At 40.5% G+C, this 144,179-nt stretch overlaps 4 protein-coding genes across 5 annotated transcripts; 1 reads left to right on the forward strand and 3 right to left on the reverse strand.

The window, feature by feature from the left end:
- Positions 1 to 7,761: 7,761 nt before the first annotated feature.
- On the reverse strand, positions 7,762 to 30,311 carry slc38a9 (solute carrier family 38 member 9). Its single transcript, XM_084046188.1, has 15 exons — positions 30,259 to 30,311; positions 28,282 to 28,411; positions 22,099 to 22,228; positions 21,233 to 21,351; positions 19,936 to 19,999; positions 19,337 to 19,430; positions 18,291 to 18,461; positions 17,377 to 17,439; positions 16,262 to 16,456; positions 14,963 to 15,070; positions 14,386 to 14,492; positions 12,446 to 12,559; positions 11,709 to 11,857; positions 10,984 to 11,073; positions 7,762 to 10,424 (listed from the first exon to the last, which is right to left on the reverse strand). Exons 2-15 carry the CDS (start codon positions 28,374 to 28,376, stop codon positions 10,259 to 10,261), a joined length of 1,665 nt encoding a protein of 554 aa, XP_083902314.1. The 5' UTR covers positions 28,377 to 28,411; positions 30,259 to 30,311; the 3' UTR covers positions 7,762 to 10,258.
- A 3,408-nt stretch (positions 30,312 to 33,719) lies between these two features.
- LOC311038293 (uncharacterized protein) lies at positions 33,720 to 88,101 on the reverse strand. Its single transcript, XM_084047717.1, has 43 exons — positions 86,673 to 88,101; positions 85,636 to 85,899; positions 85,037 to 85,426; positions 81,806 to 82,237; positions 80,897 to 81,289; positions 80,032 to 80,424; positions 76,798 to 77,214; positions 74,548 to 74,964; positions 72,561 to 72,953; positions 71,679 to 72,071; positions 70,659 to 71,051; positions 69,771 to 70,163; positions 64,643 to 65,059; positions 62,670 to 63,062; positions 61,788 to 62,180; positions 60,844 to 61,260; positions 58,631 to 59,044; positions 56,663 to 57,106; positions 54,331 to 54,768; positions 51,992 to 52,417; positions 49,967 to 50,401; positions 47,374 to 47,766; positions 46,730 to 47,170; positions 45,476 to 45,916; positions 44,743 to 45,006; positions 44,344 to 44,595; positions 43,980 to 44,228; positions 43,559 to 43,819; positions 43,051 to 43,356; positions 41,812 to 42,081; positions 41,620 to 41,703; positions 41,041 to 41,436; positions 40,392 to 40,832; positions 38,996 to 39,045; positions 38,587 to 38,785; positions 37,803 to 38,069; positions 37,392 to 37,643; positions 37,021 to 37,269; positions 36,600 to 36,860; positions 36,092 to 36,397; positions 34,710 to 34,979; positions 34,430 to 34,513; positions 33,720 to 34,285 (listed from the first exon to the last, which is right to left on the reverse strand). Exons 1-43 carry the CDS (start codon positions 87,983 to 87,985, stop codon positions 34,219 to 34,221), a joined length of 15,171 nt encoding a protein of 5,056 aa, XP_083903843.1. The 5' UTR covers positions 87,986 to 88,101; the 3' UTR covers positions 33,720 to 34,218.
- A 9,771-nt stretch (positions 88,102 to 97,872) lies between these two features.
- On the forward strand, positions 97,873 to 98,619 carry LOC311037700 (derlin-1-like; the record flags this gene model as incomplete). The annotated part of the gene is made up of 1 exon (XM_084046955.1): positions 97,873 to 98,619. The coding sequence occupies one exon, from the start codon at positions 97,873 to 97,875 to the stop codon at positions 98,617 to 98,619; it is 747 nt and encodes a 248-aa protein (XP_083903081.1).
- A 6,570-nt stretch (positions 98,620 to 105,189) lies between these two features.
- On the reverse strand, positions 105,190 to 130,424 carry nrg1 (neuregulin 1). Of its 2 annotated transcripts, XR_014599908.1 has the most exons (9): positions 129,024 to 130,424; positions 119,046 to 119,184; positions 114,557 to 114,615; positions 110,204 to 110,306; positions 109,462 to 109,594; positions 108,894 to 109,027; positions 108,386 to 108,574; positions 105,523 to 107,849; positions 105,190 to 105,474 (listed from the first exon to the last, which is right to left on the reverse strand). XR_014599908.1 is itself a non-coding variant. In XM_084046026.1 (8 exons), the coding sequence occupies exons 1-8, from the start codon at positions 129,754 to 129,756 to the stop codon at positions 107,237 to 107,239; spliced, it is 2,103 nt and encodes a 700-aa protein (XP_083902152.1). In that variant the 5' UTR covers positions 129,757 to 130,424; the 3' UTR covers positions 105,190 to 107,236. The 2 variants fall into 2 exon arrangements, 1 of the variants encoding a protein (XP_083902152.1); XM_084046026.1 differs by having other exon boundaries at positions 105,190 to 107,849.
- Positions 130,425 to 144,179: the final 13,755 nt, after the last annotated feature.

Here is a 144,179-nt window from a genome sequence, read left to right on the forward strand (position 1 = left end):
AAACACTCTATAGCAATGAGTACCATCACAATATAGAGCTATTTAACACTTATTTTAACCAAAGTAAATCACTTACCCTATCTTAAGTTTTTTAGGCTAGTGTTAAGTATACGTTCAAAACTGTCAGGCAGAAATCTCTCGTCCTACTTGATCTATACTACAGCGTCGCATAAAGCATCAACAGTAGATGATCTACAAGCTCCAAACGCAGCGCAAAGCGACATGTTTTGAGCTTGTAGATCTGCTACTTTTGCCATTTTTGAATCCTGAAAAGTAACAGTTTTGGACATAATGAGGTTTCCTCCCGATGGAGATGATATAATAGTTTCATCTTAGCATTGAATCAAGACTCATAGATTTAGTGTTATCGATTTTGATATCGATATTTATTCTAGATTAATCTAAAGAGTAAATAGAGTTTTTTTTATATCTCCTGTTACAATGTAGCGCTGTTATCTCTCCTATCTTAGGCTTTTACATTTGTTTTGTTCTAGATATTTTATTTAAAGTATGAAATGTGAAAGGTGCTGTACAAAGAAATAAGGTCTATTATTATGATCTATTTTGCCCTTGGCCAGAGCGTCAGTGAGTTCTCTCTAACGCTCTGCCAGGCGCTCTGCTCTGCTCATAGACAAGGAATTCCACTGTCCTGTGAGGGCTCCAACTGTAGTGCAACAAAACCACTTCACTACTCACCAAAACAAAGGTTGTTTTGTGTTGTTGAAAGTCTATTCTCCAGGGTGGGAAGCCTCTCGGCACCCCACCTTCTCTGTATAATACACTCTACAGATATGGTCAATGGAATTTTTCTATTGACCAGATTTTGCCTTCCGGTGGAATATTTTCTTTTCTGGTCAAAAAGTGTATTATACAGAGAAGGTGGGGTGCTTCCCACCTCCGAGAATAGACTTTCAACAACACAAAACAGTGTTTGTTTTGGTGAGTAGCGAAGTGATTTTGTTTATTTTTACTACAGTTGAAGCCCTCGTAGCTCTGGTCCAGAGCGTTAGTGAGTTCTCTCTAACGCCCTGCCAGGCGCTGGTCTCTGCGCTTTTACAAGAAATTCCACTGCCCTGCGAGGGCTCCAACAATAGTGAAGATAAACAAAACCGTTTCGCTACACACCTAAACAAAGACTGTTTTGTGTTGTTGAAAGTCTGTTCTCGGAGGTGGGAAGCCTCTCAGCACCCCACCTTCTCTGTATAATACACTTTTTGGCCAGAAAAGAGAGTATATCACCGGAAGAAAACATGTTTTTGGTTGCTCCACTGCGCCCTCTACAGATCTGGTCAATGGATTTTTTTCTATTGACCAGATTCTGCCTTTCTGGTCAAAAAGTGTATTATACAGAGAAGGTGGGGTGCTGAGAGGCTTCCCACCTCCGAGAATAGACTTTCAACAACACAAAACAGTCTTTGTTTTGGTGAGTAGCGAAGTGGTTTTGTTTATTTTTTACTACAGTTGGAGCCCTCGCAGGACAGTGGAATAGGCTCTATGCACAGCAGCCATATTGGGAATGAATTGGGCCCCTTCCTTACTTCCTTCACAGGTGTTACCAATGATACTAATTAAGGCTCCGTTCCATTTAGTGTGGCATAGTGGTTGTCTTATTTTCAAGGACCCCCATAACTCTGAGAGTGTACAAATGGAACCAAATGGACCCGTAAGGGTCCATTTGGTTCCATTTGTACACTCTCGGAGTTACACACCCACCATAAGGGGGCATTTGGGAACCAAAATGGAGTGTTTCTAGTGAGCCAACATGCAAGATATCAGCACCCTGACCAGAAAGGAACAGAGCCTTCATTAGTATCATTGGTAACACCTGTGAAGGGAGTAAGAAGAGGCCCAATTTCTTTCCAATATGGCTGCTGTGCATAGAGCCTATTCCTTGTCTATAAGCAGAGCCGAGCGCCTATCAGAGCGTTAGAGAGAACTCACTAACGCTCTGGACCAGGGCTAATTATGAACCTATCTATGACATTCTTGAACACTCCAAAAAAATAGTGTGAGTTAGTTCCATGTTAAAGTCTCAAACATCTTGATAAATGTATATTACTCTAAATATAAAGTATTTATCCCAAAGCTACAGATGTTATCCCACCATACGGACCCTTTGTGTTCAGTAATATTCCGTATTATTCAATTAATAAATGTTGCAATCTGGTCTGTCAGAATAGTGTATATATTAGCCCCATTTAGAACCTCTCCCTCCGCTATTAGTCAGGGGATATTAAAAAAAGTCTTGGAATAAATTCCTTACCAAAAAAAATCTTCACCAATGTGTTTGCAAAGGTGTCTAGTAACACATCTCACAAAGACTGAAATTCAGTATCCCTAGGAGATTTTTTGACAGCTCCTTAAAGTTGGGGTACCCACCATAACCTTGGTTTTAAAAAAACCCCCCAAAAAAATCAAAATTTAATTCTGTTTTAAGTAGCATGTGAGGTGTCAAACTAGGGTGTTTTTATGATTCCGAATCCATCGCAATCATTTGTTTTGCACCAAAACCACTCCTTGGGCTAAAAACGGCCCAATCTCAATGGGCTTTTTACACAAAAAGTATACATGGCTATGGCCGTTTTTAGCCCAAGGAGTGGTTTTGGTGCAAAACAAATGATTGCAATGGATTCAGAATCATAAAAACACCCTAGTTTGACCCCTCACATGCTACTTAAAACAGAATTAAATTTGGATTTTTTTTTAAATTTCTTTTTAACCAAGGTTATGGTGGGTACCCCAACTTAAAGGAGCTGTCAAAAATTCTCCTAGGGATACTGAATTTCATTCTTTGTGAGATGTGTTACTAGACACCTTTACAAACACATTGGTGAAGATTTTTTTTGGTAAGGAATTTATTCCAAGATTGGAAAATATTCTGCTAATATCCCCTGACTATATGTAGCTCCGAGGTGAGGTCCTACGTGGACCGGTGCCGTTTGAGCAGGACATTTTCGAATATTTTCCACTTTAAATGTTTCTTACCCCTTTCTGCACATCGTATCCAAAAAGTAAAGGTTTTCTGAAATTCTCTCAGATGTTTTAACTTCTAGCGCGCAATAAAATATATCCAACGAGTTGGAAAAAAAGCGTTTAAATAGCTTCTATCCTGAGCTGGTTCCATAATATTATGCATTAGAAGGTGCAATTTAACGTTTGACCAGTAGGGGAATCAGCAATGTTGCCTCTGCGGGCGAAGTTAAAACATCTGAAAGCATTTTAGAAAACCTTTACTTTTTAGATACGATGTGCAAAAAGGGGTAAGAAACATGTAAAGTGGACAATATTTGAAAATGTCCTGCTCAAACGGCACCCACAAACGTGGAACCTCCTCATCTCGGAGCTATACAGCGGAGGGAGAGGTTCCGATTGGAGCTATGTATATACATATCATTCAATGGGTGTAAGTGGCGCTGATGAAGCAGGTAAACGCATACCTCTATGGGTAAACGCCGGTATTACACCCCATGTAATACAGGAAATACAATGATGTTCATCCACATACGGGATTAAAACATTACTTTATTAAACTATACTGAATATCAAGAGAACACCAACGTTCTGTTATCCGTATGTACGGATAACATCTGTGGCTTTAAGATAATCACTTTATATTTACAATGTATACAGACATGTAGACGCACGAGCCTTAAAACACAGAACACCACACTATTTGTGAAAGTGCCGCTGTTGCAGCAGGTGACCGCAGGTATTACACTCCAAGTGAATGAGGAAATAGAACGGCGTTCAAACACACGCGTGATTAAAACACGTATTTATTCAACGTTAAGTAATATTACGGAACAAACCTGACCCATATGGACGGGTAACATATGTGGCTTTGGGTTTAAACGCTTTATGTGTTGGATTGGGTTCATTTATGGGGATTTACGAGCCGTTTAAAACTACCAACAAACATCAGCTCAATCACCATAAATAAAATCCCTGCACCGTATTGATCCAAGGCCTAAATAGATTATAAACCCACATGAAAGTAATGTATGTATGGCGGGGTTAGATCTACAAACCACCACACAGTGAGTGTGGTTTAAGGTTTAAACTTTAGGTGACAATTTAGTTGTGATCATTTGGAACAAATGTTTGTTTGATGCAGTAGCCTTGGATCAAGACTTATAATAGATGTATTTTATCAATGTTGACATATTTGCATATCTATGAGGTAAAAGTCAGACTCGACATAAAATGACTAGTTTGATGCATTTTCTCCCTCGGTTGTAAAACACAATATTTCATTATTTATGTCCAGTTTGGTGTCATAATAATTCACAGTCCTAGAACACCTCGAATGCTTAAATAATAATGGTGTTAGATGTCGGTGGATTAAAACGTGTCGTGTTGATATAAATCAAACATCGGTTTACCTTCTACACAGAGCGGCGTGGCAGCTGAAAACCAACTGTTGGAACCAGCCGTGACGCCCGTGCGTTCAATATAAACCCGTATTCACTTCCGGTTTAGAGCCCCGCCTACTGGATCCGGCGTGTTGAACGCGTACATGGACTGATCATTTCCGTTTCCGTTTTCCAACCGGATCTTCATCCTTCAGAGTGAATTGATCCCCAGACTGCTTTCAGGTCATCAAAACTAAATCATCTACTCCTGTGTGGAGGGTGCAGTGGTGTAAAGTAACTTACTACATTTACTCAAGTACTGTACTTAAGTACAATTTTGAGGTGTTTGTGCTTTACTTGAGTATTTCCAATTTCCAATACTTTTATGTCTACTCCACTATATCTCAGAGGCAAATATTGTACTTTTACTGCACTAGGCCTACAATTATTTGAAAACATTAGTTACTAGTTACTTTGTACATTTTTAGTATTATTACAAAACATACATTAAGCACTTCAGCCCTATGAAAATAGCTGATCTACAAGCTCACAACGAGTAGTAACGCGATGTGTTGTGAGCTTGTAGTCGTAGATCTGCTATTTTCAAAGCATTTTTATACATTTTGGAAACTTGTGAAATGGGACATTCTGCAAAATGAGTACTTAATTACTTTCAGTACTTAAGTATATTTTAATACGAATACTTTTGTACTGGTAAATGTTGAATTCCGGATTTACAGATTATTTCTACATTGCAGTATTGATACTTAATAAGTAAAAGATGTGAGTACTTTTTCCACCACTGCTGGTATGGAGTCAAAAAAACAAATACAAATACATATTTGAATAAATTGTCTATTTAAAACCACACATCAATATGAACTTGTTTTATCTATAGCTTTTGTTTCTCAAAGTGGGGTCCGAGGACGCCCAGGGGTCCTTGGGGAGGTCTCAGGGGGTCCCCAGCAAAATTATTTAATACAGCATCAGCATCACAATCATTTTAACCACTTTATCCATATTAAATATCAGATATACAAGCTCACAGCACCACTGATATTTTAGAAATGTTTTAAAAAATCTCGAAAATATGTGGGAAACGTTTAATAATGTTTAACTTCATAAATCTTCTCTTCTGGGGGTCCCTGGGGGTCCCTGGCACAACATAATTTCAGATGGGGGTCCGTGGCCAAATGCATACATTAATTTGGGGGTCCTTGACAAGACATGAAAAAGTGTGAGAACCACTGGTTTATAGCAGCCATAGTCAGACACATGTAGTGTCTGATGATGGACACTAGATGGCGTCTGAACAGCAGTTTTGCCAAGTGCTGCTGGAAAAGGAAACCAGCATCTTATCTCCATTAAGATGGTCAATGTAGGAAGAAAAAGTACATTTAGATTCACATGTATGAAATATTACCCAAACTATTCTCTGACAGTGGTGGAAGAAGTACTCAGATATTTTACTTAAAAGTAGCAATACCGCAATATAAAAATTACTCTGTTACAAGTAAAAGGCCTGTGTAGTACAAAGTACAAAAGTGTTGGCATCAAAATGTACATAAAGTACCAAAAGTAAAAGTACTAAAATGTTTGAAAATAGCCTAGGTATAAAATAGGGCTGATGTGGTTAATGTGTTTTATAATTAAATATATTTATTTATGCAAAGTAACTAGTAACAAAAGTTTTCAAATAATTGTAGTGGAGTAAAAGTACAATATTTGCCTCTGAGATGTAGTGGAGTAGAAGTAAAAGTACTGAAAATGGGAAATACTCCAGCAAAGTAAAAAAATCCTCAAAAGTGTACTTAAGTACAGTACTTGAGTAAATGTACTTATTTACTTTACACCACTGCCCAAACTATTATCTGACTATGCCGATGATGATGATGATGATGATGATGATGATGATGATATCTTGGACATTTAGACCAGTGGCTCTCAAAATAAATTCATGTCAAGGACCCCCACAATAAAATGTATTTGGCCACGGACCCCCATCTGAAATGTTTTAATGCCAGGGACCCCCATCTGAAATGATTTAATGCCAGGGACCCCCATCTGAAATGTTTTAATGCCAGGGACCCCCCATACAAGGATTTGTGTTGTTAAAATGTTAAAGAATATATATATATATATATATATATATATATATATATATATATATATATATATATATATATATATATATATATATATTGCAATTTCTTTCCAATTTCTTCCGAGATTCTTTTTGTAAATAGCAGATCTACAAGCTCACAACATGTTGCATCATGTATGTAGCAGAGTGGCTCACAGCCTGATGAGATAAAAGTCTGATATCTATAAGAAATAATAAAGTCTGCACACTAAAAAAATAAGAATCTCCCAGTCAAGGCTTTTTGGGAGCTTTACATTTTTCAGTGTGCAAACTTTATTAGTTCTTATATATATCCACTGTTGGTCCTGCACCTGCCATCCAGTGGATGTGCCAGTTGTATTGTTTCTATAAAACTCTGATATATGCTCTATGCACAGCAGCCATATTGTGAAGACATTCACAGGTGTTGCCAATGATACTAATGAAGGCTCTGTTCAGTATCCTCATGTCAATAGGGTCAGTATCATGTATCATGTAAATATCGTGTCACTATCATGGTCAGTATCATGCAGTGGTGGAAAAGGTACTCAAATTCTTTACTTAAGTAAAAGTATCAATACTGCAATATATAAATACTTTGTTACAAGTAAAAGTCCAGAATAAAACATTGACTTGAGTAAAAGTACAAAATGTACTTAAAGTACCAAAAGTAAAAGTACTAAAATATTTGAAAATAGCAGATCTACAAGCTCACAACGCGTTGCATCGCGAGGAGTTGTGAGCTTGTAGATCGGCTATTTTTAAATAGCCTATGTATAAAACAGGGCTAAAGTGGTTAATGTTTGTTTTCATAATATCATAATTTATATCTGAAAAGTAACTAACGTTTTCAAATAATTGTAGTGGAGTAAAAGTACAATATTTGCCTCTGAGATGTAGTGGAGTAGATGTAAAAGTATAAAGTACAAATACCTCAACATTGTATTTAAGTACAGTACTTAAGTAAATGTACTTAGTTACTTCACACCACTGGCAAGTAAATCACCCCAAAAAATATGTACATATGTACAAAAAAAAACATTTATCATAATTGGTTTACAAAGCTTAATTTTTATTCTGTTGTCGAAAAAAGGTTATTGAATGGCTTTTATCATCATTCAATTATGAAATTCTCTACATACTTCTTCATTGTTTGTGGACAAACTTAATAATCAACAATGGCACATTTTAAGAGGCCAACTCGTGTCATTTAACCTCGTCCAACAGATGGTTGCTATAACAACCCAATGTCAACTCCCATTGTTTTGCTCTTATTCAATGAAATAATTGACAATATGATCCTTTATTTTTGTGAATCAGAATACCTAACATAATAGAATGATCCATGTGTGACCTAATGTGTCTGAATTTACAATTCATAACCTATATATATATATATATCTTATTTTACTAGGAATTCATAATGAGATTGAGAATCTCTTTTCCCTACAGTATGTGCATGGGTACATTATGGTTCAGCCTCGTTTTTGTCACCCCCTGCGTAGACACATTTTGCAGACAGGGTGACATACACACATCAACACATACAAACAGCCTACTGTAATTCATTACAACTGTTTTGCATCACGGCTCAATAATAGCATGATAATAACGGCCTCATTTGCATAGGTTTCCCTTGTAGCCTAATATTCATTGAATTTCAACACTAAATCTTCCATTTATCAATTCTTACATTGCATTTTCAGAGTTCAATGCTAAGCAATCAAGACTTCCGACTTTAACAACAGCATGGACTTCCTGTCCAATCTCTAGTGATGGATACATTTCGACATTTCCACAGTTACACAATACAAAATATGATTCATAATCATTTGTTTTTTCCCTCCATTCTCAGTTTGCACTGTCTTCCTAAAGATGTTGTTGATGCTACTTCAGAGTAGCTAGTATGTATGGAAAATCACCTCGCTTAAAGTTGACCGGAGTCCCCCAGGGCTTAACATTAGGACCCCTCCTGTTTTCCCTATACATTAAATACCGTAGCCAATCAAAAAGCTCACAGTGAGCTTGTTGATCGGCTATTTGTTGATAGGCTATTTCCGCCAAATGTCCCCCCCCCCCCAGAATAGGTACGCTAGGGTTCATGTGGTTTAGATTTTGGACAAACCCGTCACAAAAGAAATACTGTTCAATGAGTATTTTATCAAATACGTAGGTACAGCAGCTCATTTCATTTCACTGACAACCATTAATCATTGGGGGTTTTAAGGCCTATATACACTTGGTCTTATGTAACTTAAACACACTCTTTGCTTATAGTTGTTGTTACATCTACTGTATATGTGTGGCTACAAAGCTGATCCAGAGTCAAAGAGGTGAGAAAGATGTAGTTTGCCTTCCATCGACAGGTGTATTTGCATCTTCTAGCAGTAGTTTATTCTGCTTTTTAAGTTCTTATATTTCCCAATCAAATGGATTGATTGACCGACTGAAGCTTTCATTTTAACAGAAAAAGAAAACCAACTCACTGTCGTGTGACTGTGACATGCCCAAACAATAATACATACAATAATAATGTTTTTCATGACCAGATGAATTTCGGAAAGTCGTAAGATGCAAAGTTGATTGATTAACTGACTGACTGACTACCTGACTGATTGATTGGTTGATTGATTGACTGAGACAATTGAGACCATTTGGAGGGTTGGTGGTGGCAGAGTGGAGTACTTCTTAAATCAATACTGTATGCTGTATTTATGAATGGACACTACTACATTTCCCTCATAATTCTTGATAGTATTTCAATAAAAAAATAAAGAAAAAAGTAAAATACAATAAGCACCGGCAAAAAAGGTCACTTTTTGGCCCCCAGTGGGCGCTATTTGTGCACAGGCCTGCTTTCCCTTGTAAACATCTAAATCTCTCATTGGTTCGCTACATAGTAAAAATCTACATAGCCCACTACACTGAAGAATCCTGAGAGTTCACTTTCAAACTCACGATTTCACGGTGTGCGTAAAGAACCGTCAAAACGTGTGCGGAACACTTGAGATATCCCACGGTCCCTTTTAACTTGACTGTTGAGAAAAGTTTAGAATCTAAACAAAAAAAACAAAAAAACCCGTTCATCTGTGGGTAAAGTAAACACGTTCAGTGATAGCCAACATTAGCATAAATGCCACACAAATGACTTCAGTCATTCAAGCTACAAATAGCCAAGAAAAAGGGCAATTAGCCATAAAATGTAGCCTTGATAAAATGCTATAAAAAAATAAAGTGAACACATTTTTACAGATGAGGAAGGCACATCGTCTTCCTCACCGCCGTCACGCTCGTCTCTTTTGAACCGTCAAACACTGTCGCTTTGCATTATGGGACATTTGCGCTGACCCGGGTTGTTGGTTCGTTCGCTACATTCTGAGGTGCATGGTGGGCCATTTTGCAGTGGACTTGGATATCGTTGCTGTCGGGTGGAAACCTCAAATGTCCAAAACTGTTACTTTTAAGGATTCAAATGCAAAAATAGCAGACCTACAAGCTCAAAAACCTGTCGCCTCGCGACGCGTTTTGAGCGTGTACACCTGCCATTTTTGCTACTTTTGTGTGACACTGTAGTATGACAAAATAGGGTATTAATTCACGAAAAAAACATAAAAAGGTTAAAATATGTTGATAGGAGCTTTCAACATGACAGCAACAAAACACTGAACAGAGTTTTTCATCGAGGTTTGGAATCACCCTCACAAAAATGGCTGCCACTACATACTGAGCCAACCCAGATCCAGACCCATCTGGAACCCATTTGGGACCCAGTTGGCTTCAGCCTCTACACAAAGAACTGTCCCAGAAGGTTGGCGATGCCCAGCAGGATGAGGAAGCTGTGGAAGAGCACAGACGGCCAGCGGAGTCTCTCCTGCCGCTTCAGAGCGATCATGTGGATCAGAGCGGGGAAGATGAACACCAACGCCAGGCCGCACGTTGCACCAGAGTACCTGCAGAGGGACACAGTCTCGTTTTATTTTTCCTTTTAAAAGAAGAAAGATTACTTTGAGATGTTTATTTTCCCTCATAGATAAATATTTTCATGATTTTTTGTGTGTCTGAAATTTTCCATGCAGGTAAATAATTATTGATTCTTTGGATCAATCATAAATACATCCAATATGAATGCATTCATTTTGAGGCACATTTGATTTATAGGATGCATAAATAATAGCTTCAGCCGAAAATTTCAATTGGAAAGGTTTCTTCAGACTTCAGAGATAAAAGTAAGGACATCTCACTACTGAAAAGTTTGCTTAGACCAAGTCTCAGTCTGTGATTTGTGAAACTTGTGAAGCCTACTTTCTGAAAATCTTGACAAATGGTCTCTTAATTATTTCAGATGTTGGTCTGCGGCCAAAAACGATCAATTTTGGAGGCTTCTTGACATGAAACATGTTTGAGAACCACTGCTCTATGCCATAGAACAAAACGTGAATCCCCTCTTAGGCTTACGTTAACCAGACAGAGGTGATTTCAGATTGAATAATAATGTTAGAATGTTCATACCTTATGATGGACCCAATGTTGGGGTAGAACATGGCCATGAGGACCCCAGCGCCAACAATCACAATGTTCAGAGCCAGAACATGAAGGAAACTGAGAGAAAAGATACTCATTAATGACAACATACGCCACTGTTTCCCAAACAGTGGGTCGCGGACCAATTTTTATGGGTCACGAGCAAATATCCCTTTATTTTGATTTGTCCTGCATTTTGTTTTTTTATTTTTATTATTTCAAAGGAATGTCAAAAATGTCAGAAATAATTCACGTTTCATAAATTAAAAACAAATTCATAGATTTTTGCAAATTCCATAAAATAGAAAAAAGAAGTAGTGAAAAAAGCAGATCTACAAGCTCACAACGCGGCGCACCGCGGCAGGTTTTGTACTTGTAGATCAGCTATTTTCACTAGTTTGGGTACTGGAGACACTTCAAATTTCTCTTTCGGGTCGAGTGGGAAAAGGTTTGGGAACCACTGGTAAACCATTAACAATCACAACGTTCAGAACCAGAGGAGGACAGACAGACAGACAGACAGACAGACAGACGGACAGATCGACTCACGGGAGCGAAAACATAATCTCTGCAGATAATCATTACTTGTACTTTAAGTAATATTTTGAATCCTATTTTCATTAACAGAAATGTTTTTATGCATCACTTTCCAATGTTCAATGCCAAAAAAAAAAGAAGTAATCGTCAGCTACAATGTCATGACGGTGCCCTACCTGGGATAGTGTTTTCCAAAGATCTGGCTCATAACCTGCACTCTGACCAGGTAACCCAACAGTGGATAGACTGTGGTCATCTGGAACAACAGACAGGTGCGAGCCACAAACACCATGATGTCACTGCTGGGGAAGTTATCCAAGAAGTTCTGCAGCAAAAACACAACAAAACAAAGTCAACAATATACCACTTAAACTCTCTCTTCTTAGTAAAAAAACAAGACCTGTTTTCAATGAGTCTAACGTTCATTAGAAGGACAATATCAGTCACCAGAAGCAGGGACTTTCAAAGATTTTCACACATTTTCAGATATAAAAAAAAAGCAGAAATAGGCAGCTGATCTACAAGCTTACAACACGTCACTTTGTGACGTGTTGTAAGCTTGTAGACTTGTAGATCAACTATCTATTAAATCGCAGAAAAATAGCAGAATCCTTTTTTAAATAGCAGAAACAAATAGCAGAACTAGCAGATCTACAAGCTTCGTGACGCGTTGTAGGCTTGTAGATCAGCTATTTCTGCTATTTTTACATGAATAAAAATGATACGTAAATAATGTATTTGTATATTTCAGTTATTTGTCATATCTGCTCTGTGCAATTTTTGATTACGAAGCCTAAAAGGCTTTATACGTTCCAATGTTCAATGGGCAAACACACAATTAAAATCGTTAATCGCAATTATTTGAGACAATTAATCGTCAACTTAAATGTGTAATCATGACAGCCATACTTACTGGTTCAATACAGCTTTTAGCCAGAGGAGGAGAAGGGAAAACACCAAAGATCAACACTCCCACATACAGGTAGGTCAGTCCTACCAGGATGTATGCAATAGACAGGTCCCGTACCTGGAAAACACAACATACAGTATGCATTCATTTACCACAATGTACACACACCCATTTATCACCCTTCAATCTTACAGTGTTCCAGTTCTAATTGTGTCTGCTCATTTTTTTGTGGTGCAGAAAAAGGATAGTCATGTTGTATTTTAAAGCAAAACCCCAGATGCTAGAGGGTTAATCACTCCCAATTTCACTTGTTTATACTGTATCCTGCATGAGAAATTGGTATCCCGACCTGAAATGCATTTTCTGTTCACTAGGGGTGTGCCGATACACTAGTTTCACGATACGACACACGATATTGGGCTCACGATATCGATACGATATATGGCACTTTTTTTATTATGGAAATACATGGGGGGGAAAAAAGCAAATGCAAACAAATACTTTTTTGCATTATTATTATTGCAAAAACAAACAAATACTTCTGTTTTTGCACGAAAACGTATCGTGATATATCGCGGAACGATATATCGGCACACCCCTACTGTTCACTAAAGAACTGGACATACAGGGAGACTCCTGTTCATGAATAAAGACTCGATAGCAATGATTACTATCACAAAATGGAGCTACAGTATTTCACACTTATTTCAACAGGAAATATCAACTACACCACCACCTTTAACATATTCTTTAATACACTTTGGTTAAAATAAAACTGGATTAATTAAAATAAAGTGTAAGTTGTTAGAATAAGTCCCATATTGTAGCTTTAAACCAAAGACACACAGAAGGTCAATTATTAGAGTCTATTAAGTCAAAGCTTGTCTACAAAAATGGGCTTTGACATGTGATACAAAATACAATATGGCTTTTTCTTCACTGATATGAAGGTGGTTCTAGAGTCCAGGGGCAAAAGCTAAAAGCTGTCGGCCACCGTTTCCCTGAAACACCTTCGATGAAAGCCAGCCATCCATCAATCCAATACTCATGTTTAGGCTTGCATACAGTTAACCCATTTAGACCTGATGCCGGTTCTAAAAACACACTCTAAAGTTTTTTGAAAAGCTTAATTATTTCATTCAAAATGTACAACGTATAGGTGTAACAGGTGTAAATGAGTTTTCACCTATTTTCAACCTATCTTCATATAATTGGTCTTCACTCATTTTATTCGCTCTGTGTCTGAGAGGAGGGCTGTGGACAGTTTAGAGACCTGCCTACCGGTGGCATCATCGGTACGCAGGTTTGGTCATTTAGAACAAGATTTCAGATTTCAGATTTTACATTTATTCTATGTTATTAATGCCTAGCAGCGATGATGACGACGCAACGCAGAGAAGATTGCCGACTTCTGGTCAGACGAAGGAGGAGCCAGGCCCGGAGTCAACCCACAGGAACTAGAGCCTCCTAGTGTCGCCAAAACTTGCTGTTAACATCTCACCTGCCACCCTAAACCCTAACCCCCTCATTAGCACTGTCTCTTACTCCCCTCAAGAGACAGTGGGGGCTGTAGCATGCCACTTGGACACAGACCGGGGTCTGATCAGCCTCGGTCGGGTCGCCTGGAGGAGGGTGTCTGTTGCGAGACCTGAAAGACTCCAGGAAACAACACTGATGATGTGTCCAAGTTTGTGCATCGGAGTCGGTAGATGTATTTATTTACAATGACTTTTGTTTTGACAAGCTAACTTTCCAGGAAGAGAAAGGCTGTCGTTTCTATTGGATCCCCATCGATGACGTCATTGGTCAGCAGGTTTCTGAACTGTGATAGCCCACCAATGAGACACAGAGTGAACAGACCCATGAGCGAGGACCCCATTATATGAAGATAATACATCTTTTGATTAATCTGAAAAGCAAAGGATCGTTGCAGCCCTACTCACGTTGTTATCCTGGTGTTTGTTGCTCTTCATGAGCGTAATGACACAGTTGTGGATGAAGAAGGCCAGCGTCAACACCCCACTCAGCTGAGGGAACAACAGTCTGAACTCTACAGGAGACATGGAGGAGACAAGCTGATGAGTTTACACTTAGGATGCCTGTGAGATTTTTATTGGTTGAAATTTCATTCAAATACAAAAATATATTAAAGGTAATTTAATTTATATTGTTAGGCTAAAACCAAACATATTTTGTCAAAAGGTTAAAGCTTTATAATGGGATATAGTCTCTACAGCTATTTAAAAGAATAACATTTCAGGTAGTTTGCAAATTTTATCTAATAACCATCAGATTTGATTTCATAGTGTTCCTATTCCAATTTTGTCTGCTCATTTCTTTGAGTCATCACTTCCAATTTCACAGTGTACAAATACACTGCAAAAAAAATCGACTAAATTTGATTAATTGTTGCATGTCCACATCATCATTTTCGATAGAATGTCTTCACGGACATCGTATGTCATTTTGGATGCATTGTCTTCATGGACATGGTATGGCATTCAAGAGAGGTAAACTGACCTGGAACAAAGTACTCCGTGGGTTCAAACCAGTGGAACTCCATGTGAAAACCCAGACGAAATGCTTTCAGCGTGACCAGGAAGATCAGATAGACCACTGAGATGGTACCTGAGGACACATCATCAAACAATCACTCAGATGGTACCGGAGGAAGACAACAAACTATCAAATAGACCAGAGGTTCTCAACCTTTTCAGACAGCGACCCCGCCAGAATAATCGTATTTGACCCACTCTAACGAGCACTTGGAATTGTAGCAGCTGAGGCATTACATATAGTTTGACTCTGATGAAAATAGACAATCTACAAGCTCACAGAGCATGTAGATCGGCTATTTTCACACATTTTTTGCCTCTTTCTTAGGTAATATTTGACAAGTTGGCCGATATTTTGAATGATTTGTTTTTCTAGTATAGTTGATTACTTTTGACACAGTAATAATCTTAAGGTATTAAAACGGTCTTAAAGTCCTTAAATTGTCACTTTAGAAATGTGCAGATACCCTGTATACACTCATACTATATGTTGGTTTGTTTACTGTTGAGTTGCACATTAAGCAAATCATCGGGGGACCCCCTAAAATCATTCGGGGACCCCCCATGGAGTCCCGACCCACAGTTTGATAACCACCTTCATCAATGATATACAACACTGGTTCTCAACCAGTGGTTCATGGACCACCATGCATTATTACAGGTGGGGCAATACACAAATCCACGGAGCGCTGCCCTGTAGGTGGCCATTACTGCGGTGTCAGTCAGCTGGAGTCACGTTTTACTAACCACACACACACACACACACACACACACACACACTAACTTTACACACTAACTTTACAAAGATGTACAGAAAATCGGGACAACCACCTACGCCAGGTGCCAGTAGTTTATGGCCGCTCTGCTAACGTCAACAGACGGACAGAACCGCAGCAGCAGCTGACTGACACTGCAGCAATGGCGGCGCCACCTACAGGGCAGCGCTCCGTGGATTCGTGTATAGGAAAGCTTGAAAAAAAGAAACCAAAAGTGCTGCCAAACAGTGTAGTGGGACAGGAATGTTTCGGTTAAAAGAACATCCTGAATGGATTTTGTCATTGCACCTGAAAATCCAGCATCGGTCGGGGTCAAATGATAACAAACATGAGACGGCCGTAGCTTAGCGGCTTATTAGCTTCTGTTCTATTAGCTAGAATGGGTAAATGCAGAGGAAAAATGTCACATATTTGCTCAAATACAACAACAAAAATACAGCCAAAGGAGCGGGGACCAAATTATTTACAGTTATTAAACACGGGCTTACCCAAGAAGGTGAACCTGGCAAAGAAGGAGGCCGAGCGGAAGTTGAGCAGAGGCAGCAGCAGGACGATGAGGTAGAGAGGTATGGTTTCCGTCTTGTTCCACCAGCGGTCGAACATGGCTGTATCGTCTGTGGTGTTGCTGTTACCGTCCCCCAAAACACTGCTGCCCAGAGGGCCCATGTGGGACGGACAGATCACTGGAGCATGCAAAACAGAACGTTAGGGCAGTGGTTCTCAAACCTTTTCATGTGAAAGACCCCCCCAAATCTACAGTGAATTCATCAGTGTTAATTTAACCCTTTAACTCATTGAGTGTCATTAACGTGTTTCACGTGTTTTACTGCTATGGTGCAAAAAAATTGAAAAAAACTTTAACCCAAGATATCATTATCAGATGATTTGCAGCTCCATCCACTCTTTGTTTAACTTATAACTGAAAAAGGCTGTATCTCGCTTCCTAAGCACTTTTTTTTTACTTTGAAAAAAAATCGTAATGGCCAGAAATAGCCAGAAATAATTTGGGCACTCAATGAGTTCAGACCTGAGGCGATTCTTAAAAATGTTTTCTAAATCCTAACAGTTTTTTGAAAAAAAAATGGCACTTGGTGCCGCGCTATGAGCTTGTAGATCTGCTATTTTTGAACAGCCAAAGAAATCTAAAGATGCGTTCCAGGTCTTAATGGGTTAAGTGTACAAATACGGGTCCATTTGGTTCCACTCTCAGAGCTACAGACTCATAAGGGTTCATTATTGGTTCCTAACTATCAATCATTTAGCTGGGAAGCCCCTGGAACCCGGCAAGGACCCCTGGGGGTCCACACGACCCCACATTAAGAAACACTGCATTAGGGGTACGACAGCTAATCCAACACATCAATTTGATTACGAAAGACAATCAAATGCAGTGATTTTTCCAAAATAGCAAACTTCCTGTTTTTGCTGACTAGTGTTTCCCACTGTGTCTGTGACTTGTGCCCTAGAAGATAAGCTCTCACGGAAATGAAATAATGAGGCCCTTATTGATCCCAGACCTTTAAGATTGCATAACCACAGATACAACTCGTCTTCAGTGGTATACTAGGTCATATAAACACCCTCATCATCAGTGGGATCTTACCTCGGTCCGAGCCGTTGGTCCCATAGTCTCCTGAATCACTCATACTGACATTGTAAGCATAGTCTGTGGACACATGAAGAAAAAAAAGAAATACAAGTTTTAAATGACTAAACTAGAGCCCGATCATTTTTTCCAATCATCATTTGACATCCAATGGCTTCCTGGGAAATCCATAAAACTACAACAATCAAATGAAACGGGCAGCACTATGGTGCCTTAACCCATTGAATCCGGGAACGCATCTGTGTCATTTTAGATTTGAGCTATAACCATTGTTTAATTTATACTTTGGCTATTCATAAATAGCAGATCTACAAGCTCATAGCGGACTACGAGCTTGTAGATCTGCTATTTGTGCAAATCATTTTTTTTAAAACAATTTTTTTAACTCAAATATTTGTCCCTGGAACAAAATATTTTACAAATGTTCGCTTTAAAAATATACATATTCAAAGATTTTCACACATTCTCACGATTTAAAAAAAATAGCACATCTAGAAGCTGAGTGCTTGTAGATCTGAGCTTGTATATCTGCATTTTTTTTATAGCCACAGACATCTAAAATGTGTAAATGCGTTTCCGGATTTAATGGGTTAAATTAAATGCTGAATAGTGCATTTATATAGCGTCTTCAGCCAAAGCGCTTTACAACGTGCATTACATTCACACACCAGTCATGGCAGAGGAAACCATGCAAGGCCAACCAACCTGCTCATCGGGAGCAGTTCGGGGTTCAGTTTCTTGCTCATGGGCACTTCGACAGTAATCCAGGATCGAACTGGGAAACCTTCCAATTCCCATGCGGCCCCTCAACCTCCAGAACCACTGCTTCCCCCATTGCATTGTGTTAGTGCTGAATTATTATTCATTAAGTATATTCAACTTGAATGCGACTGCTGCTGGCGGTTACTTACTATGGATGAATTTGCCAGTGTTGTAGAGGAAGTTGGACATCAGGACCCAGTAGACAACCATGGCGCCCATCAGAGACACCAGGGAGAACAACAGGCTGGACCACTGGCCAAACTTGCCAAAGTAGTACTTGCACACGTCTGGAAACTCCCAGTCTGATGTAGAAATATACGCTGTGGGGAGAGAGGGAGAGAGAGAGATATGTCAAGATATCATAGATTGTCTTATTTTCTCCATTTGCCTCAAGGTGACAGACGTTTCGGCTATCCAGCCGGCCCTCATATGGAAGTGAAAAATAAATATATTGACTTTTAACCAATTCAATCTAGGAGAACATCTACAAATGTCTTCTAAATCCTAACAGTTTTCTGAAAACCGTATGTTGCTCAAACTCAGTGGTGCTCAAACTTTTTCCTGTCAAGGGCCACCCAAAATGACATGTATTTGGTCGCGGACCCCCTCTCAAAATATTTTGTTCCAGGAAGCAAAGATTTGAGTTAAAAATGTTCACTTTAAAAAATGTATTCATAATTTGCACCAATTCAGATTTTTCAAAAATAGCAGATCTACAAGCTCCTATCGCAGCTCTTGGTGCCGCGCTATGAGCTTGTATATCTGCTATTTTTTAATATAAAACATAAAATAAAAAGTATAAAACATGGTTATAGCTAAAATGACACAAATGCGTTTCCGGATTGAATGGGTTAATTCGGAGTGCGACACACGTTTCGAGCCTATAGTGGCTCTTCCTCAGATCTGGCGCAGAGGTCTGCCCATCTACAAGTTCACTGCGACGCGTTGTGAACTTACAGATCTGGAGAACCAAGCATAAAGAACCAAGCATAAAATGACTTGTCTTAGTTCTACTGGATCTCTTCTCTGCTAGTCCCTCCCTAATATTTTAGTCTAGTTTTTATGTGTTGAAGAAATGTTCAATATTTAGTCATAGTTCTAGTCATCATAGCTTCGTTTTCGTCAATGAAAAAAGGTAGTCGACGGAAAAAAGTGTCATGGTTTTAGTCGACAAAATTAACAGTGGTGTACTTACGTATGGACTTAGGTGACTTCAACACGCGTAAACAGCAGTAGAGCATCAACAAGCCCATGGTGATGAGAATGATGATCCCCAACGTGAAGCCAGCCTGACGACAATAAACACACAGTCACACACACAGCATAAACAAATGCCCTATTTCATACTCCATCACATGACAATGTCATGCAACAGCAGCAAAAAAACGACAATCTACACGCTAACAACACGCCGTAAAATGACACATTGTGAGCTTGTAGATCCGCTATAGTCGCACCTATAATGATGTGCCCACAATAGGGACACCAGGTTAAAAGTGGTTAAGTGTGTCTGTGGATTTTATAAATATCGAAACACTGAAAGGCGTCAACAAGAGCTTCCGTCTATTGGAACACGTTTTTCTTTTTTTCCCCATGTCCTGAAAAGTAACAGTTTTGGCCATTCAAATTGTTTCCATTGTTGTTCAAATTGAACAATTAATGAGGTAAACAAAGTACATAATCCCTATGAGGAAAAAGCTCTTAATGCTGTGTTTCCAAGGGTTTCAAAGTTTTAAGAGGTTATTTAGAATTAGAATTAGGAGCTGTACAAACAGAACTCAACAGAATAATTACCTGTTTTATTCCCCAGGGTATACTGAGGATGGAAGTCCCCATCATCGTGTTCCAGATAGCGAATCTGACAGGAGGAAATGACATCAATAGAAACCGGAAACAGAGCGGGTCCGTTTGAGGTACTCGCGTTGTTTCCTCGTGCCTTAGCCCCGCATCCACAGAGGACAGAGGACAGGGGAATCGAACAGGTTGGCTTTTAACTCTTTTATTGCCAAAAACTACTATGGCTCTCATGGCCAAGGACGGAAATGACGTTATCTCCTAGTTCAAAGGAACTAGGAGATAACGCTATCCAAAAAGTTGCTGCTCCATTCACTTCAATGTTAAAAAATAAACTGAGGAAAAAAATCACATTTTCCTGGCACTGGGACGACACAGCCTGAAATAAGTCTGGCAATGAAAGAGTTAAGGAATGGGAAAGCTCCTCCCTCTGTCAGCGTCATTTTTAAGCGACGGCGATTATTTACGATGTATCATTCTGCTTTTTGCTGGCTATTTTATTAGGCTATTCTTGTCCAGCGATACCGTCGGTATATTAATCTAAATCGGGCTGAAAGGGGAACTTCATACATAATAAAGATGATGGATGATGGAGTGTGTTTCTTTCTGTGTTTTGATATTTTTAACATGACTCCCTCGACTATGACATCAAAGTACAGATCAGAATGTCAGTTCTTCCTGGACTACGGCCTATGTTTCCTGTAGTTCCAGTCAGACCTTCTCCTCCAGCTGATGTCGAAACACAGAAAAAACACAATCATGTTCATTATGCCCTCAGTATCATTAACCCATTGAGACCTGGAACTGTCTCATTTTTAGATTTGAGCTAAAAAGCATTATTTTACACTTTGGGCTATTCAAAAATAGCAGATATACAAGCTCATAGCGCGGCACCGAGTGCCGCGCTACGAGCTTGTAGATCTGCTATTTTTGAAAAATCGTGAAAATGTGTGCAAATCTTTGAATATATATATTTTTAAAGCGAACATTTTTAACTCAAAGCTTTGCTTCTGGGGGTCCCTGGAACAAAATATTTTGATGGGGTCGGCGGCCAAATACATATAATTCTGGGGGTCCTTGACATGAAAAAGATTGAGCACCACCGATATAGAAACATACGTTTTTAAGAATACTGTTGAGATTTAGGAGACATGTAGAATCGGCTTCAGGTCTCAATGGGTTAAAACAGGATGTGGTTGCAAACTCGGTGACATTCCCCGTTAACATTTGGGTGGCGGCTGGAGGATGGAGTAGGCAAAAATGAGAATATTGGAACTTGGCTATTGACTCTACTTACATGGTGACAATACTGGGGTTTCTAGAGGCACGGTCGCCCCCGGTAACCTTGAAGGCGGTCCCTAGAGGACTGTAGATGTAGATCTCCTCCGGCCGTGGGATCACATGGTCCGGGGGGCTCTGTGGGGGGTTTAAGATACAGATGAGTAATTGAAAAAGTAATCGTTAGTATAATCGCTAATAACGTTTTTGATTGTTGCAGCCCTAAATGCTTGTGGCAGTGATTTGACACAATATGCCAATATATATATACATATATATTTTTTTTTAAATAAGAACAAATGACCAGACTAGTACTACAATATTTTGTATAGAAAACTTAAAAAGAATGCTATGAATGTACGATAAGACACATTTTGAAGACTATAACATTACAAATAAGACATGGATTGGAAAAAGTTGCAAATAGTGCCTCATGAACAGATTTGTTTTAAACTGTGGTCATAACATTTCACTAAGTCCATTTTTGATGTCAATAAGTAAGTTAAAATGATGTGCCAATAAGTACTGTTTTCTATTCAATAACAGTTGTGATAGTCAGGTTAACTTGGTTTAACACTTTAGAGATCAGCAGGTTCACACAAAGTGTGTCAATCAATGTTTTATCATTTAATCATAACAGTAAAATATTATTTTCCATTTTCCACTTTCTCTCATGTACCTCCTGTAGTACCCCTGCATCCCCTAGGGGTAGATACAACCCTATTTGAGAAACCGTCTGGTCTGACATCCAGATAGTCTACTTGAATATTGAATATGTAGTGTGTGTGTGTGTGTGTGTGTGTGTGTGTGTGTGTGTGTGTGTGTGTGTGTGTGTGTGTGTGTGTGTGTGTGTGTGTGTGTGTGTGTGTGTGTGTGTGACAATACCAGCAGTCTATCAGAGCTTCCAGTCAGTTTACTGTAGTAGTGTACTCTGCTGCTGAGGATTGCAGCCTCGGCAGAAACTCTCTCCTGCGGAGCGTCTTCTACGATGTTGCGTGGCTCCACGTAGAACGGCCTGAGACACAGACACAGTTATCATGATGATGAGTTATTACACAACTAATTAAAAAGGTGGTGTAAATGATAGTTTTTGGTTAAAACAAAAGCTTTATATTTTGATAGTAATCGTTGCTTATAGAGTGTTTGTTCAGTAACAGGTGGGACTCCTGTTACCCTGTCTGTCCAGACAGAATATACATTTTCAGGTGGTTTGCCAATTTCATCCAAATCACTTATTAGGTTCAGTTCTATAGTGGTCCAGTTCCAATTTTGTCTGCTGCAGCTGATTTGTTTTGTTTCATCACTTCTAATTGCACTTGTCCATACTGTATGAGGTGAGGTCTCTCTCCTGATTGGACAACATTGGTATCCCCACCTGAAAATGTAGTTTCTGTTTACTAAAGAGCTGGAGAGACAGGGAAGACCCCTGTTCCTGAACAAACACTATAGCAATGCTCACAATGACAGCTATTTAACACTTATTTTAACCAAAACGTATCACTGACACCAACCACCTTTATAACCCCCCCACACCATCTCTTGCATGTTTCCTGTGACATGACGATGCTGTCACTTTGACCTTTGAGACCTTTTGAGTGTGTCATGTCTTCAGTTCCAATAAAGAGCCAGCAATAAACAGCGAGAACACAGAAACGAACCATCGTCAAAGCCTGATTTATACAACAACAAACTACACTATAAAACCTGGTCAAACATTGGTCCAAATTGTCAAATAATAAAAAAGGCAAAATGTTTTGAAAATAGCCGATCTACAAGCTCACAACGATGCGAGCTTATAGCGTTGTGAGCTTGTAGATCGGCTATTTTCAGTGGGCGACACCGTCATTATGATGAAGTACACATTATGATGAAGTATTACACAAGCTTCTCCCCCAATTAGGAATGGCTAACCGTATACACGAGGTGAAGAAAACCCTGTCTAGGACTAATTAACTAACTCATATAAATCTATCTATAAATGGCACGGAATCTGTGTGTGTGCGTGTGTGCGTGCGTACATGCGCGCGTGTGTGTGTGCATGGCATAACTCGAGCACCGTCCAACCGCTGAACTTCAGACTTGGCATGTGAATCCCTGAGGACCCAAGGGTGTGTTGTGCTGACGGAGTGGGAATTTCAGTCGATCCCTGATGTGATCAATATGAAGTCAAAGTACCGACGCCACAGACTGGCCTCCAAGCACTACGATAATGGGTACTGCACCAGGGAATGCGGTCCGAACAGGCATTGGCCTAGTTATATTAATAAAATACTACATAGAATTGTAACTCACAAGACTATACCAGGGTTACAGGCTTATTCTGTTTGTCAAAGTGACTGTCAGAAATACAGTTTTTACAGACAGCACGCAACAGCATGGATGCTGGTTGAAAAATCTACAATGAACATACAAGGATTCGTCAGATATTTTAATTAAATATGTAGTCATTTTATGTTAAAGTCATGTTATGTTGTGTTGTTTTTGTTAAAAGGTTAAAGTACTATATTCTGAAAGTAATCTTTGCTACAGAGCGTTTATTCGGTCACAGGGGTCTCTCCAGCTCTTTAGTAAACAGAATATGAAAACAATTTCAGCTGGAGAGACATGGGAGACTCCTTTTACTGAGCAAACACTCAATAGCAATGAGTACTATCAGAATATAGAGCTATTTAACACTTATTTTAACAAAAGTAAATCACTTACTAACAATAGTTAGATATTTTATCAGATGATAAATATATAAAACCATTACTCCAAAATCCATTTTAACCATATTTAAGACTAACTGAAAACACACGTCCCTGGTTCTGGTGACTGATATTGCCCTTCTAAAGTTTCTTTTTTTTTTGGTTTGTTTTTTCAATTTTTTTTTTTTTTTTTAAAGATTATTGAAAAAACATATCAGTCACCAGAAGCAGGGACGTGTGTTTCCAATGAGTCTAACATGGTTAAAAGAGAGTGAATTTGAATGGACAGGAGGGTGGCATGTCTGATAATGAATAGCAAAATATTGAATCAAGCAACTTAAAAACTGTCTGGGGTGCACACAAAAGCCAGAGTAGACGTAAAGATGACCCCAGACAGAGGCGTTTTAAAAGTGAAAGACCCCTTTAAAACCAGGAAAGCATCTGTGTCATTTCAGATTTGAGCTATATAGCAATATATAGAAAGTTTTTCGGATAAGAAATGTGCCAGATGCACAAGCTTGCAATTTTTACCAGGGTTTTACACAAACGTTCTCTTCTGGGGGTCCCTGGCACAAACCCTTTTCAGGTGGGGGTCCGCGGCCAAATACATATCACTTAGGAGGTCCTTGGCACGAAAAGGTTGGAGAACTACTGATTTAGAAGCCTCAGGTCTTAATGGGTTAAGTCCACTAGGTTAGAGGGGAGTGTCCTGCCACTGTATTTTGTGTTTGATAGTGTAGAAGCGTTTTGTTTGTTCAGTGTGTTTTGTTTAGATTAGATGCTTTCTTGGTCAGGTTGGTGGGTTTTTGTTGTATTGATTACATTGATTTGACACTCAGCGATCCCTTCCTGTTTGTTTCTGTTCAGACACTCACTTAGTTTTACAAATAAACACTGAATTCACGTCGTCCATCAGTTGTCCTGTTTTTCACTGGATATGTTACTGTCGCTCAATCCCCTAGACCAGTGGTTCTCAACCTTTTCAGGCTGTGACCGCCCCACCCTGACAAGCACTTATATTGCAGGAGTTGAGGCGTTACATTTAGTTTGACTCGGTTTCACAGGTAATATTGTGAAAATAGCCGATCTACAAGCTCACAACGCCTCGCAAAGGCGTTGTGAGCTTGTAGATCGGCTATTTTCAAAATGTGTTGCCTCTTTCGTATAGTATTTGACAATTTGGCCAATGTTTGGACAGTTTTTATGGTATAGTTTGTCGATTACTTTTGATGCAGTAAATGGTATTTTTTCCATCTTTTTTTTCTTTTTAATAGGGTCTTAAAAGTCCTTAAATTGTCACTTTACCGTCATGTAGGGCAGGGGTTCTCAACCTTTTCAGGCCGCGACCCCCAAAATAATGATATTATTTCCCGCGACCCCCCCGCGCGCGCATGCACGCTAAAACAAAAAAAAATGCGGTTCTGGGCGGATTGGGTTTGTTTTTTCCCGGTTTTTGGTTACTTTATTTCGGGGTTTTTTTTTCAAAAACTGGATAAATTGAGTAAATTAACTGATAAAACATGAATTAATAACATAAAATAATATTTTGTAAAAAAAAAAAAAATTTTTTTTTTTTTTTTTTTTTTTACATTCACCCAAAAAAATCTGGCGACCCCCCCAAATTATTTGGCGACCCCCCTGGGGGTCGCGACCCCCAGGTTGAGAACCACTGATGTAGGGAACCCCCTGGGGGCCCAGAGTCACAGTTTTAGAACCACTGCCCTAAAGCAGCGGTTCGCATACTGCTAAGTTAATTTATTAATTTGGGGGTCCTTGACATATAAAAGATTGAGAACCACTGCCCTATACTATACCAGCTTCTAGGTCCTGGGTTCAATGGCCCGTAATATTATATTTAATTTTTAATTTCCACATTGATGAATAAAAACACAAAACAAATGGTCCACGACATCAACACAAACAAGACAACACAGCAACACAAGCTTCCAGTAGATTCCACTTCCACGTTCCAAACTAATTGTGTGTGTGTGTGTGTGAGAGAGAGAGAGACGGCGTGCGTGCGTTGCGTTGCGTAATATGGAAAGCTAGTTAGTAGCTGTGAAATACCGAAGTGGATTAAAGTTAACACAAACTGGCGAGGTCACACACACACACACACACACACACACACACACACACACACACACACACACACACAGAGGTAATTGTTTTTCGATGATGGAGTCACAGTAGGAATGCTGGGCTCTAACCAGTAAACAAGTTTAAAAGCTTAAAGGTTCAATCCAGGATTGTTCTGAACATAACAATAAGGCTATTCTATTCTATTCACGTACGTTATTATTATTATTATTAACCAGTTTGATTGGTAAATGGAAAATATGTTATTTGTAACTTTCTTAAACAATCATAAATCAAAGTACGGTATATAGGTCTGTTAACATATTAAAAGGCGGTCTAAGTGATATTTTGAGGTTAAAAATAAAAACTCAAAATGTTAAAGCTCTATATTGTGAGAATAATCATTGCTATAGAGTGTGTGTTCAGTAACAGGGAGTCTCCCCCGTCTCTAATAAACAGAAAATACATGTTCAGGTGGGACACCAATTTCATCCAATCAGGAGAGAGCACCCATTAAGCAGCTTATGTTTTATAGTGTTCCACTTCCAATACCAATTTCTGCATCCTGTATCCTGCATGAGGTCTCTCTCCTGATTGGATGAAATTGGTATCCCGACCTGAACGTGTATTTTCTGTTTACTTAAAGAGCTGGAAAGATGGAGACCCATGTTACTGAACAAAACACTCTATAGCAATGACTACTATCACAATATAGTTATTTAACACTTATTTTAACCCCAAACATGCATTAATTCCATTTAAGATCATTATGATTAACCACCAAGTGTGTAAAATACTATTTATGTGCCGTTTATAGTCGCTAAAATGTCCTTCAAAGTCAATGCTGTGGTCAATGCTGTTAGCCCGACTACAACACAGAGCTCTTTCACTGAAGTGCATTCGTCATGAATGATCTTTATCATGCCACGCGTGTGTCTGTTTTCTTTCTAGGCTCCAGCCTCGTTACACTTCCATGAGAAACCCCTCTTACCAAATAAGCAAAATAATGAATATTGTCTTTGACTTCAAAGAATATGCTCATTATAATGGCCATATCATTGGAGTCTCAAGTCATATGATACAGTATGTGTTTACCATGTTATTCATGGCTATGATTTTACTGCCCATATCATTCGCTGCAAACGGCATGTCATGTACCATGTTATTCTCAGAATCGGCGTATAATTCAAATCATTTGTGGCAGCTGTAGCTTAGTGGGTAGAGAGTAGGGCTTTCATGACTAGAGATTTTTACTGGTCAACTAATTTGACCCAGTGGTAGTCGACTAGTCAATATTTACATACTGTATTAAAAAGAATATGTTTTAATGCCATTACTATTATTATTATCCTATTGCCTTTATTTTTATGCCGTTTTAAGGGAAGCGCTTCTGGCACAGCAGCACAGCAGCGTCTCCTAGGATCCTAAAAAGGGGGTTATTGCCCAATAATAGGATATTATTGGGCATACTTTTGAAAGGCAAGAGGATAGTAATAATAGTAATGGGCCATTACTATGGCATTAGACTGCCCTAGCGTGTCTCATATCTGGTATTAGGGGCGGGTTCAAAATCTCCGGAGAAAATTTCCGTCGGATCCCATTGGTTCATCAATCGAGCCCTGACGTCACAACATTTGGAGCGACGCCCACTGCACTCTGGTTGGTTGGGGAAATGAAACACTTCCTATTCCATGAACGTCAACAGGCTGGTCCAAAAAACTATTCGACTGGTACCAACAAGGTCGACGGTTATACTAGTCGACTAGTTGGTGAAAGCCCTAGTATAGAGAGGCAGTCTGGTAATCAACAGGTTGCCGGTTCCCCTCCCGGCCCCGGTCTATGGGTCAAAGTGGCCAATGAGCAAGACATTTAACCCCTAACTTCAATGGGCTTGTGTGGGTTGATTTTAAAAGTCTTGCAAAGAAATAAATAAAATAAAAATCAACCCCGGAGGAAAGATTTATGAATGCTACTGGATTCACCTTCAATCCTACTGTAACGGAAACAGACAGTAACAATCGTGTACACCACTAGTTCTCAATATGGGGTCCAGGGACCGCCAGAGGTCCTTGAGGGGGTTCCAGGGGTCCCCAGCTTCATGATTGATAGATAAAGGCGTACAAATGGAACCAAATGGACCCTTATGTGTCTGTAACTTACAAGTGAAATAAACAATGATGATTTTAAAGTTTAGATTTGATACCTTTTTTTCCAAGGTATCAAATGGGGGTCTGTGGCCTGGTGCATTTTGAAATTAGAGATTTTGATAATCACTGGTGTATGTCCATGATCATGAGCATACCGTTTGATCCTGGAGTCCAGGGAGTCTGTGGAGCCGCGGTGGAAGCTCTCTTCCGTCCGTATGGAGCTCAACAGCGGTCTACAATCCTCCTCCATCGTCACACGGTGGGCCGACTGTCACAGTCCTCTACCTGAAAAACCACCGGTGGACAAAGTGTTCAACCACACCACTTCATCATCCTAGAGTCTTCTAAGCTTGACACCAGAAATTACATTTCTTTCCCTGTACATAATATAGGTTTATTGCTACTAGCGTTGATGATTTATTGTATATTGTATGTCTTTAAATGTCTTGATGAATTGAATGCACGGGACCACAATGGAAACAAGCCCTTAGGGCTTTTTGCATTATTCTTTTAACATCATTGTATACGTGTACCACTGTACTATTTGCAAACTGTTTGCAAAATTCACACTCATATAGGGCTGTCACGTCATGAAATATTACTTAACGTTACTTACATAAAGCTTAGATTTCTGTTTGGCTAATAGTGGAAATAGTCGATCTACAAGCTCACAACATGTCACATCGCAACGCGTTGTGAGTTTGCGGATCTGCTATTTCCACTTTTTTTAATGTTTGAAAATGTATGAAAATGTTTCAACATGGAAATGATTATGACAATTCTGCAAAAATAATTGTGATTATCTCAAATAATTGCGATTAGGCGATTATGTAATAATTATGACTGGCCTACTCTTATCCAGAGAAACTTACAATAAGCAAGGTGATCACACACATAGAATGCAGAGACAGTGTAGTGCTTCAGTAAACTATACAAAGTAACTTTTCTTAATGCGGTGTTGCATTGAAGTTTAGAAATGTTCTTTTTTTCAGAAATGTTCAGAACTATCACAAAATAGTGAAAATAGCAGACCCACAAGCTCACACGCTAGCTTGCAGATCTGCTATTTCCTATCTGTAAAACATTCCTAGACCTTTCCTAAACATTCCTTATTCCTGAGCCAATAATTTGACTACTCCTTTTTAAGTGGTTAATTCAAAAGGTAGTTTTTCCCTTCCTAGAAATGTAGGGGAGTCAAAAGTACAATATTTGTCTTTGAAATGTAGTGGAGTGAAAGTCATGAAAGAAAAAGATCTAACCCGGACTCTAAAAAGTTACTTAAGTAAGTACAGTACTCAAGTAAATGTACTTTGTTACTGTCCAGTGTCCACCACTGCTGACAACAATATGAACTCAATGTACACGCCTATGTCACTCATATACAGTAAAACCATCTGTTCATTTAACTCTGAGCGTACACATGTAACCAAAATGCATAAACTACCACTGAGGATTCTACTTTAGGATTCTGTATTTTAGTGTACAGACACTAAAAACTATACAACTTGTACACTACTGTAGCAGCATGTAATATTGCATTCCTATAACGCTGAGCACGGTTTGAAAATATTCACAAAGGCATTTATCATCACACCACTCAAGAATATTCACAGTATTGCAACAGTTTATAATAATAATAATAATAATAATAATAATAATACAATAAATATAACAAAAATAATAATAATAACAATTATTATTATTATTATATAAATAAAATACAATATATGAAGTAAATATTTCATAATATTACAGTTTGCTTGGATGGGGGGAAATGCTGATCAAAGCTCAATAAAGCATGTGATCTTGAAAACAGCAAGTCTATTTCAGGAAGGGGAAAAAGGAGGGGAGGGGGGGGGTCTAGGAATGTATTACAGATTAATTAATTTATTATAGAAATTAATGAATGTACTTTTACTGATCGCTGCCTGTCAGGATCAGGAAAAGGGTCGTTATACTTTGTTCAGAATGTCATCAAATCACTAGAGGAGGGTTTTCCTCACAGCTTGGAGCTGGCCTTTTCGACAAGAGAGACACACCGTTGTACGATGAAGTGCAATTTAAGAACCGACTGATTGAAATGAAATTGAACGTAATTAGATCAGATCAAATGAGATTAAACAGCTTCTTACCAGACTTCCAGACTTGGTGTGTTTCGTGTTGTCAGGTCTTCCGCTGAGCCCCAGTCAGCTGATGCTCAGTGTTGCCAGATTTTGTGAGGGAAATAAGCAACAACAAGCCCAAAAGAGGCGACGACAGGACAACTGGGCACCAAAAACATCTCTGGGCCCTTTAACTCTATGCTGGGCACATGTGGCTGTGGGCACCTGGACGAGTGGGCACCTGAATAGGCTCTATGCACAGCAGCCATATTGTGAAGACATTCACAGGTGTTACCAATGATACTAATGAAGGCTCTGTTCCATTCTGTTGCATGTTGGCTCACTGGAAACACTCTGCTACACCAGTGGGTCTGAAATTTGGGTCCAGGGACCCTCATGGTTCCTTAAGGGGTTTCCAAATGGCCCCTTACAAGTGTGTAACTCTGAGAGTGTACATTTGTACACCATTTGTACACTCTCAGAGTTAACACCTGTGAATGTCTTCACACTATGGCTGCTGTGCATAGAGCCTAATTGGTGTCCACAAGTGTTTTTTTTTACTTTACATAGCATGCTGTTTTGTTGTTGGTACCCTAAGTGATTTTTAACCCACTGATCTTTACACCCCCAAACACAACATTATTTTTGGCAAATAAACTCTTTTATGTTATATGTACTTTTGACCTAGTTGAACTAGTGTGTTGTGTTTGGGGGTTTAAAGAACAGTAGGTTAAATATCACTTACCAACAACAAAGCAGCATGCCAAAATTGTGATGCGTAGTGAGCTTGTAGATCTGCTATTTTCAAAAAAAAAAGTTTAAATAAAATGTGGAATATTTGGAATATTTTTTAAACATTTCTAACAACACAAATGTTGTATGGGGGTCGGATAAATACGTATTACTTTGGGGGTCCTTGACATGGAAATGTTTAAGAGCCACTGGTTTAAACAACATTAGGAAACAAGCCCAAATAAGCAACTACGCTTTGGAAACAAGCCCCCAAAACCCGGTCGCAACTACCAATATTTACAAAACAAGCCCAAAGTCGCTTATAATGGGCGGACATGGCAACTCTGCAGCTGATGTTTACAACAAGACGACGGTCACGTGATCCTTTTTTTATTACGTTTATATTTTTATATATTGAATAACTTAAGTAGCCTTGTTCTGACATGGATGCTAGTTTATGATCATAATTATTATGTTTATATTTATATTATTGATGAAATACGACTTCCTTGTCAAGGGCTTCCGCGTCCAATGGTCACGTGATACGTCATCACATTTTGGCTTGGGTTAAAATTCTATTTTATTATTTCTTCATTTGATGTAAATGAAGCACCTTTGCCTTGTTTTTAATAGTGTTCCATAAAATAACGTTTATTATTCATGTGTTATTATTATTATTGATCAAAAAGTTCCGACCGGCCTTGATATCAAGGCTATGTGAAGAAGGAGAGGTCGTATACGTGACTTTATGCTATGTGAAGAAGAAGAGGTCGTATACGTCACTTTAGTGGTCTGTCTGTCTGTGTGTGTGTGTGTGTGTGTGTGTGTGTGTGTGTGTGTGTGTGTGTGTGTGTGTGTGTGTGTGTGTGTGTGTGTGTGTGTGTGTGTGTGTGTGTGTGTGTGTGAGAGAGCCATTGCTGCTTTTATGAGCGATCCATTTGAGCTGACCTTGTATTTGTAAACTGTACTTCTAAGTGCTTTTTCTCTGCAAATCTTCCTTACAGCAGACAGTCCTTTTCAAACTTTTTAATTTCAAGGACCCCCATAAGCCATGACTCTCTGAGAGAGGACCGATTGGACCCTTATTGGTCCATTAGGTTCCTTTTGATACACTCCCAGTTACAGACCCGCGAGGGCCCATTTGGAACCCCCTCAAGGAACCCTGGGGGTCCCCAGACCCCACTTTGAGAACCATTGTACTGCAGAACAGAGCAGAAGGGGGGGTTGGGGGGCTCCTGGCCCTCTTGGACAGTGAAAAAAAAAGCAGTATCAATATGTCAGTACAATATACACAGTATCTGTGAAGAAAATACAGTACAGTGTCGTGTACATTTGTGTTAAAGACTGCAACAGACTAGAGCAAAAACAATATCAATACCCGCCGGATATTGATTTTGTTTTTAACTGTTATCAGTCCAAAATACAGAATCAGTATAAATAGGCCTACAGTTTGAGTACAAATACATTATCAGTAGAGGAGTAGAGTATTATTTGTCAGAAAATACATTAGGACAGCAATTGATGCAGACCAACCCCCAAATAAACCAAGAGCAAAAAAAAACACACAGGTTATTATGGACTGAGCAGAGCCATGTGCAGCTTTGTTTAACCTCCTCAGTCAAGACTACCTGCACAAAGGACTGACCCAGTCTGTTATTGTTCTGCCTGGAGGAGGATCAAAGCGTCTGCTCAGTTACTACTTCTTAAAAGTTTATTCTTTATGGATTTTTTTTTATGAAATTTTGAAAAATGTTAGAATTTCTTTCATTTCTGAAAGAAAATCTTTTTTTTTTAATTGACTGAAAATATTTGAAATATTATTTATATTTTGTATGTAGGAAACGAAAACTCCCGACCCATACAAATAGGTCCCCGACCCAGTGTTTGTGAAAGACTGCTGTAGAGGGTGTCTGAGTTGTCAGACAAGCTCAGTGTCTTGTTCAAGAGTACGCCTAGGAACTTGCACTTCCACTGACACCCCATGGATGGTGCTGGGGAGGGACTGGGGGTGAATCCTTTGCTGGTGCGGTCACGGTAGTCCACCACCAGCTCCTTGACCTTGCTTGTGTTGAGCCGGAGGTGGTTACTGTCCCTCCACACTTGAGTTAAAGCACCTAGTTACTATCCACCACTGAAGAAGGAAGGCACTGGAGCAAACTCTGACAATTAAAGCCTTTTTAATAACAGGGTCCAGGCAAATAACGTTTCGATGTCTGTCAATACAATACATCATGTCATTACTTTCCACCACTGTACGTACATGAAAGTTGATTATGTGCTCCTGCATGTTTATGTCTCATCAGCAACAACTGCACAGTGATGGTGAAGAAAGGGAAATGGAAAGACATGCACTTTCTGACTAACCTCAACTCAAATGACTAATTGTTTCCAGCCGACAGTGAAACTGAGAAAATTAAGGAAGTGAACTCTATAAACCATATGTACATAGTACGTACATGAAACTGCTGAAAGCGCCGTCATCAGTGTTTTAAAAATACCATCAATAATTTCTACATTATTGATTCATGTGCATAACACTTTTTTTCCCTTTCTATTGTTGATCTTGCCCTTATTATTATTATAACTATTGACTAATTCTGTGTTTGCATTATTTGAATTAGCATGATGACATGTAGAAGTTGTGGTGATTTTCACTGTCTTGTGAATGTAGATCTCACCAGTCTTGAAAAACGTAGTTCTCATGCCCACAAAGGCCTCTTGTGTGATGATGATAAATATTGCATATTCTACATCTTGAAAATAGACACAGGCTTTGTTTTCCTTTTGCACATTATTATTGACCTTTATTTACATTATAGCTGGTAGTTTGACTGAGCACACATAGCCTTTTACAGTAACTATTGACTTTTCTGTCCAAAAAAGTTAATCATGTGTTCAGGGCAGCCTACTGATCATTCCCATTCCCAGTATGAAAATACATCCATCCATTTTCAAGTTGTTCCATAACAAGGAATCCTTTTTTTCCTACATCCTGTCTCTTCAGGGCAGCCTACTGAAAGACTAAGAACATATAATACATTTAATGGCTTGAATTAATGAACATGAACAAACCAAACGTAAGTTGTATAATTCTGTTTCTTCTATTTCCCATTTAACCAGCATTCGTCACCAGAACTTTTTTTTTGTTAATTTATTTGATTTCTGAAATATTTCCTTTAAAAAAAAAAAAAATGTTATTATATTTCAAAGCCTGCTGTTGATTGGTTCACCATATTTCAAAGTCTGCTGTTGATTGGTTCACCATATTTCAAAGTGTTTGTCTTCTAGGAAGGGGGTTCTGTCCTCGAAGCAGTTGTTGAAGAGTCTGGAAAGACATCAAATGATGGAACATTTTATTCAACAGGTATGACGTGTGTAGTAAACAATGTTGATGAGTTCTACACACCTGAGAACAATAGGATCCTCGTTTAACAATGCACACATTGAAACACAAGTCCATTCTACTCACCGCACAGTTTGGATGGAGGTATTGATGGAGAGCAGCTGGAGTAATCTGTCCGTTAGAGCATCAGTGAGATTATTGTGACTCAGACTACAACAACACAAGGAAGAGAAAGAACAGAGGAAGAATAGATTAGTACCTCATGGTCGGTCACGCACACACAAAAGCACGCACTCACGCGTACACACACACACGCACACGCACACACACACACACACACACACACACACACACACACACACACACACACACACACACACACACACACATGTGTAAGGCTACTCACTCCAGGACTTGTGCTTTGTGCAGGTGGGGGATCAGAGTCTCTAGCAGCTGGTCAGTGAGTTGACAGTGACTGAGGTCCAGTTCTGTCAGTCCCTCAGAGTGTTCCAGAACCAGGGCCAAACATCTACAGGCCTTCTGATCTAGTCTGGTCTCACTGAGGTCCAGCTCTCCACCCAGGGCTCCAGCCAGGGAACCTGCTCGTTTCACTGTGTTCCTTTCACTGCCCTCAGAGACCAGAGATAGCAGCTGGAGAAGGAGGGATTTGCTGCATCTGGAGAAGAAATACAGAATTAGAAGCAGACTGCAAGCTCACAACTCTGCAAGAGAATGCTTTAGTGGCTCTCAAAGTGGGGTCCGTGGACCACCAGTGGTCCTTGAGGGGGTTCCAGGGGGTCTCCGGAAAAATTAGGAACATTTGAATCACTTTTACCCTATTTCATACTTCGGATATTCAAAAATAGTTGATTTACAAGCTCACAAAGCATTACATTGTGACACATTGTGAGTTTGTAGATTGGCTATTTTCGAAAAATTCTGAAAAAACTTGAAGAGAGATAACAACACTGGGGGTCCCTGGAACACAATATTTTAAGATGGGGGTCTGCAGCCAAATACATATCAATATGGGGGTCCTTCATGTGAAAATGTTTCAGATCTACTGCTTTAACATTTCCTTCTCTGCTGGCTTGCAGACTGATTCTTTTTTAACTAAGTGACAAAGTCTATTAAGACACTGTAATTTCTGCATTGGTTAAGATAAGAAAAGATAAGATAAGATAAGGCCTTTATTAATCCCGCTGAGGAAATTCAGGCGCCAAAGACAGTACAGCAGTTAAGAAAAGATCACAAGGCAAAGGGAGAATGTAAATACACTGTGATGGAGAGACATCACAGTCAATACAACACCATCAGTAGGAAAGGCAAAGAGATATAGGTTAATGGAGGTGTTATCTTTTCAGCCTCTGGATTGGCTTGGATATAAAGTGTGTAAAGCCTGCAAAAGAAATTGCTTTGACCTGGAGTTCTTTCATAGACTTTATTGACACACACGTTGACTTTCATTCATCTTAGAAACACACACGTGTTTCTAAGATCATTCATCTTAGATCATTCATCTTAGAAACACACACGTGTGTGTTTCTACACACACGTGTGTGTTTCTACATGGTTGTTTTGTATTTTGTTTACATCTTTTATATCCAGAAAATGGCTAAATAAAGTAAAACAAGAAAAAAGAAAGAGGATAAGGAGCAGAACATTGAAATGAATGAAACAGGCTTCTTGTTAGTTGAAAACTATTTTGTGAACATTGTAGCAAGTTAACAAATAATAAGACCAGTGCTGAGAAAGCAACAGCAGACAGCAAAGTGTTGTCCTTCTCACCTAAGATGGACTCTGTTGAGGACAGGGAACAACAGGTCCAGCCCACTGTCCTCTACCTCACAGTCTGATAGGATGAGCTGTGTGTCCTGGCTGCTGCTGTGGGTCAGGAGAGTAGAGATGTCCCTGCAGTTTGTGACAGTCAGAGACAGAGACACCACTTGCTGTTGCTCTGACAGGTCCACAGAGGAGGAGCAGGACAGATCCAGTCTGTACTGTAGAGCTCTGAGCAGACCTGCTGCTGCCCCCTGCTGTGTCTGACAGGTAGTGCAGCAGTGGAGAAACGTCAGCAGCAGACTCCTGTCAACACTGGTATGAGGATGTACAACATATCATATTTAAGCATCACTTCTTTGATCAATTATTAATAACATAGGCAAATACATAACCATACAATTGAACTAGACACACTGAATTACCCATCTAGGATAATGTATTCATAACATTTATATTCACACTACTTATTCTAAAAGCATATTAAAGCATTGATAATTGGCTACATCCAACTTACCTGAAATGAGAGACTTTATCCAGAGATAACATGATGTTCTCTATTGCTTCTGGTGGTATGGAGGTCCACAACAAGCTGAGTTGTGTCACTTTGTCACAGTGTTTGAGGGTAAAGAGCAGAGCATCACAGTCCACTGTGTTCAGCTCTGTGTTGTTCAGGTTGATTACACAGTCTAATGACCTCAATAAACTGAGCACACAGTCACTGGAACGACATTTATATGTCTCTCTGATGGCACACAATGTAAAGCTGGGACTGGGTCTGAAAACATGGATTAATGTTGGTATAGAAATTCGATTACAATTACAATAACACTAACTGTAGAAGACGTACTAGCCATTATTTTTCACAATAAAGAAGTATAATAGTCTCTAGCACAATACATGAAAATATTTCCATTGAGTGATCATTTTGAACTTACCTTTTAAATAAAACTTTGTCCAGAAAGGGTAAAAGACCTGTGATGCTTCTCTCTGAGATCCTGTTCTTCCTCAAGTCCACAGTGAACATCTGGGCTGATGACTGCTGTAGCAGATAGAGAAGAACCTCCCAGTCTAGAGAGCAGGAGGTCAGATCTCCACCAGCCTTCTCCAGTAAATACTTTGTCAAGTCATCATCCTGAGCTGTAAACACGACACCAGCTAGCTTCTGCAGAACCTTTGGACGCAGTCTGAAGAAATTGTTAATCAGAGTATGCTGTATGCAGACATATTTAGGATGAAGGTTGGTGAAGATTTTGATTTGATTTATTTCTGACATCTTTCTATGACTCAACGAAACAAACAGACTCACTTGATTGTCAGTTGATCATGGTGAGTCAACAGTGGAAGGAGGAGGTATGAATGGATGCTGGACTTGGTCATGTCCAAACATCTGACTGACCAGTGTCTCAGCAGGGATGCCACATTACTAACAACCCGGGACAATAGTCTGTCTGATTGTGGTGTGGTCTTTAGAAGGGAAAGCTCTTCAATCAAGCTCATGCTCTTCAATCGTCCTGTTCTTACTGATCGAAAAAGGAGCAATATCATGCTTTCGGACAGTCTGTAAATCAAGGAAAAATTAAAAGCTTTTTGTTAATATGAACACTCCTATTGTTAACTTAACAGCTAGATCATATGATTGAGAGCCAAGATCACATTTTGCTTTTAGGAATAGTAGCCAAGATCTTAACATAAACAAATAAATAAAAGAATAGCCTACCCTAGCCTTTGGATTTGCGCTACATCTCTAAAAAGAAGTGAAACTCCTTTGAGAGAGATCTTTCTGGGTGTCAGGACCAGATCCACCTCAGAGCCACAGAGTTGCAGAACTTTCCCCACATACTTGCAGGTGCGTGTCCATAACTTTCCTGTCAGCACCAGGGTGAAATCAAGGAGACGGAGGAGAGAGACCAGCTGTTCCACCTCCTCTCTGGATTTAACAGTGATAGATTTGCATGTGTGCTGAAAAAATCCTGGATCATCACACCTATATAAACATATATAAGTTATGGAAGAAAATGTTAGATCAGTAAAATAAAGTTAAGATGTTTAATTGCATTCAGAATACAACAAACTGATTTGGTGACCCATTCCAAATAGCAGCATACTATTATAAAATAGACGCACTTGATGTTGCCCTACATGGCTTTACTTTATGGCTTTAAATCCTGACTTTAAATCATGTAATAAAGTGTGAATACCTCTGTATATTGCTGTAAAATGCCTAAAATATAATGTTATTCATCAATGATTACAGGTTAGCTGAAACTGCAATGTGTAGGATTTATTTAATCCCTAAATCTATTATAAAGAATAATCAAGCTATGACGACATGTAGTGGATCACATAGATGCTGGATAAAGTCTCAATAGTTAGAAATGATCAGTCCTTATTAAATATAAGGATATGAGTGTATTATTCATACCATATTATCTTTAAAAATATAATAGTGAGATGGCTTTTATATGTACAAACAAATATGATATATAACAAAAAACATTAACCTGAGCTGTGAGATGTGGGGTAGACACTGAAGGAAAATCCTCACTTCAATCTCATCATCCTCTCCTTGTGACCAGCCTGTCAGCTTTACTGGTTTCTTCTCTGGTTGGAATTTCAGCACCTCTTCGAGGAGGCAGACATCTGTCTCTGAGAGGTCTATGGACCAGACTGCAGGAAGTGACTGGTAAACTGGTTTTAATGCTGGAAGAACACTTCTGCCTGTTTGATTTTCAAAGTTCTTCACACAGGAGTATAGTTCTAGTAGTAAATAACATTGAGGCTTCATGGGATCCACATCATCATCCCAGTTGATAACAGGGAATGATTCATAATTACACACATGATACAACAATTCCAGAATCTTCTCTTCATTTTCTCCTTCCCGTTCTGCTGCTTCACAGAAGAGCTCACCTAGGAACTTGGCTTCTTCTGACATATCCGATTCCCCACGATCAGTGAAACTGCAACATTTCAACAAATCAACATGACATATTGATCTCTGCATCATAAACCAAACCAAACAATGATGTCATATTGACATATACAGTAAAATAACTGTCATATTGTGGTGTTCAGCTTAAGGACTAATGAGTTGAAAAAGAGAGAGGGGGAAAGAAAATCAATACATTATTTCCCCCCCAACCTAATTGTATGTATGTGTTGGCAAGGTGTCAAGTTAATATGCATATATTTTTTATTATCATATTTGCGTTGCATGCCTCTGAACTCTGAAGTGCAAAATGGAATTGAATGGACCCATATTTGTACACTCTTCAGAGTTAAATGAACACAGACTAATTTACTGTAAACGTATCATAGGATACTTTACATTGATTACAGTGATCCATGAGTTCTCTACTTTTTCTAGCATATGTTCTCTTTGCTTCTATCCTGAATATGCCACATATATATCTTTGTATTGAGAAAAAAAACGGCATTATAATACTGTATAATAGAAACCAAAATTATATTTGTTACCTATGAATTCAGTGCACCAAAAATGAATATCATTAATTTACAACATTATTAATAACATTATTAATTTAACAAACTTAAAGGTAGGGTAAGTGATATGTTTTGGTTAAAACAAAAAGTTTTGTATTAACCCATTTAGACCTGAGGCCAATTCTAAAAACGCCTTCTAAATCCTGACCTAAGTTTTCTGCAAAACTTCAAATATTTATTCAAAAATTACAACAAAGACATGTTGCTATATATTGTACATAGCAACAAGAACCCCAAAAGGGGTTCCCGTCCTGAAAGGTATAGTTACAAATTGGGGTTCCTGCCCAAAATGGGTTGAAAGGTTAAAACACTATATTCTGATAGTAATCATTGCTAGTGTGTTTGTTCAGTAACAGGGGTCTCACCGTCTCTCCAGCTCTTTAATAAACAGAAAGAAAATACAAACAGGTGTCAACATTTCAGCCAATCAGGGGAAAGTACCCACTTATCAGCTTCATTTTTATAGTGTTCCAGTTCCAATTTGTTCAGCTCATTTCTTTGTGTCACCACTTCCAATTTCACTTGTTTAATCTGTATCCTGACTGAGTTCTTTATCCTGATTGGATAAAATTGGTATCCTGAACTGAAAATGCATTTTCTGTTATATAATAAAGAGCTGGAGAGACATGGAGACTCACGTTACTGAACAAACACTCTATAGCAATGAGTACTATCAGAATATAGAGATATTTATCACTTATTTTGACCAAAGAAAATCACTTACCCTACCTTTAATTATCTTTAGGAAAAATACACACTGTTCATATGTAGACAAATACTAAATGAAAGGAAACACATTAACCTGAGTTGTGAGATGTAGGGTAGACACTGAAGGAATATCTTCACTGCGCTCTCTTCATCTGGCAAGTTTATCAGCCTCAATGGCTTCTTCACTAGTTGGAGTTTCAGCACCTCTAGGAGGAGGGAGACCTTTCTCTTTGAGAGGTCTATGGACCAGACTGCAGGAACTGTCTGGTAAACTGGTTGTAGTGCTGGAAGAACTCTTCTGCTTGTTTGAGTCTCATAGTTCTTCACATAAGAGTATAGGTCCAATAGTAGACCACATTGATACTCTGTGTTATTAACATCATGCCAGTTAATGAGGGGGAATGTTTGGTAATTACACATAGACGACAACAATTCCAGAATCTTCTCTCCTGTTTCTTCTTCCTGTTCTGCTGCTTCACAGATGAACTTCCCCAGAAACTTGGTTGGGTTTGACATTGGGTGTTTACCAGTGAATCTGTAACAGTTTGAATGAAAAAATGTACTATTGATGTCTGCATCATAAACAGAACCATAGGGATACTGGATACTGTATCCTTCAGATTTTAGTTGACAAATTCAATGGAAAATGAAGGAATCAGAAAACATAAACATGAATCTTTGTGTTTAAACTGTGTCTTTATAATCTCTGGATTCTATACAAATATTCAATGAAGCAGATTAACCTGAGTTGTGAGATGTAGGGTAGACACTGAAGGAAGATCCTCACTTCACTCTCTTCCTCTGACCAGCCACTCAGCTCTACTGGTTTCTTTTCCGGTTGGAGTTTCAGCACCTCTAGAAGGACAGATACCTTTCTCTCTGAGAGATCTATGGTTCGGACCTTAGGAGCTGCCAGGTAAAATGGTTGTAATGCTGGAAGAACACTCTTTTGTGTTTGAGTCTCATAGTCTTTGACATGGGTGTGCAGGTCTAGAAGGAAGTCCCATTTGTGATGCCAATATTTATTAGACTGTGAAAACACTTCCTCTATTGTTTGTGTGTTTAACCTCTCGTGGAGAGATTCATCCTGACACAGATTTATCAGAAATCTGTGTCCTGTCTGATTCTGAGGAGTAACCCTGCGATATTTAAAAATAAAGAATAATCAGCATTACAAACTTGATTCATGAACACAAAACATACTTTCATTATTCATGTCAAAAAAGGTAATGCGTAACTACCAAAATGACTTCAACAGGTATGATGTGTGTAGTAAACCTAGTTGATGATAACACATTCAAACACAAGCCCATTCTACTCACCGTACAGTTTGGTTGGAGGTATTGATGGAGAGCAGCAGTAGTAATCTGTCTGTTAGAGCATCAGTGATATTATTGTGACTCAGGCTGCAACAAAACAAAGAAGAGAAAGGACAAAGGAATAGATTAGTACTTTATGGTCATACATGCACACACATACACATGCACGCCACACCATTCTATAAGGCTACTCACTCCAGGACATGTGCTTTGTGCAGGTGGGGGATCAGAGTCTCTAGCAGCTGGTCAGTGAGTTGACAGTGACTGAGGTCCAGTTCTGTCAGTCCCTCAGAGTGTTCCAGAACCAGGGCCAAACATCTACAGGCCTTCTGATCTAGTCTGGTCTCACTGAGGTCCAGCTCTCCACCCAGGGCTCCAGCCAGGGAACCTGCTCGCATCACTGTGTTCCTTTCACTGCCCTCAGAGACCAGAGATAGCAGCTGGAGAAGGAGGGATTTGCTGCATCTGGAGAAGAAATACAATACATTTTTGAAAGATCTTTAAGAACATGTTTAACACCACAAATATGCTCTGGGGATCACTGGAACAATATATTTTATGATGGGGTCTGCATGGGAAATTCAGGCGTCAAAGACAGTACAGCAGTTAAGAAAATATTACTAGGCAAAGGGAAAATGTAGATACACCGTGATGGAGAGACATTACAGTCAATACAACACCATCAGTAGGGTGGCAAAAAGATAATTTAATGGAGGTGTTATCTTTTTTTGCCTCTGGATTGGCTCAGACATTAAGTGTGTAAAACCCGCAAAAGCTTTGCATCGACCTGGAGTCCTTATTGACTTTATTGAAGACTTTCCCTTTCATTGTATTTACTGCATACCTGGTTATACCAAAAATAATGATGTAGATATGTGTATAATTTTAAAGTAACTTCAGAAGCATCTGTTATTGTCTAGCCGTGGTGTTATTTTGTTTTCCTTGAGCCTGTATGTGTGTGTGTGTGTGTGTGTGTGTGTGTGTGTGTGTGTGTGTGTGTGTGTGTGTGTGTGAGGATAAGGATAATTCCTTTAACAGGTCCGTTCATGAAAGTCCTTGCGGTCTTGTTTCCAATGAGGGCCTGTGAGCAATTAGGGGTTAAGAGTCTTGCTCAGGGACAACTTTAATAATAACACATTTGCTGGCCTGGAATCGTACCTAGGGCAACCAGGGCCTTTGGCTCCCAAAGCGGGCTCACTAACCACTCAGCTATGGCCGCCTATGTGGTTATTTTTGTATTTTGTTATAACCAGAAAACTACTAAACAAAGTTAAACAAGAAAAGAGAAAAGGGATAAGGAGCAGAACGTTGAAATTAATGAAACAGACTTCTTGTTAGATGAAAACTATTTTGTGAACATTGTGACAAGTCAACATATAATAATGACTAGTGATGAAAAAGCAAAAGCAGGCAGCAAAGTGTTGTCCTTCTCACCTAAGATGGACTCTGTTGAGGACAGGGAACAACAGGTCCAGCCCACTGTCCTCTACCTCACAGTCTGATAGGATGAGCTGTGTGTCCTGGCTGCTGCTGTGTGTCAGGACAGTAGAGATGTCCCTGCAGTGTGTGACAGTCAGAGACAGAGACACCACCTGCTGTTGCTCTGACAGGTCCACAGAGGAGGAGCAGGACAGATCCAGTCTGTACTGTAGAGCTCTGAGCAGACCTGCTGCTGCCCCCTGCTGTGTCTGACAGGTAGTGCAGCAGTGGAGAAACGTCAGCAGCAGACTCCTGTCAACACTGGTATGAGGATGTACAACATATCATATTTAAGCATCACTTCTTTGATCAATTATTAATAACATAGGCAAATACATAACCATACAATTGAACTAGACACACTGAATTACCCATCTAGGATAATGTATTCATAACATTTATATTCACACTACTTATTCTAAAAGCATATTAAAGCATTGATAATTGGCTACATCCAACTTACCTGAAATGAGAGACTTTATCCAGAGATAACATGATGTTCTCTATTGCTTCTGGTGGTATGGAGGTCCACAACAGGCTGAATTTAGTCACTTTGTCACAGTGTTTGAGGGTAAAGAGCAGAGCATCACAGTCCACTGTGTTCAGCTCTGTGTTGTTCAGGTTGATTACACAGTCTAATGACCTCAATAAACTGAGCACACAGTCACTGGAACGACATTTATATGTCTCTCTGATGGCACACAATGTAAAGCTGGGACTGGGTCTGAAAACATGGATTAATGTTGGTATAGAAATTCGATTACAATTACAATAACACTAACTGTAGAAGACGTACTAGCCATTATTTTTCACAATAAAGAAGTATAATAGTCTCTAGCACAATACATGAAAATATTTCCATTGAGTGATCATTTTGAACTTACCTTTTAAATAAAACTTTGTCCAGAAAGGGTAAAAGACCTGTGATGCTTCTCTCAGAGATCCTGTTCTTCCTCAAGTCCACAGTGAACATCTGGGCTGATGACTGCTGTAGCAGATAGAGAAGAACCTCCCCGTCTAGAGAGCAGGAGGTCAGATCTCCACCAGCCTTCTCCAGTAAATACTTTGTCAAGTCATCATCCTGAGCTGTAAACACGACACCAGCTAGCTTCTGCAGAACCTTTGGACGCAGTCTGAAGAAATTGTTAATCAGAGTATGCAGACATATTTAGGATGAAGGTTGGTGAAGATTTTGATTTGATTTATTTCTGACATCTTTCTATGACTCAACGAAACAAACAGACTCACTTGATTGTCAGTTGATCATGGTGAGTCAACAGTGGAAGGAGGAGGTATGAATGGATGCTGGACTTGGTCATGTCCAAACATCTGACTGACCAGTGTCTCAGCAGGGATGCCACATTACTAACAACCCTGGACAATAGTCTCTTTGGTTGTGGTGTGGTCTTTAGAAGGGAAAGCTCTTCAATCAAGCTCACGCTCTTCAATTGTCCTGTTCTTACTGATCGAAAAAGTACCAAAATCATGCTTTCGGACAATCTGAAAATCAAGGAAAAATAAAAGTAAAAAGCTTTTAGTTAATATGAACACTCCTATTGTTAACAGCTACATCATATGATTGAGAGCCAAGGTCATATTTTGCTTTTAGGAATAGTAGCCAAGATCATAACATAAAAAATAGCCTACCCTAGCCTTTGGATTTGCGCTACATCTTTAAAAAGAAGTGAAACTCCTTTGAGAGAGATGTTGCTGGGTGTCAGGACCAGATCCACCTCAGAGCCACAGAGTTGCAGAACTTTCCCCACAGACTTGCAGGTGTTTGTCCATAACTCTCCTGTCAGCACCAGGTTGAAATCAAGGAGACGGAGGAGAGAAACCAGCTGTTCCACCTCCTCTCTGGATTTAACAGAGACGGATTTGCATGTGTGCTGGAAGAATCCTGGATCACACCTATATAAACATATGAGTTATGGAAGAAAATGTTAGATCAGTAAAATAAGATAAGATGTGTAATGTCATTGCACGCAGAATACAACAAACTCATTTGGTGACCCACTCCAAATAGCAGCATACTATCGTAACATAGAGACGGTTGATGTTGCACTTCATGGCTTTACTTTATGGCTTTAAATCCTGACTTAAAATAATGTAATAAAGTGTGCATATCGCTGAAAAATGGCGAAAATATAATGTTATTCATCAATGACTACAGGTTAGATAAAACTTCAATGTGTAGAATGTATTTATAAATCTTTTATAAAGAATAATCAAGCAATGACAACATGTAGTGGATCACATAGATGCTGGGATAAAGTCTCAATAGTTAGAAATGATCAGTCCTTATTGAATATATACCATATTATCTTTTAAAAAGACACATATGTAAAAAATATATACTGCATATACAAAAACCATTAACCTGAGCTGTGAGATGTAGGGGAGACACTGAAGGAAAATCCTCACTTCACTCTCTTCATCTGACCAGCCTCTCAGCTCTACTGGCTTCTTCTCTGGTTGGAGTTTCAGCACCTCTAGGAGGAGGGAGACATCTGTCTCTGAGAGGTCTATAGACCAGACTGCAGGAAGTGACTGATAAACTGGTTGTAATGCTGGAAGAACACTTCTGCCTGTTTGATTCTTCACATAGGAGTATAGTTCCAGTAGTAAATCACATTGATTCTTCATGGGATTCACATAATCATCCCAGTTGATAAAAGGGAATGATTCATAATTACACGCATGATGCAACAATTCCAGAATCTTCTCTCCATTTTTGTCTTCCCGTTCTGCTGCTTCACTGAAGAGCTCACCTAGGAACTCGGCTTCTCCTGACATATCGTCACGATCATTGAAACTGCAACTGTTCAAATGAAAATCAACATAAATTATTGATCTCTGTATCATAAACCTAACCAAACAATGATGGACACTGTATCTATTAGAGAGCCTCTCATGGCTCACCATTGAGCAAAGGATTTCCTCAAATATGGCCACATTTTTCAGATGTATCATTAACTAAAAAATGCCAACATTTCTATTCAAACAAATAGTTAACTGCAATAACACACAAAACCACAACACCAGATTTGCCTGCAACTGTCATATTGTGGTGTTCAGTGTAAGGACTAATGAGTCGAAAGAGAGAGAGAGAGAGGGGGAAAGAAAATGGATACATTATTTCCCCCCGACCTAATTGTATGTTAATGTTTCAAGTCAATATACATATTCTTTTTTTATTATCATATAAATGTGTTGCATGCCTCTGAACTCTGAAGTGCAAAATGGGACCAAATGGACCCATATTTGTACTCTTCAGTTATATTAACACAGAGTAGTTTACTTTAAAGTATCATACTGTAATTGATACTTTACATTGATTACAGTGATCCATGTGTTCTCTACTTATTCTTGCTCATGATGTATCATGCATAGCATACTTGTCATCTTTGCCTCTATCCTGTATATGACGCATATATCTCTTTGTATTAAGAAAGAAAACTCTGCATTATAATAATTTATAATATAATACAAATTTGAATTTGTTATCTATGAATTCAGTGCACCAAAAGTGAAAAATAATCAGTTCATAATAATTAAAGTGCATTAAGCATATTCATTATCTTTACAAGTAATAAACACTAGACAAATATTAAATGAAAGGAAATACATTAACCTGAGTTGTGAGATGTAGGGTAGACACTGAAGGAATGTCTTGACCTCACTCTCTTCATCGAACCAGCCTGTCAGCTCTACTGGTTTCTTCACTTGTTGGAGTTCCAGCACCTCTAGGAGGAGGGAGACCTTTCTCTCTGAGAGGTCTATGGACCAGGCTGCAGGAGCTGACTGGTAAACTGTATGTAGTGCTGGAAGAACTCTTCTGCTTGTGTGAGTCTCATAGTTCTTCACATAGGAATACAGGTCCAATAGTAGACCACATTGATACTCTGTGTGATTAACATCATGCCAGTCAATGTGAGGGAATGTTTGGTAATTACACACAGAAGACAACAATTCCAGAATCTTCTCTCCTGTCTCTTCTTCCTGTTCTGCTGCTTCACAGATTAGCTTCCCCAGAAACTTGGTTGGATTTGACATTGGCTGTTTATCAGTGAATCTGTAACAGTTTGAATGAAAAAAATAACTATTGATGTCTGCATCATAAACAGAACCATATGGATACTGTATCCTTCAGATTTTAGTTGACAAATTCAATGGAAAATGAAGGAATCAGAAAACATAAACATGAATCTTTGTGTTCAAACTTTATGTTTTTATAATCTCTGGATTCTATACAAATATTCAATGAAGCAGATTAACCTGAGTTGTGAGATGTATGGTAGACATTGAAGGAAGATCCTCACTTCACTCTTTGTATCTGGCCAGCCGCTCAGCTCTACTGGTTTCTTTTCTGGTTGGAGTTTCAGCACCTCTAGAAGGACAGATGCCGTTCTCTCTGAGAGATCTATGGTTCGGACCTTAGGAGCTGACTGGTAAACTGGTTTTAATGCTGGAAGAACACTTCTGCCTGTTTGAGCCTCATAGTCTTTGACATGGGAGTACAGGTCTAGAAGTAGGTCCCATTTGTGATGCCAATAGTCAGACAGTGAAAACACTTCCTCTATTCTTTGTGTGCTCAACCTCTCATGGAGAGCTGCTTGCACACACAGATTCTTCAGAAATCTGCGTCCTGTTTGATTTTGAAAAGTAAACCTGCAGATAATAAACAATGAGAGGAATCAACATGTAAATATTCATCCACGAGTCTAAAACATACTGTATAAAAGCCAAAAAGGGTAATAAAAAGAAGACAAAAAAACAACAAGAATTTATAAAAATTGAACTGAGCTGAATAAATAAATAAATACATGTAGGCCTATGCTTTGGAAAATGGTTGGAAATAATGTAAAGTACGGTACACAATTTTAACAAGCACGGTACATCGTTATCATCCCTACATTTACCCTTCAACTTCTTATTTATCCCCAAAATGACTGGATATCACAGGTTTTGTAGAAATATTGGGCCTGTATTTGGCCTCTCTTTTGTAAAATAAATGTAGATATAAAATATCAATCAAATATAATATATTATCATTTTCAGCGCCCAGTTCTGCAACCCCCTGAAAATATGGGATGGAAGATGGAGGACAATTAGCTTCATCCTCAACTCATATCACTGCCTCCAGTTCCAGACTTTTGTGTGGAGCTAATCACCTGTACCGGCACCACTGCATGCAAGACAGACAGATTTGGCTGCAAGCCAAACCCGTGTACTGCATCTTGTAACTGCAGAAACTCTAGTGATACCTGTATGAATAACTAACTTGTGGGATGTTTTTGTTTTGCAAGCTGTTTGGAAATAATGTAGCGTGTTTTTTGATCTGTATTGAAGTACACATATCCCTCTCAGGGTTTTTTCTACTATTTAAATGCTTCAAGAACCTGTGAATGCACAGTTTTGTTTTAATTACCTCTGTACGACCAACATGTTTGCGTAGTTCTTGCTTTTTAAATAAATGGATCAAACCCTTTAAGTAGGCGTTTATCTTGTCAGTCAGTCAGTCTCTCTGTTCCGCATGGTTCTCCTCAGTGGGTTGAGCAATTGATTTCAACTTGCAAATGGGCATTGACCATTAGCACATGCAGACAGTGAGGAAGCCCGTTTTTCACTTTCCCAAAATCTAGTTTTTGACACAAGAGATTCGGAGTTCAGGCTATGGGATCTGTTATGATGCTTACAGCACATAACCCAAAGTCTGCAAGTGCTCACATCCCCGGGTATGGCCTAGTTATTTTTATTAGTATTATCATTATTATTATTAAACTTTTACAGCTTACTATAAACACATAGAAAAATGATAAGAAATGGACTCTGCACCTACATATAATACAGAAATGTACCTCAGGTCCTTATGGGATTCAAGTGTTTAACGCTCAGGATTGTACTGTGTACAGATCCCATAGCCGTGTCAATAATATTAATACACAGCTTAAATTTGGGATATGTGAAAAATCAGCTTTGTTGATCCCTGCATATGCCAATGGTCAATGTCCATGTGAAAATTCAGAACAATTGGTTAACCCACTGAGGAGATAAATGGACTGAGGGAAGGACTGACACTGTGTTTTCTCTATTTAATCGCAGGATTAATAGTGAGATAATATATATAAATATATAAAAAATCAGTGCACCAAAATAAGACAAATAACCTGTTAATAATTAAAGCGGCACTATGTATCTTTTAAAAAATGAATAAAATGTTATTATGTCCAATCTGTATAGTAGAGTATGTTAATACAATATAACTTATACAATATGGGTGGTTGTATTTTGTCTCCCAGCTCTTCTATTGAGACATTTAGATCATGTCAAAGGTCATGTCTCACCCTGACACAGGATCTGACACAAATGTTGATGGTCAAGATTCAATCTATCCCCTAAGCCAGTGGTTCCCAAACTGGGGGTCAGGACCCCCAGAGGGTCCCCAAATTATTTAGGGGGGTCCCCAGATGATTTGCTTATTGTGCAACATTGTTATTGTGAGCTTGTAGATCGGCTATTTTCACAAATTTTATCTGTGCAACCGAATCAAACTAAATATAATGCCTACAATTCCAAGTGCTTGTCAGGGTGGGGGGGTCCCCAGTTCAAATATGATATTTTTGGGGGATCACAGCACTGAAAACTTTGGGAACCCTTGCTCTGAGCATGCAGGCAGGCTCATTTTTGCTTAATGGTAAAGATTTCAGTACTTGCGCAGGAACCCAGGTTCAAATCTGAGGTAGAAGAGGAAAGTTACATAGTGCAGCTTTAAGTCAAGTGCACTACTCATTCCTCATTATCTTTAGAAAAGGTAGACAGCTTTTATATGTAGACAAATATTAATGATAGAAAACAAAAACACATTAACCTGAGTTGTGAGATGTAGGGTAGACACTGAAGGAAGATCCTCACTTCACTCTCTTCACCTGACCAGCCTCTCAGCTCTACTGGTTTCTTCTCTGGTTGGAGTTTCAGCACCTCTAGGAGGAGGGAGACCCTTTTCTCTGAGAGGTCTATATACCAGATTGCTGGACGTGACTGGTAAACTGGTTGTAGTGCTGGAAGAACACTTCTGCCCGTTCGACTCTCATAGTTCTTCACATAGGAGTACAGGTTCAGTAGTACATCACATTGATTCTTCTCGAATTCATAATCACCATTCCAGTCAATAAAGAATGTTTCGTAATTACACACAGACAACAACAATTCAAGAATCTTCTCTCCTGTTTCTTCTTCTGTTTCTGCTGCTTCACAGACGAGCTTCCCCAGAATCTTGGATGGTTCTTTTTCTTCATCACGAACACTGCAACAGTTTAAATGAAAACCAACATGAAATATTGATCTCTGTATCATAAACAGAACTAAACAATGATGGACACTGGACACATCAGATTTGAGGTGAAACAGTCAATGGAAAATGTAGGAATCAGAAAACATAGTGTTGCCGTCAGGTGGAAACCCTGTATGTAAAAAACTGTTACTTTTTAGGAAAAGGAAAAAGGAAGCTGTGTTCCAATGGATACACTGTAGTTATTATTTAGTCAAAAGGTATAGTTAACACTTTTCATTGATTCAATATTTATAAAACCCACAAAAACACTTTCACTTCTTACTAATCTATACACAGGGGTGCACAAGTGTCGACTTGGGACTGTGACCACGACTACAAAGTCAAATGGTCCAATTGGTTACATATGTACATTCTCAGAGTTATTTACTGTGTACAGATCCCATAGCTGTGCCAATAATGTTAATAAATAGTTTAAATTTGGGAAACGTGGAAAAGCAGCTTTGTTGATCCCTGCAAATGCCAATGGTCAATGTCCATGTGAAAATTTAGAACAATTGGTCAACCCACTGAGGAGATAAATGGACTGAGGGAAGGACTGACACTGTGTTTTCTCTATTTAATAGCAGGATTTATAGTGGGATAATATAAATAAATATATAAAGATTCAGTACACCAATAACAAATAAGACAAATAACCTGTTAATAATTAAAGCGGCACTATGTAACTTTTTTTAAATGAATAAAATGTTATTATGTCCAATCTGTATAGTAGAGTATGTTAATACAATATAACTTATACAATACGATGGGTGATTGTATTTTGTCTCCCAGCCGATCTTCTATTGACACATTTTGATCGTGTCAAAGGTCATGCCTCACCCTGACACAGGATCTGACACAAATTTTGACCTGATTCAATCTATCCCCTAAGCCAGTGGTTCCCAAACTGGGGGTCAGGACCCCCAGAGGGTACCCAAATTATTTAGGGGGGACCCCAGATGATTTGCTTATTGTGCAACATTGTTTGTTCACTCAACAGTAAAGAAACAAACATACAGTATGAGTGTATACTATACAGGGTATCTGCACATTTCTAAAGTTACAATTTAATGACTTTTAAGACCTTTATGATAACAAATTGCCAAATTAGCTAATATTACCTAAGAAAGAGGCACATTTTGTGAAAATAGCCGATCTACAAGCTCACAACGCCTCGCAGTGCGAGGCGTTGTGAGCTTGTAGATCGGCTATTTTCAGACATTTTATCTGTGCAACCGAGTCAAACTAAATATAATGCCTACAATTCCAAGTGCTTGTCAGGGTGGGGGGTACCCAGTTCAAATATGATATTTTTGGGGGGATCACAGCACTGAAAACTTTGGGAACCCTTTCTCTGAGCATGCAGGCAGGCTCATTTTTGCTTAGTGCTAAAGATTTCAGTACTTGCGCAGGAACCCAGGTTCAAATCCGAGGTAGAAGAAGAAAGTTACATAGTGCAGCTTTAAGTCAAGTGCACTACTCATTCCTCATTATCTTTAGATAAAGGTAGACAGCTTTTATATGTAGACAAATATTGATGATAGAAAACAAAAACACATGAACCTGAGTTGTGAGATGTAGGGTAGACACTGAAGGAAGATCCTCACTTCACTCTTTTCATCTGACCAGCCTGTCAGCTCTACTGGTTTCTTCTCTGGTTGGAGTTGCAGCACCTCTAGGAGGAGGGAGACCTTTCTCCCTGAGAGGTCTATATACCAGACTGCTGGAAGTGACTGGTAAACTGGCCGTAATGCTGGAAGAACACTTCTGCCTGTTTGAGACTCATAGTTCTTCACATAGCAGCACAGGTCCAGCAGATGATCACATTGATTCTTCTTGTCTCCATAATCATCCTCCCAGTCAAGAAAGAAGAATGCTTTGTAATTACACACAGACAACAACAATTCAAGAATCTTCTCTCCTGTTTCTGCTGCTTCACAGATGAGCTTCCCCAGAATCTTGGATGGTTCTTGTTCTTCAATAGTAACACTGCAACAGTTTAAATGAAAACCAACATGAAATATTGATCTCTGTATCATAAACAGAACTAAACAATGATGGACACTGTATCCATCAGATTTGAGGTGAAACAGTCAATGGAAAATGTAGGAATCACAAAACATAGTGTTGCCGTCAGGTGGAAACCCTGTATGTACAAAACTGTTACTTTTTAGGAAAAGGAAAAAGGAACCTGTGTTCCAAAGGATACAATGGAGTTACTATTTAGTCAAAAGGTAACACTTTTCATTGATTCAATATTTATAAAACCCACATAAACACTTTCACTTCTTACTAATCTATACACAGGGGTGCACAAGTGTCGACTTGGGACTGTGACCGCGACTACAAAGTCAAATGGTCCATTTGGTGTATATTCACATAGTTATTTACTGTGTACAGATCCCATAGCTGTGCCAATAATGTTAATAAATAGCTTAAATTTGGGAAATGTGAAAAATCAGCTTTGTTGATCCCTGCATATGCCAATGGTCAATGTCCATGTGAAAATTCAGAACAATTGGTCAACCCACTGAGGAGATAAATGGTCTGAGAGATCGACTGACACTGTGTTTTCTTCTCTATTTAATAGCAGGATTTATATTGGGATAATATATATAAATATATTTAAAAAATCACACCCTGTGTGAAGGTAGCGGCGCCTTTGATACATTATGTCATCGATATGTGTTTATAATGTGTTTATAGCCATGTCTCACGTGAAGCTTGACCAATCACTTTGTTGACGGGTCTGACCAATCAGAACATTGACGGGTCTGACCAGTCAGAACGTTGACGGGTCTGACCAATCAGAACGTTGACGGGTCTGACCAATCAGAACGTTGACGGGTCTGACCAATCAGAACGTTGACGGGTCTGACCAATCAGAACGTTGACGATGAACACAGACAAAGTCAGGTATAGAGCAGGATCCGCTCTATACCTAAAGGTATAGAGCGGCTAGCGCCGCTAAAAATCAGCGCACCAATAACAAATAAGACAAATAACCTGTTAATAATTAAAGTGGCACTATGTAACTTTTTCAAAATGAATAAAATGTTATGTCCAATCTGTATAGTAGAGTATGTTAATACAATATAACTTATACAATATGGGTGGTTGTATTTTGTCTCCCAGCTCTTCTATTGACACATTTAGATCATATCAAAGGTCATGCCTCACCCTGACACAGGATCTGACACAAATTTTGACCTGATGGTCAAGATTCAATCTATCCCCTAAGCCAGTGGTTCCCAAACTGGGGGTCAGAACCCCCAGGGGATCCCCAAATTATTTAGGGGGTCCCCAGATGATTTGCTTATTGTGCAACATTGTTTGTTCACTCAACAGTAAAGAAAACAACATACAGTATGAGTGTATACTATACAGGGTATGTGCACATTTCTAACGTTACAATTTAATGACTTTTAAGACCTTTATGATAACAAATTACCAAATTAGCTAATATTACGTAAGAAAAGGCACATTTTGTGAAAATAACCGATCTACAAGCTCACAACGCCTCGCAGTGCGAGGCGTTGTGAGCTTGTAGATCGGCTATTTTCACAAATTTTATCTGTGCAACCGAATCAAACTAAATATAATGCCTAAAATTCCAAGTGCTTGTCAGGGTGGGGGGGTCCCCAGTTCAAATATGATATTTTTGGGGGATCACAGCACTGAAAACTTTGGGAACCCTTGCTCTGAGCATGCAGGCAGGCTCATTTTTGCTTAATGATAAAGATTTCAGTACTTGCGCAGGAACCCAGGTTCAAATCCGGGGTAGAAGAGAAAAGTTACATAGTGCAGTCAAGTGCACTACTCATTCCTCATTATCTTCAGAAAAGGTAGACAGCTTTTATATGTAGACAAATATTAATGATAGAAAACAAAAAAACATTCACCTGAGTTGTGAGATGTAGGGTAGACACTGAAGGAAGATCCTCACTTCACTCTCTTCATCTGGCCAGCCTGTCAGCTCTACTGGTTTCTTCTCTGGTTGGAGTTTCAGCACCTCTAGGAGGAGGGAGACCTTTCTCTCTGAGAGGTCTATGTACCAGACTGCAGGAGCTGCCTGGTAAACTGGTCGTAATGCTGGAAGAACACTTCTGCCTGTTTGAGTCTCATAGTTCTTCACATAGGAGCACAGGTCCAGCAGATGACCACATTGAATCTTCTTTTCTTTATACTCATAATCCCAGAAAATAGAGAAGAATGTTTCGTAATTACACACAGACAACAACAATTCAAGAATCTTCTCTCCTGTTTCTCCTTCTGTTTCTGCTGCTTCACAGATGAGCTTCCCCAGAATCTTGGATGGTTGTTGTTCTTCATCACCAACACTGCAACAGATTAAATGAAAACCAACATGAAATATTGATCTCTGTATCATAAACAGAACTAAACAATGATGGACACTGTATCCATCAGATTTGAGGTGAAACAGTCAATGGAAAATGGAGGAATCAGAAAACATAGTGTTGCCGTCAGGTGGAAACCCTGTATGTACAAAACTGTTACTTTTTAGGAAAAGGAAAAAGGAACCTGTGTTCCAAAGGATACAATGTAGTTATTATTTAGTCAAAAGGTAACACTTTTGATTGATTCAATATTTATAAAACCCACATAAACACTTTCACTTCTTACTAATCTATACACAGGGGTGCACAAGTGTCGACTTGGGACAGTGACCGCGACTACAAAGTCAAATGGTCCATTTGGTGTATATTCACATAGTTATTTACTGTGTACAGATCCCATAGCTGTGCCAATAATGTTAATAAATAGCTTAAATTTGGGAAATGTGAAAAATCAGCTTTGTTGATCCCTGCATATGCCAATGGTCAATGTCCATGTGAAAATTCAGAACAATTGGTCAACCCACTGAGGAGATAAATGGTCTGAGAAATCGACTGACACTGTGTTTTCTTCTCTATTTAATAGCAGGATTTATATTGGGATAATATATATAAATATATTTAAAAAATCACACCCTGTGTGAAGGTAGCGGCGCCTTTGATACATTATGTCATCGATATGTGTTTATAATGTGTTTATAGCCATGTGTCACGTGAAGCTTGACCAATCACTTTGTTGACGGGTCTGACCAATCAGAACGTTGACGGGTCTAACCAGTCAGAACGTTGACGGGTCTGACCAATCAGAACGTTGACGGGTCTGACCAATCAGAACGTTGACGGGTCTGACCAATCAGAACGTTGACGATGAACACAAACAAAGTCAGGTATAGAGCAGGATCCGCTCTATACCTAAAGGTATAGAGCGGCTAGCGCCGCTAAAAATCAGCGCACCAATAACAAATAAGACAAATAACCTGTTAATAATTAAAGTGGCACTATGTAACTTTTTCAAAATGAATAAAATGTTATGTCCAATCTGTATAGTAGAGTATGTTAATACAATATAACTTATACAATATGGGTGGTTGTATTTTGTCTCCCAGCTCTTCTATTGACACATTTAGATCATATCAAAGGTCATGCCTCACCCTGACACAGGATCTGACACAAATTTTGACCTGATGGTCAAGATTCAATCTATCCCCTAAGCCAGTGGTTCCCAAACTGGGGGTCAGAACCCCCAGGGGATCCCCAAATTATTTAGGGGGTCCCCAGATGATTTGCTTATTGTGCAACATTGTTTGTTCACTCAACAGTAAAGAAAACAACATACAGTATGAGTGTATACTATACAGGGTATGTGCACATTTCTAACGTTACAATTTAATTACTTTTAAGACCTTTATGATAACAAATTACCAAATTAGCTAATATTACGTAAGAAAGAGGCAAATTTTGTGAAAATAGCTGATCTACAAGCTCACAACGCCTCGCACTGCGAGGCGTTGTGAGCTTGTAGATCGGCTATTTTCACAAAGTTTATCTGTGCAACCGAGTCAAACTAAATATAATGCCTACAATTCCAAGTGCTTGTCAGGGTGGGGGGTCCCCAGTTCAAATATGATATTTTTTGGGGGATCAAAGCACTGAAAACTTTGGGAACCCTTGCCCTGAGCATGCAGGCAGGCTCATTTTTGCTTAATGATAAAGATTTCAGTACTTGCGCAGGAACCCAGGTTCAAATCCGGGGTAGAAGAGAAAAGTTACATAGTGCAGCTTTAAGTCAAGTGCACTACTCATTCCTTATTATCTTCAGAAAAGGTAGACAGCTTTTATGTAGACAAATATTAATGATGGAAAACAAAAACACATTAACCTGAGTTGTGAGATGTATGGTAGACACTGAAGGAAGATCCTCACTTCACTCTCTTCATCTGGCCAGCCTCTCAGATCTACTAGTTTCTTCTCTGGTTGGAGTTTCAGCACCTCTAGGAGGAGGGAGACCTTTCTCTCTGAGAGGTCTATGTACCAGACTTCTGGAAGTGACTGGTACACTGGTCGTAATGCTGGAAGAACACTTCTGTCTGTTTGAGACTCATAGTTCTTCACATAGGAGTACAGGTCCAGGAGTACATCACATTGATTCTTCCAGTCTTCGTAATCATCATCACAGTCAATAAAAGGGAATGTTTCGTAATTACACACAGACAACAACAATTCAAGAATTTTCTCTCCTGTTTCTTCTTCTGTTTCTGCTGCTTCACAGATGAGCTTCCCCAGAATCTCGGATGGTCCTTGTTCTTCATCACCAACACTGCAACTGTTTAAATGAAAACCAACATGAAATATTGATCTCTGTATCATAAACAGAACTAAACAGTGATGGACACTGTATCCATCAGATTTGAGGTGAAACAGTCAATGGAAAATGTAGGAATCAGAAAACATATTGTTGCCGTCAGGTGGAAACCCTGTATGTACAAAACTGTTACTTTTTAGGAAAAGGAAAAAGGAAACTGTGTTCCAATGGATACAATGTAGTTATTTAGTCAAAAGGTATTGTTAACACTTTTCATTGATTCAATATTTATAAAACCCACAAAAACACTTTCACTTCTTACTAATCTATACACAGGGGTGCACAAGTGTCGACTTGGGACTGTGACCGCGACTACAAAGTCAAATGGTCCAATTGGCTACATATGTACATTCTCAGAGTTATTTACTGTGTACAGATCCCATAGCTGTGCCAATAATGTGAATAAATAGTTTAAATTTGGAAAACGTGAAAAATCAGCTATGTTGATCCCTGCATATGCCAATGGTCAATGTCCATGTGAAAATTCAGAACAATTGGTCAACCCACTGAGGAGATAAATGGACTGAGGGAAAGACTGACACTGTGTTTTCTCTATTTAATAGCAGGATTTATAGTGGGATAATATATATATAAATATATAAATATTCAGTGCACCAATAACAAATAAGACAAATAACCTGTTAATAATTAAATGGGGCACTATGTAACTTTTTTTAAATGAATAAAATGTTATTAAGTCCAATCTGTATAGTAGAGTATGTTAATATACAATATAACTTATACAATATGGGTGATTGTATTTTGTCTCCCAGCTCTTCTATTGACACATTTTGATCGTGTCAAAGGTCATGCCTCACCTAGACACAGGATTTGACACAAATTTTGACCTGATGGTCAAGATTCAATGTATCCCCTAAGCCAGGGGTCCCCAAATTATTTAGGGGGGTCCCCAGATGATTTGCTTATTGTGCAACAATGTTTGTTCACTCAACAATAAAGAAACCAACATACAGTATGAGTGTATACTATACAGGGTATCTGCACATTTCTAAAGTTACAATTGAATGACTTTTAAGACCTTTATGATAACAAATTGCCAAATTAGCTAATATTACGTAAGAAAGAGGCAAGTTTTGTGAAAATAGCCGATCTAGATAGGCTGTAGATCGGCTATTTTCACAAATTTTATCTGTGCAACCGAGTCAAACTAAATATAATGCCTACAATTCCAAGTGCTTGTCAGGGTGGTGGGTCCCCAGTTCAAATATGATATTTTTTGGGGGATCAAAGCACTGAAAACTTTGGGAACCCTTGCCCTGAGCATGCAGGCAGGCTAATTTTTGCGTAATGGTAAAGATTTCAGTACTTGCGCAGGAACCCAGGTTCAAATCCGGGGTAGAAGAGAAAAGTTACATAGTGCAGCTTTAAGTCAAGTGCACTACTCATTCCTCATTATCTTTAGAAAAGGTAGACAGCTCTTATATGTAGACAAATATTAATGATAGAAAACAAAAACACATTAACCTGAGTTGTGAGATGTATGGTAGACACTGAAGGAAGATCCTCACTTCACTCTCTTCATCTGACCAGCCTCTCAGCTCTACTGGTTTCTTCTCTGGTTGGAGTTCCAGCACCTCTAGGAGGAGGGAGACCTTTCTCTTTGAGAGGTCTACGGACCAGACAGCAGGAAGTGACTGGTAAACTGGTTGCAATGCTGGAACAACGCTTCTGCCTGTTTGAGTCTCATAGTTCTTCACATAGGAGTACAGGTCCAGTAGTATATCACATTGATACTCCTTGTCTTCCCAAGAAAGGGGCAATGTTTTGTAATTACACACAGAAGACAACAATTCCAGAATCTTCTCTCCTGTTTCTTCCCTTTCTGCTGCTTCACAAATGAGCTTCCCCAGGAACTTGGATGGTTCTTGACCAGCAACACTGAAACAGTTTAAAAGAAAAACAAAATCAAAAATGTATCTCTGTATCATAAACAGAACCAAACAACGATGGACACTGTATCCATCAGAGTTGAGGTTAAACAGTCAATGGACAATGTAGAAAACTGAAAACATGTCGTGCTGTCAGGTGCAAACCTTGTACTGTATGTACAAAACTGTTACTTAAAAATAAAGGAAAAAGGAACCTGTGTTCCAATGGATTTAATGTAGTTATTATTTAGTCAAAAGCTCTTGAATGTTAACATTCAATATTTATAAAACCCAAAGAAAAACATAAAGATTAAAGCACTTAAATTTAAAAAAAGGAAAAAATGACAACAACCCAGAAGCAGATCTACAGGCTCACAATAGGTTGCATCTGTAATGGCCAAGCCATTTATTTCTTTACTAGAAAAAGTCTCCGCCAGGTCAGGTAGATTATTGTGGCCTCCTGGTGGCACTATAATAGGCCAATGTGAAAAGGGTGCCATTTCTTCTTAGGCCTTGCACGACAATCGGACATTGCATTCATGATTTGAGGCATTTTGTTCCAAAAATGTGGTTTGCTAAATTAGACCTGCTGGTGGCGCTATAACAGGCCAATGTGAAAAGGGTGGCATTTCTTCCTCGAACTAGTGGGAATGTGCGTGTAAAATTTCACGGCAATGGCACACTGCGTTCATGATTTGAGGAATTTTGTTCAAAAGGGATCAATCCTGCAAACTTTGGAAGCCAATGTTAGCCAAGTAGGATGGAATATGAAATATCGGACACATCCATCTTGATCACATGACTATAGAGATACTGTGTACCGATTTGCGTGATTTTTGGACAGAATCTGAAGGAGTAAGAGCAAATTTGTATTTTTTTTTACAAAACTCAGCCTCCTGGTGGCGCTCTAAAAGGCATATGTGAAAAATGCAGGGCAAAGGTATTTCCTTGGCCTCTAGGGAGTGTGCGTGCAAAGTTTGACGCAGATCGCTGCAGTTATAGCTAAAAACGTGAATTGGCCTGTTATAGCGCCACCATGAGGCTGATGTGAAAGTTTTCAAGTGGCATTTCTTCCTGGGCCAAGTGGGAATCTCTGCGGACAATTTCACGGAAATCGCATGCTGCGTGCATGATTTGAGGCATTTTGTTCCAAATGAACCAATCCTGCATACTTTGGAAGCCAATTTTAGCCAATCAGGATGGCATATGGAAAATCAGACAGATCCATGTTGATCACATGGCTATAGAGATACTGTGTACCGATTTGCGTGTTTTTTGGACAAAATCTGTAATAGCAAAAAATGTGTTTTGCAAAAGTCGGCCTCATGGTGGCGCTATGACAGGCTGATCTGAAAAATGTGGGGCAGAGGTTCTGCTTTGGCATCCAGGGAGTGTGTGTGCGCAGTTTCACAGCGACAGGGCCAACGGTGGCGGAGATTAGCTGCTCGCAGACAGAAGGACGGACACGCACACGGACACACGGACGGACGGACGGAGGGTAAAACATACTCTCTCGCCATGCCTCTCGGCCTGGCGGAGACAATAAAACTTGAAATAGGAGATACAAGATTTGTAAAAATCTAAATTTTAAGACCTTTATAATACCAAATTGTCAAATATAACGTAAGAAAGAGGCAAACTTTGTAAAAATATACAATCTACAAGTTCTGCTATTTTCACAATATGTATCTGTGGAACCGAGTGCAGCTTCAAGTCAAGTGCATTAATCATTCCTCATTATCTTTAGAAAAGGCAGACAGCTTTTATAATATGTAGACAAATATTAATCAAATAATAAAAAGCATTAACCTGAGATGTGAGATGTAGGGTAGACACTGAAGGAAGATCCTCACTTCACTCTCTTCATCTGACCAGCCTGTCAGTTCTACAGGTTTCTTCACTTGTTGGAGTTTCAGCACCTCTAAGAGGACAGAGGCCTTTCTCTCTGAGAGGTCTATGTACCAGACTGCTGGAAGTGACTGGTAAACTGGTTGATATGCTGGAAGAACACTTCTGCCTGTTTGAGTTTCATAGTTCTTCACATAGGAGTACAGGTCCAATAGTACATCACATTGATGCTTCTTGTTTTCCCCCAAAAGGGGGAATGTTCTGTAATTACACACAGAAGACAACAATTCCAGGAGCTTCTCCCCTGTTTCTTCTTCTCTTTCTGCGGCTTCAGAGATGAGCTTCCCCAGGAACATGGATGCTTCTTGACCAGCAACACTGAAACAGTTTAAATGAAAACCAACATGAAACATTGATCTCTGTGAGCTTGTAGATCTACTATATATATTTTTTTATCGTGAAAACGTGTGCAAATCTCTGAATATATATGTTTTAAAGCGACAGTTTTTAACTCCGATCTGTGGTTCTGGGGGGGTCCCTGGAACAACAAATTTTGAGATGGGGGTCCGTGGACAAATACATATCATTTTGGGTGGTCCTTGACATGGAAAGGTTTTGAGCACCACTGATATAGCAACATAAGTTTTTTTTTTAACTGTAAGAGATTTAGAAGACATTTGTAGAATTCCCAGAAGCAAAGATTTGAGTTACAAATGTTTGCTTTAAAAATATATATATATTCAAAGATTTGCTAATTTTTTTTACGATTGTAAACAAAATAGCCAAAGAAATCTTAAAATTACATTGATGCTTCCCCGGTCTTAATGGGTTAAATAGAATTTCATAACTGAATGTTTAAAAGTAATGAGGACAAAATATTCAATATGCCACATAGTCCCTGTTACCTGAGTTGTGACATGTATGGTAGACACTGAAGGAAGATCCTCACTTCACTCTGTTCATCTGACCAGCCTCTCAGCTCTACTGGTTTCTTCTCTGGTTGGAGTTTCAGCACCTCTAGGAGGAGGGAGACCTTTCTCTCTGAGAGGTCTATGGACAAGACTGTTTGAGCTGCCACGTAAAGTGGTTGTAATGCTGGAAGAACACTCTTGCGTGTTTGAGTCTCATAGTCTTTGACATAGGAGTACAGGTCTAGAAGGAAGTCCCATTTGTGATGCCAATATTCAGACAGTGAAAACACTTCCTCTATTGTTTGTGTAATTAACGTCTCATGGAGAGCTGCTTGCACACACAGATTCATCACAAATCTGTGCCCTGTTTTTTTCTGAGAAGTAAACCTGTAGATTGTTTTAAAGGAGGAATCAACATTAAAAACTTGATCCATGAACCTATAGAACATAATTTCACAAGCCAAAAAAGGCAATGATGTAGCTAAGAATATCCAAATAACACTTTAACTAGATCTGATCAAAACCGAACTCTAAATCACCCATTATGAACTATGTTGGCATGTTATTAGCAACAAACAGAATTATTAGCATTGTGTTAGCTGAATTAATATTTCAAGTAAAAAACAATCAGTGCTTTTACACTGGAAACTTTAAGATTCTCTTTAAGATGGGCTTTGACTTTTTTCCCTTCCTTTTTTAAAAGCCTTGTCTGTAAATAACTATAACTCCTTAATTTGACTCATACTTGAACAAATTGTATTGTTTACAGTTTTTATACAACTTTTGACTAATAGTCATCTTTCAATAGAATTGTGTTCCTTTCAATTTAAATGTAATTGAGTAAATATATACAATATACAAAAAAATCCCAGTTACCCGAGTTGTGAGATGTACTGTAGACACTGAAGAAAAATCTTGACTTCATTCTCTTCATCTGACCAGCCTCTCAGCTCTACTGGTTTCTTCTCTGGTTGGAGTTTCAAGCATTCTAGGAGGACAGAGGCCTTTCTCTCTGAAAGGTCTATGGACCAGACTGTGGGAGCTGCCAGGTAAAGTGGTTGTAATGCTGGAAGAACACTCTTGCTTGTTTGAGTCTCATAGTCTTTGACATAGGAGTATAGGTCTAGAAGAAAGTCCCATTTGTCAAGCCAATATTCAGAGAGTGAAAAGACTTCCTCTATTGTTTGCGTGTTGAACCTCTCACGGAGAGCTGCTTGCACACACAGATTCATCAGAAATCTGTGTCCTGTTTGATTCTGAGAAGTAAACCTGTAGATTAAGTAGAAAAAAGAGGAATCAACATGAAGTAAAAAAAATAAAAAAGGCAATAATTTTTTGCTAAAAATACAAAAATTCAATCAGGAACTAGATTTCTTCTATCAAATCTGACTCTTTAATATACGTATAGGGCATGATACGAGGTAGTGTCATGGAAATTGTGAATAATCATTTAAGAATATGTGTGTGCTGTCAGTGTGTAGTTATTTTGGAGAATGTATTCTAGTGCTGTACACTTTTTGTTATCTCAGCCAGGCCGGAAGGGCCGGGAGGCGGAGATTTTGTTCTTGCCACTGTCCGTCTATCCATATACACGCTAATCTCAGCAATCGCTAAACCAATCAGCATGAACCTTTGCATGCACACTCCCAGTTAGCCCCATTTATAACCTCTCCCTACGCTATGTAGCTCTGGGATGAGGTCCTACGTGGGTTGGTGCCGTTTGAGCAGGACATTTTCAATATTTTCCACTTTACATGATTCTTACCCCTTTCTGCACATTGTATCCAAAAAGTAAAGATTTTCTGCAATGCTCTCAGATGTTTTAACTTTTAGTGCAAAAGAAAATCTATCCAGCGGGTTGAAAAAAGCATTTAAATCGCATATTTACTCAGCCGGTTCCATAATATTCCTACTCTTATTCGTTGTGTTTATACCACCCGGAAGTATCATCCCTTTTGGCAGCGGAGCTGCCACCCCTGGTCGGATAATGAATAACATCTGGTTTCATCAGGTGGAAGACGCAATTCAGCATTTGACGCCATTTCACGTTTTGGCCAATAACACCTGAAGCGTAGGTAGTGCAATACAATCATTTTATTGTGGAACTCTACAGCCGGGTCTCTAGAGGTTGCTTGTGGCTTAAATCTTAATGTTTCAACTTTATTTGTCTGTACTCTCTGCACTCTGTTGAGTAGTGGTAGTGTAAGCATTGTCCCAGGAAAAGACCACAGCACTCTGCTTTTCTGATAAAAACTCAGCAGTGACTCATGTTTACACTAGTATCATCGAGAGATCACATTCTCAGAGATTCATGTATTTTCTGATTGTATTCCCTCTCATGATTGGTATGTCACGCATAGCAAATTATAGCAGATACTTTCTCTTGTTCTCTCTGCACTTTGCTTCTATCCTGGATATGCTCCAAAGCCGCTCTTGCATTAAGATAGAAAACTGTCTCTCTTTGTATTATAATTCTTTACTAGGTGCACACGTGTAGACTTGGGACTGACCGTGACTACAAAGTAAAATCCTGAGTGTAAATTTAATCCTGAGAGTGTACACATGTAGCCACACGTACCCTTACGGGTCCAATTGGTTACATTTGTACATTCTCAGAGTTAAATTGTAAGACCTTTATAATACCAAGTTGCCAAATATATTACGTAAGAAAGAAGCAAACTTTGTGAAAATAGCCAATCTACAAGCTCGGCTATTTTCACAATATGTATCTGTGGAACCGAGTGCAGCTTTAAGTCAAGTGCATTAATCATTCCTCATTATCTTTAGAAAAGGCAGACAGCTTTTATAATATGTAGACCAATATTGATCAAATAATAAAAAGCATTAACCTGAGTTGTGAGATGTAGGGTAGACACTGAAGGAAGATCCTCACTTCACCCTCTTCATCTGACCAGCCTGTCAGTTCTACAGGTTTCTTCGCTTGTTGGAGTTTCAGCACCTCTAGGAGGACAGAGGCCTTTCTCTCTGAGAGGTCTATGTACCAGACTGCTGGAAGTGACTGGTAAACTGGTTGATATGCTGGAAGAACACTTCTGCCTGTTTGAGTTTCATAGTTCTTCACATAGGAGTACAGGTCCAATAGTACATCACATTGATGCTTCTTGTTTTCCCCCAAAAGGGGGAATGTTCTGTAATTACACACAGAAGACAACAATTCCAGGAGCTTTTCCCCTGTTTCTTCTTCTCTTTCTGCTGCTTCAGAGATGAGCTTCCCCAGGAACATGGATGCTTCTTGACCAGCAACACTGAAACAGTTTAAATGAAAACCAACATGAAACATTGATCTCTGTGAGCTTGTAGATCTACTATATATTTTTTTTATCGTGAAAATGTGTGCAAATCTCTGAATATATATGTTTTAAAGCGACAGTTTTTAACTCCGATCTGTGGTTCTGGGGGTGTCCCTGGAACAACATATTTTGAGATGGGAGTCCGTGGACAAATACGGTTACATGTCGGCAATTCGACATGTCGCCATCCCGACATGTCGGCAATTCGACATGTCGCCATTTCGACATGTCACCATTTCGACATATTCTAACTGTCGGAGTGGAGGCACTTTCCATAGTTTTCAAACGACCCACCATTCCGACTTGACTTTGGCCAAGGGTGAGACCTCCGTTGGGGCCTCCATCCACCCTGCGCCAAATACCGAGGTGTTCCTAGGCACTAGTTATGAACGGGCTGACCCGTAGCCCGCGGGTTGGACTGCGAGCGGGGACGGCGAGCGGGAGAGTCAAGATTTCAGAGGCAATTATCGCAGTGCGGGATGGTGCGGGCTGCGCAAACACGCAAAAAAAAGAAAGAAAAGAAAAAGCTTTTGGTACCTTCTCTCTCTCCCATTTTCTCTCACTCTCCTCTCTCCTACTCTCCCGTTCTTTCCTCCTGGCTGGAATCATCTGGGCTTATATTAAATGTGTTGCTTATTTGATCAATGATGCACAACTGCCTCTAATGTAGCCTATATAGGCCTACAGCCTCTCTCTCTCTCTCGTTCTCGCTCTCTCATTGATATAATTGCCCGGTATATATTTATTTGGTTATTTTATTGTTTTGAGGTCTAGGCTACTCTCCTGAGTCTCCTCCGTCAGCTGTCATTGAGTATAGAAAGATAATTGACACCAGCCAGCTGACTGTGCTTAATGGTTGATATTATGAAAAAAGTAAAACTCATCACAGAACGACAAACAGGAGAGGGGACAATCCGTTGTCATTTTATTGTAGATTTAAAAGCAGCCTATTAGACTATATTGACTGTAGCCTACTACAATATGTCTTGGATTTGACCTGCAATGCTTCTGAGAGGGCCATGGCGTGAGTAACAACGGACTTTAACATTAGACTATGAATGAAATGCTGCAGATGTATTATAAATTGTTGGAAAAACAGCCCATAACACTCCCTCCCTCGCTCCATTACGCATGGTGCACTGTGTGCGCGCCCTTTTCCTCTCCAGAGTTTTATGAATCCATTACAATCAATATTGCAGCTGCAATAATATATCATTCCAAATAATCAGTAACATGTTGGCTATAGCCATGTCTGTCAAATAATACTGTATTCAAATTTGTATTTATTCTGTGAACTCTCTAGTTTATTTTCCTGTATGATATGACCCTATACAGTCCAAACGGGACGCCTCCCTAAGTAACGGTCCCTTATGCATTGTACAATATTCAGCCCTTGGTAAGGAGTTTGAACGCACACAAAAAGAACAATTGGTATATCCTCAGTAGCGACCCAAAATTGGCCACTACTTTCAAGGACATGCCCAGAGTTGTCTATAAACATCCTCCTAATATAAGACAATCAGTTGTCAAATCGGATATCATCCCCAAAATGCCAGATTCGTCTTTTTTGACTCAAATCCCCGAAGGCAATTACAGATGCGCCCGTTGCGCAATGTCATTTCACCGAAAGGTTTACGCACCCACTAACGGGGGGAAACGTTTTGATATCAAGGGCACTATAACATGCACAACCAAAAATGTTAAACACCTGCTAAAATGCCCATGCGGTCGAGGATATGTTGGTAAGACCAACAGGGCGCTAAAGACACGCATTTCCGAACACAGAAGCAGCATTCGCAACCAAGATCCAAAGAGCCCATGCAGTTGCAATGCACTTCATGTCCGCTAAGCACAATGTGGCCACTCACAGATATCAGGGGATTGAACATGCCCTAGACGAGGAGGAGATCTTAGATTGCTGCTACAGCGGGAATCTTTTTGGATTTAGGCCGCCTACACCCTACACTATGTCTCCTAAAGGAATGAATGAGGACTTCCCAATCAGCCACTTTCTTTAATTATAACTGTTGTTTCCTATGTTTAATGTAGCCTACCTGATTATTTAAATTCTGTTTTCTATAGATGTTATTAATCAAGTGTCCATTTGTGTTTTTTTCACTGTTGTTTTGTGGATATGTAGGCCTAAATGTTGAACACTGTATCTATTAGATGTTTTTCTCTATCTGATTACCCTGTGGTGTTGTCCCCCCCACTGATTGATAACGTGACCTGTGGGCAGGGGTGCAATGCTCAGTGGACGCGGTTGCACGGCGTGCAACCACTTATTTGGCCAGGGGAGGCGCAAGGACATGCACGGATGTGCACGCGCGTGCACGCGAGGTGCACGAGCGTGCATGCAAGAATGCGTCCCACTCGATCCGTGCGCCGAGCGAGTACCTGGCTACTTAGCATATCAATAGCGCAGCTCGTCAGCTGTGTTCAACTACGTCCTCACATACACTGTATAAGATTGGAGGTGTCATCTTTCTCACCCTCGTCTCAAACTCTGTCTGCCTCCGTATCTCCATCCCGCCCTCCTCTCCTCTGTGTCAGTCCACATGCATAGCGCTGCATGAAATGAATACAAGGAAAATTCTGACTCGTGGTCGCGGTAATTCGCAGATTAATGGCCTGACCTACAAATAATATTTTGGGGGGAAAAAATGGACCGCGGTCCGCCTGTTGAGTAGGCCTACCCCTGAATTAAAGCATCGAATAATATATATATATATATATATATATATATATATATATATATATATATATATATAATAAACAGTTAAGCAGGGAAACAATTCATTACATTTCAATAAGTAGTAAACTAAAAGGCAATAAACAACTTAAATGCACTGCTTATAATTTCAGGAATAAACAAATAAATAGGTGTGAATCACTCAATTGGTGCATCCAAATCAAACATAATGTGCAGTCCATATCATACGTGGCACACACACTTATGTGCGCTCATTAACTCCCTCTGGGAGAGCAAACGTCCTGATGGCCCACTTGACATCAAAGAGAGTTGGGATCGAAGGACTTACGGTGGCCATACACTACTGCCATTCAATCATGATTGATTGAGCTGATTGAGATGACATCATGATTTCTCCATGAGTCTTTGCTTTCGAGGAAAAAAAACAAACAATTTAGTAGGTGTGGATTGCTTCAGTCAATGAATCAACAGCGGTCGTTAACTCCCCACTGGGAGATCAGACAAACTTGATGGCCCATTCGCGCACACATAAAAGGTGATTAGGATCAAAGGCACTTAGTTTGTAGACAGACGCACAAGGCATGAATGGATGCCATTGATCGTAGGTTTCGGTGACTGTCTTGTTTGTAGCGAGTTGTGTGCGGCCGGGGAACAAGCGGCCATTAAATTATGATTATTATGATGATGATGATCATTATTATAATTATTATTATTATTGTCATAAAATAGCTAAACAATCCATTTTACGCACAGCAGCCCAAATACATGTCATGGTCCAGGTCCGGACAGTTCATTCTTCAAATAGGCCAGTAACATTAGTATTTATCTGATGAAGGCAAATGCTTCATCAGTAGGCTATTAAATAAGGTGTTTAGGCTATTTCAATGGCATTCGTCCAAGACAAGTGGAGTTTACTGGCCAGCTAAATAACAGACATATAGCATATTCCTTCTGTAAATGGGGTGTGGTTGGTTGGTCGCACACAGGAATGAGTAGGAAAGTTGGCAGTGTTAAAAGGTCATGTCAGTCCAGTCGCTGTATAGTTCTTATACCATAAGAAGCGCACACCTCTCTCTCATCATCTGATTAGGTAAAAAATAACGGGTGCGGCGCACTGTGCCGCGAGCTTGATCCATTTGATCCAGTTGCCACTGTGCCTGCTATGTTATTTGTTATATGATGGTTGCAGTCACGCGTAATTGCGCATGACACACGCGTGCCACACATGTCTATTTGATTAATATTATGATGATAATGATTATAATGCAATACACATGGGACGTTATACAAGCATTATATGATTTCGTTTTGATATTATTTCAACGGGGCATCATTCGAGAAGGCTTTCTGTCCGTCAGTCATGCACTGTTTGTCTTTATAATAATGATATGAATAATTATGAATAATAATAACCATCTTATTGACTATATGCGCGGACAGACAGACACAGAGATGCGTGTCGAAATGGCGGGACTCATGAAAAAAAAATAAAGTGCCATGCTGCCAGTCCGACACTGTCGGAATGGCAGGTCGTTTATGGAAATGGGAAAGTACCACCACTCCGACAATTAGAAGTCAATGTCGGAGTGGGGGGATGTCGAAATGGAAGGCTGTTCCCGACAAATACATATCATTTTGGGTGGTCCTTGACATGGAAAGGTTTTGAGCACCACTGATATAGCAACATACGTTGTTATTTTTAACTGTAAGAGATTTAGAAGACATTTGTAGAATTCCCAGAAGCAAAGATTTGAGTTACAAATGTTTGCTTTAAAAATATATATATATTCAAAGATTTGCTAATTTTTTTTACGATTGTAAACAAAATAGCCAAAGAAATCTTAAAATGACATTGATGCTTCCCCGGTCTTAATGGGTTAAATAGAATTTCATAACTGAATGTTTAAAAGTAATGAGGACAAAATATTCAATATGCAACATAGTCCCTGTTACCTGAGTTGTGACATGTATGGTAGACACTGAAGGAAGATCCTCACTTCACTCTGTTCATCTGACCAGCCTCTCAGCTCTACTGGTTTCTTCTCTGGTTGGAGTTTCAGCACATCTAGGAGGAGGGAGACCTTTCTCTCTGAGAGGTCTATGGACAAGACTGTTTGAGCTGCCACGTAAAGTGGTTGTAATGCTGGAAGAACACTCTTGCGTGTTTGAGTCTCATAGTCTTTGACATAGGAGGACAGGTCTAGAAGGAAGTCCCATTTGTGATGCCAATATTCAGACAGTGAAAACACTTCCTCTATTGTTTGTGTAATTAACGTCTCATGGAGAGCTGCTTGCACACACAGATTCATCACAAATCTGTGCCCTGTTTTTTTCTGAGAAGAAAACCTGTAGATTATGAAAAATAAGATAAATCAAGATTAAAAACTTGATCCATGAACGTAAAACATTATTTGTGTAGACAAGCCAAAAAAGGAATGACAGAGTTAAAAACAACAAAATGCCACTTTGACAACATTTTGTTCAAACTGAATTGCAAATAAATCATCAAGAACTAATTCAGCATGTTATTAGCAAAATACAGAATTATTAATATTTTGTTAGGTGCATGCTGCTATATTGAAATAATCTTTCAAGAGAAAGCAATCAATGCTCTTATACTGTAAAGTTTAAGATCCTTTCTATGAGATGGGCTATTTAAAATGTTTTGTTTTTTTTAGAAAGCCATGTCTGTAAATAACTATAAATATAACTCCTTAATTTAACTCATACTTTAAACAATTGTCATACAGCTTTGTCAGTTACAGTAATTTCTAAAGGTAATGTATTTCAATTTAAACATAATATGGTAACATATACAACATACAACATAATCCCAGTTACCTGAGCTTTGAGATGTAGGGTAGACACTGAAGGAAGATCCTCACTTCACTCTCTTCATCTGACCAGCCTCTCAGCTCCACTGGTTTCTTCTCTGGTTGGAGTTTCAGCACCTCTAGGAGGAGGGAGACCTTTCTCTCTGAGAGGTCTATGGACCAGACTCTACAAGTCTCCAGGAAAACTGGTTGCAATGCTGGAAAAACACTCTTGTGTGTTTGAGTCTCATAATCTTTGACATAGGAGTACAGGTCTAGAAGGAAGTCCCATTTGTGAAGCCAATATTCAGACAGTGAAAACACTTCCTCTATTGTTTGTGTGTTCAACCTCTCACGGAGAGCTGCCTGCACACACAGATTCATCAGAAATCTGTGTCCTGATTGATTCTGAGAAGTAAACCTGTAGAGTATGAAAAAATAAGAGGAATAACATTCCTACAAAACTGCTCATGAACCTAAAACTCTGTTTATACAAAATAAAATGTAATGTGTATAGCTAACATTATATTTGAACTCTAAATTACTCTTTAATGCATAGACATTGATACAAAATGAATACTAATACTAAAGGTCTTTTTAGGAGAAAACTATTCATGATTCAAGAATGGGCAAAACGTTGGAAAATGTTAATTCCTGTCATGCCCAACTTAACAAATTAACATTCATGTTCATTATACAAATACACATTTGTGAGAGCTACAGTAACCTTCTTTAACCCATTAAGACCGGGAAAGAATCTGTGTCATTTTTAGATTTCTTTAGCTATTCAAAAATAGCAGATCTACAAGCTCATAGTGCGGCACTTTTTTAATCATGAAAATGTGTGCAAATCTCTGAATATATATTTTTAAAGCCACAGTTTTTAACTCTGATCTGTGGTTCTGGGGGGGTCAATGGCCAATGGCCAAAGAAATCTTAAAATGACACTGCCGCTTCCCCGGTCTTAATGGGTTAAATAGAATTTCATAATTGAATGTTTAAAAGTAATGAGGACAAAATATTCAATATGCCACATAGTCCCTGTTACCTGAGTTGTGACATGTATGGTAGACACTGAAGGAAGATCCTCACTTCACTCTGTTCATCTGACCAGCCTCTCAGCTCTACTGGTTTCTTCTCTGGTTGGAGTTTCAGCACCTCTAGGAGGAGGGAGACCTTTCTCTCTGAGAGGTCTATGGACCAGACTGTAGGAGCTGCCAGGTAAAGTGGTTGTAATGCTGGAAGAACACTCTTGTGTGTTTGAGTCTCATAGTCTTTGACATAGGAGTACAGGTCTAGAAGGAAGTCCCATTTGTGAAGCCAATATTCAGACAGTGAAAACACTTCCTCTATTGTTTGTGTAATTAACGTCTCATGGAGAGCTGCTTGCACACACAGATTCATCACAAATCTGTGCCCTGTTTTTTTCTGAGAAGTAAACCTGTAGATTGTTATAAAGGAGGAATCAACATTAAAAACTTGATCCATGAACCTATAGAACACAATTTCACGAGCCAAAAAAGATAATGATGTAGCTAAGAATATCCAAATAACACTTTAACTAGATCTGATCAAAACCGAACTCTAAATCACCCATTATGAACTATGTTGGCATGTTATTAGCAACAAACAGAATTATTAGCATTGTGTTAGCTGAATTAATATTTCAAGTAAAAAACAATCAGTGCTTTTACACTGGAAACTTTAAGATTCTCTTTGAGATGGGCTTTGACTTTTTTCCCTTCCTTTTTTAAAAGCCTTGTCTGTAAATAACTATAACTCCTTAATTTGACTCATACTTGAACAAATTGTATTGTTTACAGTTTTTATACAACTTTTGACTAATAGTCATCTTTCAATAGAATTGTGTTCCTTTCAATTTAAATGTAATTGAGTAAATATATACAATATACAACAAAATCCCAGTTACCCGAGTTGTGAGATGTACTGTAGACACTGAAGAAAAATCTTGACTTCATTCTCTTCATCTGACCAGCCTCTCAGCTCTACTGGTTTCTTCTCTGGTTGGAGTTTCAAGCATTCTAGGAGGACAGAGGCCTTTCTCTCTGAAAGGTCTATGGACCAGACTGTAGGAGCTGCCAGGTAAAGTGGTTGCAACGCTGGAAGAACACTCTTGCTTGTTTGAGTCTCATAGTCTTTGACATAGGAGTATAGGTCTAGAAGAAAGTCCCATTTGTCAAGCCAATATTCAGAGAGTGAAAAGACTTCCTCTATTGTTTGCGTGTTGAACCTCTCACGGAGAGCTGCTTGCACACACAGATTCATCAGAAATCTGTGTCCTGTTTGATTCTGAGAAGTAAACCTGTAGATTAAGTAGAAAAAAGAGGAATCAACATGAAGTAAAAAAATAAAAAAGGCAATCATTTTTTGCTAAAAATACAAAAATTCAATCAGGAACTAGATTTGTTCAATCAAATCTGACTCTTTAATATACGTATAGGGCATGATACGAGGTAGTGTCATGGAAATTGTGAATAATCATTTAAGAGTATGTGTGTGCTGTCAGTGTGTAGTTATTTTGGAAAATGTATTCTAGTGCTGTACACTTTTTGTTATCTCAGCCAGGCCGGAAGGGCCGGGAGGCGGAGATTTTGTTCTTGCCACTGTCCGTCTATCCATCGCTAATCTCAGCAATCGCTAAACCAATCAGCATGAACCTTTGCATGCACACTCCCAGTTAGCCCCATTTATAACCTCTCCCTCCGCTATGTAGCTCTGAGATGAGGTCCTACGTGGGTTGGTGCCGTTTGAGCAGGACATTTTCGATATTTTCCACTTTACATGATTCTTACCCCTTTCTGCACACTGTATCCAAAAAGTAAAGGTTTTCTGCAATGCTCTCAGATGTTTTAACTTTTAGCGCAAAAGAAAATCTATCAAACGGGTTGAAAAAAGCATTTAAATCGCATATTTACTCAGCCGGTTCCATAATATTCCTACTCTTATTCGTTTTGTTTATACCACCCGGAAGTATCATCCCTTTTGGCAGCGGTGCTGCCACCCCTGGTCGGATAATGAATAACATCTGGTTTCATCAGGTGGAAGATGCAATTCAACATCTGACGCCATTTCACGTTTTGGCCAATAACACCTGAAAGCGTAGGTATTGAAATACAATAATTTTAAGAAGACATTATGGAACTCTACAGCCGGGTCTCTAGAGGTTGCTTGTGGCTTAAATCTTAAAGTTTCCACTTTATTTGTCTGTACTCTCTGCACTCTGTTGAGTAGTGGTAGTGTAAGCATTGTCCCAGGAAAAGACCACAGCACTCTGCTTTTCTGATAAAAAAAACTCAGCAGTGAGTCATGTTTACACTAGTATCATCCAGAGATCACATTCTCAGAGTGATTCATGTATTTTCTGATTGTATTCCCTCTTATGATTGGTTGGTCACGCATAGCAAAGTTATAGCAGATACTTTCTCTTGTTCTCTCTTCACGTTTCTTCTATCCTGTATGTGCTGCACAGTCGCTCTTGCATTAAGAAAGAAAACTGTCTCTCTTTGTATTATAATTCTTTACTAGGTGCAAATGTTTAGACTTGGGACTGACCGTGACTACAAAGTAAAATCCTGAGTGTAAATTAAACCCTGAGAGTGTACACATGTAGTCACACGTACCCTTACGGGTCTAATTGGTTACATTTGTAATTCTCAGAGTTAAATTGTAAGACCTTTATAATACCAAGTTGCCAAACTGTCAAATATTACGTAAGAAAAAGGCAAACTTTGTGAAAATAGCCAATCTACAAGCTCGGCTATTTTCACAATATGTATCTGTGGAACCGAGTGCAGCTTCAAGTCAAGTGCATTAATCATTCCTCATTATCTTTAGAAAAGGCAGACAGCTTTTATAATATGTAGACACATATGAATGAAATAATTAAAAACATTAACCTGAGTTGTGAGATGTAGGGTAGACACTGAAGGATGATCCTCACTTCACTCTCCTCATCTGACCAGCCTGTCAGCTCTACAGGTTTCTTCACTTGTTGGAGTTTCAGCACCTCTAGGAGGACAGAGGCCTTTGTCTCAGAGAGGTCTATGTACCAGACTGCTGGAAGTGACTGGTAAACTGGTTGCAATGCCGGAAGAACACTTCTGCTTGTTTGAGTTTCATAGTTGTTCACATAGGAGTACAGGTCCAGTAATACATCACATTGATGCTTCTTGTTTTCCCCCAAAAGGGGGAATGTTCTGTAATTACACACAGAAGACAACAATTCCAGAATATTTTTTCCCGTTTCTTCTTCTCTTTCTGCTGCTTCAGAGATGAGCTTCCCCAGGAACGTGGATGGTTCTTGACCAGCAACACTGAAACAGTTTAAATGAAAACCAACATGAAACATTGATCTCCGTATCATAAACAGAACCAAACAACGATGGACACTGTATCCATCAGATTTGAGGTTAAACAGCCAATGGAAAATGTAGGAATCAGAAAACATGTCGTGCTGTCAGGTGCAAAACCTTGTATATACAAAACTGTCACTTAAATTAAAGGAAAAAGGAACCCGTGTTCCAATGGATTTAATGTAGTTATTATTTATTCAAAAGCTCTTGTTAACACTTTTCATTGATTCAATATATACAACCCAGAGAAACACATAGAAGTTAAAGCACTTGAACTTAAAAAATCACACCCAGTGTGAAGTGGGCGTTGTGTGGTCATCACAACATGACTCACTTTTAAAAAAGGATAAATTTCCTTTTTTAAAGTCCATACTGCTATTCATAGGGCTGCACATGTGTCATGTGTTTCGCTAGCCAATCACAGTCCTGAATTTGCAAAGTCAGCCAATCACATTACAGTAAGTGGTGATGACACTAGCTGTAATGTGATTGGCTGACTTTGCAAAAGTATCGATTTGCATTAACAATGGCAGGGTTAGGGGGTATACAAATCTTTTGGTCGGTGTCCAAAACTCACTTATAGGGGGCGGCTACACCGCCCCAAAGATCACACCCAGTGTGAAGTGGGCGGTGTGTGGTCATCACAACATGACTCACTTAAACAAAAAGGATCAATAACTTTTTTTAAAGTCCATACTGCTATTCATAGGGCTGCACATGTGTCATGTGTTTCGCTAGCCAATCACAGTCCTGAATTTGCAAAGTCAGCCAATCACGTTACAGTTAGTGGTGATGACACTAGCTGTAATGTGATTGGCTGACTTTGCAAAAGTATCGATTTGCATGGAAGGGTTAGGGGTATACAATGCGTTGTAGACTATTGGCCAATCACGGTGCAGGATTGGTCAGTGTCCAAAACTCACTTATAGGGGGCGGCTACACCGCCCCAAAAAAAAGAAAAAATCACACCCAGTGTGAAGTGGGCGGTGTGTGGTCATCACACATTGAAATACAATAATTTTAAGAAGACATTATGGAACTCTACAGCCGGGTCTCTAGAGGTTGCTTGTGGCTTAAATCTTAAAGTTTCCACTTTATTTGTCTGTACTCTCTGCACTCTGTTGAGTAGTGGTAGTGTAAGCATTGTCCCAGGAAAAGACCACAGCACTCTGCTTTTCTGATAAAAAAAACTCAGCAGTGAGTCATGTTTACACTAGTATCATCCAGAGATCACATTCTCAGAGTGATTCATGTATTTTCTGATTGTATTCCCTCTTATGATTGGTTGGTCACGCATAGCAAAGTTATAGCAGATACTTTCTCTTGTTCTCTCTTCACGTTTCTTCTATCCTGTATGTGCTGCACAGTCGCTCTTGCATTAAGAAAGAAAACTGTCTCTCTTTGTATTATAATTCTTTACTAGGTGCAAATGTTTAGACTTGGGACTGACCGTGACTACGAAGTAAAATCCTGAGTGTAAATTAAACCCTGAGAGTGTACACATGTAGTCACACGTACCCTTACGGGTCTAATTGGTTACATTTGTAATTCTCAGAGTTAAATTGTAAGACTTTTATAATACCAAGTTGCCAAACTGTCAAATATTACGTAAGAAAAAAGCAAACTTTGTGAAAATAGCCAATCTACAAGCTCGGCTATTTTCACAATATGTATCTGTGGAACCGAGTGCAGCTTCAAGTCAAGTGCATTAATCATTCCTCATTATCTTTAGAAAAGGCAGACAGCTTTTATAATATGTAGACACATATGAATGAAATAATAAAAAACATTAACCTGAGTTGTGAGATGTAGGGTAGACACTGAAGGATGATCCTCACTTCACTCTCCTCATCTGACCAGCCTGTCAGCTCTACAGGTTTCTTCACTTGTTGGAGTTTCAGCACCTCTAGGAGGACAGAGGCCTTTCTCTCAGAGAGGTCTATGTACCAGACTGCTGGAAGTGACTGGTAAACTGGTTGCAATGCCGGAAGAACACTTCTGCTTGTTTGAGTTTCATAGTTGTTCACATAGGAGTACAGGTCCAGTAGTACATCACATTGATGCTTCTTGTTTTCCCCCAAAAGGGGGAATGTTCTGTAATTACACACAGAAGACAACAATTCCAGAATATTTTTTCCCGTTTCTTCTTCTCTTTCTGCTGCTTCAGAGATGAGCTTCCCCAGGAACGTGGATGGTTCTTGACCAGCAACACTGAAACAGTTTAAATGAAAACCAACATGAAACATTGATCTCCGTATCATAAACAGAACCAAACAACGATGGACACTGTATCCATCAGATTTGAGGTTAAACAGCCAATGGAAAATGTAGGAATCAGAAAACATGTCGTGCTGTCAGGTGCAAAACCTTGTATATACAAAACTGTCACTTAAATTAAAGGAAAAAGGAACCCGTGTTCCAATGGATTTAATGTAGTTATTATTTATTCAAAAGCTCTTGTTAACACTTTTCATTGATTCAATATATACAACCCAGAGAAACACATAGAAGTTAAAGCACTTGAACTTAAAAAATCACACCCAGTGTGAAGTGGGCGTTGTGTGGTCATCACAACATGACTCACTTTTAAAAAAGGATAAATTTCCTTTTTTAAAGTCCATACTGCTATTCATAGGGCTGCACATGTGTCATGTGTTTCGCTAGCCAATCACAGTCCTGAATTTGCAAAGTCAGCCAATCACATTACAGTAAGTGGTGATGACACTAGCTGTAATGTGATTGGCTGACTTTGCAAAAGTATCGATTTGCATTAACAATGGCAGGGTTAGGGGGTATACAAATCTTTTGGTCGGTGTCCAAAACTCACTTATAGGGGGCGGCTACACCGCCCCAAAAATCACACCCAGTGTGAAGTGGGCGGTGTGTGGTCATCACAACATGACTCACTTAAAAAAAAAAGGATCAATAACTTTTTTTAAAGTCCATACTGCTATTCATAGGGCTGCACATGTGTCATGTGTTTCGCTAGCCAATCACAGTCCTGAATTTGCAAAGTCAGCCAATCACGTTACAGTTAGTGGTGATGACACTAGCTGTAATGTGATTGGCTGACTTTGCAAAAGTATCGATTTGCATGGAAGGGTTAGGGGTATACAATGCGTTGTAGACTATTGGCCAATCACGGTGCAGGATTGGTCAGTGTCCAAAACTCACTTATAGGGGGCGGCTACACCGCCCCAAAAAAAAAGAAAAAATCACACCCAGTGTGAAGTGGGCGGTGTGTGGTCATCACATGACTCACTTAAAAAAAAAGATAAATGTGTTTCTTTTAAAGATGGAGTGCCATGATATTTTTCAACCCTAAAACCTGATCATAAGGTATTATTATTATGTAAGGATTTTTTTCAAAAAAAAAAAAAGTGTACAGATATTGTTAAAAAAAATGTTTTTATGTGGACACGCCTCCAGTTCATTAAGTATGCCTGGTTCTCACCTTAGCACCTCCTCCACCACCTTAGCACCACCCACCTGTCCTAGTCCCTCCTCCTCCTCATGCCCACACCTGTTGTGTTATGATAATGAGGGGGAGGGTATGTTTTTTGGGGGCTCTGTGATGTCACTCTGCCCCTGTTTTTGGATTGGCACGTTTGACTCTCAAGGTTTCAGCATCCAGGAAAAAACTCCAAATAGTCAGAGAAGACATGAAACACCATAAAACCACCAGCGGGGGCCTTAATGAAGTTCTATCAACCTCATAGACACATGAAAAACAGAAAAAGTGCAAAACCATGGCACCACCTCTTTAAGTGCATAGTCCTATTTATAGGGCTATGCACATGTGTCATGTGTTTCGCTAGCCAATCACAGTCATGAATAGAGTCAGCCAATCACATTGAAGCTAGTGGTCATCACAGTGATGGAAGCTCACTTAAAGAAAAGTATAGATTTGCATTGAATGTGTAGGGGTTAGGGGTGTACAATGGGTGGCCAATCACGGTGCAGGGTTAGGGGGGTACAATGGTGGCCAATCACAGTGCAGCGAATGTCGATGTCCAAACCTCACATTTAGGGGCGGTTACACCGCCCAAAAATAACAACAACACATAAGCAGATCTACAGGCTCACAATGCGTTGCATCTTTAATATGGCCACGCCATTTATTTCTAAATATATTTTGATATATGGAGATACAAAATTTGTAAATATGTGGCTTAAATCTTAATGTTTCAACTTTAAAGTATTTGTCTCTGCACTCTGTTGACTAGTGGTAGTGTAAGCATTGTCCCAGGAAAAGACCACAGCACTCTGCTTTTCTGATAAAAACTCAGCAGTGACTCATGTTTACACTAGTATCATCCCGAGATCACATATTATCTGAGTGATTCATGTATTTTCTGATGTATTCCCTCTTATGATTGGTTGGTCACGCATAGCAAAATTATAGCGGGTGCAATACGTTAGCGCAGTGCTCCGACATTAAACAGTAAACCCGAACCAAACCCGCACCCTAACCCTAACCGCACGCGGATGCCACATAGTCGGAGAAAAGGTCTGTCGGATTAACGCATGCCTCCCATTATAGCAGATACTGTCTCTTGTTCTCTCTGCACTTTGCTTCTATCCTGGATATGCTGCACAGTCGCTCTTGCATTTAAGAAAGAAAACTGTCTCTCTTTGTATTATAATTCTTTACTAGGTGCACACGTGTAGATTTGGGACTGACCGTGACTATAAAGTAAAATCCTGAGTGTAAATCTAATCCTGAGTGTACACATGTAGCCACACGTATCCTTACGGGTCCATTTGGGTTGCATTTGTACATTCTCAGAGTTAAATTGTAAGACCTTTATAATACCAAGTTGCCAAATTGTCAAATTTGACATAAGAAACAGGCAAACTTTGTGAAAATAGCCAATCTACAAGCTCGGCTATTTTCACAATATGTATCTGTGGAATTGAGTGCAGCTTTAAGTCAAGTGCATAAATCATTCCTCATTATCTTTGGAAAAGGCAGTTAGCTTTTATAATATGTAGACAAATATTAATGAAATAATAAAAAGCATTAACCTGAGTTGTGATATGTAGGGTAGACACTGAAGGAAGATCCTCACTTCACTCTCTTCATCTGACCAGCCTCTCAGCTCTACTGGTTTCTTCTCTGGTTGGAGTTTCAAGCATTCTAGGAGAACAGTGGCCTTTCTCTCTGAGAGGTCTATGGACCAGACTGTAGGAGCTGACTGATAAACTGGTTGTAATGCTGGAAGAACACTCTTGCGTGTTTGAGTCTCATAGTCTTTGACATGGGAGTACAGGTCTAGAAGGAAGTCCCATTTGTCATGCCAGTATTCAGACAGTAAAAACACTTCCTCTATTGTTTGAGTGTTTAACCTCTCATGTAGAGCTGCTTGCACACACAGATTCATCAGAAATCCATGTCTTGATTGATTCTGAGAAGAAAACCTGTAGATTATGAAAAATAAGAGAAATCAAGATTAAAAACTTGATCCATGAACGTAAATTATTTGTTTATACAAGCCAAAAAAGGAATGACAGAGTTAAAAACAACAAAATGACACTTTGACAACATGTTGTTCAAACTGAATTGCAAATAAATCATCAAGAACTAAGTCAGCATGTTATTAGCAACATACAGAATGATTAATATTTTGTTAGGTGCATGCTGCTATATTGAAATAATCTTTCAAGAGAAAGCAATCAATGCTCTTATACTGTAAAGTTTAAGATCCTTTCTATGAGATGGGCTATTTAAAATGTATTCTTTTTTTTAGAAAGCCGTGTCTGTAATAATTTAACTCATACTTTAAACAATTGTCATACAGCTTTGTCAGTTACAGTAATCTCTAAATGGATTATTATTTTAATTTAAACATAATATGGTAACATATACAACATACAACATAATCCCAGTTACCTGAGCTTTGAGATGTAGGGTAGACACTGAAGGAAGATCCTCACTTCACTCTCTTTATCTGACCAGCCTCTCAGCTCTACTGGTTTCTTCTCTGGTTGGAGTTTCAGCACCTTAAGGAGGACAGACGCCTTTCTCTCTGAGAGGTCTATGGACCAGACTCTATAAGTCTCCAGGAAAACTGGTTGCAATGTTGGAAGAACATGCTTGTGTGTTTGAGTCTCATAGTCTTTGACATGGGAGTACAGGTCTAGAAGGAAGTCCCATTTGTGAAGCCAATATTCAGACAGTGAAAATACTTCCCCTATTGTTTGTGTGTTGAACCTCTCATGGAGAGCTGCTTGCACACACAGATTCATCAGAAATCTGTGTCCTGATTGATTCTGAGAAGTAAACCTGTAGAGTATGAAAAAATAAGAGGAATAGCATTCCTAAAAAACTGCTCATGAACCTAAAACTCTGTTTATACAAGTTAAAATGTAATGTGTAGCTAACATTATATTTGAACTCTAAATTACTCTTTAATGCATAGACATTGATACAAAATGAATACTAATACTAAAGGTCACTTCAGGAGAAAACTATTTATGATTCAACAACGGGCAAAACGTGGGAAAATGTTAATTCCTGTCATGCCCAAATTAACAAATTAACATTTGTGTTCATTATACAAATACACCTTTGTGAGAGCTACAGTAAACCTTAAGACCGGAAAAGAATCTGTCATTTTTAGATTTCATTGGCTATTCAAAAATAGCAGATATACAAGCTCATAGCACGGAACTCGGTGCCGCGCTATGAGCTTGTAGATCTGCTATTTTTTTAAATCGTGAAAATGTGTGCAAATCTCTGAATATATATGTTTTAAATATAATGGTGTAAACGTATGCAACATAATCCCAGTTACAGTACCTGAGGTTTGAGATGTAGGGTAGACACTGAAGGAAGCTCCTCACTTCACTCTCTTCATCTGACCAGCCTGTCAGCTCTACTGGTTTCTTCCCTGGTTGCAGTTTCAGCACCTCTAGGAGGAGGGAGACCTTTCTCTCTGAGAGGTCTATGGACCAGACTGTAGGAGCTGCCAGATAAACTGGTTGTAATGCTGGAAGAACACTTCTTCCTGTTTGAGTCTCATAGTTCTTCAAATAGGAGTACAGGTCCAGTAGAACATCACATTGATATGCCCTATCTTTCAAATTATCATGACAGTCAATGAAGAAGAATGTTTTGTAATTAAACACAGAAGACAACAATTCCAGAATCTTCTCTCCTGTTTCTCCTTCCCGTTCTGATGCTTGACAGATGAGCTTCCTCAGGAACTTGGATGGTTCTCGCCCAGCAACACTGCAACAGTTTAAATGAAAACCAACATGAAATATTCATCTTTTCATCATAAAAAGAACCAAACAATGATGGACACTGTATCCATCAGATTTTAGGTAACATTTTCAATGGTGGCAAATGAAGGAATAATCATACAATTTATTACTAAATATGTGTCTTAATGCTTAAACTTCATTTCTCTGTACGACTATACGTGGACTAGCGCTAGCATATAAGTAAAATCCTCCGCTCATGTCAAAACTGTTTAATTCTGAGAAGTAAACCTGTATAGAGTATGAAAAAATAAGAGGAATAACATTCCTACAAAAACTTCTCATGAACCCAAAACTGATTATACAAGTTAAAAATGTAATGTGCAGCTAAAAAATAATAAAATTATATTTGAATTCTAAATGACTCTTTAATGCATATTGCATAGACAATGATACAAAAATAAATACTGATACTAAAGGTAACTTTGGGAAAAAACTATGTATGATTTGAGAATTTTTATATCCTGTCAATCTATTTGGAGTGTAAATAACTCAGAAATGTTAATTCCTGTCATGCCTAAATGAACATTCATGTTCATTATTGAAATATACGCTTGTGAGTGCTATATTGACCTTCTTTAAATAGAATTTAACAATTGAATGTTTAAATGTAACGAGGAACACATAATCCCAATTACCTAAGTTGTGAGATGTAGGGTAGACACTGAAGGAAGATCTTCACTTCACTCTCATCATCTGACCAGCCTGTCAGCTCTACTGGTTTCTTCTCTTGTTGGAGTTTCAGCACCTCTAGGAGGAGGGAGACCTTTCTCTCTGAGAGGTCTATGGACCAGACTGCAGGAGCAGCCAGATAAAGTGATTGTAATGCTGGAAGAAGACTTCCGCCTGTTTGAGTCTCATAGTCTTTGACATGGGAATACAGGTCTAGAAGAAAGTCCCATTTGTGATGCCAATATTCAGATGATGAAAACACTTCATCTATTGTTTGTGTGTTCAACCTCTCATGGAGAGCTGCTTGCACACACAAATTCATCAGAAAGCTGTGTCCTGTTTGATTCTGAGAAGTAAACCTGTAGATTAATATGAAAGAAATAAGAGGATTCAAAATTGCAAACGTATTTTAAAAAAAAAGGTAATGCGAAGCTAAATCCACTCAAATAACTTTTACTAAAACTGAACTGTAAATCATTCATTAAGATCTAGAAAAGCAAGTAATAGCAACATATTGATACATTAGCTGCATGCGGATGAATTAACATATTCTTTGAAGAGAAAACAGTTCTCATCTGTTTATTTTGTGTGTATGTCTGTTTGATTTTAGGAGAAAGAACATACTTAAAAGGAAAATGTATATTTGTATCCTGTGCTTCTCAATACAAATATTTGAAACAGAAAAGGGTGCTTTTATCAATGAAATTGGCTTTATTTTTTAGAAAGACAGCACTGTAAAGTATTATTTAATTTAACTTAAATGTTTTTGTTAACAAAATACACCTTTATTAGACTTTTACTAATTCAATTACTGACATTTCAAATGTAATGAGGTATAGCTATTCAGCATGCAACATAATCCCAGTTACCTGAGTTGTGAGATGTATGGTAGACACTGAAGGAAGATCTTCACGTCACTCACTTCATCTGACCAGCCTGTCAGCTCTACTGGTTTCTTCTCTTGTTGGAGTTTCAGCACCTCTAGTAGGAGGGAGACCTTTCTCTTTGAGAGGTCTATTGACCAGACTGCTGGAAGTGACTGGTAAATTGGTTGTAATGCTGGAAGAACACTTCTGTCTGTTAGCGTCTCATGGTTCTTCACATATGAGTACAGTTTCAGTAGTACCTGACATTGATACTCCCTGTATAACCAAGGATCGATCCCATCACGCCAGTCAACGTGGGGGAATGTTTTGTAATTGCACACAGAAGACATCAATTCCAGCATCTTTTCTCCTGTTTCTTCTTCCTGTTCTGCTGCTTCACAGAAGAGCTTACCCAGGAAATTGGTTTGTTTTAACAGTCCTCGGGTAGGGAAACTGCAACAGTTCAAATTAATTAAATATTGATCCCTGCATCATAAACATCACACAATATTGGACAATGTAGTCATAAGATTTTAGGTGAAAGAGTCAATAGAAAATGTAGGTTTAAGAGGTATTCAACTCAATGATTTGAAGACACAGGACCCCAATGGAAACAAGCCATAGTGCTTTCTTAGTGCTTTCTTGGGTTTAATCCTTATAGCATCCTTTTGTATAACTGTTAGTACTTTCTGTGCTTTTTTTGGAAACTGTTAATGAATCAATCAATCAATCAATCAATCAATCAAAAACAGGTATACTATTATAGAAATATTAATAATAATAATATTCCATTCAGGTGAAGTTAAAGATCATTTATTAGCAAGATTTCAGCAGAGCAAACAGCATACAGATCATGAGAAGCAGGGCTCCGGCCCTGCTCCAGCAGCCCCTCGGGGCACAAGCCTCCTGAACCTCATCTAACACAGTTCTTCATACTCCACATTGTACCAAAGATGCTATTCTAAATGGTTATATAAGGTATGTACTCAAAATAAGAGCGACACAAACATAGATCCACAAATACAAATAGCTGACACAGTGAGAGTAGCATGGGGGAAACAGGTCAGCTGTTAGATTGACAGCTCTAACTGAGTTTGAATTAGCACATTTATGTGAAACCTTGCTTCATTGAGATAACCACCAAATACACAATATATATAGGCCTACATGTTGGCATTCTAAAATATCCATTACAATACTTATTCAGTATACAACATAATCCCAGTTACCTGAGCTTTGAGATGTAGGGTAGACACTGAAGGAAGATCCTCACTTCACTCTTTTCATCTGACCAGCCTCTCAGCTCTACTGGTTTCTTCTCTGGTTGGAGTTTCAAGCATTCTAGGAGTATAGAGGTCTTTCTCCCTGAGAGATCTATTGACCAGACTGTATGAGCTGGTGGTTTAAGTGGCTTCAGAAGATCAAACAGGATGTCATATTTCATATTGTAAACAGAGAACAACGACAGGAGTTCATTCACTGTACTCTGAAATACTTCCCTCTTATGAATTGCTGCCTCCAGGCACAAATCTAGTAACAGCCTCTTTTTTTCCCCCTCCTGTAGTCCAGGGAATTGTTCCTGAACCTGTGTGTCTGCACCTCTGGATGTGTCTCTGAACCTTAATTGTAGTGTTCAAAGAAATATGGGTCAAATCTCTGGTACTTTCTAGTAGGCCTATCACTGTTATCAAACAAGAAACCTATTTAATGATTATGTTGATGTTTCAAAGGTCAGCAATTCAAACAGCAAAGGGGGTGTTGTTCAATTTCATCAATTTAACTCATTAAGAAAATAAAAAAAACATCAACATGACACTAAATTACACACCTGAGTGTGTTTATTTGAGCCAGAGTTCCCAACAGGGTCCTTCTCAGTTCTGGACATGCACTGGTCTTCCTGTTCCAGAGGAGGCAGAGGTGAAGCCTCTCTGGACTGTTCTGCATGACCTCTACTGCTCTTTCAAACACTCTTTTACCACCACAGACTGGGAGGTGCAACTCATTTCCACCAAGGCCAAGTAAAACTCTGTAGTCCAACTTCTCCTCACTGAGGAGAAAAGCCTTCCAGAGCTGGCTTTGCAAAGTGTCACACCTGGAATAAAAGTGTTTTTTCCTAAAATGAGACCTTTCCGTATATAAAGTAATTAAACATGTTTTAACATTACAGTAGGTACATTTTTGTTGTTTAGTGATACAGTGACTGTAGTTGGATTCTGTACCAATTGTAAGATTTAAAAGCTCAGGATCTGAATCCATAAAAAAATAAATCAGCTCGTACAGATACATTCACAATGTGTGTTTATTAAAAAAGAATATATATATATATATATATATATATATATATATATATATATATATATAAAAATAGATTGAAAAAAGTGCACTCGTTTTCACCGACGGAGGCGCGCCGTCTGAAGGTGACTTGAGCCACGAGAGGCACCGTCGAGCGAGCTTAGGCGAGTCAGTCACCGTGCCAAACGTTGCAAAGTTACCTTCAGACAACTCTGTGCCGTCCGAATTATGTCCGATAGGGACAGAATCGTAAATCATCGCCCCCCCCCCCCCTAGTCTCGGTACCTCCGAGACGTCATTTATTTATTTTTTGAGGGGGGGAGGTGAACTCGAAAAAAACAAGCACTCCTTTTTCAATCTGACTGTAACATATACTATACACACACACACACACACACACACACACACACACACACACACACACACACACACACACACACACACACACACACACACACACACACACACACACACACACACACACACACACACACAGACAGACAGACAGACAGACAGACACACACACACACACAGAGTAAGAGAGAGAGAGAGAGATTCAAAATAAATGCTCACCCATCCAGTTGGATGTTTTTCAGGCATCCAAGTATCAATCTCAGTCCTTGTTCTGATACAGTGTCCGCAAGGTTTAGCTTTATTTTGCTCTCTTGGGACTGACTGATTACATAAGACAAAGCACAATAATGGTGAGGATCAAGATTCTCTTCACTCAAATCAAGGCAATAATCCAGTTTGTCCAGAAAGTGAAGACAAGCCTCAGTGGACTGAGATTCATACAAGCATTGGCATAAGAACAGTATGTTGCTGTCATCAGTGTCACTGTGGTCTTCAGTTAGTGGAGAAGAGAGAAACGTGTTTACCACGTCTTTGATGAAAGTCTTAGATATGTCCTTCACCTGCTGATCTGGAGACAGACATTTCAACTTGGCAAGATTTCTGTCGCTGCACAAACCACACAAGAAAGGGATCACATGTTTCATGTGTTTCATCTCTTCAGTGCAGCACTGTTGCAGAAGATCAGTTATATTGTCAGGATTCTTAAAACACCACAATGCTGCAAAAAACTCCTGCATGGTGTAGTGGAGAAATGCAGAGTGGGTTTCCCATACTGTAGGTTCAACTTGAACAGCAAGTGTTGTCAGGAAGGCTGAATGAACACCACGTTCTTTACAAGACAGGTCTGTTAAGTTCACAGATTTCCTGAGAGTTGCCTGAAAAGCAGCCATTGCCGAAGCAAATATTGTTTCACTGTAGTAGTCTCTGATATAGTCGTTTAGTTCAATTTTTTGTATTGCCTTGCCGCTGTGCTTTTGAATACACCCACGAAGAATGTTTATGTATATTTCACTTACAGTGCACAGTCCTTGAGGAGCCATAGTGTTCTTTAAAGAAAGGCAGGCAACCACCATCAGTGCATATACTGGGACATGGCAAAGACTGAACAACTCCAGGTTGTTCTCAAATGTGCTCAACTGCTCAGTGTTCAACATCTTAGCTAAATACACTCTGATGGACTTTGTGCTGAAGCCTTTCACCTCCACTCTGAGAGAAGCCCAGTCTGATAGGAAGTCTTCAGTTTCAACCTCTGGTCTGCATGTGATCACAATCTTTGCATAAGGAAGCAGGTCCTCTTCCACAAGTCTCTCTATCACTGAGGAAGAGAGAACTGTGAGTCCATCAAAAATGATGGTAACATTTTCAGAATACTTCTTTATGTCCGCCAGGACCTCTTCTTTTCCTTCATCTGGATCACAAAACATATTGAACAGAAGATCCTCCAAACTCATGTCCTTTGTGATTTTTCTCATATCAAAATAGAACATATAATCTAGGTCCTTGTTGTCGCTTCCTCCCCAGATTTTCAGCATTTCACATGCAGCTGTTGTCTTTCCAACTCCAGTCTTACCAACCAAGAGAATTTTGGTCTCACGTCTTTTGAGTAAGTCATCTACAGATATTTCCTGTTTATCCACAGGAATGTAGGTCTTCATCTTTTTAGGACGGGGTAGTTTGCATTTTTTTCTCTTCAATTTCTTTATTTTATATGGTGTATCGTCATGCCCATGCATGTCCAGTACCAGTGGTGTGTAAGAGAGATCCTTTGGTAGACATAGAAACTCTTTGCTTGGTTTCCACACATCTTCTGATAGTTTAAGAGCTTTTTTCTTTAACTTTGCCTGGTATCTGTGGCACGGTCTTGGACCTAAAATGAAAATAATCATAATTTGTAAATCATCTTTAAACTGACTGAACTTGAGACTATGGGTTCATATTTTAACACACCATCAACTCTATATTCACAATGCAAAACGTTATCAGTGTTCAATACTATTTGCTCTTTTTTTTTTTTTTACATACAGTACCTTTAGAATAGTTGAAATCCACATCCACATCATTTTTGAAAGAAAAGCAGCTGATCCAATGGTGTAGGTCGAAACTTTTCTTCTGAGTGGAGGTGGAGCCTTCTTCTTCGGATACAGGTCTCTCTAAAGTCCTATTCCTAGTTTCGTCAATTATCTTTAGCAATATATAAGAGGCTGCCTCCCCTTTTTGTGTGACCCAGTCTAGTATAGTTCTTGTTTTCTCAAAGTCATCTTTCTCTGTCTTTAATTCACTGACCGCATGATCAGTGAACACTCCTTGCTGATACAGATTCTCCACAATAACTGAAAGATTCTGTAATCCCCCCACGAGGCGGGTTCTGGCGTTGCTGATGTATTCCACAGCTGACTGACTTGTAGACGCCATGTCACTTTATTCTTAAAAATCTAGCCTTACTAACCTGGGTCTATAGGCCAGATAAATTACAATGTAGCTGGCATGTGTTTTAATAATGTTATCTGTCTGGATGCACATCCATTATCTTCTGTGTGATGTACGTAGTATTCTATGGCTGATTGAAGTTCAGATCCAGACCACAAACGTCTGCTGGTTGGTCAGGAACTGGAGGTTGAGTCTCTGTACAAAATAAATAAATATAATAATAATAAATAAAAAACAATATGCAGTGTCGCACGTGCGCGCGCACACACACACACACACACACACACACACACACACACACACACACACACACACACACACACACCTCTGAGTCAGTGTGGACTCACATACGGATTTACACTTTGTATATCGTCACTGTTGGGCAGAAAGTTTAAACCTTGTATCTTTTTATGTTTTTTCATGAAGCATAGATTGTCATAATGGCAGTGTTGTGAAAAATAGCAGATCTACAAGCTCACAATGCATCACATTGCGAGCTTGTAGATCTGCATTTTTGCTATAGAAATAAAATAAAATGTTTTTTCCTATAATGACATGCCCAAAACAGGGTGGTGCATTTGGGGCATTTTATAGCACTTTACAATGTGCATTACTGTACATTCACACATCAATGGCAGAGGAAACCATGCAAGACACCAATCTGCTCATCGGGAGCATTTAGTGGTTCAGTGTCTTGCTCAAGGACACTTTGACACTAAACACAGGGGGAGCCCAGGGTCTAACTAGGAACTTTTCAATTCCCAGGCGGCCGCTCTACCTCCTCTGCTACTGCTGCTCAGGCAGGAACACCAGGGAGAAATTTGTCATGTCTGTCTGTGGGTTTTATACTGAAGTTGAACCAATGAAAAGTATTAACAAGAACTAATACGTTGATTTATTGCTACTAGCGTGGATGATGTCTAGGATATATTATTGTATATTGTATGTCTTTAAATGTCACTATGAACTGAATACATAGGACCATAATGGAAACAAGTCCTCAGGACCTTTTTTTTGTTATCCTTTTAGCGTATGACTGTACCCGTAATGTTTGCATTTCTTTCTAATAACGTATTCAATCAATCACTCAAAGATTATTAAAAAAAGAGTAGAACTTATTTTGTGTCAATTTGTTGATATAAGGAAAAATATGTGCTTCTCGATAATTTGATTAACCTAAACAAGCAAAATTAAGTTGGTTATTGTAATGTGATGATGTTTTTGCACAAAGAACCCAAAGGGAAACAAGCCATAGTGCTTTCTTGGGTTTAAAATCCTCTTAACAGACCTTCTACAAGTTGGTTTCCATATACAGTATTTTCAGTTAATTGCCCAGCCCTAACAATGTTTACATTGTTTCCAATACAAAATTAAAGTGTACAGTATCCTATGTGTCTGGTATGTGTTCAGCAGTTGAGCAGTACACACTCCCTACAGGAGTTTTATCAAATTTAACTATTAGGGGAAAAAACACCATATGAACCTGAGGAAAACTCACAAATATGTCTACTGAAAAAGTCATGACTGAAACTATGTGCTTGTCAGTCTTAAAAATGCATTCAGTCCAAACCAGTGACTGTAAACAAGACTGTGTGTTGGGTCTGTGACGTCAGTGGTTACTCACAGGGTTAAAGCAAACACAAATCTCATGACTGAATGTATTTGTTATGCCGTCCCAACCAAGGGGCAAGTCTTAGATATTTACGATGAGGCCGACACGGAAGCTTGTAAATGGCCAGAGTGGCGCTGTTTTACCCTGCACCGACCTGCGGTGTCAGAAAGAATTTATTTTAACGCAAGTGAATGGGTTTTTTGACAAACTTTAGACTAGATTTTCTTACTGTAATAAAAATTGTCATAAATTCTATATGCTTCCAGTCGCTAGTTTAAAGTCTCCTTTCAATCATCAGGATATGCGTTTTGCTAAATTATGGTCCTATTTATTATAAAATTGACGATAAAGTAGGCTATTCTCTAGGAGGGGCGAGATGATTTGATTGACAAGCTACACAACCAATAGCATTCATTCCCCGCCCCCCGCTCTTGATTGACAAGCTACCCAACCAATAATGCACTGTTCTCATTCTGACGCGTATTGAAAGATGGCGGACCTAGTCTTGGAACAATCGGCTTCATTTTCGGTCTGTAGAAAGCAGCGGAGTGGGTTTGTCCATCTCATTTATACAGTCTATGGTCCCAACCTGTGGTTTGTGAAACAGACTGGAAGGAGTTTCCTAAACAATTAGTACAATATGTGAAATTATGTTTAGGTGTTGTCATTCTAAATTATTTTTTCCTGATGTTATACAGCCAACCAGTTGAAGAAATGTCATATTTGAGGCTTTTATCAAATATCCGAGACCATTAGGGTTTCATGGAAGATGCTTCTGAACATACATTTAAAATGTAAGCAATAGAACATGTATTGCTAGTTTTCTATTATTTCTAATACTCTTTAATCTAATAAAAATGATTTCCTTTTAATAAAAATGACTGTGGAATCTGACTTGAATCAAGTTCCATTCCTCAAGCACAAAATGTAAAAAAGAAAAAAAGAACAACATATACCATACTAAAACAGTGGATAAAAATCATAGCCTGCCTATCTCACCATGAGATATTGATAACAAGTTGTATATAATGTAATTGAGTATGTGTATCAGACTGTACTATTAGTCAGCTGTCATAATAAACAATACAGACATATTTATTTATAAACAAAATAAAAGTTTAATATGACAGGAGGATGATATCTAGCTCCAACCTCAGTCCCGTCACATTCCATTCCATGTAACCAGTGTCATGATCTAAAGTTGATTTAAACAAATCTATAGCCTATACAGTTTAGATTAACGCTGTAGTACTTACTGATAGCCTCTGTATTATAATCATTTCAGTCGTTTCACTCCTGAATGAAAAGCAAAAGGCCTCTTGCTTGCGTAAACATAACCATTCAGAGAGTATGAATGACCCTGAGTATTGTATTTATGTGACATTAAACATTGTATGTGAAGCTTACAGTATCCTAGCTCTGGTCCATAGAGTAAAGGAGAACTCCTCCTCTAACACTATGGGTAAGCGAGTAAAGAAACTGAAGGCAAGAATATGTAAAATGCTCGTTTTGCGCACAGTTTTAAGAAGCAGTCATGATATGTTTCACATATCAGGACTTGCCCATCGTATATATATTAAAGGTATAGGGTAAGTGATATTTTTTGGTTAAAACAAAAAGTATTTTGTTAAAAGGTTAAAATACTATATTCTGATATTAATCATTGCTATAGAGTGTTTTTTTTAGTAACAGATGTCTCCCCGTCTCTCCAGCTCTTTAATAAACAGAAAATACATTTTTCGGTAGGTGTCAAAATCTCAGCCAATCAGGAGAAAGTACCCATTTTTAAGCTTAATTTGTATAGTGTTCCAGTTCCAATTTTGTCTGCTCATTTCTTAGTGTCATCACTTCCAATTTCACTTGTTTAATCTGTATCCTGATTGAGTTCTCTGTCCTGGTTGGATAAAATTGGAAATGAAACTGAAACGAAAATGCATTTTCTGTTTTATAAAGAGCTGGAGAGACAAGGAGACTCCTTTTACTGAACACTCTATAGCAATGAGTACTATCAGAATATAAAGCTATTTAACACTAATTTTAACCAAAGCAAATCACTAACCCTACCTTTAAGTTTCCCTCACTGTGAGCTCAGGAAAACCCTGTACAGTATTCCTAAATGCAGTCCACAAAGTGAGGCGGCTGGGTCTATGGTCTGGAGCCAGGCTACTACACACCATCAGCTACTGCACACCGTGTGAATTTGGAAATGGACTGAATTTCATTCGGAACTAATTAATACCTGCTTGGATTATTTATTAAAATGTTCAGTCAAACATACTTAGTCTGTGGTGTCATCTGGTCACACAGACATCTTGATAACATCTTGATGTGTGTGTGTGTGTGTGTGTGTGTGTGTGTGTGTGTGTGTGTGTGTGTGTGTGTGTGTGTGTGTGTGTGTGTGTGTGTGTGTGTGTGTGAGTGGGGGGGAGCAAATCTAAAGAAGCTCACAACAATCTACAAGCTCCTTTAGATTTGCTCCCCCCCACTCTCTCTCTCACACACACACACACACACACACACACACACACACACACACACACACACACACACACACACACACACACAGGTGCTACGAATTGTTCCTTCCTCACAAAATAATCGAAAGCGATAATGTGCTCATTCACAGGTGATATAGCTATTCAATGCCAGGTAATAGGTGGCCATTAGCAGATAGGTTTGATCGCAGCAAATACATTATTAAATACATTGAAAGAATAAGCATGAATGGAACAACCACTGAAACATTGTCTTTACATAAGACACACATTTAGCATCTAGCATCATTGTTAATACAGTGTATAATCTCACAGGCAGTGCAACAGTGCACCTAGTGCCCACTCTAGTGTCCAGTCTTCCAGGTGCCCACATTTCCCTAGTGTCCACTCCTCCTAGTTCCCAGTTATCCCAGTGTCCAGTCTTCCTGGTGCCCACATGTCCCTAGTGCCCACTCGTCCAAGGTGCCCAGAATGTTTTGGTGCCCACCTATAGTGTTACTCTACTGTCTTTGAGATTGACAGTGCCGCGGAGTTACGGACCTCACGGATTTAAAAAATAATAATAACACAAATTTTGTATGGGGGGTCCCTGACTGGCACAAAGATATTTCCAGATGAGGGGTCTGCGGACAAATACATATTAATCTGGCCTGGGGGTCCAATTGCCATGAAAATGTTTAAGTAGGCCTACCATTGGTTTAAACAACATAGGAAACAAGCCCAAATAAGCAACTACACTTTAGAAACAATCCCAAATAAACAACTACACTAAAGAAACAAGCCCAAAAAAAACGCAAGCCGCAACTACCAAAATTTTACAAGCAACTTTATAGAAAAACAAGCCCAAATTCACTCATAATAAGCGGACATGGCAACACCGGCAGTAAGAAGTAGGCCTTAACACTCCTAAATGTAATGAAGTTGATCAACTTCTATCTACGTGTCTTCTACCACATAACACACCAAGACAACTATTATGGGGGGGGGGACCAAATGAACTTCAGGACAAACTCACAAATAATATCAGCTGGAACAAAAAGTCATGACTGAAACTATTAGGCCTATAATGGCCTACTGAACACGTGTCACGCTACTGTAACAATGTTATCAAAACAGTATTTGATTCAGTTCATAGTGACTGTAGCTACAACATCTGTAAGAAATAACTGATAACGACGTTTACCTTCAACTGAGGGGTTTTCTGGAAAAGGAAAACTTGGCACTCCGATTAAAAAACAAATCCTCATAAAAGAAGTCGGAGGTTTTAACGAAAGATACACCATCAATGAAAACTGAACAAAATCGAAACCGAAATGAAATAACTTCGGGAAGTAGACTGAATTCACTTTGCAGGTTGATGATCCGGTCTGGGTCTAGAGCGGATACGGAAACTATTCGTTAATGCATGTGTGAGTGCTAATTACCGGATACAGTAGGCGGGCTTTATACCGGATCAGAGCACTGAGCAGCAAATAGAAAAAGCTTTGCTGCTGAAAGCCTCCAGTATATCCACTAGATGGAACCATTAGGCTACTACATAAAAGAAGCATCCAGGATATGAACACAACAGCTCCAGAGTGGCAACTGGTATGGTGAGGTGAAAATGCAGTAATAATAATAAGGGTAATAATAATAATAATAATAATAATAATAATAATAATAATAATAATAATAATAATAATAATAATAATAATAATAATGATAATGATGATGATGATAATAATTGTAATTGTAATCATAATAATAATAGCAGCAGCAACAACAACAACAACAACTTCACAAAATGATTTGCCAGTTTAACCACTTTCAACTTATTTTGATCATGTCATTATTGCCAAAAATGTAAAATAACAAAAAACTTTCAAACATTTTAGAAAACAGCAAACAAAGCAGATCTACAAGCTCACCAATGCCCTGTGCTGTGATGAGTTGTGGGCTTGTTGATATGATATTTTCTTTTTTAAGCCATTCACAGCCAGAGGCTATGGATATTTGGGGATCCTTTGAATTTAAACGTTTAACTTTGATGATGAAACCAGTGGCGGAACAACTGAAAGCCGGGCCGGGAGGCAGAGCACAGTGATCAGGCCCCCCCCCGTGCCACCACTGCGCGCGCGTGCGTGGGTGCACATCCCGCGCGCTTCGCGCGCGGAAAATTTTGCGGGTTTGGGTCGGGTCGGGTCACCTTTTGGGGGGCTTTTTGTCACTTTATTTCGGTTTTAGGGTTAGGATAGGGTTAGGTTAGGGTTATGTTGTTGCTTTAATTAAATGAGAGGCGGAGAGGCGCCGCGGAGAGGTCGCGGCCCCGGCCCGGTCGCGGCGACCGGGTCGGGGCCGCGACCCTGGAGGGCCCGGCGGCCGGGCCCTCCAGGGTCGCGGGCCGGGAGGCGGCCGCCTCCCTTGCCTCCCCGGACGCTCCGCCACTGGATGAAACCCCTGATTTAATAACGGATAACAGCAACTTTTTGTATCTGTGGCTGTGTTATTAACACAATGTTAGTGTATGATCTGTCCAAGAAATAAGATTAGGTAACATAACTCACATCAAACTGCAAATACTTTTGACTTTACATGAAGCATTACAGCCTATAGCCTACTGGAAATCAGCAAAAGAAAGAAAGAAAGTAAGTCAAATCATAGACACAGCAATTATTTTATGACCTGCCATAGCCTATTTATTTACTTGTCTTTAAAGATAATAAAATGTGATGTGAAGAGGTTACAAAGATCCATTATTTTTCAGAGGTCTCATCTTACACCCATATATTACACTTCTACATCGCTGTCACTGAAATGCACAACTGCATATTATGAGATTATTGGCATGTGTGAACATGGAGCATGAGGCATCACAGGATTTCAACTGTGTAAAGCAGTGGTTCTCAAAGTGGGGTCTGAGGACCCAGGGGTCCTTGAGGCGGTTCCAGGGGGTCCCCAGCTAAATTAGTTAACCCATTGAGGAGCCTGAGGTTCTGATCCTGAAAAATGTCTTCTAAATCGGGTTTTCTGAAAAACGTATGTTTCTATATCAGTGGTTTTCAAACTATTTCATGTCAAGGACCTCCAAAATGATATGTATTTGGCCGCGGACCCCCATCTCAAAATATTTTGTTCCAGGGACCCCCAGAAGCAAAGATTTGAGTTAATGTTTGCTTTAAAAGATATATATATATTCAAAGATTTGCACACATTTTCACGATTTTTCAAAATAGCAGATCTACAAGCTCGTAGCGCGGCACTCGGTGCCGCGCTATGAGCTTGTAGATCTGTAACTGAACAAACACTCTACTGCAATAATTACTGTTCACAATATAGAGCTTTAACTTTAAAACGTTTAAAAATATCACTTTCACCCCTTTAAATAAGGAATTAATTGCTTAAAGCGTAAAGATAAAAACAACTACAAATGAACAATAATAGTGTGTATGTATTTATCAGTGGATCAGTGTCAGAATGGATGTGGAAGGTCTGGTGTGGGGATCTTGTAGATCAGTGGTTCTCAAAACATTTCAAGTTAAGGACCCCTAAATTGATATGGATTTAGCCTTGGACCCCCATCTTGATCTTTCTGCCGGAGACCCCCATAAGAGAAGATTTGTGCTGTTATTGTTTTTCAAAATGATTCCAAAATGAATGAATCAATCAATATTTCTACTTTCTACATAATGTTGTAGAATGACACAATTCATAGTACTGGCCATGCCTCATGCGTAACTCCATATATGGGCATAAAAGGGACACAGAGAGACAGACAGACTCTGACAACGGATACAATGTGTATTGCATGTGGGAAATACATTCCATTGCATCGTTCCCAATTTGAATCGTTCCCTTCGTTTTGTCTGTCATAAACGCACAGAATGTGTGTGTGTGTGTGTGTGTGTGTGTGTGTGTGTGTGTGTGTGCGCGCGCGCGCGCGTGCGTGCGTGTGTGTGTGTGTGTGTGTGTGTCTGTCATGCCCCCATATGGAGATCCATGATGTCATAGTACAGACATCATAGACTGGCCTCCAACTACTAAGATAATGTGTACTGTAATGGGTACTCTGACAACGGGTATAATAATACTATGGATATTGCATAACGGGAGGGCCTTTCGTTCCCAACGAGCATTAGCCTAGTAAAATGTCAATACATACCAACCTGATTATTTGTTGTAATCCATTTGGGAGTCTGAGACGTGACTGAAATGGTCATTCCTCAATCGCAGTTTGAATGTACAGTAAATTAATAAATGACTGAACACACATTATGTAGCAAAGTTTGACAAGGCCGTAAGACGTGGACCGATTCTACAAAGGCCTTCTAAATCAGTAGTTCTCAAACTACTGACCGCGGACCCGCATTTGAAAATGTGTTGTGCCAGGGACCCCCGGAAGAGCAGATTTGTGATAAAAAAAAGCTAAATCTTTCATTTTCAACATTTTTAAACACTCGCAGCGCTTATGTGCCGCGCTGTGAGCTTGATTATCTGCTTGAGATATGTATTTGTGAGAACCACTGTTCTAAACCAATGTTCTAAATCCTAAGAGTTTTCTGAAATGTTGCTATAGTATATACTGTATATATATATATATATATATTATAGCTATAATCTAAAATGACACTGATGCTTTCCCAGTTTGTCAGGACTCTGGGCAGGCGAAACGCAGACTCATCACACGTCTCATCATGACATCACATGCTGTCTGATGACATCAGACCAGCGGCTCTGGCCGGCCTATATGAGGCGTTGTGGGGGGCTCACATAACGCAGTACTGTTGCAGAGACCTACACCGAAGGACAGAGAGGAGAGACGACAGAGAAGAGAAGCGAGAGAGACACACATACGAGACGAGAGGCGCCCCAATTTAGTGACATCTATTTCCTCAACGTCGGTTCCAAAATGTCGGATTTCGTGGACTGGTTCAAAGGAATCCCCTTGATCACCCGACACTGGTTCGCCCTGTCCGTGGCCCTCCCGCTGGCGGTGAAACTGGGACTGATCAACCCCATGTACCTCATACTATGGCCGGAGAAGATCTTCACCAGGTTTCAGATCTGGAGACCGCTGACGGCCGCCCTGTTCTACCCGACTGGATTCCTCTACCTGGTCAACCTGTATTTCCTCTACCAGTACTCCACCAGGCTGGAGACGGGCCAGTTCGACGGCAGGCCGGCCGACTACGCCTTCATGCTGCTCTTCAACTGGGCCTGCATCGTCGGGATCGGCGCGCTCATGAACATGCAGGTGCTGATGGTCCCGCTGGTCATGTCTGCGCTCTACGTCTGGGCCCAGCTCAACAAGGACACCGTCGTCTCGTTCTGGTTCGGCACGCGGTTCAAGGCCTGCTACCTGCCGTGGGTCATCCTGGTGTTCAACTACATCGTCGACGGCTCGATCGTCAACGAGCTGATAGGGAACCTGGTGGGCCATCTCTACTGGTTCGTGATGTTCCGGTACCCCGTGGAGCAGGGAGGGCGCTCCTTCCTCGCCACGCCGCAGTTCCTGTACCGGCTGCTGCCCAGCAGGAGAGCAGGGGGGGGGTCGGGGTTCGGCGCTCCGCCCCCCGGCAGGAGACAAGCTCAGGAGCAGCTGCCGGCGCAAGGTCGTTATAACTGGGGTCAGGGCGTCCGCCTAGGGGACAACTGAGAGGGGAAAGAGATGGATGTTCCCGACTCGCTTGTGCTACTAGAGTGTGCAATGCATTGATTCTCAAACTTTTTTTCATGTCATGGAGGACCGCCCCAGGTTAGTATGAATTAAGCCACGGACCGACCCCATAACTCTGACGGTGTACTTATTTGGACACCGTCGGAGTTACAAACCTCTGTAATAGTGTCCATTTGTTTCCAAACTATCGATAGTTTTGCTTGGGACTCATGGAACCCCTTCAAGGACCCCTGGAGGTCCTTGAAAGGATTTTAAAAAATGGGAAAAAAATAGATCCGCTATTTTCACATAAATAGCTAATATAAATTATGAAAGTGAAGGTTAAAAAGAGGTAAAACTGAGGACTGGAGAACCCCTGAAAACCCCTCAAGGACCCCTGGGGGTCTGCAGACCCCACAGTGAGAACCAGTGGTGTAATGCATTGATTCTCCTTTTTAATTTCAAAGACCCCCGGTATGATATGCATCAGCCCCGGTATGATATGCATCAGGCCTATTGATCTATATCAGAAACCCGCCAACTCATTTCTATCAAAGTCGCTCACCCAGCAAGCGCACTACTGCCCAGGAGGTCTGGGTGTAAGCATGCACATTAGTGTCCTTTATGCGTCATACATTACAAACTACCTACTCTCACCATCCAAGTTTGGGCCGGAACATGCAGTACCAGAGTTGGCCACTTGTCAACCTTTTTTGCTTCTTAAATACCCTCCCAATTGTTATCTCTGGGACCCCAATCCACACTGTGGCCCCCAGAGTCCGCGTTGAGAACTACTAGTGTGGTGTAATGTATGTTCAGAATTCACATCCTCCCTGGCTAGAAAGATGATGTGTTTGTTGTTAGACCAACAGAGTGACACCCACGTGGATCTCTGGCTGTGGCAGTCTGCATCTATGATGTATGACTCAATATTTGGGCAAGGTTTCAGCTCAGTCAGAGCCCTATTGACTACGTCAATACTTTATATTAAAATGGCCTTGTGAGTGGACGCTGGGCGGACAGTGAGCGTCACAAAATTTGTAACATGTCCATACAGTATATGGAGACCACTTTGTGGCCTGAACATAAAATTAATGAAATTAAAATATTAAAAAGAATATAAAACACACCAAAATGGAGGTGTTTAGCCTTTTGGCCTGCTGACAGTGTGCACACAAGAAAGTTGGCACTGATTGGTCCGGCAGTTTGCAAGATAAACACACACGCACGCACGCACGCACGCACGCACGCACGCACACACACACACACACACACACAGGACCCTCTTACAGATGACTAGCTAGCCTCATACAGAGCAGACCCACTGTAAAGAAAAGAAAGAGCAGTGTATTTATAAATTGTGATTTGTTACTGAAACAGTCCCATCAGGGAGCAAGTAATAAGTGCAGGCAACTGGACAGGAGAAGTGGCCACAACGCTACACACTCCTTATGTAGGTGAGAATGCTCCTCATAGACTACAGCTCAGTCTTCAACACCATAGTACCCCTCAGACAAGTTTTTTTTGTTTTGTTTTGTTTAAGTTTATTTATCCAGGGGAGGTTCACTGAGCACTCCTTTTCAGCAATCACACATGTGACACACATTCACGCGTGGGAGCTGCCCAGTACAACCACTGTCTTATACTGTGGGCCACTGAGCAGCTCCACTGGAGCAGTTTGGGGTTCACAGTGCTTTCATCAAGGGCGCTTCAACAATGTCGAGGGACGAGTGAGTGTTGGTCATTCGTTCCCCCCCCCAGAGTTGTCCAGCCGACCCAGGGAATTGAACCTGGCTCTCTACGTCAACAAGACCAAATACCTGATTGTGGACTACAGGACGCCACGTAGAGAGAGTACACATAAAGGGTGTTGCATAGGCTCTATGCACAGCAGCCATATTGAGAATGAATTGGGCCCCTTCCTTACTTCCTTCACAGGTGTTACCAATGACACTAATTAAGGCTCTGTTCCATTTAGTGTGGCATAGTGGTTGTCTTATTTTCAAGGACCCCCATAACTCTGGGAGTGTACAAATGGAACCAAATGGACCCGTAAGGGTCCATTTGGTTCCATTTGTACACTCTCAGAGTTACACACCCACCATAAGGAGCCATTTGGGAAACAAAGTGGAGTGTTTCTAGTGACCAGAACAGAGCCTTCATTAGTATCATTGGTAACACCTGTGAAGGAAGTAAGAAGAGGCCCAATTTCTTTCCATTATGGCTGCTGTGCATAGAGCCTATTCCTGGGAGTCCACATCACTGAGAAACCCCTGATGTACACAATGAATGGGTGGTGAAGAAGACACAACAACGGCTCTACTTTCACAGGTCATGGGACCCATGCATGGTCCCTTAGGCCTTCTAAAGCAGTGGTTTTCAAACCTTTTCAATTTCAAGGACCCCCAGGTTGATATGAATTAAGCCATGGACCCCCATGACTCTGACATTGTACAAATGGAACCAAATGGACACTTAAGGGGGTCCATTCGGTTCCATTTGTACACAGTTACAAACAAAAAAAGTTACAAAAAAGGGGACCTCTGGAACCCCTTCAAGGACCCCTGGGGGTCCCTGGACCCCACTTTGACACACACCCACACACCCAGTCACTGCCTGGGGGAGCTGTACTGACCTCAAGCACAAGGCAACACGAAGGGTCATGAGAACAGCCGAAGTGACATACCGATCCATTCAGGACATAATAGGCTCTATGCACAGCAGCCATATTATCACTTTCTTCCCAGGTGTTACCAATGATACTAATGAAGGCTCTGTTCCATTTAGTGTAGCACAGTGGTTTCCACGACCCCCATAACTCTGAGAGTGTACAAATGTAACCAAATATTTGTACACTCTCAGAGTTACACACCTGTAAGGGGCCATTTGGAAGCCCATGAGGGTCCCTGCTGTAGACCCACTGATGTAACAGAGTGTTTCCAGTGAGTCAACATGCACAATATCAACAACCCTGACTCTGTTTGACCATAATGGAACAGAGCCTTCATTAGTATCATTGGTAACACCTGTGAATGCCTTCATAATATGGCTGCTGTGAATAGAGCCTATATGTCCGCTTTCAGAAAAGCTCGCAGAATCATCAAAGGCAAGGCAAGGCAATTTTATTTGTTTAGCACATTTCAACAACAAGGCAATTCAATGTGCTTTACACAGAACATCAAGCAAAGGAAACACAATTATACAATGATCTTAGGATGCAAACTAAAAACTGAAAGTTAAAAAAAATAATACAGTTACAGTGCAGAAGAAAAGGAAAAAGAAAAGTAACTCAATCAAAGGTAGTGGCAAAGAGAAAGGTCTTTAGTTGTGTTTTAAGATAAATAAGAGTGGCAGCAGACCTGCAGTTTTCTGGTGTGGTGCATACAAACTAAATGCTGCTTCCCCAAGTTTATGTTTGGTTTTAGGGACAGAAAGTATCTTTACCAGATGACCTAAAAGATCTGGATGGTTCATGATATTGCACCAGATATTGCATCAGAAATGTATTTTGGCCTTAAACCATTCAAAAGCTTTATAGACCAACAGCAGTATTTTGAAATCAATTATTTGACACAGAGGGAGCCAGTGTAACGATTTAAGAACTGGAGTGACATGCTCCACCTTCTTGGTATTAGTATAACCACATTTGGAACCTCTTCCTCCAGCTCCGAGATGAGGTCCCACTGTACCGGGTACCGGCAGAGGTAGAGTCCGTCCAAACGTAGTGAATATCACCTTTTTCACAACATCGTATCCAAAAAGTAAAGGTAGTCCCAGACACCTACAGATGTTTGAGGCTTTTCCGGAAAGTCAACTTTTTAGGACAGTGTTGGGAAAAAAATCGTTTACATCTGACCTCGTCTCGGAACTATATAACGGAGGGAGAGGTTCCACATGGGACTAGTATTAAGGACTGGAGCAGCAGCGTTCTGAATCAAATGCAGTCGTCTGATTGATGTTTTAGGGAGACCAAAGATCGTCACCCCCACCACAGACTGGTTCAGATGATGCTGCATGGAAAGTGGCTCCACAGCCACAAGGCTACTGACAGTAGACTGATAAAGACCTTCACCCGGACAATCAGATGCAAGCTGGCCAAAGTAAAGCTTGACTGGTCACTTTGCAGCATCTGCATGCTCACTATAGTTACAGTTTATGTGTGGAGTCACCTTGCCCTGCCTTCTTCTGGCAACATTAGTATACTGCTGCTGTTGTAGGTAGACATTTGCTTACAATTACAATTACTAATGCTGCTACAAAGTCAGAGGAGCTGAACACAAATAATTTGGACTCTTATGCACCTGTAAAGTAACAATACAGATCACGTTCAACACTTTAACAAATAAGCGTGTGTGTGTGTGTGTGTGTGTGTGTGTGTGTGCGTGTGCGTGTGCGTGTGTGTGTGTGTAGTCCTCGATCCCATAGCCCGAGGGGACGGGACCGTCGACTCAGACTGTGATTGGTTAGGGCAAAACACGCCTCAGTTTCTGAGCTAAGCTTAGCAAAAAGGTTAGCATTAAAGCCATTTCATGACGTCTTTAATCTCAGACGCCGTTGGACCGCTCGGCGCGAACCTTTGCGTGCTTCTTCCATTAGGCAATGGAAGAAGCTCCAACACAAATGCATCAACAGGCCACTTCGCATTTTGGCCTATATAACTGTAGACCGTACAATCACTTTCGGAGCTCAACACCGTTAAAAGCCAATATTGAATGTCTAGCTTTTTCTCCACACTATGCTTGAACTACTCAGTTCCAAGTTTTACATTTGATGAACTTACGAAATATTAGATTACACCAGGGGCCACACGTGGTCCTTGGTGTGGCTATTCTGATGGTAGACCCCCGAACAGTATTTCTGCCAAGTTTTGTGTGGGTCGGAGCAACGGTGTGCCTCACAAGTCTGCATGTTAAGTTTTTGACATACAAGTCTGTCCACCCACCCGCCCACCCTCTAGGCAATTTTAATATATAATTATTTAAACATATTTTTAACAACATTTTTAAACATTTTCCCATGGACCACCTGTCATTATGCCACGTGGACCACTGGTTGACAAACAATGTGTTTAGGCTACTTACAAACAGCTGGGTCAGTGTCATCAGAGGGCGAGCTGGCATCACTGTCGTGGAGGTCAACAGACAGTCGCTTCAATCATCGACGTTGTCTTTAGCCGTGGCAACCAGGATGTTTGTCTCATTGTTGATGCTGATCACATATAGCGCCGAATCCAAATGCTCAAATCTCTGATATATGACTATGCGGCCTGTCACGCCAAACTCAGGGTTGTTGTCCCTGACCTTTTTATAAACCATTTTTTACATTTTTGACTTGCGATTGTTGACAGTTTCTATGGAAGCCCCTTTCCACCGCTGAATAAAAAAATAAAGTAAACAAGACTACAAGTCTAAAAGCTTCAATGCTGCTCCTTGCACCCAACTTAAAATTGCACAAATGATGGCAGTAGCAGGAAACATTCACTAGGGTTCACCCTGGAAGCTCACACGTAGCTTGTGTGAAAAGTTGATATTTTGGCCTCAGCGTTAGGTCATGCTACAGGAACAGTCAAATGGTCACTCAAATATTTAGGGTTCATCTTCCGGGGAGCATGAACGCACTGAATACGTTTAATTTCTGTATTACACACAGGTATTGTGCATGCAAGTGCAAGGTTTGGCCTCAGGGTGGTGCTACAGGAAAGCTCATGGGCTCGCCAGTAAGGGTCAGTATCTGTGGGGCAGAAGGTACACAACAAACCTCATGGCAATGCATCCCATAGTTTTGGAGATCTGTTGTTTGGGACCAAAGTGGTGGACAGATGGATGGATGGACACACCCATAAGTAAGACCAATTTATACTTCATCGGACGACGGTGTTGCGCAGCGACAATGGCCAAGTTACAAGCTCTTGTATCCACCTGTTTCCTAGGCTTGTGTTTTCCACTTCCTGTCGGGTTTCATTGGATATCATTAGTCATCTGACCGGTTTCATTGGATTTCATTGGATCAAAAGACAGGAAGTGGAACACAGTAAAAAGCCTAGGAAACAGGTGGATAGGTAGCCTATTTTTGTCACATGTCACCATCATACACCATCATTTAGGCATTAGGAATGGCCGGAACGGTCTTTTTTTCCTCCTCACAATTGTAACTCTACAGTATATGTGAAAATGATGCGTTATCTGTCCACGTATGAGACGGATAAAGCTGTATGAGTGTTCTGTCCACGTAATTGCGATTTTATAAGTCAGAATTCCAATTTATATCGGCTATACAGTTGAAATTGCGAGGTAATACCTGCACTCAGAACATTGAGATATAACTTTGTGAAAAAAATACAAACTTATAATTCTAAATTCTGAAATATAAAGTCGCAATTTTGTGAGGCAAAAACATCAGATTTAAGACTTACATTTTATTAATTGGCAGAAAATGGGCTTCCATATAAATCAGCAGTCACACAATCAAAGAAAGAGCAAATATAGAAATATTAAGAATGACATAATAAATATACATGTTTGTTTGTATGTTTCTATTAGGTAAGATGAAATCATAAAAGTCGCTATGCCATTATTTATTCAACAACTGTGTTTCCATCACAATTTATTGCACAATATTTTATCAATAAAGCACTTTTCTACTTAAAGCCAGAGTAAAAATCTTTTTTTTTCTCCTTTTTCTTTTTTTTTATTTGATGAATCCTTCAGTCATTCCTATGTTTTCAGCTGAAAGACTTAAGGCTTTTATATTGATCCGTTTCCCTATAGCCCTATTATATCAAATGTCGATATTGAATTTCAACAGAACAGGGGGGTTGGATGTGATGAACAGATAGCAGTTATGTGCACTTATGAGCTGCCCCGTAGCTACAGTATACCATGCATTCTGAAGTGCATTTTTCACCTGCTCCGTAGCTACAGAAACATGCATTCTGAAGTGATTAAGCATTGACAAAACTCACCATCAAACTATTAATTCTTTCCTAGACTTGCTGCACATTGAATTCTTTTTTGATTTGATTCTGGCTTCGTTTAATGTACTTGCTTACCGGAAAAAGATTCAAATAAATATATGGCCCAGTGTCACATTGAAGTTCCCTTAAGTACACCAAAAGGAAATTAGAGGGACAGTTCGTTTTTTGGGGGAATTTCAATATTGTTTCACTCAGTCACACAAACTGATGGATTGTGGAAACCCATGTTAACAATTAAGGTGATATTGATATGATTAAACAATAATAATTAAACAAATATGATTGTGAAAACAATAATGTAAAAAATATATATACACGATTCCAAAATGAATGTTGTGTTTACCTGACAGCTGACATCAATCATCATGTTGCTTCTGCTTTTGTTAGGGAAGGTCATTTATTTTGTTGTTGCTAGTGGCAGCTGCAGGTGTTACAACTCTGCAGACTGCATATTGACGTGACTCAAGGAAAAAAAGGAATCTTGTGCAACAGAGGTGTTGAGAGAGCAAGATCTAGTGGCTAAATGTTGTGTACTGTATAGTGCCTTTACATTACAGTTACTTTGAAACCAGGTTTTCTGAAATTTGCATAATCCTTATTGATCCACCATGGCTGTTTTGACAAATAATTTCTTTACCAACAGTGAAATTAGTGTGACTATAAATACTTGAATCTCAATTAGTGGTTTTGTTAGACTCTCGTCTTTGGAGAAGTTTAAAGGTTTCTTAGGGTGCGGTCACACCGAACTTTAATTATTTCTATGAGGGCGGATTCTGCCAATGGAAACGCTTTCTTTTTGCAGAAATCCGCAAATGGCAACAAACCGCTCTGTTCCCATTGAAAAGCGTTGGCAGAATCCGCCAGCATAGGTAAAATTCCAGTTCGATGTTCTCTTAAGGGCACGGTCACACCAAAGTTTGATTCTACCTATGAGGGCGGATTCTGCCAATCCTTTTCAATGGAAACCGAGCATTTCTTTGCAGAATTCTGCAAATGGCAACAAACCGCTCCATTTCCATTGAAAAGCATTGGCAGGTAGAATTAAACTACGTGTGAGCGTGCCTAAAGGGATATACTCCTTTAAACACCTCCAAAGAATGCAAATTGGCCCCATAGATGGAATTAAGCTAAACTAATCTAAGCAAAGAGACAACACACGTAAAATCCTCAGAAGTAATTTAACTCTGAAAGTGTAAAAATGGGTCAGTTTGGATCCGTCTTTGCCCTTTCAGTTAAATTAATAGGGTTTCACTGTATCGCATCCATGAGTTTGTCTGATTCTGGTTCAGAAGAAAAAACATTCCACAAAAACCCAACTGTCCCTTTAAAAGGCACCATTGATTTTTTTTCTTTTTTCTACAGAAATACCATCACTACATACATACTATACGTGTATGGCACTTTTCCTCCATGACATGAACACATTTTTACTTCTTTTATTTAGAAAACACTTTATTCGCTACATCGCTAAAATAAAAGGATGTTTTTTTGTATCTTTCTTCATGTGTTCTTTAAAATTCCATCAAATGCTTAATTTATAGAAAATAAAGTTTTGATAGTGGCTCTATTATTCTTTTAATATTTTTTGGACGTAAAGATTTTACATAAAGATTTTGAACGAAGCTGAATGTCGATTTCTCGCGTTTACACTGCGATCGGTTGTTGTTGATTGGTGAGGATGCTGGGGAGCCTGCTCTGAAGCTCATCGCTCTCGGAGAGTCTTAGGGATTCGGTCCAGCTGCCGTCCAGCCGTCCGGACAGAGCGGGCGCCGTAGCGTCCGGGCCGAGGGCCGCATCGGACCCCTGTATCCTTGGGAAGGCCCCCGCGTCCTCAGCATCGCTCCCGGAGCTGCTCGTCTCGACGGCGGCGCCGTCGCTCGACGCCGCGTCGGATCCCTCGTGATCGCTGAGGTTTTGACCTCTGTCCGCGAGGCCACCGCCGTCGCCTCCGCTAGCCAAATCTACGGACGCGTTCGGAGGGTCGGCCACGATGACGCCGCTGTACTCCTGCGGGATCTGATAGTCCTCCTTTGCGACCATGAGCGGGCTGGCTGGCGGGCTGTGAGACAGATCCAGGCCCAGGTTGAAGTGGGCCGAGTTTCTCTTGAGTCGCTTGTGGACCTGGCACGAGTTTCTCCTGCACGAACAGATGGGGGCGCTGGAGATCAGAGGGCGCTCATCGGCCACCGAACGATCTGACAGAGGGGCTGACATCTCTGAAGGAGGGGAGTCCGGTGTCGTCGCGGCAAACATATACCTAGAATGGAAAAAAAAAACATACAAACATTTTGTCAAATGTATATATATATATATATATATCTTAATTTCTATGAAAATCTGCCCATGAAAAATAAAACAATGTATGTACAATAAAACAAAAGTCAGTTAACATTAAACAACAAGGCAACCTTTCACCTTTGCACCCTCTGGTGGACAAAAAGGCTGACAGAGTGACATAATACACAATACTGTATATACACTACAATACTGTATATCAACTATAATAAGCTTAAGCTTTATTACAGCTTAATTACAATATATTTATTCAGAAAGGGAATGAAATAAATAATCCAGTCAAAATGGTCACATACTTTTCAAAGTCACAAGGTCAGTTAACTTGAAATGATGAATATCTTTGTTAATAAATGAGGCTGTTGTTATATTATCATCAGGCATCATTGCCGTCGTTGTTGGTAAACCTTCAGCAACAATGAAAATGAGATGATAATTGATATAAATATGCAGTGCAGTAGATTTTTGCTTAGAAAAATAAATGCTCCTCCAATTTCTAACCTCTCACTGTATGTGGCATCTCTGTATCCACTGGGAGCATCTCTGGAAGTCTTTCTGGAGGAACACAGGTCTGAGGGGCCACCTGTGGCATTCAGACGACCCCGATGATTGGCCGTGGCGTGATGGGCGCTGTCCATTGACGGCATCAACGAGACGGGTGGCTGAATGGGGGGGTGACTATGGCGCTTACTGCAGTGACAGGGAAGAGAACAGAAGAGCTTGCCTTTGGGGCACAAATTGCACTTGATCCGGCCCTGCAGTTATGGACTCTTCCTGGGTGAGAACATGGATTTGTGGCATGCTCATTACGAGACTGCATATAACAATATAATAAGACAATTTATGGAGCCAAGATGATGGTTTCGGAAGAGTATTTATCATGTTCATTACCGGTTAACCCCCAAACTGTTGCACACTGACAAACACTTAAAAGTGCATTTAAGTGGTTAAGTTCAAGATCAGTCAGCTTTCTGGAATACATCCAAGGTTTGACTATAAGTCGTCTTACCTTTGGCTGGGATTGTGGTCGTCCATATTGGGCTGCTGTTCTGATGACTCATACTGGCACGTGGAGAAGGACGTTTCAGTCTCCTTCTCGATGGCATGCTGCGTGGCCATCGCAGTGTCTTTGGATACATGTTGCTGGAAAACAGAAGGAGCACAACATGAGTGACCCACAGCGTTGGCACATAGCCAATGCTGTAACCCAAAGCACGTTGTTGCTGTCAGGCAGGAACCTTGTATCTCCATACACTCTGTTACACCAGTGGGTCTACAGTTGGGGTCCAGGGAACCTCATGGGCTTCCAAATGGCCCCTTACAGTTACGGGTCCATTTGGTTCCATTTGTACACTCTCAGAGTTATGGGGGTCGTGGAAACCACTGTGCTACACTAAAGGGAACAGAGCCTTCATTAGTATCATTGGTAACACCTGGGAAGGAAGTGATAATATGGCTGCTGTGCATAGAGCCTATTGAAGAAAGGTCCCCCCCCATTTCCTGAAAAGCAACGGTTTTGGACATACGAGGTTTCCACCCGACAGCTACAAAAGACATGGGTGAATCAGTGGACTAACATTGACAAGGGTAACGTTCTCAAAGGCAGAAAGAGACGTGGGAGGTCCGTTGGCTGCGCCGCCCCCTGTGGTGTTGCTCCGCCCATTCCGAAGGCTCTGGCGCAGTCGATCGTGGAGCTTTTTTCTCTGCTTTCTGTTTAGAAGAGGAAGACAAGGTGGATTAACATGGACTGCTCCCAAATGGTTGAACATGGTTGCAATTTTATTATTCAACAAATAATACATGTTGTGTTATTATTGTGGATTCTAGGGTTCAACCATTATGTTTTTTTGAATGTCAATAATGATTTCTACATCATAGAGTAAGACCTACAAATAAGTTATCATGAATGTATCGGTAAGATATAAGGGCGACTGATATGTCGTTTGAACCCTGGTAAATACTATAAAACAGTGGTTATTTTTTGGTTTCAGTACCAACTTTTCCTGACAATCCAACAGTACCCGCTTTACCTGACTACAACATATCAAAAGTCCAGTTCTGATGTCAATATGTTCAAAATGAAACAGCATGATGGTAAATAAGTATCGCTTTCTATTCGTTCTATATCAGCAGGTTCACACAAAGTGTATTAATGTTTTATCATTAAACATAACAGTAAAATATGGTTCTTTCCATTTTGCACTTACTCTCACGTACCCACTGTAGTGCCTCTACAAACCCCTAAGGGTACACATTCTCCCATTTGCAGAGCACTACTATAAAATGTGGAACAATGTGACTTATGTTGCGTTGATTTACTTGGTTTTGCAGTAGGCGACCACACACATGACGCCCACCACCAGCAGAGCGAAGCAGATGCCGCTGATTGTTAAAACACGTTTCTGGTACAACTCTTCAGCTTCTGCAAGAGAGGAGAGAGAGAGCAGCGCTCTTCACAAGATCATACGTAACGCTTGAGAGTTTTAAGGCCTTTTAGAATGGAGCGTCTCTCCTCAAAAGGCCCTTCTTACAGACAGGCCCTTTTGAAAAGAACAATAGCCTATGCTTAGAGGAACGTTGGAACTGCGGATTTTGTTTCCCTTTTAAAGACTTATCGTGTCAAAGCAAGGGTGTACGGGATAATTAACCACGTAAAGCCTCGATACTTAGTCAAACAGACCTGAGTTGAACTGTACTTGGTGCGTTCTTTGTGTCTTGTCTTCGCCAAAAATATCTGATCCACAAGCTCACAAGCTTGTAACTTGTAGAATAACTAGGAACTAGTTTTTGGCCAATACGTTCCCCACAGAATAGGGATGCTGGGGTTCAAGTGGTTAATTACATGTCGTGTGGTTATACAAAAAAATATTGCACAATGCAGAGTATATTACCTGTTTCACATCCACAGAGTGCAGTATTTTACCATAACCGAGTAATTGAGTAAAAGTAAAAATATGCAGTCCTGCATTAACATTTTTATCTGAAGAAAAGAGTTAATTTCCCTCCAAACTGTAGTGGAGTAAAAGTATATATTACCAAAAAATTGCTCGTAGTTACAGTACCTGCGTAAGATAGTTACTTTCCACCACTGCAGGTGCATGGTTTTTCCTATACTATTAATCATACCATGGCCACTTACCAATATTAAAATCAGAAGCAAAGTTCATACTGTACATACTGTATATTGGGGCAATGTGCTCTTTAAATAGAAACTTCATCAACCTTGGAATAACATGACTAACACATACGTTAGGTTAAAAACTATTGAAATCCATGGCCTTTTTAGCTTGTAGCTAATGGTAGCTTAAATAAACGTAGAGCACATACTTTTGGTCAGTTTAGAACAACGATGGGACCACAAGCCGTGTGCTTATCGTAAAAGAATGCACAAGCTCTGGCCAATCAGAATCGGTTGTCTTCTGTGGCCATGGTATAAATATCTACATCCTGTATATTAATCCTTTTAAACTGTTATCCGAGCCTCTGTGTGTTGGAACTTTGCTTAAAACAAACACACACAAAAACTGTGCAACTGAAATAAGGTAGATTATTAAATTGATTGTATGATATCTACAACCAGCCATCACAATGGATCACTGCATGTGTGGGCATAGTATTTTTCTGACATATAATCAATAAATCAACCATAGATGTTAGTTCAAGGTCAGCCTTATACTGCAGTCATATCATCTTGTAACAATAATGCATTTGAGCCATCCAATGTACCTTCCAAAGAATTCAGACCCTTTTTATGGTCAGAATTCATCACACTACAGAGAGGCATGTCTCACCATATGAGATCACCTTTGTTCTAAGAACATTTGACGGTTTGTCACCATTCAAAAGATAACAGAACACAAGAAATAAAGAGCAACACGTTGATAAAACAGACAAAAGAGAAGACATGGTTAGAATGATGATAGATGATGAAGGTGGGAATGAGATGAAAGGTAAATGAAGCTATTCTACCATTACATGCTTTAACATCGGAATATAAAACAGATGCAGTAGGGCATAAAGCAAATTCAGAGCTGAAGGGATCGGAATATACAGCGAAAACCACTCCACATGCTGAAGACAGCCAGTCGGTGTCGTTTGGAAATTGTATAATCTGAAATTATTCATTATGAAACGTCTTAATGTCCGGCCATATTTTTCACGTAATTCACAACAGTATAATGTTCAATACGAGTCGAAACTCATCGCTTTCACAAGTTCGATAAAGAAGTGTTTTAATTTAGAACTTTTAATCCTGTCTGTGCCGGAAGTTCCCGGTATTCCTCAATGAGTGGCGCGAGTGGCGCCGTTGCAGCAGGTGGAAGCCGGTATTACACTTGATGGAAACGAGGCAATACAATGACATTCAGGCACGGACACAGGATTAAAACACTTCTTTATCGAACAATACGTAACAATGCGGAACACAAAGGGCTCATATGGACGGTAACATCCCTCACTTTTTTGTAAGCACTTCATAGTTTGAATTTGTACGTGTATGGAGGACTACAGGCATTAAATATGGAATTCCACTTGTTTCAAAGCATGACATTTCAATTTGTGACATGAAATGTCCAAACTGTCCTCATGGGTTCTGCGTTGCCTCGAACATTAGTGCTGAATGTGGTTTGATGACGCTGTATACGTCCCTTCATTGGCTAAAGGGAACTAGCAGGGATATGGGGGGTGTGGGGAGGGGCAGGCTCAAGCGTCTAAATCCTACAGCTGCAAACTAGAAGGAATTGAACAGTCCATACCCATAAATTCAATCCCAAGGTTTTCTGCCAATGCAGAAGATTGATAAACAAACAAAGGAGAGAAGAGAGCATGTTTTCATGAGAATGTGTTATTCAGAGCTGGCATAATTCCTACACATTGTCGCTGTCAGGCAACCTCATATCTCCAAACGTTTAATGTTTTTTATCATTAAAAGGTGGTGTGATACATTATTGTTAAATAGCTCTATATTGTGGTAGTAATCACTGCTATAGAGTGTTTGTTCAGTAACAGGGGTCGGTCTCCCAGTCTCTCCAGCTTTTTAATAAACAGAAAATAAATGTTCTGGTCACCAATAGTATCCAATCAAGAGGGAGTACTCTTGGAAGTTATCACACAAAAAAAACGTGCTTATAAAATTGAAACTGGAACACAAACCGATAAATTATCCTAGTTGTCTCTCTCCAACTGGATGAAATTGGCATCCCACGTGAAAATGTGATTTCTGCTTATTTAACATTTGGAGAGACATAGGAGACCCCTGTTACTGAACTCTCAAACACTCTATAACAATGATTACTATCACAATATAGAGCTTATTATTTATTAAATATCACTTACACTACCTTTAATACTCTTGCAGTCCTACATGGGTGCTATTGATCGCTGCCAAAGCCATGACATAAACACCGACGCTTCCTGGTTGTAAAACCAAAAACTATGGCATACATGTCTCAAGTGTACGTTGAGCCCTTCCAGCTGAATACTGTAAATATGAACATTATTTCGTATTTCTTATCACAATGCATTTACGTCCCTAACTTCCAAAAGAACAAAACAAAGAAAGCATGCAAGGAATAGGTATGGGGAAAAAACATATAAGACAATGAATACTGTACCTCCGCTTGGCTACAATCTACGCGGTAAAATCCTCTGTGTTAATCTTTTAAAGCCCGATTTGTATTTCATCACATGACGGTGTTGTGTGCCGGAAATAGCCAACCTACAAGCTACAAGCTGTTGTGAAGCTTGTAGGTCTGCTTGCGGTGACACCGTCGTGCAACAGAACTTAAATTAGGCTTAAAGATGCTGTAAGTCATTGTGTCTTTGTTAAAATAAGTGTTAAATAGCTCTATATCGTGATAGTAATCATTGGTATAGAGTGTTTGCTCAGTAACAGAGATCTCCCTGTCGGCAGCTCTTTAATAAACAGAAAATACACTTTCAGGTCGGGATACCAATAGGCTCTATGCACAGCAGCCATATTATCACTTCCTTCACAGGTGTTACCAATGATACTAATGAAGGCTCTGTTCCATTTAGTGTAGCACAGTGGTTTCCACGACCCCCATAACTCTGAGAGTGTTACGGGTCCATTTGGTTCCATTTGTACACTCTCAGAGTTACACACCTGTAGGGGCCATTTGGAAGCCCATGAGGGTCCCTGGACCCCAACTGTAGACCCACTGGTGTAACAGAGTGTTTCCAGTGGGCCAACATGCACAATATCAGCACCCTGACTCTGTTTGACCAGAATGGAACAGAGCCTTCATTAGTAGCATTGGTAACACCTGTGAATGTCTTCATACTATGGCTGCTGTGAATAGAGCCTATCCAATCAGGAGAGAGAACTGGGTTTCTTGGTGACCCAACCTAAAATGTATGTTTTGTTTATCAAAGAGCTGGAGAGACAGGGAGCTCCCTGTTACTGAACAAACAGTCTAGAGCAATGATTACTGTCTATATAGAGATTTAACATTTTAACACAAAACGTTTTGTTTTAACCATTAAATATCACACAGCACCTTTAACGTGAAATGTAACCGTTGGTTACATTTGTACACTGAATTAACACTAGGGATTTTACTCAGTACAGAGAAAGACACCAACGTAACAAGAGGGAACGGAGGTGATTTAGCATGCACCAATCCCAGCACTGAGACGACAAGACACACGTACTGTAAAAGCTGGTCATTACGTAGTTTTGGCAGCGGTCTCCAGTAAATTCATTCGGGCACCTGAGAGAAGAGTGGAGAGAGGAAAAAGATGGTCAACAAAGAACTCAAACACCCATGATGCATTGCCATTGATGTCATCAAGAACAGGAAACTACACTTTATATAATATTCTACCAAAAGCCCTGTAAATTCGTAATGGGAAGTTACACAGCGTTTTAACAATTTGAAGTATTGTGACTGGTGAAACATTTCATACAGTACATACTGTATGAATCAAAGTGTGGACTGTTCTGACCATATTCACTCAATGGGTTCTTTTTAAGAACGGAACACTTGACTGATTTTCAACCTTATCTTCAGATAACTGGTCCTCACTAAGATGGCGCCATGTCTGTCTACTCACTCTATGTGTCTCATTGGCGGCTTGAGGACAGTTAAGTTCAGTTCAGTTCCTGTCGACCAGTGACATCATTCTGTGAAGTTGTTATTTTTTTTAAATTTCCAAATTGTTTCCACCCAATTTTAGCCCATTCACTGAATTTAACCACTTAAACCCCAGCTAGTATCCGTATTGTGGGGAAAGCTTTCACTGAAAATAGCAGATCGACAAGCTCACAACGACATCATTCATCATGCTGAATCATTGTTCTTGAATGTTCGTTGAAATTACCAAACCTGCCTACCAATGATGTCACTGGTAGGCAGGCTCCTGAGACACAGAATGAGTAGATAGAAATAACATGCCATCTTATAATGAACATTAGTGAGGGCCAGTTATATGAAGATAGGCTGAAAATGGGTGAACTGCTCCTTCAAGGCTTAATTTAGTTACGGTTACTGTTACTATGAATGTACTGTGAGATTATAGATGGGGTTGAACCAGGAAACCAGCATGTTTCACAAGTAAACAAACACGTTTGAGACACCAGAGATCCTGGTTGTCAACTAATGTTATTGATTCATTCTCAGTTCAGAAAATCAAATAGATCAGAAGATGTTTTAAAAGCACAATTTCCGCAAATTTGGTATAATCAAATGGCAGCCAAGTAAGCCAACAAAGGCGAGCAGTCCGAAGCCGTCTCACCCTCTCCACCACACACCACCATAAAAAAAGGAAAATCATTGTGATTGACGGATGGGGCGGGCATGGTGGTACGTTTGGTAAAAGGGGGATGGAGCACTGTTGATGACATAGTCTCACGTTACCAGTCGACGAGAGATCTCAGCCTACTGATTCGTCTGGAGACGTCTAAATTCAGTGAATGGGCTAAAATTGCGTGGAAACAATTTGTAAATGAATGATTCTTCATATCGTAATACATACTATTACACATACAATTTATATAGCGCTTATCTAGATACTCAAAGTCGCTAAAATAAAAAAATAACTATTTTCCAATGGATACTGCAGCTATTATTTAGTCACAAGCTTCTTGTTGATACTTTGGTTCACTATTTATTTGACCCAAAGACCCTGCAGATCGGATATTTTCACTAGAGTATGTAGTATTCAATAAGGTTTTCAGTGGGTGTAGGTTTGTTACCGCTGGTTTTCTACAACAGTTATTCGTTGACTTTAGATTTCCCGAGACACATCAGTAGGCAGAGATCTCTGATCGCCTGGCAACATGAAACTATTGATGACACAAGGTGGGGTGTGTACACATCACATTCTACAGTTTAGGTTCATGACTGTACAGTTGTGTGTCATCGATTGTGAGAGATACATAGGATAAGGCATGCAAGCACATATACACGTGACATACTCTACTCTGACATTTTCAGGTTATTAACCACTGGAACACCAGCATCCATACTCTGGGGGGAGCATTGGCCAAAAATTGGCGATCTACAAGCTCACAACGCGTCACAACGCGATACGTTGTGAGCTTGTAGATCGGCTTGTTTTGGCGTAGAGGGGAAAACATGGTCCAAGTACACTACATAGCCAACTCAGGTCCTGTTTAATAAGTCTAGACTAGGGTTTATGTGGTTACGTTCCTTCGTAAAAACTGAGGCTTTGTGTATGCATGACAAGCTTGCAGAGGGAGTTTGTCTGTAACGTCATCTAGTGATTATGCTCCGAAATAGTTAACAAGGCTATTCGCTTCGTAATCTAGGCTCACCCTATTTATTTTATACAATTTGACACGAACAATGCCATGAAATGGCTTTTTTTTTTATGAACAGAACAGAAATCAAACAAATGCACCTGGGCTGCAAACCCTGCTGTCTTCTCTTGTTAAATGGTAAACGGACTGATTGTTCTACGTCTCTCAATAGTGACCTTGATTTTAATGAAAATCTCTTCAGGGCTGCACACTGATCATTACCACCAAGTGTCATGAAAATATGCCCACCCTTTCTCAATGTTGGCCTTGACCATGATTTTGACCTTGACCGTTGACCTTTCCAAACCAAAACCGAGAATATATAGAATATTACCAAACCGAAGCATCTCATCACTCCCACCAAGTTTCATGAAAATCTGTTCTTCTCAAATGATCTTGCTACTGAACAGACACACACATGGCCAGAGGGATCATTTAATGTGTTCTTCTGAGGTTTGTAGGGACTTCCTGTAATTTTACCATGTTATGTTAACCACAGCAAATGCCTAAATTATTCAACACACGCAGCACCAGAAATACAACACTCTGGACCCAAACAGGATCCGGCAGTTTTACCGGAAGATTGGTAGTTGACTGTCTCCTTTGTAATGAATGATGACTTCTGGTTGTGTTTACCATGTGATCAGGCTGTTAGATACATGACATATTATTTTCTTCACTCTATTCCTCTTGGACAGTGGTTCTCCCAAATCTTTCATGTCAAGAACCCCGAAAATGGATTGTGTTGTTAAAATGTTTAACAAATATATTACAAACTATTCATATTCTTTCAAGATTATTAGAAAATAAGCAGATAGCTCACAACACATTGCATCATGACACATTTTGAGCTTATTAGAACAGCTATTATCAAAATAATCAGTTGTATAAAGGGGTTTCCTTGCTATTATTACATAATTTTGCTGAGGACCCCCTAGAACTCCCTCGAGGACCCCTGGGGTACTTTAAAAACTAGGGGTGTAACGATACGTTTTAAAAACGATTCGATACGTAATCACATTGAACCCAGATTTGGCACTAAAAAGGGTTTGAATTTGTTATGCCACAAAAATGCGGAATGCCCTACCGAAAGCCATGAAGGAGTGTAAAACCCTACTCTCCTTCAAAGCCGCTCTAAAAGAGTACCTATAGGTGGAAGCAATTTGAAACTGTCCCCTGTAAAAGTCAAAGCCTAGCCCCCCCCCCCCCCCCCCCCCTGAACTGTTTACTGCACATATTTCTTTCTGTTTTTCTGTTTTCAAACTGCTTGATGACGTTTTGCATACAGTAGTAGTGTATATCTGTCTGTCATTAAATGCATCTATGAATTGAATACAAAGGACCTCACTGGAAACAAGCCATAGGCCATAGGAAACAATGCCATAGCCAAATCTCTTCGTTGTGAGCTTGTAGATCGGCTATTTTCGGTAAATGTTTCTCCCAGAATGGAAATGCAACCATACAGTGCAGTATACTGCATTCCCAGCCTGGGTGTGTCCAGGGGGCTTGGCTCCAGTAATCTCAGTCAGAGGACAGAGGCTCTGCTGGCAGCCACACACAAGTGTGTCTCCCTCTCCTCGTGCACTGTGCACGTGAGGCACGTGAGAGTGCGTTACTAAGGTTACGGTGAAAAATGACTTTTCTTCACAAGGTGAAACATAAGTAGATGTATTCGAGCATCTCTGCAGAGTAAACGCATCCTCCCCATCGGTCTCCCCTCTCTCTCTCACCATCCTCCCAAGCCGTATTCCCTGACGCCCTTTAGGGCAGCATCTTAATAGCTCGCTATAAAGTGACATAGAGTAGGGAGTCTTGGACTAATGCTTGCCTGGGACAGTATTCTACCTACTAGGAAGGACCGTGGTTCTCAAAATGGGGTCCCGGGACCCCCAGGAGTCCTTGAGAGGGTTCCAAGGGGATCCCCATCAAAATCTGTTTAATCACTTTAACCCTATGTTATACTGCAGCTATTCGAAAATGGCAAATCTACAAGATCACAACGCATCACATTGCGTTGTGAGCTTCTACATCGGCTATTTACGAAGATAGCAAAAAAAATAACCCTAACCCTAAATTTGGAATAATTTAGAAACATTTTACACATGTTCTCATATGGGGGTCCCTGACACAACATCTTTTCAGATGGGGGTCCTTGGCGAAATACATGTTTTTAACACTTTAGCCCTATTCAAAACTTTTCAAAAATAGCCTATCTACAAGCTCAAGCTCTGGTGAGGTTATTTTTGAAACATTTTAAAAACCATTAAGTTCAATGGAGAAGTGGCGCCCTGTTGTATTCGGTTCCTCAAGCTACGGTATATATATCGGTCGGGTTAGACGTGATATTACAATATTAACGTACAGTATATAAGAACATACCTGCACAGGAACTTGGTGCTTCCAGGCGTGACTTCGAGGGTGAAGCACTCGCCGCCGTTCACGCAGAAGTTCTTCTGGCTGTCACTGCAGCGGGTCACATGACTGGAGGTCTTGGCTGCGGGGGTGGTGCTGGTAGCAGCTGCAGGAAGACACAGCAGGGTAGGGGGCAAGGTTATTATAGTGTCACCACCACCTTGCACCTTATGTCTGACATACATACTGGTACGTACTGTACCTGCTGGTCTATGCTATGTAGATATCTTTGACATGTTTTTCGTTACTGTTTGATTTGTATCCTTGTTCTCCCCCCCCCCCCTCCTCTTATTTTCTTTTCTTCTTTCTGAAAACAGCTAAAACTATGGAGCTCGCGAAAAAAAAAAAAACTAATTTCACCCTCTTCTTTACACCTGAAAACCTGTGATGTGACAATAAAGTAGATTCTGATAAATAGGGTTGGTTTAAATCAACCTAGCCTTTTAGATTAACATTTAATGAGATTTAGATTAATGAGATTAATCATCTCTACGGAAAACACTGTAGAATATGAGACATTGGTGCTTATGTAAGACTGATCGTTTATACCACTGGTTCTCAACATAGGTTCCAGGGACCCCCCCGGGGTCCTTGAGAAGGTTCCAGGGGGTCCCCAGCTAAATGATGGATAGTTAGGAACCAGATGGACCCTTATGTGTCTGTCACTTTGTACAAATGGACCCAAATGGACCCAAATGGACCTTTACATAGAAAACGATGGCATACAATGGCAACGCGCACACGCACGCGCACACACACACACACACACACACACACACACACACACACACACACACACACACACACACACACACACACACACACACACACACACACACACACACACACACACACACACGCAGGACTCATTTATGGTAAGTGTAGTTAAATACCAATAGAGTTTGATTCAGCCAGCCTCCCATGGCCAGATTCTAAATTAAGCCTCAAAATCGACTGATGGACAAAGAAAGGTCTGACCTTATTGTATTTTGTAACACCGTACAGTATCTCCTTCCTGAAGGCAGCTATATTTCCCCTTCAAAACATGGCTAGTGTTTGATGTGATATTCCTTGCCAACCTTAGCATACTGTTATTACGTCGATGCACTTGAGTCTCTCAAGTAGTTGTCCAACCATCTTTGAACAAATGTTCAGTTGTTGCAGCAGTTGTGACTTTAAGGCAACAGATAAACATCCATATCAGGTGGTTACTACAGTACCAGTAGTATTCAAAGTCAACTGGATAAGAGGTAGGGTTTTTAAAGAATGTAGGGAACAACTTTCTTAATTGTTTTTTTAATTGGTCATTTCAACACCAAGGTATTGAAATGAGCAGTTCCATTAACACCAATTATAAATCAAGTGTCTAATCTTCTTTGTGAGGACTCAATACAATTTGTGCGTATAGAGTGATATCTCTGATCTTGATGAGCACAATTTCACCTTGTCTCTTGGTCAAAGTACTAGAGAATGGACTTTGATTAAACTTGGGAATGAATAATAGGCTAGGCTGCCCTGAAGATTACAGTTTGGGTCCAAAGGTTACATCAATCAGTCAAATTGTACTTTATTTACCATATATAGCACAACCTGGTTATAAGCTATGTAAAAAGAGTCTTAAGATTTCATTTCAAATATCCATGGATTCAGAAATGGTGCCATGCCATTAGTCTGACAGCCCACTGCCCCTACTATTGGTTCAACATCCCGCATTATAACTAAGCCTAACCCTAACCCCTCACACTAACCTAACATTTGTCAGACTATTGGGATGTGAACTATCAACCTATCTATTGGGAGTGGCCTACAATGAAGAAGTATAAGGCGCCTCCTTCCCTCTGCTAGCCCGGGAGTGCGCCTTGGGCAAGCGGTAGTACTCTCCTAGCCTCCCAGTTATGGGTTAAACAGCAACCCGGGCAGATGGGGCTCATTATCCTTGGCTAGCGGCTCATCTAAGTGAAGGAAAACACTGACTTCAAACCCTCCACAGCCTGTGGCTATACACCCACCCATGGGAAAGGCTTCGGGAGTCAGCCCTGAGGAAAGATCAGGAGCCGGAGTCCCTAAGGCAGGCCGAGGCCATGTACGGCAGCGACCTGGCAACACATGCGACAGCACTGGAACCAAGTGTATTGGCTCTGACTTTCCATTGGACCGTTCGACGTGGAGAGGGGGGAACTGCTGCATGGGTAACAGCTTGTCCTCCATACCTATTTACCCAGACTGAGCGCCCTGCATCCCAAAGGGATGTGGGATTAATGGGATGTCGGACTAATGGGCAGCTCCTTCAGGAACAGGCTGTTCCCGAGGCTAAAAGCTGCTACTCCGTGTCTTTTATTTCTAGTTTTTGGAACAGTTCAGAGTCAGGTGACAGAGGATCTATAAGGGCTCTGCTGGCATGAAGCTTCACAAGAATCTTAAAATCAATTCTAAAACAAAGACAAAGGAGTTAAAAATAAAGATACAAAGTAAACTATCACCAAGGTCCAGCTCTAAATTTAGAAGGGAAAGTCAGGTCAGTAGGCTTCCCCAAATACATGATATCAAGGTCACAGTTAAGGTAAAATATGACATAGTCAGGTGAAAATGAAATATCTTTTAAAAAATGCACCGCGTTGACCTACTGAATGAAAATCCATGTAGATGCAATCACTCGTCCAATTACATTTGTACATGACACTATAATCTATAAAACAGTGGGGTGGGGGGGGAGGGAGAGAGAGAGAGAGAGAGAGAGAGAGAGAGAGAAAGAAAGAGAGTGAGAGAAAGAAAGAGAGAGAGAGAGAGAGAGAGAGAGAGAGAGAGAGAGAGAGAGAGAGAGAGAGACGGAGAGAGAAAGAGAAAGAGAAAGAGAAAGAGAAAGAGAAAGAGAAAGAGAAAGAGAAAGAGAAAGAGAAAGAAAGTGGAAGGATCACGTTTATGGTTATGTGTTTTAATGTGTAATTGAATCAACTTCTCACACCGGTTCTCCCAGCAGGTGAGTTTAGATACCACAGAGTCATGAGACCACCAACATGATTCAGCGTAGTGTGAAAATCTTTGACACAGCCCCGGGTCGGCCTACCCAGCCTGGTGAAGACCTGCGCTCCAAAGAAAGCACCCTTTTCTAGTTCTGTAATTAAGTCTCTCTAATAGCCTTTCTGTAAATACCCCTCCCACTGCCACCCCACCACATGGCACTTAGTTCACATTCACTTACACATAAGGACCGCAAAATGGAAATAAGCTCTTAGCTTTACTGAAGTTTAAAATGACAAATTGACCGATAGCTGATGGCGATGGCTGATGTTGTTATGTACTTTTTATTTCACTTCTTATTTCCATGATAAATCATAACTTTTAAAGTCTTTCAGCCCTTCACCTCTCTATGTTTTAATGGGAACAAATTCAATCCCAGCCCTCACCGGCAGGTGAGTGGCTTTCAAGTGGTTAAAATGTTTAAACATGATTTTGTAACTTTATTAACTCATACACTGCCTAGGACGTAAAAAATGTATTTTTTTTCCAATTACCAAACCTGCCTAGGACGTAGAAAACGTAATTTTGAAAAATCTTTTTTTAAAACAAGATCTCAACGTCCTTCATCTCTCGAAGTGACACATTTCATTGTAGCACACCCGGATATAGAAATACGTCAAATCAAAGATTTTCGCTCCCGCCCACTTCCTGTTTGGGTTCTGCTTTCAAACGCCATTATCTCGGCTTTGCATTTCTCCGCCGCGGAACACTGTTTCGCATCGCTGTTTCGCATCGCTGTTTTGAAACTGCTACTGCTGCAAAATGGAATGTCGCCGATTGAAAATGTCACTGTTTTAACCCAGCAACCCAAAGCATCCCAGCCCAAACATTAACAAAACTAATATTTGGGCCGCGCGACCCGGAAATGACCGTAATAATCCTAAAACGGGAGCAAAAATATTTTTCAAAAATAGCCAGTGGCCCACCGGCCCACTGGGCATATGCCCGGTATGCCAAATGGCCAGTCCGCCCCTGTCTTGTGCTGTGACGCGTTGTGAGCATGTTGCTATTTTAGGAACATTTCACCCATTTCCCGATAATGGGTGCTCATTATAAAATGGCACCTTTTCTGTCAACTCACTCTGTGTCTCATTGGTGGGACGTGGGAAGTTCAGAAACCTGCCTACCAGTGACATCATCGATGGGGATTCCAAGCTAATAGAAACTACGGCCTTTCTCTTCCTGGAAAGTAACAGTTTGAGAGCTTGCTTGAAATAACTAAAAAATACACCGATGATGTAGGTTTCTGAACTACTATGTCGCCTGGGAAACAGAAGGTCCCCGGTTCCCTTCCTGTCCCGGGTCTATGTGTCGAAGTGTCTCTGAGCATCACACTTAACCCCTAACTGCTCCCCGAGGCGCTGCCCCCACTCCGATTTCCTTGGAACTTGGTGGGAAGGATCAATAGGTTGCTCTGAAGAAATTATTATGGGGCCGACGACTTCAAACTCAGCGTGCATACTGAGGACCAGAGGCCGTTACGTGCCGAGTTGGAAGTCAGTCGAATCAGCGGATCTCCCCAAAATATTGATACATATGAAAATCCCCATACTATATGGAATATGCTGTCATCAATATAGCCCAGACTCCATATTTGGCCATACCTCAGTATAAAGATCTGGTCTAGATCGGATAAGAAAATGATCTGTGTATGTGTATGTGTGTCTGGTAGTCATTGCAATTTCCAATGAAAATATAGGGATTGTCCTCCACTGTCTTAACCCTGAGAGAAAGCCCACAGGTTACATGACAGCTAATGCCTCCCCACCACGTGTATTTCAGGGGTGCATTTCGCCTTTCCGACATGTCGCCTTTCCGACGTTAACGAACCCTATACCATTCCCTAACCCTAACCGCACGCGGAAGCCACTAGTCGGAGTGGCGAGATGTCGGAATGGAAGGAGCACCCCGTATTTCAGATGCCGTTGGAGTTCTGTGCAAGTAGTATATGGAACAACTACTAAAACTTCGGACTTCGGTACTTCGGAAAACTGTGGACATTTCAGAAACCCGCCTGGCATCATTCAGGTTTGGTAATTTAAAAAAATAAAAGCGAGAACAATGGCCTGTATTATAGCATACACATTTTCCAGGAATAGAAAGCCTGCAGTTTCTATTAGTTTTGATTCCCCATCCATGATGTCACTTGTAGGCGGCTTTTTGAACTGCCTGAGACACAGAAAGAGTAGACAGAAATGGTACTGTTTACTGTATAAGCATTAGTGAGGACCAATTATATGAAGATAGGTTGAAAAAGGGTGAAGTGGTCAAGGGCGCCGATACTGTGGGTCACTCTGGGCTAAAGCACCCAGGCGAAATGACGAGCACCCAGTGGGCGAGGGGGGCGCGCAGCCGCGTGCTCATACTCGCAGCGCGCAGCCGCACGCTCGTACTCGCAGCGCACTCCCATTTGTGTATGTTTTGCCGGCTCCAGGCTTTGTCTTCACCTAGCAGGTAAATTAACCGAATTAAAGTTATAAAACCCCCCCCAAAAAGTTAAATATCCGCCCAGAAACCGAAAATATGCGCGGGTAGCGCACCCAATAGAGCTGACAAATGTCGGCGCCCCTGGAAGTGGTGATTTAAAGAAGTTTGAGTTCATAAAATATGTTGCAGTGGTTTGGAAGACAGCATTATTATGATAGGTCCCTTCATGTCTCAAGTAACAAAAGCTCATAATTTTCTTATAATGCTACTGTACATCAAGCGCAATGGTGACCGATAGCACCAAAAACTGCACCACAGTCAACACCACGGTCAACACCACGGTCAGCACCAGTCAACACTAGTGTTGATTTTGACAGCACATTTTGATTTAGTTTTAGTCATAGTCTTTTCAATAAAATGTCATTTAGTCTTAGTCATATTTTAGTCATCTGAAATGTTGTAGTTTTAGTCTAGCTTTAGTGGACTTTAATTATCATAAGATTTCAGTCGACTAAACCTACAGTTGATTTAGTCGACTAAAATGTGTTTTGGCAGGCCTTGATGGCGTCGCAATGGCTGATTTTACACTTGGTTGCATGAAACTCTGCACACACACTCCCTGGATGCCAATTCAGAACCTCTGCCCATTCACATGGGCCTGTTATAGCTCCACCAGGAGGCCGATTTGTGCAAAACCCATTTTTGCATATTAATCGTACAGATTTTATCCAAACATCACGCAAATCGGTACACAGTATCTCTATAGTCATGTGATCAAGACGGATCTGTCCGATATTTCATATTCCATCCTGATTGGCTAAGGTTGGCTTCCAAAGGTTGCAGGATTGGTCCGTTTTGAACAAAATGTCTCAAATCATGAACGCAGCGTTCGATTTCCGTGAAAATTTGCACACACATTCCCACTAGGCCAAGGAAGAAATGCCACCCTTTTCACAATGCCCTGTTTTAGCGCCACCAGCAGGTCTAATTTAGCAAAACACATTTTTGCAACAAAATGCCTCAAATCATGAATGCATGCACATTCCCACTAGGCCGAGGAAGAAAATGCCACCCTTTTCACATTGGCCTATTATAGTGCCACCAGGAGGCCACAAAAACCTACCTGACCTGGCGGAGACCTGTGCTCCGAGGAGCACTTTTTCTAGTTTAGTTATTATTTAGTTTTTGTAAGAGAAAAAAGGTAGTCGACGAACATTTTTCGTCATAGTCTTAGTCGACGAAATCAACACTGGTCAACACCATGGTCAGCACCACGGACAGCACCACAGTCAACACCACGGTCAGCACCAATGGTCAGCAGCTTCATGCTGCCTAAATGAAACACAGCCACAATGAATGTAATTACCTTCAGATGCATTAACCAATGTCAAAATGGCCATTGTAAACAGGGTCAGGGTACGAAAGACAACTAATCACACACACTGACATTTCATATTAATCACTCATGCTCTGCACTATGGCCAAATATATACCTTAATCCTACTCCAGACAATGACAGGCTATCAATCCTAATAACAATATCCTATCCTACAATACGTACAGGCCTAATCCTGTGATAATGCATAACCTTGAATGGGAATACAGTGCTACCGCTGGCAGCAGTTTAACACATCTTTTCTTGAGTTATCAGCTGAAAGTGACACATCATATGTCAGTGAGGACCTGACAGCCATCAATCTCTCTCTCTCTCTCTCTCTCTCTCTCTCTCTCTCTCTCTCTCTCTCTCTCTCTCTCTCTCTCTCTCTCTCTCTCTCTCTCTCTCTCTCTCTCTCTCTCTCTCTCTCTCTCTCTCTCTCTCTCTCTCTCTCTCTCTCTCTCTCTCTCTCTCTCTCGGAACAGACCTCTTCAATGACATCAGTTATCTCCATTCAAGTGAGATGAGTATCAATGTATACCGGCTGATGTTGACTTCCTGCATGTTAGTATGTTACCTTTATCATGTTTTGTAGTACAGTGTGTATTCTTTCTTGGCTTATAGCCTAATTAACCTTTTAATGCATGTACTCATTAAATTAGTTTTATTACATAAAGATTGTCATTAAGTGAGGCTCAAAATGGCAATGGTGACTCAGCAAATCTTCTCAAAGATACGTCTGGGATTATCTGTAAGACAGCCCTCATTTGCTTAACCTTCATTTAGTGTTTAACATCACATTGGCAATAACCTACAGGCCTTTGATTTGCCCTGGACAACACATCAGGTTGATTCATTTTAGACATGATGATCGTCCAAATTGAAAAGCCTTATTACAGCAGATCCCGGTCACATTTAGAGCAATGGTTCTCAATGTCAGGTCTGGGAATCACCCAGAGGTCCAAATGTAACTCTCACAGTGTACAAGTGAAAATGGTTCCATTTGTACACTAAGGATTTTACAGTAGAGATTTGGGACCCACAGATAAATCAAAATGGTATGACATGGGGGGTCTATGCATATCAAACTGGGGGGTGCTTGAACTGAAAAAGGTTAATAATCACAGATATAGGGAGAGAATTTGCTAAGATAAGTCAATCTGATCATCACCTCTTCAAGGGCAAGAGGCTGGAAGATCGAACGTTAGCCCAAGCGGATACAATGGAGGAGTGGTTCTCAACTTGGCTTTCGGGGACCCTCAGACGCCCTCGAGGGCGTTCATGGGGGGACCCCATGCAGCTAAATGACTGATAGTTTGGAACCAAATGAACACTTAAGGCTCTGTAACTCTGAAGTGCACAAATGGAACCAAATGGACCCTTACGGGTCCAATTTGGTTCCATTTTGCACACATTCAGAGTTACATTAACACTGAAGGATCTTACAGAGCAGATCGGGGTCCCAGAGCTGAAAAGTCATCCCAAAGTGGGGGTCCTTCAAATAAAAAAAAAAGGTTCAGAATCACTGCCCATGGAGCTATTGTAACAGCAGTAGCTATAGATGTCATTGGAGAGGTGGTCCACAGACAGACAGAGAGACAGACAGACAGAGAGGCTGAGTGGGATTGTCTTTCTCTGTGGGCCCAGTCAGCGATGGGGGGGGGGGGGGGGGATCAATTAGCTTTCAGCTGCAGACTGACCTTGAAATGGAGCCTGGGCAGGGAGGAAGTCCACCAGTGCAACCGCAGCTTTCAGTTTTAGTAAAGCCATGCATCATGTATTGATTTTGATATCATATTCTGGAAAACGGCATGGGAGGCCTCACTTCTGTTTTAGCCCCCCCCCCCCCCGACAAAGACACGCCGATATAACATAAGACACATTTAGTTCAACTATTAATGACAACGCAGTCTCTCTCCGAGGTGCTCTTAATTGTTCTGTTCCTTTGGCCCACGGTTGAGTTGAATTATTCAGAGATTTGCCAGAAATGACTCATGGAAATTACTTTATGAGCTGGTTGCCACCCACGGCGCCGGGGTGACTTTGAAATGATGTTGCGGTTTCCTGCTGGGCTTAAAGGGGAACGTTCACAGCGCCGATCCATAGAATTATCTAGAAACCTTACAACCGATATTGACAGAGGGCATCCGGTCTATTCCGGCCATTTTTCATACATTTCCTATGAAACATGTCACGGTTAGCCATGGGGCCTGGCGGTATACAGACATAAAAGACAATGTCACGACCACCCCGAGGGTGGCACCTACGGACCAGGAAGTAGGAGTTGTAGTTTCGCCATGGATTTGACCTCAGTGACACATGGGGTCAACTTTTCAGTGCAACCTCAGCAGCATTTCAGAGACACACAATGACTGTTCAATGTTATTTGGACATTGTAGGGTTAATGTAATATTAACCCTACAACAAACATCTAGACATAATGTCCACAGAAGACTGTTTAAGTGTAATTATTTCTGTTAACCACTTAAACCCTCCATTCTTAGTCACGGACCTGCGGTGCAACCGCACTTAGACCACTTTTTTTCCCTCTACACCAGATGATCTTACAAGCTCACCATGCGTCATGCTGCGACGCGGTGAGCTTGTAGATCTGCTATTTTCTGGCCAATGTTCCCCACAGAATATGGATGCTGGGGTTAATGGAACATGAACCCTATAAAACATAGTACCAAGAGGTCATGTCGAAAAACATTACAGTGTTCCTTTAAGTAGTAATTCTCCAGAGGCTTAGTCATAGAGGCGTTTGTTTGTGAAATACTTTACAAGTCACAACACGTGTGTTGTGTTATCTCCCTCAGCGTTTACAGTATGTGCTAAACACAGCCACAGCCGTCTTTTTTCAACAATATGTCGCACAAGCTCAACACCTCAGAACTATTTCACTGGATGAGTTCCCCCACAAAACTCATCTTACCCACTTGAACCCCATCGTCCGCATTCTGATGGCGAACATAAGCCAGAAATAGGCTATTTTTGGAGATTGGTGTAGGTGGAAAAGAAAAAGTGGTCCAAGTCCAGAGCCAACTCAGGTCCGGTGCATGTCTAAGTCTGGAGGGTTTAAGTGGTTAATTGCAATGGATAAAATCTAAGTTGCGTGTACTTACAGATGGTATTGACGACTATGTCATTAGTTTCCTCAGTAGTTTGGGGGTAGTTCGGGGTCCGTTTAGGGGGGGCGACCTTCCCAGACTGGGTGGCCGGGTTAGTCAGTACGGGGGACGGGGTCATGACCTCTGTGGCATTGATTAACGGAGGACCGCCAGGGGAAGAGGAGGTGTTGTGGAAAGCCGTGGCCAGCGAGTGTGTGGGGTCGGCCAGGATAACAATGGGGTCCTGTCCCATGCGCTTGGGGTCTAAATGGGTGGGCGGGTCGTACTCGAAGATCTTGTCCACGAACACCCACTTGAGGCCCGCGGTGCAGAGCGCCAGGCTGAGCAGGCAGGCCACGATGGGCAGGATGCACAGCTTCTCCGAGCGCAGGCAGCCGCTCACCGGCGCCATCTCCACGCACACGCAGCACGTCCCGGCCCAGCAGCACGCCATGCCCAGCGGCCCTGCCGCTCTCTCGCCCTCATCGTCGTCGCAGTCTTCTTCTTCCTCGGCGCCGCCACTTCCTCCCGGGGCATGCTGCTGCTGCTGCTTCTTCTCCTCGGGGCTCCGCTCGCTGCCGCAGGACTCTGCGTCTTCTTCCTCCTCCCGCGGCGGGTGCTTGGGCGCCTCCGTTTCCTCCTCGGGGGAGAGTCCGGAGTCGAGGCAGAGGAGGCCGGGGGGGCCGAGGGAGGACGACGACGAGGGGGGCGTCGACACTGCGGAGGAGTCCTCCAGTCCCTGAGTCATCCTTCTGGTTTCTTGTCGGAGGAGGAGGAGGAGGAGGGGGGGGACGGTTGGGGAGGAGGGGGGGAGAAGGGGGTGGGGGGTCAGAGGGAGGTGGAGGTGGAGGGGAGGCGGGGGGGAGGCGGATCTATAGAAATGTTTCCGAAGTACTTTAATTTAAGGCATCGCACAAGTCGTCCAGGTCCGGCTGCTGCAGGGCGTCACGTACTGGTGCTGCTGCTGCTGCGTTCTCCATCTTCCAGGTCAGCGTGGCGGCAGGGCTGGCTGGTGCTGGCAGAGCGGCGAGCGCTGCACTGCAGTGGCAGCAGCAGCCACATGCTGGATGGGATGCGGCATGCGAGCCCTCTTCGTCTCTCTCTTCTTCCTCCAAACACACGCAGGCACCCACCCTTCACCGCAGGGACATTTCCAGCCGCGCTGAAGGACAAAGTGAGGCGGATACTACCGTTGCACTTCACCTCTCGCTCTCACCACACACACCCACACACACACACACACAAACTCTCACACACACATACAGTACACACACACTCACATACACTCACTCACTCTCTCTCACACACACACACACACACACACACACCCCTCCTCTGGACGATCATTCGCTTCCTCTCTCGATCTGTCTTACCCTCGCTTATTCATGACTCATGCTCTCTCTCCCTCTCTCTCTCCCTCTCTCCTCTCTCTCTCTCTCTCTCTCTCTCTCTCTCTCTCTCTCTCTCTCTCTCTCTCTCTCTCTCTCTCTCTCTCTCTCTCTCTCTCTCTCTCTCTCTCTCTCTCTCTCTCTCTCGCTCTCTCTCTCTCTCTCTCTCTCTCTCTCTCTCTCTCTCTCTCTGTCCGCATGCAGTCTGTATCTGTCTGGCTTGCTCTCCGGTCTCGACTCTCGACACAAAGCACAAAGCTAAGCAAGTCCCCACTTGATCCAATTAGAGTGGAATGGCAAGCCAATCACGGGCGAGCAGGCTGCCTGTGCCCCCCCCGCACCCCCACCCCTCCCCCGCTTGTTCACTCCCCTCTCTCTCTCTCTCTCTCTCTCTCTCTCTCTCTCTCCCTCCCCATTGATCATGCTGATACAAAAAGGGTGTGTTTTTTTTTTGTCAGGGGAGGACAGCTAGGAAGGCAGACATACGATCCGTCCCAGGGGAACTGCAGCCATTGTTTCAGACTCGCGTCTCAGATGCATGCAGCCCCCATGCTCACGGATGTTGATGATGATGATGAAGTGAACATACCATATTATATAGCAGTGGTTCTGGCAAAACCCTACGATTTTAATCATGATATAACATTATTATTAAAAAGTGGTATCAATAAATAAGAACTCATACGGTATACCACTTTAGTTCCCATTGATCCATGGTGGAACCCAATCGAGTAATTGATGGTTAAAATAAACGTGCTCTGAAAATGCTCGCGGTCCACCCATCTGACCACTTAAGTGGTCAGGTGGGTGGGACGCGAATGCCTTCGATATTGTCAAGTGGGCCCTGATCCAGAAAAGGTTGAGAAACCACTGTTATATAGGACATATCAGGATCAGAGCATGAAACTTAAAACGCATGAAAGGCACAGAAACTCAATACCTTTAAGACACACACAAACATGCACGCACACACACACACACGCACTATCAACAAAGAATTCAAACTTAAATGAAAAGTTAAAGGAACAAACTGTATTATTATCAATAAGACATACAGGCGGAGATTATGTTTTCGCCCATGCGTGTGTGTGTGTGTGTGTGTGTGTGTGTGTGTGTGTGTGTGTGTGTGTGTGTGTGTGTGTGTGTGTGTGTGTGTGTGTGTGTGTGTGTGCGTGCGTGCGTGCGTGCGCGTGCCGTGCGTGCGTGTGTGCACACTTCCAGTTGGCCAAAGAACCACCTCCACCCCAAATCTTTCAAAGTAGCCTCATGGTGGCGCTAAAACAGAACACCTGGATTCCTTGGATCATGCAACTCTCCATATAGACGACGCCCATTTCCGCCTAACTAGATTGTCCGCCATCTTACATTTTCTTCAAAAAAACACTTTTGATCATGAGCGCAAGAGGGGCCTCTAAACGACAAACCAACATTGATTTCACTTCCACCCATAGGGGCTGCCACAAATGCTACAAATGTCAGTTTGACATGATTGTTTTAACCAAATTGGTCTCATGTGTGATGTGACAATGGCTTTGAAACAGTGTTTTGATACTCCATACCGTTTGCCTGTAATGGCCTTCAAATATTTGTGGGAGGGGCCTATTACTTACAAACGCTCATTGTTCAGGAAACGAAAAAACTAAATATACGTTTTTCAGGAAATTAAGAAAACCTTATATTTTTTAAAACAAAGCAATACTGCCTCACAAAGTTGGTATAGTGACTTTATATATTGTCGGATACTTGCATGTGTCATTATATTATCAACACTTTACCCAAATCCAGCGCAAGTGGAGTTAGGAGTTTCAGACGAGCAGAAATCAAGCTGAAATGGAGTTAGGAGTCCGAACAACAATAGCTCCACTCGCTGCTGAGGGAGAGGTTTCAAAAGGGTGCAAATTCCCAAAAGCTCACAATGCATCACAACAACGTGTGAATTAATGCCCTGATGCTTCATGACACTTATTATATAGGCCTACAATAATAAACAGGACTTTAAATATTGCAATAACTTCTGCAAAGAGGTAGTAGAACTAGCGACAGAAATGCTATGAACTCCTTTCTTCTTGTCACATTGCTCTCCTCATTAAACACTTCTTAGATTTTAGAAATATAATTACTTGTTTTCATAACATTAGCATCAGTGCTAAGTTTGATAAACAGGTACACTGCATAGTTTTAACAGACTACGGGGAGAATAACCCTGCTGCTTCGTGTTCCTCCTATCTGACTGCGCAGCCAGCGCGCTCTGCCTGTGTTGTGCAAAGGCAGCAGCAGAGGAGAGGGAGGGAGTTGCGTGGTATTGACGGACAGTTTGAGGATCCAATGGAGTTGTTAGGTTTTGTCAGAGGCGCTTTTTAATACTTTTCATTGGTTCAACTTTTTTTTTTTTTTACACAGACGTAAAGTGTGTTCAATAGCGTTGAATTATGAACCAAAAAAAAAGAAGCTAAAATTGGAGTTAGCTGGTTCGTCCTGGACACATGTATTATGAATGCAACATCCAATCATACCCAGTTTGGAATTGTGTGTTGAGGGGCCTCTATAGAGTGCACCTCCAAACCGCTTTCACTTCTGTCCAGAGAGGCGTCATAAACGTGAAAAGTTGCACCATCTATCATTCAAACTCTATCTCCCCCCACAGCTTCCTCATATCCTGACGGCTGCACCCCACAACTGACACAGCCCTGGATATAGGCAACCAGGCCTGACGGAGATCTGCGCTCTGAGGAGCGCACTTTTCTAGTTGTTAAGCCTTCTAAGGACACATCAGCCATATCATCACTATCTACTATACTTCACACTTCAGCAAGCATGTACATGGAATTGCTCTTTTTGCAGTGTCAACATTAATAGCAGGAGTATAAATCTGCAATGAAAACGGAGGCAAGAGCAATTAAATAGCAAACATTTTTAGTGCCGCATTAAAAAGCTAGTTTGCAACTGTTGGACCCACAAGCCAGGGTCCATGTTTAAAAGGGTTATGGCCTAAGATGTAATCAGTGTTGGTGTCTGATAGAAACTAAGATTGACTGATGGAATCATGGACATTAACACTGTCTGATGGACACTAACAGAGCTGGAGTGTTGTGTATGGGCTCACATTCATGGCAAGAATATTCTGTATTTGTGAGAATCGTGTTTGTTTGTGTTCCTAGTCTACTATGTACAGTAATGTTATATTTCGTCACCTTGCTAAACTAATGGCATAAGTCATTTTTTGAGGAAAATTATGTTTTTGCCTAAGTCAGCTCCTCGTGACACTGGCCACCTCTGGTAAAATCGCCCATCTCCTAATTGAAAAGGATCATGCTGTTCACTCCCCTTTTAGTATAATGGCCTAACTCCCTAGTGTGACTTAGGCCAAAATAGGCCCTTTTTTTGGCCTAAGTCACATGGTTTTGTGACTTACGCCAAATTATTTACTGATTTAGGCAATTTTGTAATTTGTTTTGCTTTTTTTTTTGGCCTAAGTCAGATTTAATCCTATTTAAACCTACCGGTATTTAAATCTCTTATGTTACATAACTGACAGACAGTGTTATTTCTATTTAAATAGTCATAAATTGTTTTGGGTGAAATGATTAAGAAATATCATATAGTTTTGTTTTGGATCAGTTTTTTATTTTTCCCGAAAAACTGACTTAGGCCATTAGTTTAGCAAGGCGACGATTTGTAACGGTTGATCACTTGTGTTTTGTAAGGCAGGGCAAGGCAAGTTTATTTGTATAGCACATCTCAACAACAGGGCTATTCAATGTTTTACATAAAACAGGAAACACGTCATGAAAGGACATTTTCAGATTAACAGTGCAGAAGAAGAATAAAAAAATCTGAGGGAGCAACAAACTGCCTTGTTTTGCTGTGATTTAAAAGAAATGAGAGTTGTAACAGACCTGCATTTTCCCTGCAGTAGCTTGTTCCAGATATTTGGTGCATACAAACTGCACGCTGCCTCTCCATGTTTAGTTTTGAGGACATCTATGGACATAAAACAGACCTTTCCCAGATGACCTGAGAGGCCTGGATGGTTCATGACATCGCACAAGATCAGAAATGTATTTTTGCCCTAAACCATTCAATAACCAACAGTAGCATTTTGAAATTGATTCTTTTGACATACAATTGATTTGCTACTATTTCTTGGTATTAGTAAAGACTTGGGGCAAGTTTGTAAGTGTGTGACGTTGAAAGGGTTGGTGTTTATACTTCATTGTGGACACACAAAGACATTTGGCATGAATTCTGCTCGTCAGTCTGAGGGCCAATCAGGTTCCAGGCATTTTAAATCATTCAATCGGATCTCATGTGGCGCTCTGTGGCAATTGGGCGCAATTATTTATCATTAATGATATAAGTTTAGCTACTGTACATCCATAAGATAGCTTGTCTCCAAACAACCATACGATTGCAAGACTTAATGGGTAATCCATTATTTTAACATATTGGGAGTCCATCAGCATAATGGACCGTGCAGCAAAAGCTTGGAGATTGTCCTCACAGTATAGGCTACCGAGCAAAAGCCTTTAGAGATTTGTCATGATTCTATGCAAAAAGTGACCCTTGCAAAATGTGTGAACATCAGTGAATCCAGCGAAATGCCTTATCAACAACACATATCACATTTCCTCTGTTATTCGCGTGACCCTCCCTCAAGTTCATATGCACAATGGCAGTGGTGCAAAGTAACAGAGTACATTTACTTAAGTACTGTACTTACAGTAAGTACAATGTTGAGGTATTTGTTACTCGAGTATTTCCAATTTCCAATACTTTTAGTTCTATTCCACTACATCTCAGAGGCAAATATTGTACTTTTACTCTACTACAATGATTTGAAAACTTTAGTTACTAGTTACTTTTCAGTTATAAATTAGGATATTATGAAACATACATTAACCAGTTTAGCCCTATTTTATACATAGGCTATTTAAACATAGCCAATCTACAAGCTCACAACGCGTCGCGGTGCGACGCGTTGTGAGCTTGTAGATCTGCTATTTTCAAATATTTTAGTACAGTACTTTTACTTTTGGTACTTTAATTACATTTTTATGCCAATACTTTTGAACTTCTACTCAAGTATTGTTTTAATTCTGGACTTTTACATATAACAGAGTATTCCTACATTGCAGTATTGATGCTTTTACTTAAGTAAAAAAAAAAGAGTATTTTTCCACCAATGCATAATGTAGAATGACAAGCGAAGTGTGTTTACAGGCCGGTGCACAGTTTGAGTAAAACACAAAAAACAAAAGGCTTCATAAATGTTCCTAGTCATGTTTTCATTAGCATGCTTAATTGCTCTTTCATTTAAAACTGTACTGTATATTTTACAAATGAAACCAAATGGACCCTTACGGGTCCATTTGGCCTTCATTAGTATCATTGGTAACACCTGTGAATGTCTTCATAATATGGCTGCTGTGAATAGAGCCTATTGGAGCCACTAGAGGCGAAATGGTACACAAATCCAACAAATGGTCTTGTAAGTGGGCGCCGCCGGCGTCTGACAGCAAAACTCGCGAACGACTAACGTCCAACATTTACTGGTGCTAGATCCTGTGAGAGTGTGTTGCTGGGACAGAGAGAGGTTGATAATAAAGCAGATTTTCTCCTGATTTGCCTCTCTGAAAACAACATTTTAGTATGAAAATCTTGGGAATGTAGTTCAGTGACCATGGAGCTAAAGAATCGTTCAGATTCAAACATGTGTTCACGTTCACTCTTCCATTGGAATTAATAGACTCTAACCTGCTTCTGTTCTCCTAAAAAGGCGGCCGACTACTTCACGCATACATACAGTACAAAGTAAACCGGAGATGGCAGGTCTTTCTATTTTTTTTGTCTTGGGTAAAACTACAACTCTTACTTGTTTGGTTTGTAGACACCACCCTCGGTGGTCGTGACGTTGTCCTCCTTCACTACTGTTTTCATGGTCTTCAGTAAATATGAATCAGGTTGATGTAATGGTGACCATAGTCTGTGTGGGTGTGTCAGGCCCATGTTTGCCCTGCTAAATGCATGCTGGGAATTGTAGGAACACTGAATAAAACACATTTTGCAAGACAGCTTCAAAACTTTGGTCTGATTTTGGGAAAACATCTGACCACTCCCTCACCTTTTCGGTCATATCAAAATAAAAAGGAATTGACAACGAAAGTGTATTTAAAAAGATGCTAGTTTTAAAATGAAAAGTGTGCACAGAAAGAATAAAGAAAAAAGCACCATCCCAAGTTCAATTGTGCCATCTCTCCTAATCTAGACATGGTTTCTGCATAAATGTCTGCCGATGATTTATGAAGCCCACATTATAATCTGAACACCACCTCGACAACCAGCGGTTGAACGTAGACATGCGGCTATTACATCTCCTCATTAATCATATTTCATTATTAATCATATTTGGCTGGCGACCGGAGAAAATTACAGTCTGACAACTGACATTATCTTTGCATATGCACACGACGATTCAACATTAATCTTGACCCGAGTGAGTCATTTCCACCGGCATGAATAATAATTCTATCATAAACGATCACATTTACTTTTAGCCAGCAGTTTTAAATTTGATTAAATCCACTCTGGGCCCGGGTATGCATTTGACTATGGTCCCTGGTGTCACTAGCTTAACATAGCTAGCGATAGTTGCTCATTGTAGAGCTACTAAAACCAGAGCTGTATTCTCAGCAGTGGTGGACAGTAACAAAGTACATTTATTGAGTTTTTTTGGATAGGCTACTTATGAGTTTCCCTCCACTACATTTCAAAGACAAATATTGTACTTTTTACTCCACTACATTTCTATGAAGGGTAAAAAGTACATTATGAAGTAGCCGTATTTCAGCCGTATTTCAAATATAGTGAAAATAGCAGATCTACAAGCTCACAACGTGTCACGATGCAACGCGCTGTGAGCTTGTAGAGCTGCTATTTTTACTATCATTCACTATATTAATTTAGCAATGCATTGCTATCAAAATGTACATTTTAATTTGTACTTTTGAATACTTAAGTAGTTTTAAAAGCTGCACTTTAGAATATTCTAAAAAGCAAGTAGTCCAGTAATTTTACTCAAGTACAAATTTGACAGAGCAACTTTCACTAATAGTTGGGTCACTTATAGATCTGAGTATACTTTGACTCAGGTAATGGAGTTGAGTACTTCCAGTCCACCACTGATTCTCTGCTACATTCTCAATGGGTGTACCGCTCAGACCCATAGAGAGAGAGAGTTCTGACACTTGCGTTCACTTCTTCGGGCCACTTCTACATAGCATTCTATTGGCGAACAGTGACAAAGCCCTAAACCGGAAGTTTACGGAATGCATTGGAGTCTATGGCTCCTTGTAACTATTTCCAGTTTACATGAACCATGTGACCGGCGCTGTTTCTGCCCCCTCATTGGCGGAACTCTCTAATACAAGGCTCTGGTACCGCTGAGTGGGGAAAATTGGAGTGAAACATCAAGGGGTTGATATCATATCCCTGTGTGCTTTTGCTCTTTTACTACGCTTCCTACCAGCTCTCATCCAGCCGCGTCCAGGGCCCTGGATTGTTTGTGGGAATTGTGACGGGCTATGATTAGGGGTCGTAACCGGTAGCAGTCTCCCTCAGTTCCCGCCTGCATGGGAGTTGCTGGGGAAACGGTGGCTATGTTAAAAGGAGCCCTGCTAGGTCTGCCTGCTTCTAACTCACTGAGCCTTGCCTCCAACACTGCAAATATACGCTGCACTTGTGACACACCTCTCTGCGTAAGAGTGAGAGGGGAAACTGGGAGGGAAGGGGTGGGGTGGGAAGGAACGCCATACCTCGCAGCCAAGCGAAGTTAGCCACTAAGCTGAGGCTAGGCTAGGCTAGGCTGCATGCTCAGCCAAACAGCCGGGTTAGTCAGGTTTGGACGTTACATTAATAAAAACCAATCAGCGTGCTAGATGCCGGGTCCCTAGATGCCATTGCCTTTAAGAGCAGGCTACGCAAGCCGTTATGTCCAGTGCAGTCTTACGCTCTCTCCTTCTCTGCCCGTGGAAGAGCGACGTTGCCTTGGAATAAAATTATATTTGATACACAGAGTTTTCACTCACACATTGCTGGCTATAGATAACTTTAAATTACAGCAATCGCTTGTGTTCTGGATTAATTAAACTGCATGGTTTGGTGTGGTTGTAGCAAACGCAGATAAAACAACATTTTATTTGTTAATCTTAACTGGCAACTGCTGATATAAACACAAGGAATTAACAGTCACACTTTTGTGCATTACAGCAAAATTGTAATGACAATCGCATTCACAATCACTTAAAAGTGTTGCGTTGAAAACTCTGCCGTCTCACTGAGGCAATGTCGGACACCCGATGTTTGCATCATACACTCTAGCCTTTGATTGCCTTTCAATGAAACCATATTTGATAGACATAATTATCATCCACATGTTACTGATTATAGAGAATGTTATATTACTGTAATCCGTTCTTTATTTCCTGTGCAATGGATTAACAAAACAGAAGTGTGTATTTTGGAGCGAATGGCATCGCGCAGCACAAATCATCTTCTTTGAATAGACTATTTTCTTATAAAAACACAATTGACACAAGGAATTGACACTCTCACTTCTGTTGATTATAGGAACATTTGAATCACTGAGAGTCGTTGAGAATTAGGAGTGAGGGAGACCTCTGAATGTTGTGCGCCCGGCCCGACTCCCGACATTCCCATCGCAGGTGCGCTTTACCAAACAGATTTGGCATAGCGGGTGGTTTTAGAATGCGCTATGCACTTTCCCATACGTGTGTGGGCAAGATAGGAATTTTAGGGATAGCGCAACAACGCACCCATGTCCACACCTAAAGGTGCAAATAACGGAGGCGGCATTCCACATGTTTTCTTTGGGTCGTTTGACTCGTTTCTAGCGTTTATTGTGTTACTCTTCGGGTAAATATGTACATTTCCACCTTCAGTCGATGCTTCATATCCATTATGGGTAAAATCGCCGGGGTGGTGTGTTTATTTTTCGAACACAGTTCTTATATGAGGCGATCTAAGATTCCCCAATGGGGATTTCAACACAAAAAATAAAGCCACAAACCAGCGGAACAGCGCCCTCTAGCGGCAGTGACGTCAGGACTTCAGTGCTCTATTGCTATTTTGTCTAGAAATCTTGGTAACATTTTAAATCTGGAAAATATCCATCATTGCCATGTAATGGCCTTCATAAAATAATGTGACCGAGCAATGGTAATGCTAGGAACTCATTTAGCTTAACTAGATTATGGGCATGCCAAGATTCTAGCCAAATACAGAAAAATTCAATATCGCTCCCATTAACTTCGCTGCAGTAAGGTCACCAAGACAAACTAAATTAAGAGAGCAATGGAATATGGGGGGGGGGGGGGGGGTGTATGGTTGAAGCTCCGCCGTACAAGGCTACGTATGTCCCTCACCCGATCGTAAGTCGGGGGAACACTGTGACACCTCAACCGCACACCAGGCTCCTCTACCAACCAAACCCCCAAACAGAGTTATAAAGCAGCATTTATACATTTTGATTACATCCGACAAACCTAATATGGTGTTGCTTCCCCCAAAACATTGCAGCTGACACCATAGCAACGGGTCATAACATACATACATCGTCAGAAACAGCAAGTCATTGATAGGAGGAAGTTAACACACAATGCATTGCATCATGACACATCTTACAGATCTTATAGATTTTTGCAAGTAAGCAAGCAAAGTGAGTGAGTGAGTGAGTGAGTGAGTGAGTGAGTGAGTGAGTGAGTGCGTGAGTGCGTGAGTGCGTGAGTGAGTGAGTGAGTGAGTGAGTGCGTGAGTGCGTGCGTGCGTGCGTGCGTGCGTGCGTGCGTGCGTGCGTGCGTGCGTGCGTGCGTGCGTGTGTGCGTGTGTGTGTGTGTGTGTGTGTGTCTGTGTGTGTGTCTAGACATTTGGGTGTCTTAGAGGTTAGGTTTAGGGATTGGAATTAGAGTTGAACATGATTTATACTTAGTTGTGCGCCAGTGTCGTGCACCGAAAAACAGCCGATCTATAAGCTCACAACGCGTTGCTGCGCGACGTGTTGTGGGCTTGTAGATCTGCTGTTTTTCGGCTTTAGGCTTATGGTTAAAAATGGCAAAATATATATATTTCTAAATGACATTCATAAAATGGCTGTCCTAAAGCGTTGATGTCCTCACAAGTATAGTAATACAAGCCTGTGTGTGTGTGTGTGTGTGTGTGTGTGTGTGTGTGTGTGTGTGTGTGTGTGTGTCTGTGCACGTGCTTACGCGTGTGTGTGTGTGTGTGTGTGTGCGTGCGTGTGTGTGTGTTTGTGTGTGCCCGTGTGTGCGTGCTTGTGGGTGGGGGGATCTCAGTTAGTGACATAAGACGGGGGATCCAATGGGATCCCTTGGCATACAGGAGAAGTAGCATGTGCCAGGGAAGTGTCAGTAGAACAGTGATGGATTGTGGATATGTACTGTACTGTGTTGGAGGAGTGAAACTCAATATGTCTCATTTTCTTTATAGACCCACAGAGATATGTAAATATCTTCCTTGTTTGGCTTGCCGCCGTGGATACAAAGGCAAACGGTCTGCATTTGTACAAACTTTATACAATGTGTAAGGCCTGCTGTGGTTTTTACTGTCAACAGTCTTTACAACACAATAATATGAGGTAACAACATTCTCACACTTGAATAGGCTCTATGCACAGCAGCCATATTGGGAATTAATTGGGCCTCTTCTTACTTCCTTCACGGGTGTTACCAATGATACTAATTAAGGCTCTGTTCCATTTAGTGTGGCATAGTGGTTGTCTTATTTTCAAGGATCCCCATAACTCTGATAGTGTACAAATGGAACCAAATGGACCCATAAGGGTCCATTTGGTTCCATTTGTACACTCTCAGAGTTACACACCCACCATAAGGGGCCATTTGGGAACCAAAATGGAGTGTTTCTAGTGAGCCAACATGCACAATATCAGCACCCTGACCAGAATGGAACTGAGCCTTGATTAGTATCATTGGTAACACCTGTGAAGGAAGTAAGAAGAGGCCCAATTTCTTTGGGGGGGAATCAAACAGAACAGAGCCGGTATCCAGGCTCAAATCAGCAAATAAACCAAATTAAGTATTCCTAACAAACCCTTTCTATGGCGCTTTTGTCCATCAATTCATACTGCCTTTTTTTAAATTAAAAACCCTTTTCTCTTTCTGGCATTTTGCCTCCATGCAGCCTGATGCTTAATTAAAGTAAACTAAAGTATGCTGCTATTCTCCTGGGTCACCACCAGTAGGGGCACCCTTCTATCTAAATATGAAATAGTTCCTATATAACGGGCCCCTATTGTTAAGGGCTTGCTCTCATAACAAAACTACTTCAAAACTAAACTGCAGTCATGTATGACATTTTAAAGGAATAACTTGAATGCTGTTAATTGTAAATACTTGTTAGAGGTGTGAAATAGGATTGAGCATACAGGCCTGACTAATCTTCAGTAATTTTAATTAGGACTTGGCACCAGCAGGCAAATCTTTCTGATGGGCCTTTGAAGGACGTTGTTTTCTTTACACAATTTCCACCGGTCCTCTTCTGTCTGGCATTGCTTCCAATACTCTAGCCAGCATCCAGGAGCTACTAGGTGTACGTTGCCACTGTCGGGTTACTTTTCAGGAAATGGGGAAAATAAAGAAGCTGTGTTCCAATGGATCCAATGTAGTCATTATTTAGTCACAAGCTCTTGTTAATACTTGCCATTGGTTCAATATATATAAAACCCACAGACGATGTTTGCTACTTTTGCATGCCACTCTTGTACAATGAAAGGCAGTCATTTGAGAATAAAAATGGAGATACAAGCTTTCTGCCGCATAGTGCTGATTTATGTCTGCTACACTCACTTTTTTAAATTTCCTCCGGATTTGACATTCATTCATAAGTGGTAGGTATTCTTTCAAGGTGACAGCGTGAGAAATAGGAGGTGTGTGTGTGTGTGTGTGTGTGTGTGTGTGTGTGTGTGTGTGTGTGTGTGTGTGTGTGTGTGTGTGTGTGTGTGTGTGTGTGTGTGTGTTGTGTGAGAGCGAGAGCGTTAAAGTGTAAGTGTGAGAGTGTCGCGTGTGAGCGTGACAGAGTGTGAGCGTGTGTGCGTGACAGCGTGTGAGCGTGACAGCGTGACTGCGTGACAGCGTGTGAGCGTGACAGCGTGACCGCGTGACAGCGTGACCGCGTGACAGCGCATGAGTGCGTGTGCTTGAGAGTTGGCAGCTCTGCTGCATCGCGACATTTTCATTGGTGGGAACAGGTGAAAGTCGCGTGCCCTGCTCGTCTCCCATGAAACAGAACGCCCTGGCCTGCGTGGTAATTATTCTGATAGCTAAATGGGAATACATTCATTTCCTCTTTAGTTTTCCTGGCAGCTCGATACATTATTTATGGCAGGGGAGAGACAGAGAGTCCTGACCTAGAAAAAAAACTCCCCAGGATAGAATCCGCAGCCATTTAGTGTGGCAGGCGTATTGGCAGGCAGAAGGTTATTGGTGCATTAGAAAATGAGACACCTTATTGCCAAAAAAACAGGCCAGCATAACTTCAGAGGGCAGCAGGCCTGAATTCAATAATGGCTCCATCTCTGCTGACACTCTGAAAACGCCACAGGCTTTTAGACAAATGCAACGGCCTTTTTTGCAGGTTGTGCACGTGTTTCGGCAGCCATGCTGCCATCAGGGAGATGGCAGCAGTCTGTGTTAAACAGGGATGGAAGAAGCACTCTGATGTGTTACTTAAGTAAAAGTAATATATGAACTGTAGAAAAAAAAACGAAAAAAAAACGAGTATTTCTAATGTACTGTAGAAATACTCTGTTACAAGTAAAAGGCCTGTTTTCAAAATTAGTCTTGTGTAAAAGTGCAAAAGTATTTGCATTAAAATATGCTTAAAGTATCAAAAATAAAAGTAGTCATCATGCAGAATGTCCCATTTCACAAGGTTTTCAAAATGTATCAAAATCTGGATGGGTTGTGAGTTTGTAGATAGGCTAAAATAGGGCTTAAGTGGCTAATGTACTGTATGTTTTGTAATAATAATCTAAATCTACAATGTAACTTGTAATTGAAGCTAACTAATAATTGTAGTTGAGTAAAAAGCACAATATTTGCATCTGAGATGTATTGGAGAAGACGTATAAAGTATTAAAAATATAGTACAGTACTTGAGTAAAAACACTAGTTTTTAATTAGTTAATACCTAATTAGTTAGTTTCCACCACTGGTGTCAAACTGCCCTGATCGGGATGATAGTCTGTGGCTGAGTCACTGGCTGGAGTGTGAACAGTAGGGCTAGCTCTTTGATGGAAGGGTACTTACTACTTTCCCATGAGGGAAACCAGGGCAGGCGTTAAGTGGTCAGATGGGTAGCGTGCATTTTCAGAGCATGTTTATTTTAATGATCAATCAATCCATTGTTTTCCGGCTTGGATCGATGGAGCCAACGTAGTGTAATATAAGATGCTATTTACCGGTATCACAAGGTTTTAAGGAAAAAAATACCATGTTATTTATTTTTTTACATTATATATTTTGATATTAATGTTTTATTATCATTAAATTCTTGTGTTTTTTTCCAGTTTTGCCCAGTTACAATACCCTTGAGGCCCACGGGTTGAGAAATAGCTGTGGCTAACATTAGCTACTGAGAGGGTCCCTTGGTGGCTAGCCAGGCACTGTTAGACTGGACTCATGCATGTGCTGCAGCCAACGCATCGGAAACGCAAGCTGAGGCGTTAGCTACG

The sequence above is a fragment of the Gymnoscopelus microlampas genome, assembly GCF_963454915.1.
Source record: "Gymnoscopelus microlampas genome assembly, chromosome: 21".
Classification (NCBI taxonomy): Eukaryota; Metazoa; Chordata; class Actinopteri; order Myctophiformes; family Myctophidae; genus Gymnoscopelus; species Gymnoscopelus microlampas.

Bases quoted from the DNA above. Each gene is read 5' to 3' on its own strand.
- nrg1 (XM_084046026.1), bottom strand. From the start codon at position 129,756: ATGACTCAGGGACTGGAGGACTCCTCCGCAGTGTCGACGCCCCCCTCG. The intron at 119,185-129,023 runs GTAAGTACACGC...GTCTTCCTGCAG, and splicing joins CATAGTCGTCAATACCATCT to CTGCTACCAGCACCACCCCC. The intron at 108,575-108,893 runs GTAAGACGACTT...CTGTCACTGCAG, and splicing joins GACCACAATCCCAGCCAAAG to TAAGCGCCATAGTCACCCCC.
- LOC311038293 (XM_084047717.1), bottom strand. From the start codon at position 87,985: ATGCTGAAAATCTGGGGAGGAAGCGACAACAAGGACCTAGATTATATG. The intron at 34,514-34,709 runs GTGAGTAGCCTT...GTGTTGTTGTAG, and splicing joins CACAAAGCACAAGTCCTGGA to TCTGAGTCACAATAATCTCA. The intron at 34,286-34,429 runs GTGAGTAGAATG...ATGTCTTTCCAG, and splicing joins ACCTCCATCCAAACTGTGCG to ACTCTTCAACAACTGCTTCG.
- slc38a9 (XM_084046188.1), bottom strand. From the start codon at position 28,376: ATGGAGGAGGATTGTAGACCGCTGTTGAGCTCCATACGGACGGAAGAG. The intron at 20,000-21,232 runs GTAAGTAGAGTC...TCCTCCTGTCAG, and splicing joins AACCCCAGTATTGTCACCAT to ATTCGCTATCTGGAACACGA. The intron at 12,560-14,385 runs GTGAGTAGGGCT...TGTGTTTTCCAG, and splicing joins ACAAACACCAGGATAACAAC to GTACGGGACCTGTCTATTGC.